The 143,021-nt window shown below is 42.1% G+C and overlaps 7 protein-coding genes across 11 annotated transcripts in view; 2 read left to right on the forward strand and 5 right to left on the reverse strand.

Annotated features, from left to right (window-relative positions):
- Window positions 1–5,121, reverse strand: part of TFAP2C (transcription factor AP-2 gamma) — an 11,909-nt gene extending 6,788 nt beyond the window's left edge. Inside the window, exons 1-2 of one of the 2 annotated variants that reach the window (XM_068416245.1) lie at window positions 5,092–5,121; window positions 1–228 (exon numbers count right to left, since the gene is read on the reverse strand). The exon at window positions 1–228 is cut by the window's left edge and continues 249 nt beyond it. In XM_068416245.1, the coding sequence (XP_068272346.1) occupies window positions 1–228; window positions 5,092–5,121 (258 nt within the window). Of the gene's footprint in view, window positions 229–1,684; window positions 1,733–5,091 lie in introns of those variants that run through there. The other variant, XM_068416244.1, reaches the window with a different exon arrangement.
- Window positions 5,122–27,350: 22,229 nt separating this feature from the next.
- Window positions 27,351–56,518, reverse strand: RTF2 (replication termination factor 2). 2 transcript variants are annotated; one of them, XM_068416395.1, is made up of 9 exons: window positions 56,399–56,518; window positions 55,123–55,217; window positions 54,923–55,016; window positions 54,588–54,727; window positions 53,214–53,292; window positions 35,899–36,012; window positions 32,729–32,783; window positions 32,557–32,649; window positions 27,351–29,642 (listed from the first exon to the last, which is right to left on the reverse strand). In XM_068416395.1, exons 1-9 carry the CDS (start codon window positions 56,465–56,467, stop codon window positions 29,458–29,460), a joined length of 924 nt encoding a protein of 307 aa, XP_068272496.1. In that variant the 5' UTR covers window positions 56,468–56,518; the 3' UTR covers window positions 27,351–29,457. The 2 variants fall into 2 exon arrangements, with proteins under 2 accessions (XP_068272496.1, XP_068272495.1); XM_068416394.1 differs by having other exon boundaries at window positions 27,351–29,645.
- On the forward strand, window positions 43,986–46,504 carry LOC137672262 (beta-1,3-galactosyl-O-glycosyl-glycoprotein beta-1,6-N-acetylglucosaminyltransferase 7-like). The gene is made up of 3 exons (XM_068416369.1): window positions 43,986–44,961; window positions 45,406–45,501; window positions 46,278–46,504. Exons 1-3 carry the CDS (start codon window positions 43,986–43,988, stop codon window positions 46,502–46,504), a joined length of 1,299 nt encoding a protein of 432 aa, XP_068272470.1.
- Window positions 56,519–58,319: 1,801 nt separating the features above from the next.
- On the reverse strand, window positions 58,320–80,777 carry CASS4 (Cas scaffold protein family member 4). The gene is made up of 7 exons (XM_068416332.1): window positions 80,648–80,777; window positions 67,494–67,922; window positions 64,207–64,311; window positions 63,032–63,181; window positions 60,371–61,705; window positions 59,477–59,536; window positions 58,320–58,733 (listed from the first exon to the last, which is right to left on the reverse strand). The coding sequence occupies exons 1-7, from the start codon at window positions 80,690–80,692 to the stop codon at window positions 58,320–58,322; spliced, it is 2,538 nt and encodes an 845-aa protein (XP_068272433.1). The 5' UTR covers window positions 80,693–80,777.
- A 2,841-nt stretch (window positions 80,778–83,618) lies between these two features.
- CSTF1 (cleavage stimulation factor subunit 1) lies at window positions 83,619–92,701 on the reverse strand. Of its 2 annotated transcripts, none has more exons than XM_068416391.1 (8): window positions 92,441–92,701; window positions 91,588–92,195; window positions 90,800–90,976; window positions 89,921–90,116; window positions 88,196–88,473; window positions 87,175–87,372; window positions 86,303–86,693; window positions 83,619–84,789 (listed from the first exon to the last, which is right to left on the reverse strand). In XM_068416391.1, the coding sequence occupies exons 2-8, from the start codon at window positions 91,705–91,707 to the stop codon at window positions 84,530–84,532; spliced, it is 1,620 nt and encodes a 539-aa protein (XP_068272492.1). In that variant the 5' UTR covers window positions 91,708–92,195; window positions 92,441–92,701; the 3' UTR covers window positions 83,619–84,529. The 2 variants fall into 2 exon arrangements, with proteins under 2 accessions (XP_068272492.1, XP_068272493.1); XM_068416392.1 differs by having other exon boundaries at window positions 91,588–92,203.
- A 132-nt stretch (window positions 92,702–92,833) lies between these two features.
- Window positions 92,834–99,184, forward strand: AURKA (aurora kinase A). The gene is made up of 9 exons (XM_068416483.1): window positions 92,834–92,887; window positions 93,205–93,292; window positions 94,407–94,689; window positions 95,268–95,370; window positions 96,056–96,247; window positions 96,921–97,059; window positions 97,446–97,594; window positions 98,212–98,386; window positions 98,993–99,184. Exons 2-9 carry the CDS (start codon window positions 93,239–93,241, stop codon window positions 99,182–99,184), a joined length of 1,287 nt encoding a protein of 428 aa, XP_068272584.1. The 5' UTR covers window positions 92,834–92,887; window positions 93,205–93,238.
- Window positions 99,185–100,274: 1,090 nt separating this feature from the next.
- FAM210B (family with sequence similarity 210 member B) lies at window positions 100,275–108,317 on the reverse strand. 2 transcript variants are annotated; one of them, XM_068416209.1, is made up of 3 exons: window positions 108,118–108,317; window positions 104,739–104,911; window positions 100,275–102,544 (listed from the first exon to the last, which is right to left on the reverse strand). In XM_068416209.1, the coding sequence occupies exons 1-3, from the start codon at window positions 108,286–108,288 to the stop codon at window positions 102,427–102,429; spliced, it is 462 nt and encodes a 153-aa protein (XP_068272310.1). In that variant the 5' UTR covers window positions 108,289–108,317; the 3' UTR covers window positions 100,275–102,426. The 2 variants fall into 2 exon arrangements, with proteins under 2 accessions (XP_068272310.1, XP_068272309.1); XM_068416208.1 differs by having other exon boundaries at window positions 100,275–103,460.
- Window positions 108,318–143,021: the final 34,704 nt, after the last annotated feature.

A 143,021-nucleotide genomic window follows, 5' to 3' on the forward strand; every position in this document is an offset into this window, starting at 1 on the left:
CGGCGGCGGCTGGTGCAGCGGGTTGATAGAGAAGGGGTCCCCGAGGTGGGAGTAGGGGTCGCTGGACTGGGAGTAAGGCAGCGGCTGGTACGGGGGGGGGAAGTAGGGGGGCTGGAAGTCGGAGGCGCCCGAATGGGAGAGCGGCGGAGCCGGGCTGTACAGGTGCTGGCTGACGGCCGAGAGGTGGGGGAGCCGCGGGTTCCCGTTGCTGCTCCCATCGTGCCGGTCCTGGAAAGCACAGAAGGGTGGGGGAGAAGGGAGGCGGCCGTCAGCGGGGGCTGGCGAGCAGCGGGAGCACTCCAGACCCGGGGGGACGCGCCAGGCGGCGGCTGCTCGGGGCTGCGGGCGGTGGCACTGGCTGGCACCGGGGGAGAGGAGAGGGAGAGGAGAGAGCCGCCCTGCTCCTGCCCAGGGAGTCTTTTCTTTTTAAGGCACTTCGCGTGGGAAATCAGCCGCACTCCCAGGGAAGGGATTACAAACCGGTTCTCACTGCTCTCCTCGTCACAAGCACAACGGACTAGCCCCCGCGCTTGTCGTTGGGAGAATCGTTAAAATAAGAAAAATTTAAATCAGCGACGCAGCCCGATTTCCGCCGCGCTGCCCCGGCTGGGGATGAGACTCCGAGGCCGGGGACCCGCTGCCCTGGGAGAGAAGGGCCGCGGGCAGAGCAGGCTGGAGGCCCCCGGCACCCCGTCCCTCGGGCACCCCGTCCCTCCCCGAGGCCCCGGGAGCCGTCCAGAGCGCACAGCTGCGGCCCGACGGCTGCTGGCGCGGCAGGGGAGGGCGGTGTTTCTCCCTCCAGCCGTCCCATCTCTGCTTCTCCCCCGATTTCAAATCTCAGTAGTCAAAGCTTAAATGTCTACATTGAGCTGATCCGGGGATTTAGCCGCTTCTGGCTTCACGGTCATTAAAATAACAGGGCTAGTTAATAAGAGGTGAATGGGGTCCCAATGGAGCGTGAAGCGGGGACTGCCGCTAATCTGTAGGAGCCAAGCAGGCGGACCGCGGCCAATGGAGCCGGGGCGGGGGGACACGGGGGGGACAGCCGCTTTCGGAGAGATCAAAACCCGGGAGCAGCTCACGGGGGGTGGGAGACGCTTCCGCGGAGAAGGGGAACGTGGGAAGGAAGGTCTGCTCGGGGCGGGCCGCTGCTCCGCGGCTGCTACCTGCCGGCCGGCTCCTCCGCAGCTCCCGGCCCTGTCCACCCGGAGCGGGGCCGGCGCCTCGCAGCCCGGCCCGGCCCGGCAGTCTGGGGCACTCGGCTCCGCGCTCCGCCGTCGGGCTGGGGGCTGCCCGCTTCTGCATTCGGCCCCGGCTGTTAGCTCTCCTACCCACGCCGCGGGGGGACACCCCGATCCCGTAAGACGCTGCTCCACCGGGCGGGTGGGGGACGCGACGTGTGGGCTCGTTTCTCCCAGACAGGGCTTTCACCCCACTTTGTTTAAAAGTTCAGAAGAGTCAGAAAAAAAAAAATAAAATTCGCACCTCCAAAGGAAAAAAAAAAAGCAAACCGGGGGTCTTCGGGAAGGGACAAATCCTGCCCGGCGGGGAGGCAGGAGAGCCGGGTGCCGGCTGAAAGCGAGCGGGGAGGGAGGTCAGCGCGGCTCGGGGGGGCGGCGGAGCTCCGCGCTGCCCCACGCCGGACCCCCCTTCCCCACTCCCCACCCCTCCCCGCGCGTCTCACCTCGCAGTCCTCTTCATACTTGACATTATCTGCTAGTTTCCACAACATGGCGTCCAGCGTCCAAACCAGGTGTGCGGTGCCGAAAACAGACGAGAGCTCAGCCCCCCCCCACGGGCGGTAAATCCACGTCGGCGCTGGGGAAGAGGAGCTGCCCCCCGGACGGAGCTCAGTTGGCGGGCATGAAGGCAGATGAAGGACTAAACCTCCGCGCTAATGGTCACTCGGGTTTTTTTCCCTGCCCAGACGCCCTTAATGGCAATAGGATTATCATAACTCCTCCCCAGGGATGGCTTGGGAGCTGCGGCCGCCAGCCACTCAGGAGGGAGCGCGCAGCCTCAAGCCACTCCTTCCGCGCTGCGCTCCGCGCCCGCGGAGGGGTGGGGAGGCAGCGCAGAGCCGGTGCCCCCGCCTCAGCGGCCCCGGAGCACTCAGGGCGCGGGGAAGGGGTCACGCGTGGACATACCCCCGGACCCACGCTGCAACCATGCTGCCCCAAAAAGCCCCCCCCCACGTCGGTTTTGGGGTATTTTTCGGGGTAGAGGGAGAGCAGTGTCGGGCGTGCCCCCCCCCCCCGCGGAAGGACTTTGCCGAAATCCGCGCGGGGGGCGCAGCGGCGGTGCCCCGCGCTCGACGGGGACGGCGGCTTCTGGGCGAAATAAACTCGGGAAAAGTCCTCATTGCAAAAACGAGAAAATCCGAGCGCCAGCCTGAGCTCAATTTGCATAATTGTCACGAGTTTGAATTACTGATTACAGCTGGTAAGCTACCAACGTTTAAGGTATAATTTACTTAATTATCCGACAAGATTATTGCAGTTGTGTTGAACCCCTGGTAGGTAAAGCAGCACTGATTCAGCGCCCTCGATTCGGGGCTGTGTGAATTGTGCCACTGGTTCTTCGCATCATTATTTTTTTTTTTTTTAACGAAAATCCCGCCTGTCTCATCTTTTCGCGCAAATTTGGGGCTGGGGAAGCAGGTGGGAGGTGAGATAGGCATTTTCGGACGCCGTGAGCACACTTTCATCTAAGCTTAGAAAATACTTCCCTGCCAAATTGCTACCTTTCTGCAGCCATTTGATCTATGCAGTTATGTGTGTCAGACAAAATGAACATCGTTTGCAAAAGCAACGACTTCTCCCAGTGTTTTAAGGTGCATCCGGATCACTGCTCATTTACATGAGAGAAGCAAGTGTTTGTTTATTGTGACAGGGACAAAAGATGACCCTGGACAGTGCTGGCTGCCGAAATCTCGGCTACCTCCGTGCCCGGGGACGAGCCGCCCGAGATAGACCCACGACTCGAGATTTAAACCACTTCACACTTCCCTCACTTTTTTTTCCTAAGGATCGGGGAAGAAAAATAACAATAATAATAATAATTAAAAAAAAAAACACAAAAAACCTCCATCCGACTAAATGAATGACCTTTAAAAAAAAAAGAGGAGGACGGGGGCGCTGGAAGTAACTGTTGGAGGTGTTATCTGCCTTATCTAGCACGCAGGTGCTGATTTGCAGCAGTTTGCATTAAGCCCATCATCAGCAGGGACTCCGCATTATCATTTTTGGTGGAGTCTCTATTTATTTTTTTTAAACGACGGTGTTTTTCTTCTAGGGATGTTTCTTTGAAATGCAGTTCGCGACGATTATTAGCGAGTGTGCTTGCGCTGCTCCTGGCGTCATTAAGACTAGGAATCTAAATAATAAAAGACAGGGGGAGCTTAAGGTTCATTTGTATTAAAGGGACAAGATGGATTTAGAAAGAAACGAGGAAGGGAACCGTCGAGCTTCCCAGGTTTGGGATCAGCTCTTCTTCCTTCCGAAGAGACTCTGTATTGTAGCAAGATCGGTAATTTTTACCATACCATCAGAAGCCAGATTTTCTTTCTGCTCAGAAATGTCACACTGAGAAGGGACCATGATTTTCTCACTCTTTGAAATTGTCAAGGTCTGAACACCTTCGTTTTGTTTCTTTTGGTGGCCAAAATCACGAAGATGAATTAAGTTTCTTTTCTCTTGTTGTTGTGTGTGTATATTTATATTTATAAATAGAGTGGAAGAGGATGAGGGATTTCGAAGAAATTACCTAAACAAGGCGACCAAAAGAAGCACTTGGCTTCCTAGAAAACGAACCGAGAAAGCAGAGAAGAGGCTAAATACGGGGAAGTTTGAGAAAAACTTTCCCACATATCCACTTGCTCCTCGGTCTCTGCTCGTAGCAGCGGCAGCTGCCAGGGACCGGCGCAGGGGCCTGGGCTCCGCGGGGAGCGAGCGGCCGGGCAAGGGGAGGGCAGGCGGTGCCCGCCGCCCCCCGCGGGGTGTCCGGCCCCCTCCGCGCCGGCGGTGCCGCCGCCGGGACCGAGCGAGGCTCCCGCCCCGGGTGCTTCTCTCGAGGGATGCCTTGCGTAAATGCCAGGGCTAACGGCCCGGCATCTGGGCTCGGGCCTTTCCTGGGGGGTATGAGGGGGATAACCCATTTGGAGACGCTCCTCCTCCGGACCGTGGCTTTCCGCAGCCCTCTCCGTTTATGCGCAAACCGACAGAGACGCGGCTGCAGGCGGGCGGGCCCGGGGGCACCTGCAGAGCCCACCGGCGGCAGCGCACGGCTGTGCCCACCCCCCCCCTGTGAAACCCTCTCTTTCCAGGGAACTCCCGGGCACAGGGAAGGCGCAGGCAGCCAGGGCTGCTGCAAGGACACGGTACCTCCCTGGACACTCCCTTTGAGACACGGGTCAGAGCTGTGCAGGAACCGAGGAGCAGCCAGGGAGGTGGCTCCTGACAGGTGACAGCTTTATTTACTTATTCAAAAATAAAAATTGGTGTCCTTACTTTGGGGACATCCCCCGTTTCCAAGGAGAAGTGGTTTCTTGCTCCCTGGGAGCTTAGTTCCGCCGCACACCTCTCTTTTTACGAGGATGCTGTTTCCCATGGGGGACCATAAAGCACCCCCAGGTGTGAACACGCTCTCGGGAGGGGAGCCAGAGCCCGCTGCTGAGCCTCTGTCACATTCAGTAGTTTTCCTATTTGGCAGCAATTAAAAGAGAGCGTGGGGATGCTAATTAGTTACCTCCCTCTTCCTCTAAAAATTATTTTAACACACACGTATCTGTATCATTAATGAGACTGAGGCAACCTGTCCGGATTGTCGCCTCGGCTCCTGCAGAGCTTTACAAAGGCAGCTGCTGCCCCGCGGGCCCGGGAGACTTTCCGTGTGACTTCCACACCGAGTCCGCGGGGAGGGGCGGAAAGCGGGGTGCCCCCCCCGCCTCGCCCTGCAGCCCGGAGCGGCAGGACACCCCCCAGCCCAAAGCCGGGGGGGCAGAGGCGCCCCCCGCCCCGGCTGGTCTGCGGGGGGGCTCCTGGGGGCTGGGGGGGGTCTCGGGGAGGCCGGGACAAGTGCGGGGGTACGTACTTGCCAGTCGATCCTCCCCAGCAGAGCCATGGGGCGTGCGGCGCCGGTAGCTGCCTCCGTGGCGGAGCCGCGGACACCTGGGCGCGGAGCAGCGCGCAGCAGCGCGCCTGCGCACCGCATCCGCGTGTCCCCCTTCCCTCCCCAGTCTGTCCTCCCCCTTCCCAAACCCTGGCCCCGGCAGCCCCCCAGCCCCGGAAGGGAACGAAGGGACCTTCCCTCCCCCGCCGGGCTCTGCTCTCGGTGGCTGCCTCGCACGGTCGTTCCCCGCCGCTGGACGGGTCCCACCGGGCCGCGGTGGAGCCGGGGCATTTTAAGGAGGTTTTGGCCGCTGATCCGCCGTTTCTCCTCCCTTTACGGTGCCCGGGGGATGGAGGGGTGTGTGTGCATGTGTTTCCCCGTGGCTGCTGGCACCCGGGAGCATCCCTGACCGACGGGAGCCTCTTCCTCGCCCCCCCGGGGAGGGCAGCGGCCGCCCGGGAGGCGCTGGCCCCATTGCACCGCCCCGGCGGCGGGCCGGGCTGCCGCCACCTTCCCGGGGCTGCCGCGGCTCCAGCAGCGCTCTGGGCACCCACACCACTATTACACCGGTATTTGAGGTGCGGCAGGAGAGCCGGAGCCCCGTCGGGGGCTGTGAATGTGCCGGCCCCAGCCCTGGGCCCCCCGCAGCTTGCCCCCCAGCAGAGAAGGCGATGGGGAGCCGGGGGAGGACACCCCGTCCAGCACTCATCACCTGTCCAGCTCCCTGCCTCCGCTTCCAGCCCCCGCTTCTGCAGGAGGCGAGAAGAAAGTGTGCCCACACCGCGGCTATTTTTTTGCCAACCTATTAATTTGCTTAATAAACACGATTCCAGCTATGTTTTCTTCCTGCTCCTCCCCGATGGAGCTGGAGGAGCAGAGTCCCCTGGCCTTAGCGTGCTGTGAGCCTGCAGCGGAGAGGTTGTGTTTAGCAATTCACGGGCAGAGTGACAGACTGACACCAGGCGCTTTCGGGCCCCAGGTTAGGTGCTGTATGGCATGTGGCAGAGGCTCAGCAGCGATGCACAGCTGCCTCGGGCTCCTGCAAGGAGCTTCTCTGGCTTTCGTACACAAGAAGTTTTGTCGAGCTGGATGGTTTGTGGCAGGAGACGGATACCTGAGGGAGAGGGAGCTCACACGAGCCTGCCTGCAGCCACAGCACGGGACAGGGGTGAGGAAGACCCAAATTCCCAACCTGTCCCTCTCCTTGAGGCAGGGGATGACCACAACTGCGAAGGCAGCTGCATTTACCTGGGTCTCCTCATTCATAAAACAAGGATAACGATCTCAGTGCTGACAAGAGCTGGATTCTTAACAGGTGGGACCAAGGGGAGCCATGGTCCCCAAGACCCTTGCATCTCTGCCTAATGATCCTGAGGTACCTCTCCAGGGCTCTGACATTTTGCCTGCAGTGGTGTGATCACTCTGTGGTGAAGAGGTCCTCCGCTTTTTTTTATTCCCTCCATTTGCGTCCATTAGGAGCAGCAGTGACATGAACTTCATTGCTGTTAGCCAGAGCATTGCTCCAAAGGATGTTGTTGCTGAACTGTGTAATTGAACTAAGTTCGTTAGTGGAGGAAGCAGACTCCACATCAAAAAAAAAAAAAAAAGATCAAAAACCAAAAACAGTCAAAACACCACAATGCTAAATGTGAAATCAGGATTCATATGTTTAGGCTGTTTTCTGAAAGCAAAAGGATAAACAGGCTCTTGGCACAATACACATAATTCATACTTTAAAAAATAAAGCCTTGATGGATCACACATTCCTACAGCTAACTGCTTATACTACAATAAGAAAAAAAAAAAAGCCCTGGTACCACAAGAAGAAAGAATCCCATAGGCTAAAATGGCAGGAAAGCAAATATTTCAAACACAGACACAGAAATGAGCTCAGCCCAATTCAGGCTGGATCTAATTCAGATCCTCCCATATGAGCCTCCCATTCCTTTTGCCCTTTTAGCGGGGATTGTCACTGAGCTATACTTGCACTGTAAAAACATCTGCCATGAGATGCTCTCTTTATCCTTTCCTCTGCTTTCAGGGTGTATACACCCTACATGATACCTTAAATGATGCACCATGCTTTAAGAAAAACAACTGCTGGGGCACAACAGTGGTGGTTTGGGGAAGGTTCCTCCACTGACAGAGATGGGCACCAGGTACAAAAGGTCTTTTCCATCCCCAGCTTCTAGGAGTCCTGCAGCCTGTGCACCTTCAGAAAATCAATCAAGTGTGTTAAGTGTGGTTTTTAAAATATCCACTTCTCCATGTACATCCATACACACAGAGAGACATGCACAACTTTCAAATCCTAATAGATAAATAATCTAAACACTTTCAAAGATGATTTTTGAGCCCAGTATAGAGGAGTTCAGCAGAGATGCAGACAGTACCTGTACAGTAGGAAAGGAATTTACAGAACAGTCAGATGCCTTATTTCTAGTTACCTTTCACTCTTCAGTCATCTTAAAGGGGTGATGAAATCAGTAAACTGACCTCAGTGTCAGGGAAATGGGTCATGTGAGTTGAAGCTGAGTGTTTTCCCTGTAGGCAATTTAAATATGTAAAGAAAACAAATTCAGTTACTCTTTTACTCCCATAGTCCACTTTCTTGAAAACTCCTAATCCCTCTAAATAGCCAGTCTTCCCCGGAGTGTCCATCAAGGCTTGGCTGGACAAATTCTGAAATGCATCACGTATGGGCGAAAAGCTCAGAGGGACAAAAAATTAGAGAGAAACACAAAACTCTCAAAATCTTTGGCCTTTTTATCACTTAGCAGCAAAGCAGAGCACAAGAACACTCTCTTCCCTTCCGTGTCCCCGTTAATAGATTACCACAGATGTTTGCTTAATTGCGATGCATTGGAAAATACAGAGGGTTTGGTGGCACTGCGTTCCCTCCTTTGTGGTGTTTCTCCATCGCTGATACCGTGGTGAGCTGCAAGTCTATTACATGGCAAGAGGAAGCAGAGCTGTGTGGGGAAAAGAACTGAACTGCTGGCAAAAATTACATCAGTCAAATCTCCACCTAATGCACTGTGTCATTTATAATCACGCTAATAAGGCACCAGTGAAGGGCTGTCAGCATTATAAAATATCAGGTGCTAGCAAATACCTCCAAATTCTTCCAAACCTGCTCCAAGCTGCATTCTCAAGGGCTTGATTTTGCAGGTGTATCTGCAGGGACAGGAGTCCAGGATGATGTTGCATGGTTACTGTAGCAAATATATGCTGGGTCTGGTGGTTTTTTTTTTTTAATAGTTCTTTTTTTTCTGTGCAAAATTATTTGCAAAGCTTCATGCAGCACTACTGCTGCAAAGGCACAAAGGAGATACTCTGAGGGGAAAAAATTTACACTACTTAGAAACTTCTTATCTAGGTTTGGCTAATTGCATGCAGGTATGATTGCAGAAGAACACAGACTTGGGATGTTCAAATGATTTTTCTTGTATTAAAATCCTGCACTCTTTGCTATTCAGTAATAAAATGGAGGCAATATGATTCAGGGTGCTTTGGTTCAAATCTGAGTTCAGGCAGCCTTTCAGGCATCTTCATTTTTGGGCTTCCAACTTTCCCTCTGTCATCCCTTTTCACCTCTACCTGCACATGCACCCATGCTCCAAGATCTCCCATCATTGCTGTTGGTAACAGAGTTTTGCAGAGGAACACTGCTGTGACCAGGCAGCTGTGGCTCTCCATGCCTGATCCCCAGCTCGCTCTTTGCCTGTGCTACATTTCTACCTGCTGGAGTAGTGAAAAAAGCCCAGTACGTATCAGTCCAGAGAAGTGGTGTAACAAAGGTATTTGCTGGATTTCCAACCTGACATAGCTGTTTCAGGAAAGAGCCAAGAGTTCCCATCCCATGGGATTCAGGAGCCACAGTCCGGACCCTACCAGGCAACACAGTGCAAGCAGCTTTAAATCTCTTACTACTAGTACAAAAATCCATCGCTGGAAAGCACTAAGTCAGTATAAATTCACTCTACCAATGCAAATGTATTAAAAAAGAGGCTGGCATTAACTTGGTAGCAGCAGTTTTACGCTGCTAAGATGTCTTTTGCCCACACCGTCGCAGCCAGACCTGGTCCCTCATTCTGTCATCGAAACAAATTCACAAAAACTTTGAAGCTGACCCTAACCACGTGCTTTGACTGACGCAGCGAAAGGCAGCCCTGGGTCCACACCTGCTCCAGATCAAATTTGTACTGTTAGATGACTTGGTGGTCCAGAGAGCTGAGATTAATAACTCTGGGAGTGTGGCCTTGGGCAGCAGCTGAGGGAAGCCTTGGAGGGGATGTGAGAAGAGCTGCTCCCTCCCTCTGGGGCACAGGGAAGTTTTGCTTTGGGGAGCCGTGGGGCAAGGGTCTGTCGAGGAATGAGAGGGAACTTGGAGGGCAGGGAAGGCAGTTTTTACAATGGAGAGTTGTATTGGTGCAGGACGGATGGTCGCCTTTGAAAGCCAGCCCTGATGCTGAGAGGAGAGGAACGAGGCCACCACTTCCTTGTGCTGGGCTGCATTAGAATTGAAAACAATCACAGCAGCGAAGCAAAACCAGCTCAGCTGAACGGATGCAAATCCAGCAGCAGACACGGGCTCAAACCAGGTCAAGCTGCACCCATGCAAATTATGGGTTACCCCAGAGCGCGCCGTGTCCGCGCCGAGGGTGTGTGCTGGGGCGCTGCCAGAATGACCCACACTCCAGCCTGGGTCCAGGCTGACGGGCAATGCTTGCCCCGGGGGGGAGCCTGGCAAACTGCCCCGCGCAGGCACGGCGAGGCTCTCTCGCAAGTCCCCTCGCCGAGTGCCAAATGCATCTCCCCTCGGAGACTCTGCCCATACAGCTACACAGCAAAGCTGCGGAGAGAAGACTAACTAGCCCGAGGGAAGATTTGCCAGTAGAGCTAGACCGATAAAGCACTCCTCTTGTGTAAACACAGAATACACCAGCTAAAGTGCTCTTCTGTCAGCATAGCTTATCCCAGCATAGTTCTGCCAAAGGAATCCTCGCTCGCGTTTCAGCGAGACTGTAAATCTGTTGTAGCCTGGTTAGGAGCCGCTCAGAGCAACATCACCGCAAACAGCACAAATCTCTTCACCAGTTCAAGTTTGTTCCCAGGTTTCGAAGGCACAGTGGTGTTCTCTGCTGGGGCAGGTACCCTCTGCTCTTTCCCAGCCAGCATATAAAGCCACCCCAGCCACCATAGTGGCCAGCAAAACATGGCCATGAGGCTACGGTCCGCCAGAGCCCCCGGTGTCCTGGGAGCACCCAGGCTCCTGTCCATGCCCAGGGCACCAGTTGCCACTTACGCCTGTGGCTTCCTCCAGCAAAGCATGCCAAACCTCATCAAGCCTGCAGTGCCTTCTGGAGCCCAGACCTGCCCCTGCTTAAAAATGGTGGCGTCTAAATAGTCACAGGGAGGCTTTGCAGTGAACGGGAGGGATGAGTTCACGCTTCTGCAGCCACAGCTGTTGGCCAGAGGTGGCTTCCTGGGAGACTGGGCGAAAGAGCCCCAGCCTATTGCCTCATCTGTATAAAACTCTGCACTAACTGGGAAGGGAAGGGTCTAAGCACTTGATTTTTTAAATCCTGAGCCCTGCCTTCCTAAAAGCCATGCCTCAGCTTCTCTGGAGAGCATGTTGTGCCCATGAGCCTGGTCAGTAGCGAGGACCATGTCTGCACACAAGCAGGAGGGGAATTTACATCTTCAGCAGTCTCAGATGGGCTGAACACCCGCCATGCTCTGCTGGTCGTCGCCAGCGCCGCACTACCTACACACGCAGGCAGCGTGCCGCCTTCCTGTCCCAAAAGTTTGGGGATGTGGTATTTCTTTGTTTATGGTGGGGAAGCAGGAAACACGGAAATGTAAAGCATATCTACAAGTTACAAACACCTCCAGCTGCCCTGCCCCTGCCCCAAGCTGGCCAGATGTGATCTGGGAGCTCCAGAAGCCCTCGCAGCACCCTAGACACCAGTTCCATACTGGAGCAGGCACACTGGCTCCGGCAGAGCAGCTGACACATCAAGCCGGCTCAGAGCAGGCACAGAGAAAGCCCCAGTCTCTGCAGACATGCCCCAAGGGTCTTGCTCGACACAGGGAGGCTGTGATGGCAAAGAGGTGATGCCGAGACCCGGGCTGCGACCACAACCTCATCTCATCCCTCGGACATGGAAAGTCCCTGGGTGGGGGCTACAGGCCGACCACCCTGTTTAAGCTCTGCAAGTGGGTTGTGGCCCGTGGCTCCCCACACACACACCTTGCCAGTGGGACTGGACCTTGCCAGAGACCTTTAGGCTCCAGTCTCAGGATAGTCTACCTGAAGCATGCAATTGATGCTCCTTGTAATTTTACCAGAGCTGGTGCCATTGCAAATGCCATTCTTATCTACCTAAGTACAGATCCCCTCCTGAATTGTTAACAATGTCATGTAGCAATTAGTTACATAAGCTTATTAAGTTTTTTAATGTATCTATGTTAACTGGAACATAAATATGGAAATCTTAATTTCAAACCTGTTTCTGAAAGCATTAGCTGGGAAACTCGTCTGAGAAAAAGCAAACATGACCCAGGAATACCCAGGGATTTATTCAGGGTTTATGTATCACTGTGACAGAGCAGGAATGGGGCTGTCAGCATGCCCAAGTTACGCTCATTGCTGATCGACCCTTTAAAAGCACACTCTCAACAGAAAAACTTCAGTTACTTTGCACTGTTCTTCCTATCCTTAGCTATGCTACAGTGACAGCCTGCTTTAATTTCTCTTTTTTTTTTTTTCCTCTTACTGCAAGTGGATGATTTAACACAAATAAAAGGACTGATTCTCCAAAGGAAACAGTGACATTGACTTCAGCTCAAGTACTCCCAATGAACAAACGTAAATGGAAAAATGCATTAAAAAAGGGCTCAGCTGTATTGCATCCATATTCATTTTCAGCATCATTTATAGTAGTAAATGCTTTTTCAGGTGTATTCATGTTTCGCTGGACCTCTTGAATTGGTGGTGTAACATGGGAGAACATTCACACACCTCATGATCGTGCCAGTTACCGAGCTCTCCAACCAGGCTCATCTGCTCTGGTTCCTCCACGGTAAGTTCCCCAGGAGCAGCTGTGTAAGCTGTATTCATTGTACAGGCACATGAGATACGTTTATACTGCTATCAATACATCACCACAACACTCTCGGTGCCTGCAGATGGAAGTTAACGTTAAATTACAATGCTATGAAGTCAGCTGCTCCATATTAATTATTGGTGTAAGGCTGTGCTGCCAGAAGATGCCAAATCCAGTTGGAAGGCATCTGGGTGCCAGATAAGCAATTCTATGTCCACATTGAAGCAAATTCCCTCTGTTGGTTCAATTTTCTTATATTTTTTAAGGGGTGAATTGGCTGGGGCACTGGCAAAGCACATACTAGAGTAGGACAAAGCATTGTGCTGGTGTACATGCTACACCATGTGCTTCATCTCAGCAGAGATAAACGTGTCCTTGCACTCCTGATGCTCATTGGATGCGTGATGCAGGACACTGTGGCAGTGCCCAGATTCACTTACAGTGAATGTGGCCTCAGGCTGCTCTTCTGCAGGCAGCTGCACCAACGCGGCTCACCAGTGCCAAAGATGGGGAGACTTTCCTCTTTCATCTCTTTCTTCTCCTTTTTTGGTGTCCCAGCAGAAGGATCCAGCTCCTGGCACTTGTTGGACCCTTCCATGCATTGCTTTTGTTGCATGAATTTTCTGCCAGATTAGTGACTTAAAATGGCCCACGGAGACCAGACACCCAGCAGCCAGCTCCAGCCTTCAAACCTTCTTGCTCCACAGCAGTTTCTGCATTGCTTTTCCACATCAGCCACCCAGGATATCAAAATGCACTTCCTTTTCCCATTGCTTTCCTCGTCAGGTGGAGAGGGAGGCTGTTTCTAAACCCCAGCTTTTTTAACAAACCTTTCAACGTGCCACGAACACTGTAAAGCCCCTTGGATACGGAGTGTCCCTCAAGGAAGAGATGTATATATTTTTATATACATATAGGGCACATCATTGGTGGCAGACTGTCATGACCAGCAAATGAGGGTGGGTGAGGGATGAGGAATTGCTCCTGCTCTCTTGCAGCCCCTGCCAGGCCAAGAAGACACCTCGGCTCAGCCCAGGCTGGTGTTGATTCAAGCTGAGGATTCATTGTCTGGGGCCAGAACCAGCAACAGGGACGGAATGTGCTGTTCCGAGCCCTTTCCATCATTCCCACCTTTTATAAACTCTTTCTGACACCGTGGCATTGTTGGAAATACCTGTCCTTTAAACCCAGCCATTTCTAGCCATTGGAGTTGTGAAAAACTTCCTTCTCGGTGGAGGGGAGGCTGGAAGCAGCAGCAGAGGCACGTCCTCAGCCTCTGCACCTCACTGCAGGGCTTTCACATGCAAACGCTCCGCAGCCCCCACCCCTGCCATGGCCATCCTGGGTCATTGACAGCCATCGGGAAATGCTGCGAGTTGTTAATTAGGCAATAACGACCAATGGGACGGGCATTTCCTGGCTGTTAACTGGAGACTCCTGACCTCCAGGTCAGTATCAGTCACCCAGGAATTATTAAAACATGGAGGAGGAGGAGAAAAGCAGACCAAGAAGAGCAAACCTCCTCACCTTTAAGGTGGCGAGTGCCTCTCCATTGCACAACCCAGCAGGAGAGGGCACGTACCTGAGCATCACCCGCACCCGGGCACAGGCTGCAGCTCCCGGGGGTGTCCTGGGCTCTGCCCCTCTCTTCCAGTGACTTTCATTTCCCAATTAATCTCTGTGGCCATGAAAAAATGGGACATTAAATATTCAAGGACTATTTTTTTTTTCATACCGCTAAAATGTAAAGACACATTTAGCAATAAGCTGGGCTCCTGCTGGGCCTGTATGTACTAATCCCTCCCCACTTCTAAAGGGAAGATTTACACCTACTCTTCTGGTTTAAAATTGGGACCTTTCTCCCATTTAACCCTGGTACTTGCCCTGTTCTCCCTTACAGGTGGCTGCATTTCAGTACAATGGCTTCTCCAGGTTAATTAAACTAATGTGAATTACTGTATTTCCTAAGGGGTGACCATATGAAATACTGTGTTTGTATTTCTACAGAGAAACTACCTCTGGTTAGAGGGTTGCCAGCAACACATTAACCTCTTCAGCCTGGCCCTGGGCCAGAACTCGCGGGCCATGTCTGAAGGACAAGTAGCAACAAAAATTAAAATCCCCATGCCCTACTTATCCACACAGAATCTGGCAAATAAACACAACTCCAAATATACTTAAAGGCGAAGAAAGAGCCAGAAGGGAGCAAAGAACCAGTCTAACTGACATGGGGTGGGAACCCCATCTCTTTTGCTTCCAGGGAGGATGCTATTGCTGCCTGGGTGGTGGCCCTGTCACTTGTGTGGATACCTGGGTCACCAGCTCACACAACAGCAAAGGGCCAAAAGCCTGACAATACGGCTGGGGGACTCTCCCTCCCTCCTCCGAATCCTGGATGTATTTCTCCAAACTTTTCTGGGCAAACCCCCTTGTGATTGTACCTTGGAAAACACAGGAAACAAAAATAAAATAAACAAGAAAAGCTTATGAGCATGTGTGTAATTCTTAAAGGCAGAGCTGCTGCAGTTCTTTGCTCACGTATGGAGTTGACTAGAATGATTTGCCCGTTCCTGAGGACCTCCATGGGTGACTGCTCTGAGGCCTCTTCAGACTAGTAGTAGTAAGTGGTCATACACAGATGGTTGACTAGATAGGATGTTCTAAACTCACATCCTTAACCCAAAGTATCTTTCACGGTCACAATTAGTTTTTGGCTAAGGAAACAGTGGCAAGATAATGATACAGAGGAAATTGTCAGGTTCAGAGCTTTGAACGTTCAGGGTTTTGGGGAAAAAAATAAAATACCTAAAAGCTCAGCCCAAAGTTTGCAGTCTTTTTTTGTTGACCTATCATTGGCAGATCTGCAAGTAGGCAAGGATTACTGCGCCCTGCTAGAAGCAGGTAGAGTGGGGCAGCACAGAAACTCCATCCTCGGTAGCCTTGGTGAGAAGATGAGAACCCATGGATCCTGCAGCACTGTCAGCTTTGGCCTGCAGTCTTAGCTACAATGTTCCTGCACTTCACCCATGCTCCCAAACCAAGCTGCAGTGTTGGACAAAGAAAGGGATATGAACGCAGAGAACACCTCACCTCCATTACAAAACAAGCGGGTTTGCACTGGGTACTGCAGCTGCTCTCTACCTGTGGACAATTGGACAAGACTTCCTAGAACGTTTCCCATCAACCAGTAGCCAAATATAATATTGAAAAATTAACCCATTCAAGCAAACAGATTTTTTTTTACATAGCATTTCCTATTCCTTTTTGCCCGAGGGATGCTCTGAACAGCCCTGTTTAATACACACCGTACCCAAATGATCCATCAGATCATCTCACCTGGATGCGGGCGCGAGTCAGGGTGTTCCTCTCTTTTCCTGTCCAGCTTCATCTTCCATTCTCAGAAAAAGCAGGTAAGTCCTGTTATCCTGTCTGGTGAACCCTGATTATTTACTGTAATTTTTCAAGCCATTCATGATATGTTGGCCCCAGAAGTACTAGAATATGAGTGGCTTTTCTGGAACACTTCTTGGAGATCAAAATTCACTCATTTTTTTTTCCCCAGGTGATATTACACCCTTGGGTGGGTGTATTAAACCAGCAACACTAGCAGGAGAATGAAAGGACCTGTTATACTCTGGTGCAAGGAGGTTTTCCCATTCTTCATGAGGAGCATAAAGCCCTCGAAACTTATTAGGAACCAAACAAAGCAGGATTTATACGCAGCCTAGATTGATGAGCTATGTTATTCTACCCTTTAAAAAAATCGCAAAGCGATCCACACCCAGCACAAATCAGGGGAATAAAGGCTTTTAACAGACAGTTGCTGCTTGTGAATTCTTTAAAAAAATATTCCGTCCTGTCTTTACAAAAGGTTGGTGAGGAATGTACAAACGTCCTAATCCCCCTCTAATCCTTTAAAATGCCGAGCTGTGATCGCACATGCTGTTTTGTGATTATGTGTCTTCAAGGGCTTGTTTAGATACTTATTAAGAGATACCAACTCACTTTTGCCATAGAAAGCCAAAATGGTTTGATATGTTTTGGTTGCAATTTACATCCTTCTGAAAAGAAACATCAGGTCTGCTGGGAAAGGCCAGCCATCCCCACCCTGTCTCACACCACTGCCACAGCTTCTGGGGACAACCAGGAGCTCGTCTCCATGGAGGAGGCCATGTACTTCAAGTTCGTTGAAGATGCAAGCAGAGAACTGCTCCTCTCCTTGCTCTCTGCCTCATCTTCTCCTTTGCAAGCAGGGAAAGCAATGTCTCACCTAATTTTAACAAACATTTTAGGACCTACACAGAAAAAGCTCTAGCATATTATTACAGTGTTTGGTGGTGCCTTTAGCAAGCACTTAATGGAGACTATGGCTGTTTTAAGTTGTGTGTGATATTTCTACGTGCACAGATAACCAGGGCAGAGCCAACACTTAGCTGCTCATATGTGTTTAATTAGAGCTGCATTTTTAATCCTTTTAATTTGTATCTCTTTCTTAATAACCTCAGCTTGGCAAAGGTTGAAAAGGAATAAGTTTCATTTGAATATTGGGTAAAACTTGGTAACAGCAGAACAGATTGTTTAGCAAAAAGGTTACAGCATGTTCTTTAAAGACTATGGGTAACAGTTTGGCTCCATTAAAGTCTAGCTAGCTAAGCCTAGGTTTTTACCCTTTGAAAATAATTTCAGAGAAGCTTAATAAAAATACACTGGAGCTCAGTAGATCACCCAAGCTTGCTATGGGAAGTTTAACTATATCAATGGGGTGTTATTTGCCTGCAATGTCAAGGCAAATAAGATCACAGCAACATCGATTAGTTTTTACAGCACCGTTCCGAAATCTTAACGCAATCGTGTTATAAATTCATATTTAATTTTTGCCCAAAAGGAGAAAAAGTCATTGCAGACTATTGCAATACCTGCTGACGAAACATTCTCAGAGGTTAAAAAAACCTACAGGAATGCTCCAAGCTGAATTAGTGAAAATAGTCTCAATAATCTCCAAATCCTGAATCCAGAGCTAATAGAGAGGAATGAACCTATTTCTCAAGCAGCTGCTGCTTTGTTTCAGATGAATTTGAAACTATCATTAAATACAGTGCAAGTTTAAAAGAAGAGCAGATAAAATCAGCAAGTTTTGGTTGTAAATACTATCATGAATTTTACCCAACATACTGGTGGACCTCAGCCCCAGTCAGCATCAGAGGAAGGCAGACCGGATTCCTCAACCAGTTGGCTTCTAGTTGAGAAGAAACAAGACAAAGAGATCACTTAAAAACACCGTCACTTTCCAAGTGACATTTGGATGTACTCTGTGGCATAATCTGTTTCTTGATAGTTTTGCTGTGCCATCAAAATCCAACATTTTGGTGTTAAAAATGACCACCCTGCAGAATTGTCTGTGCCGTTCAGATGACAAACATTTAAACTCCACCTGGAATAAACCAAAACCAGCAAATATCTCTGTGTGTATCTAACTAACTACTAATGGAGGCCAGTTCTCAGCATGTTTAATGTTGGTGATCTCCAGACACTTTCCTGCAGATGCTAGGGATCACCGTATAGTGAATAAAAGTTTATTTTTGTTATCATGCACAGGTCACTTGGAAATAGCCCAGGAATCCCCAGAGGCTGCTGTAGCTGGCTGGAAAGCAACAGCGTAGATTGAAAAAAGGCCAAGTGTAAAAGCAATGGCTTAATTTGTGCTCTGGCAAATCCCAGCATCCTTGTCCTCAGGATAACTATCATGACAACAGCAGCAACATAAGCTCACAAATAACCTCATTTTTCATTTCTGAAGATGTAAGGAGATAGCCCAGTTCGTAGACAATCCTCAATCCAAGCTGCTGTGCTGAAGCTGCTCACCACTCCTTCGCTTTTGATATGATTCGATACAAATTCTTGTTCCACACGCAGAAGGCTCACTATTACTTTCAGACAGCATTCCTTCCCCTGCGAGTGCTGATGCCTATACTTAAATTAAATATGAAGGCATGTCTCTGCATGAAACTTGTTGCAGCTGTTGCATATCTGCATTAAGTGATCTACAACAGTCATTGTGCGAGCAGCGTGTCTGCACCACTTTGATTCTCTCTGACTACTCCAATTTGGCCTCGGATTGTTGTGGCCACATAGCACTGGGATGTTTTGAAATCAGTAATCGGTGCTCTGGTCAAACTTCTTGCTCAACGTCACTCCATGTCTGTGCTGTCCGTGTTTGATGGGATATTTCATGCTGGGTATTATATGATACTTCCCAGAAGGCATCAGAGTTCTCAGACAAAATTATATAGTTTTCATAATTCCTTTTGTTCATCCCATCACTCAGTTGTTTTCATATGGACCATTTTCTGACATTGTTGAAGAACAAGGATAATCCTTGTGATCATGAAATGCCCCTGTCCTAGAAAAGCACGCAAAGCTTACCACAGCAGCGGAGGCTTGCGATGCCTTTGTGCAGAGGGATATAGGGCTATTGATACTTGCAAATACCCTGCTTCCACTTCTACCAGGAAACTAGTAGAAGCTAAAAAGTTAGCTAGTAGTAGCTAAAAAGCTAACTAATGTGATACTGAGAGTTCAGCTGTGGATGAGAACCTTTTGTCAAAGAGATAAATCTCAGAGGGGGATTTTTACAATAAGACATACTGCTACAACGTGGATAGCACTGGGCCAATGAATATACTATCTTAGGAGGTAGCAGGTGGTATGATCCCATCTGATGTCGTTGTGTTGGTGTGCAAAATAGTGTGTGACACACCACCTTCAAAATTACACATTTGCATGTGCAGGGGGCTCAGAGTTGTGATCTGCCCTTCTAAGTACAGGTGGTCGTGGTTTGTCTGATCCTTCTGGAGTGAAACAGCAAAGGACTTCATTATTCTGATTGGTTGGCAGTGGAGAAGTAGTCCATCCCTGGCACAGCTGCACTGACAAATGTATCCCCAAGAGAAGTACCCAGTGTAGAGGTAAACTGACAGCAACGTGGGCTGTCCCTCTATCACACTGGCACTTGCTCCTAAGGACCTGCCTATGTTCTTTCTGCTGTTCACCTTTTCCACTCTACTTCCAAAATCTGCACTGCAACTATCTTGGTGATACAAATTCTTTGAATACCTACCTGCATTGAATTCCTTTTCTAGCAATCTTATTTAGACTAGCATTCAAACCAACATTACCAGCTACACCTGAGTCAGAGCACAATGGCAGATGTTAGGGAAGAAATGAGAGGATGACATCTACTCACTCACACAGCCAATGGTGCTAAACCACTGTCTTGTCTTAGTTTTTTAAAAGTAACTCAGTGCTGAGTGCTGGAATCTCTCACAGAGACAGCCTGTCTTGTCCTGATAACAGCAACTTCTGCAAACTTCCCAAAGTTTGACCTGGAACTGCCCTGGCTGTGCAGCACTTCTACCAGAGCTGCAAGTGCTCCTCATCTCCAAGAGACACACACTCTCCTACTTTACTGCTAAATCAACACAACTGAAGCCCATTTCCAAAGCAGACTGGTAACAGGTACTCAAATACAAGAGGGTTCACACCAAGCATTGCTTCCAGATGCAAATGTCTTTAGTTTGAGTGAACACAAAACAACCTACAACGATGGGAATGGAAGCTAATCACCACCGCCTGTGTGAGGTATGGGCAGTCCCAGCAACAATGCAATCTGCTTTCAGTGGCAACATGACTTCCACCAGGGCAGCACCCTGCTAGTGCCATCGCGTAGCAGAAGGCTCTTTGCTCAGACCTCTAAGGCCAAGGGAAGAGAGAAGCAAAATTTACGAGACTGTACCATGACTGGTTGTATCGCATGCGGTCGACACGAAGGAACATGATAAAAGCAGAGCGAGTGCCTCCCTGATGCCCTACTGCCTGAAATGGTCTGAAACCACACGCTGATGCCAACCGCTTCAGTAGGATGTCAACCTCACAAGCAAGCCAGATCATTGTGCCATCTTCTCAAAAAAATCCTTCTCTGCCTTTGATATGTTAATCTTGCATAAGGCAAATTCTTCCATTAGAATATAGTCCATTCTGGTCTCCATGCAATCTGCATCATCCAGTTCAAAGTTAAATTAAAAATCCCAACCTGTGTGAATGTTGCAATCACATTATGAAATCTGTAAATCTATTTTTAATGTCTTAATGCTGCTCTAGTTGAACAAAGCAAACAGACTGCTGCATTGCATTTGCTTTACACTTTTTTAGATTCTCATGCACTAGTTAAATATTCACTCTGCAGTATTTGCATTTCCAGTACTGCAAGACCCTAAAATAGAAGACAAGTTTTTCTTTCCCTCTCTTGTTTTTAAAATTCCAACTACAGGCAACTTGACTTGGAGATCTCTCCAGCTCCAATGTGGAATACTAAACATTGCAAGGAGAGCTGCTGAAAACGTTTCAATGTCACACAGATGCCAGGAGATAGAATTTAAATCCCAAACATGCAGCTATTTGCAGTGTTTCTAGGGGGTGACGGAACCAAATAAATTATTTAATTTTAACTTTATGATACACTCAATGTTAATTCTGCTAGTAGCTTGTTTTTAAGAGAGAAAATATGTGAACATAGCTGGAACAACGCAAGCAATGGGCGCAGCTCAACTATGCCAAATCAATATTTTACAGAACATTACTTCGGGGAGTAGTTTGTGCTTTTAATTCTGATCTGGAATGGAAACAAGCTCTGAAGGACTGGAATTTTCTGTGGAACAAACCCTGTATTTTCTGACCACTTCTCTTTGAAAAATCAGTCTATTAAACAGTCAAATAAATCCTGCTGTTTTCACTTGAGAGTCACCCTATTAAAAGACGGGCACTCTTTCTCCACTGCCTTCTCCCTCTAGAGATGCTTTCCGTCTTCCCAGTCCATCTCTTTATTATTAGTATTTATCCGCTCATAATTACGATCCATTCGCTGATATTAAGAGCTTACAAACTATGTATGTATGAAAACAACTGAGAAAGAAGGAAAGGACAGAGACAATAGATTTATCCTGTGATCACGGATTCTTCGGGGCAGACACTACAGCAAACTTCTGTCCTACCCAGCTCATATGCAGCAGCTCTTTCTGCGCTCTGGACCCCTCTGCAATGCTCTAACGTCACGTTTTTATTGTTACACGGGGTTACAGGACACGAGCGTACGTTTCTGTCGGTGACAAGGGAAAGCTTTAGCAATGCTGTTATTATCTAGAGCCGTTTATTAAGCTTGAAAAACGGAGATGACTTACAGCACAGCTAGGGAGTTTCAGAAACTTTGGGCAGCGGAGAAAGCGAGCAAGCGCGTTTAGAAGGGAAGAAGTTCCGCTGTGGATTTGCGAAGGTGTCCCTCGGGGCTCCACTCCGCGCTGCCCGGCCGGGCTGGGCCGTGCTGGGCTGTACCGGGCCGTGCTGGGCCGCCGTTGCCCTCCCCGGCCCCGGCTCCCCCCAGCCGCTCTCCGGGCTGTACTTCGGGTGCCACCGCATGGATGATGTGCCCAAGTGCAGCCCGTGTTCAGGCGCTGCAGTGCTTTGGCGCAAAGCCAGAGAGGAGGAATTAAAAAAAACCAAACCCAAACACGTCTTAAGGAATAGGAGCAGCTCAGTAACCCAGCCTCGTGCGGTTTCAGCTCGGCAGCCCGCTTTCCAGCCCGAGGAAGATGCTTTGGACAGCCCCAGCTCTCCCACCCGGGGATGCTGCAGCTGCACCTCTGCCCGCTCCCTGCTCTGGAGGCTGCCTGCACCGGGAGCACACCCTCATGTACACTCACAGGTACTTGGTCTCAGGTAGCTGGGGTGCGTGTGACTAAATCTTCACCCATTCAGTCAAAATTCCGGCTCTTTCCTGCGGCTTTGGCCACAGAAATGCAGGGACGGCTCTGCCTATCGACCCTGCCCCGCGCAGCTGGCGGCAGCCGCTGCAGCCACTCCGACGGGTACGTTTGCGAGTGTTTAATGATTCCATAAAGAAGGGAAACATGCAACCCAAATGAGCTATGAGTAGCTTAAATCTCAATGGGGAAGTAAATGGCTGCAGTTTAAGAGATCCAACCAGCTCAGCATGCCCGCTGCTGACCACGATTCAAATGCAAGCAGATTCTGTTTCACTGAATTAAACAAGAGTGCTTGTTCAAATATTAGGAAAGCCAAGAAAAAAACGTTCTTGGAGAAACAAATCCTGCTGTGCTGGATCAGCTCCATGGACTAACTAATCCGGGATTCTGTCCTAGGAGTCACCAGCACCAAACACCTGAGAAAGGTGCAAGATATGAACACCTCACCTCTAAATTGTAGGGATGCTAATTGTTAAGGGAACCATTTACAATAAATATATAAGAACGAGGTAGTCTTCAGTAGACACCAGGAAATATTAGAGTTCAACTTCATAAGTTTGAACAGACAATGGCGTTTTAATGACTGGGTTTTCATCTTTGTTAGTGTAATTTATTCGTCTCAATCAGATCCCAGCAGGGAAGAGGAGAGCCAGCTTCCAAGGACAGTCACGGGCTTCCTAAGAATACCTGTATCACGTTAGGAATACCATGCTCTCACAAGTAAGATATAATGCCAAGCTTGACGGGCAGCTGCTGCTCGAACAGACGGGACGGGAGCTGGGACACGGCACTCAGCCCTGGCCGGGGAAGGGGGACCGGTGGGGGGTGAGCAGGGCACCCGCAGGTACTGCGGTTGGCCTCAGCCAGCGCTAAGAATCATTTCCATTCATAAGCACAAACGAGTCGAGTATTCCCACCCCCCATTGCCATTTAAAAAGTATCTGACCTAATTATTACTATCCCTGTTGTGTAAATTCAGCACTTTGTCAGTCTGAATAAATGTACATTAGCCTTAACATGAGTTAAACAAGTTTAAACAATGAAGGAAGCTTTGTAAAGCTCCCTGGCTTTTTAACTTACTTGACACCACACTAAAGAGCCCATTTAGACTAAAGAGTTCAGCACATTTTGGGACCCATTAAATACCCAGGTTGAGACTAGATATTCCCTTTTTCTTTTTTTAATTTGTCCTACCTACTTGCTAAAGTCAGCATAATTGAGCAATAAGCTGCTTTGCATTTCTTTAGCTTTGTAGGCAAGTTGAACGCTGCACCCATCCCCTTCAATGCCGCCCTTTCAATGCTAACAGGGCAAACCCCATTTATCACTGCGGATACCAAGTGATCCCTCAGAATTACTTTTAATTAAAAAAGAGGAAAATCATGGCATAAAAGTGTGACATTCACGACTGTTAGGCAAACTCACACTGTCAAATTGTTTCTATTTTAGGCTAACAACATCTTTCTTTCCAGAGTCAAGTCAGCCTTTGATAGCCCAAGGAGAAGCATTACTTGTCTTCTGTTTACAAATCACGCTGTACCCCGATATAGATCATCTTCCATCCTCCAAATGTAATAATTAGGTCTTAAGACATCCTCATACAGTGGGGAAATAACTTACGTGGGAGAGAAGAGAGTGAAAGATTGGACATCCATCCAAGATGGAAGAGAAAAACACCTCCTTGCCAGTAACATGGGAAGGAAAGAGGTTGAGTATCCTGATCTTTTCCACTGTGGATACAACTCTGCTCTTTAAAAACTACCACACAGGGAGCAAAATAAGTAACCCGTACAGTGACAACCCATGAGCCTATCCTGACTCAACTGTCTTCAAATTCAGGATGTGGTCTGGAAATGGAGAAAGTTCAGCTGGGTGAGGCAGCCTGTCCGGCTGCAGAACAAATCCCAGACAGCCCCAATGAGCGAACAAGGCTGCAAAACCAGAGCATCGATCACCCTATCGATCATTCCCTATTCCCTGATCATCACCAAGCAAAGCACTGTCTGATTTCTGTGGGCAGCAAAAACGAAGGAGGTAAATGAGCGGGAACATGGGAAAAACTGGATGAAAAAAACTAGTGGTGTGGTCTGACAGGTGATGCTTCTGTAAGGGGAAGAGCTTGGATGTTTTTCACCAACTCACGCCTTTAACTTTTGAGAAAACCTCTTAGAGATGTAATGAGTACCACACAAAGTTTGAGTTTTGCTGGATGTCTTACAAAGAGCTGGTAGGGCAACACTGTAAAAAGAGAATTTAATTTTATTCAATGTTATAGTGAAATTGGTTCTTCCCCAAAAAAGATCTGTGGTCAATTTGCAAACTGAATTCTGACACTGACCTGTAAGAGAGACTTTAATCCACATGAAGTTAAATGCTTGACACAACCACAGCTATGAAATTGTTAGCAGTACCTCCACAGTAACTGGGCAGCTGGATGGACATTTAGATTAAAATCCTGGTTTACAGGCAGAATTCCCATCAATTGCAGATGGATTAGGATTCCATCCCTCTTGCTCATTTTGAAGGTTGGTGAAGTTTAAAACACAGAAAAAAACCAACTCAATTATAATTTCTAGCTGTCAGGAAGGAATTATATCAGTTCCATCTTACAGAAAGAACTCTGCGCTGTCTAGCAGTAATCAGTTCCATATTTGTGAAGCCTTCCTACAAAACACTTTTTGTCTATGATTTGTATTCATCTTAGGACATACTGATTTCAGACCCTCTGTGGATTGTAATGTATAAACAGCCCTTTTATTTTTAAATGCAACTAAGAAACTATTTGGCAGGGTCACCGCAGTTCTGAATCCAGAGCAAAATACACCAACTGCAACTGGCATCTAGGCTGGAGAGCAAGACAGGACACTTAAAGACAATTGTGTTCGTTCAGTTTAGTTAAGAATAGGACATTAACAAGAAATATTTTAATCTAACAAGCATCATGTTTTAAAGGGAACTTTAAGATTTTTTTGGTTAATTTGACAGGCATGTGATGATCTCATGGCATGGAAGCTGGAGACTGAAAGCAGAGAGGTTCTGAGATTCCAGTAAAATCTCCCAACCATCTTAGCAAACCACATGCATTTTCCCACTGTTCGCCTCCCAAACTTTATTCCCATTAGAGAGGATAGTTCTACGATATACTTCTAAAAAAAAATAGTCTCAGGAAATAAAACTTGAAATACCCCTCCAGAATGAACTCTGTCCCTTGAAGCTAACTACTAACTACAGAGATTTATCAGCAGGATGTCACCAAATTCCAGTCTTTCCAGAACAGATACTATGTGTTCCCTCTCTTCAACTCTGCCTTCTTGATGGCTCTTGGGGGGTACTACTTCCTCCCTGAAGGATTTTAGTCTAATTTTCTAGAGATTCAGGGCTGCTACACCCTCACTTTTATCAGCAACATTATAAACCAATGTCTAATTTTAACTAAGATTCACAGAGATACAAAACCCTTGGAGACATGCTGTTCTTAGAGGTCTTGCGGAAAAAGATGCTGGAGAGACAAAACCTCCAACAGCAATGCCCTTACAGCAGGGTAGGCTGCAGAGCTGGGCTGCTCCCTGCCAGCAGGCTGATCAGCACATACTAACTGTGAGTAAAAACACATGGGAGGGAGCCACTGGTACCAGCAACATGGTGAGGTCAGGAGATGTGCGAAGAATGGAGGTACCAGAGGTTAGGGAGTAAAGGAGGGAAGTCACCTTTTACTGTGGTGTGCAGCAGCCAGGAAAGAGCAATCCACCCCACACCCACCTTTGTCAGCTCCAGGACGTTAGGCGTGCAAGGTTCCCAGTGTGCAAGGTTCACTGTCCTCCGCGAAGACAAAAAGCCACAGTGTCAGCACCTCCAGTCCTCTTCGCAGACCAGCACAAGGCACAGGCGAGCACAAGCTGGTTATCAGCTGCATCAGGGTATCATAGCTGCTCCATGGCGTCTGAGGCTACAGATGCTCTTACAGATCATCGGGGACACGGGGAAAAGGTAGTTTTTGGATATCCTGTGAAACAGCATGAAATATCACATCCAATTTGGTGTGACTAGGGAGTTACGCTGCAGTATTGAACACTGATACCAGGCTGATCTCTGCTGAGTCTGGATGTGTGAACACCCTCAGGTTTTCAGTTTGAGAGGTACCAATATCGAAAGGACTGAATGCTCTGCAAGCGTGCAGAAGGACAGACTTTTCACCAGTGTGTATCTGGGCCACGTTTCACGACCAACATTTCATTATTGAGCTATGTGAAGGAAGTTGTTGAGTTTCAGTCCAGTTCCCAGTGGCCAGGTTCCACACCACAAAAAAATCCCCCTATTATACAACTGACACTAAGTGGATCTTTTTTAAGCTCTTCAGAAGAGAGGCCATGGCTTGAACATCATGGAAACAGAACTAACTTCTGTGAACTCCCCAGAACAGAGACACATAGGTGCAATGCTGTGGGAGACTTATGTGGCATCTCAAAAAACATAGGTTTCACATTCTAAGGCTTCTGCAGTCTTCAACTTTCACCAACATTCACATTCACCTACATTAAAAGAAAATTAAATTGCCCTCCCCCACAAAAAGCAAACCACAACAAAGCAAACATCCTCCAGCAAACTATTCGCTTGAATCTATTAAAACTTGCCAAGTCAACGTTCCAGTCCCAACTGCCTAATGCAGCCTGCCAACAACAGAACTGTCAGGTTTTTTTCTCCTCTATTTTACATTAACAAAAGTCAATTGTGGCAATGAATTGCATCACATGCCAACAATATATCACATTCCTTCACAGCTGTTTTTTGTGAAGGGAAGGAAAAGACCTCATCAGTCACTGACAATGCTTCTATAAACCATAAACATTTTAAGAACTCCATCCATAAAATCAGGATGGTAGACTACCAAACAAAATCCTAACAAAGTGGCATAGCACGAACTATTAATTCCAGATAATAAACCCAAGTGTATGTAACGAATCTGTACATTAACCAAATCATGGTAGTCATGAACTTACTTTAATAGATGAGCAGATCAGGTAGGGCAAAAGAAGTCACTATTATGCCCCAATGAGCAGGAAAGCCTGTCACCAAGTCAGCAGGCTGGACTTTGCCTAACATACTATCAAGAAAATGGAAGCAAAACTGCATATTATGTTTTCTAGTAGTCTTTAGCAAAGTAATGCTAAATCAAAAGCATTAAGTTAATTCCCCTTAGGATTTATAACTGATTTAAATAAAAGAAAAATGCACTGCTATAAAATACTAATAGGACTTTAACATGTATTGTCAAAACAGAATTAGAGTGCACAAAAACGGCCTACTATAGTATATCTTTTAGTGCAGTAATTTCATTCTCTGTAACTCACAAATAATAAAGGATAATAATGAAGAGGAAAAGAATACAGAACAGGGAGAACAAAGCTGATTACTAGACATGCATACAAAATGGGGCTGAGTGCTTCCTGGAAGCTCCAGTAAACCTCAAACTGTTTGATGTGATGTACATATGCATTTGCATCTTTGGAAAACAAAAATGCTTACCACCATACAAATTCTACAACAAGCCAATTTTTAATTATACCTATCAAAATAATAATAAAATCCTAGCAGTTTCAGTTGACACGCTTGAATCATGGAGACCACCTACGCAAATATAAACACAACATTTGAATGTCCAATTAACTATCACCAATTATAAATGGGGACACTTTTAAAAATAAATTATGAGGATAATTAATCATTTTCACACTCAAAGGTAACAATGTAACATCATGCAGTGGTTTTAAAAGCCTCCTACTGTCTGCATTTCTATTCTGGTTAGTTTGTGCCAAGATTATAAGAACATATTTTAATTTTAAAAGAGGAAGGTGAAAAGCTTCCATCCCTCCCTCTAGTCATTTAACGTAGATATTATTGGATCCAAATATTCAGCCACTAAATCATTGCTATGGAACATCAACATTTTAAAAGGATTTCTGTGCTTGGAAAAAAGCTCAGAATAAAAGGGCTAAAGGAAAGCCCATAAAAAGTTATTCTGTTCTAACACTGAGAAAATAAGCACTTATATATCTTTTCAGCTGAACATGAAGTGTTATGGTCATACGACAAGAGCAAGTTTTATTTAAATCAATGTCACAGGAATAAAAAGCATAAATATAAAAGCAAAACTGAGTGTCATACTATGCTTAGCATCTTTCTGTAACAAGCAATTAACAGTCAAATAGTTGTTTGCTGTCAAGAATTTTGTGTTAGAATATAAAACAATGTGTACTACAGATGTTGTGAAAGCCGTGCATTGCAGTTGCCTGCAAACTGAAAAAGAATCGTTCTCAGAACTTAACTCCAGCCTTGCAGGGCTCCCTCCATCAGCCCCCAATGGGTTTGACTTGCATGACACTGCTGCCCAATCGTTTCTCCCTAAAAAGCCAGTTAAGAACTGCCTGCTCCTATTCCGTTACGGTTGGACTCGATGATCCCAGAGGTCTCTTCCAACCTGATTGATTCTGTGTCACCATGCATGTTTTTCTCTGACCCTGTGCAAATGCTCATATTTTCATGTAAGCTGATGAATTCAAAATGGGAAATTGCTCCTCAGAGATGTACACAGAACCTTACTGTTTCAGCAGAAAAGTCAAGAAACTCTTACTTTTGTTCCATTGTATTCTGATCCTCTGACAAAAGCTCAGACCTAATACTTTTAACTTTAAAACACACACCCACAAAGAAAACCCTCAAAATCTTTTTTGGGAAAAAAACAGCCTTACTATTACAGGCTCATCTTTATAGATAATGATTTACAAGTGCATATCCTCTTATTAAAAGCAGGCTACAACAATATGTAGAATAAGAATGTTGTACAAACATTTTCAAGATTATGCTTTCATATACTCCAAACAAAACGTAAATTACTTGAAAACACCTACAGAACCTTTAAAAAACATACACTAGCTCTACGGAGGGCCCAAGTTAACTAGTACAAAAGAAAATCATTATTGCTCTTTTTACCATCAGAAAGTTTCAAAAAGCTCAAATTTCTGTATGAATACATTGAAAACCATAATTACAGTTGCAGCAAATAATCAATAGAAGAGGACAGTAGGCAGATCCTTCTACCCTCACTCCTACCACTGAGGACACTAGCTAGTGTGACTGAGAATGACAGCATCCAACTGGGAGAAAAGAAAAGTTTTTGTGCAAGTAATCCATCGTTTTAGAACGAGGTCTACTGATCCGATGGGATTCTGGTGATCTAGTTCTTATTTAACAGAAGATGCAACTAACACAAGTTCATTAGTTATGCACATGTTTATAAACAACTTACAAACTGAATAATTTTAGATACCATCAGATTACAACAAAAGTTCTGTATCAGAGTTGTACAGAAAAAGCCTTAGGGAAGGAAAGTAGTAATGAATGTTACCATCAGGCCCACGATTGTTTCAGAAATAGTATGCTGTGTGAGTAACCCAATTGGAACACTTTTCCTTTGAACGTTTAGCTGAGCTGTGTGATGTAAAAATAGATTTGTATGCCTCAGATTTCTCCTCGCTGTCTGCAATGGATCTCTTCGTAGCAGTAGAAGAAGCCTTAGTGACTTGTCTTGGTACAGATGAGTTTCCATTATCTGCTAGAGAAAAAGGAATAGAATGAAGCATGCGTAACAGCTTACAATTGATAAAAGTATTTAAATAAAGACAGAAAAAAGTATTTAAAAAGTAATATGTAGAGAGATGAAGTATATACATTTTTTTCAGGGCTATTGCAAATATACCCTGTAATTGTACTCAACAGCAAACACGTTCCTAGCTTTTAGAATTTATGCTCAGAACGTATTTAGAAATCTTGGAGAGAGAGGAATTCTTTCCTACTTGTGTGAATCCCTTGCACTGTAATTCAGTATTGACAACATTTATTCCTCTAAGTGAAAAATGGCTCTGAACTCTAGTCTTAAGAAAGAAACATGAAAATATTCCACCACCCTGAAGTACTGTTTGGAAATTAGCTATCAAATGACAAAAGCTAAACTTGTGACATACTGTCCCCAGGGAATCTGTCTCCTCCCTTTGTTCTTTGCAAAGTCATTTATGACCAATAACAATGGTCTGCATCATTTTATATTTGGGATAGGAAAATGCCCATCCCTCTGTTTCTGATACCATCTCTCTCAGTGTATTATATCTACTGCTACAAGAAACCCCTCTGTCTTTCTTAACAACTATTTAATCTTCTCCAAAGCTGAAGGACAATATTTTAAAAAGCATGTGCCAAGTCTCTTGTGCAAAGAAGTCTGCAGAAACACTATGTATTTAGTTTAACTTAGGCACAACAGCATGTCAATAGCTAGCAGGGAGCCTGTCTGAAAACACACTTAACTGATTTCTGCATGTAGTCATAGGAATTATATGTGCAATCTAAGTCATCACAGATCAGTTCCTTTTTATATTTGGAGAATGCTGCTTTTAATGCCACTACCAGTTGCCTGGAAAGAATTACCAAACACTGGATTTGAAAGAATGGATATGTATGCTGCAAGTCCAGAAACCTTAGGGTGCCGTGTTCACAAATTAATTCCTATGCCACTGGCATTCCTCAGTTCACGAATTTTTTTATTTTCCTCTCTCTTCTCTTATTCTCTTGCTGGTCAATATAACTGCTGCCAGAAACATAAACCAATGACCTGACATTTCAAAAGGCATACTTTGGAAAAGAAAACTACATCAAACGTTGTTAGAATTACTAGGTTCCTAAACATCCAAGAGCAATTATAGTCATCAGGAATGAAGTATTTTTAAAAGTCTGTCCTTCATAAAGCCAGACAGTAGGGGGCAGGTAGGGCATTTCTGATGGAAATTCTCCCAGCTTCTCACATAGTTTATGTACAGTTCATCATTTAACTGTTCTCAGATTCTTCAAACAAATTATACTGACTTTTCTGCGTCTGCAATGTACACGATTGAATACTTCACCTCGAAACCTCAGACTGTCTTTAAAAATGTGCCCATTTTTAATAGTTGTTTATGAAAACATCAGCATGAATTGGAGACATTAAATAACAGAATACATATTACCTAAAGAGAGAGCACCATCCTTCGGATTAAAGGACTGCCAAGTTTACTCATAGCTGCGTGACTACTGGAGGTACAGCAGTACATCCTGAAGTTATATTCCACTGCTCTCAGTGACACACAGGAAATGAGCAGCTAAAGTGGAGGACTAAAAGTCAAGTCATCAACTCGGGACACTTTAAAACACTTCATTGAAATAAACTGCCACAACGTATTTTTTGACCATTTCTACTTCAGGAAAACAATGAGTAGTTCTCCTCACACTACCTCCTAGCCAATAAAACAGATGTACCAAACCCTCGACTGCATCACTGTGTGAATAAGAATCTCTAATCTCATTCACTCAAGCTGGTTCCCACCAAACTAAAGCAATATTGGAATGACATAAACAAGCAAATCTGGCTTGTTTCACAGTGGAAAAAAACGTAGTGTGGTGAAAAGTATTTATTATTTTTATTAGTTAACTCCATCACTACAGCACTTGCCAGTCACAAGCATGAGCAAAAGATACTGTTGTTTTAAGTATCTTGCAAAAGTACACCAAAAAGTCAACCCCTACTCTATGGATTATTTACTCAATGGATGTAAATGGATGTTTGCCTTTGTCCCATCTGGACAACCAATAGCAGATGGGACAAAGGCAAACTGAGCAGAATAAGGAAAAATGGACAAAGAGAAGCCCTTGCACACTTTCTGCAGTCAGTTTTTAGATTTTGCAGATTGTCAAGCAAAGCTCTGTGTTAAGAAAAAGTTTAATTGACTACAGTTTCTATTGAACAAGGAGCTTTGTGCATGTTCATGAGGCAGCTTCCTACTCCAGCTTGGAAAGGCAGCCTTTAGGACAGACTTTTGAAAGAGGGGGTTCTTTGAAAAAGTGAGCTACGACATTATGGCTCCCTCGAAGACAGAAGTTGACCTTTTATTACTAAGAAAGATAATAAATTAAGATATGCTGTGAAGAAGTCTGAAAGAGAACCCAGGGGGAATTGAGAATACAAAGAAGTATGGAGCAGCAAAAGAATATTTTTTGGATGGGTGATGTGGTTGAAACAACAAACAGATTTTAACTTTTCTGAAATGGGAAAGACTAAAGCAAATATCTTTAAAAGTTAAGTGTTAATCTTCTCCAGCTTTTAACTGATAGTGCTTAATCAGTTTGACAATGAAGTTGTGTAAATCAGTAAAAAAAAACACTCCAAAGAAAATTCCTTCCATTTTCTCACCCCTGTGCTCATATGTATGAGAGATTACACTTGAAACACACAGTTTTGAGAGGTTCTACCTTAAGAATTCTTCATGCAAACTGGGTGCAATAATACACTTGTCACAAAAAAATAAAAAAAAGGAAGCGAGAGGGTAGCTTCTGAAAACTATGGTACAAAATAGCCAGAGAAGGACCCCTCCTACAATATTTTTCAAAGCAGAACTATTTGTTCACATTTTTCATATTTAGATTGAAGAATAAACACTAACCTGAGCTTTTGGTGAAGATAATCTGCCTCTTTTCCCCAGAACTGGAAGTGGTACAATCCTTTCCATTCTTAGCCTTTGATGGACCTGGAGAATCTATGGAAGAAAAAAAATGAAATCATGAATCTGCTTCATGACTCAGAAGGCTACACATAATTTGTAGTTGTGACATTACCTTCAGCGGTATCTTGCTGAGAAGCTGATTCTGCTGATTTACATTTCTTTGATTTCTGAAACAACACAAGCAGAAGCCTGGTAATGTACTGAAAGGATATACAATCCCAACTGGTATTTGATAGACACACAATTCCATTTAGTACATTTTTATGTCTTACACAGTGGAACTCTTCCTTTCACAGTATTGCTCCACGCTTCTGGTATTATTTTTCCATATAGAAATAATAACCTTGGCAACCTTGAAGGCACCTTAAAGAAAATCATGCAGGCCAAAACTAAACTGTCTAGATACGCTATTTTGGTTTGTATACTTTGCAGGGGGCGTGTGTGTGTTACCATCATTAAGGTAATCTGATACTCTGAACCCACACAGCAGGACAGTAAATTGCATGACATTAAACAGGACATAGTTTAACTGTAATCAATAAAGACATTTTTCAATAAAATTTTCAGAATAATCCTGCATCTCATATCCACCTAATTTTCTTTAGTTAATAAAAAAATCCCTTCTGGGTAACTTTCAGTAACTGGGCCCTTTGTTGCAGGATTGCTTGGGAAGAATAGATGAAAATAGTTAATCTAAATTTTTTAAAAGCATCTGTGGACCAGATTTTCCAAGTTAATTTACATTTGTCCAGATTAAAAAGCACAAAAAACCCAAACAACAGCAACAAGAATCCCATTACTGGCTTTGATTATATAAATGCCAAGCTGAAAAAAAAGATGTATTTAAAACAGTCATTGGCATTATTATCATGAAAGATGACTCTATACACATTCAGGATGGTGTATGTATTTAAAGAAAGCTACACAAACTCAAAGAAAATAAATATATTTAAATGTGTTATAAAAATTAAGAGAACACATGGTGTCAAGCATATGATTAATGCTCGAGGAAAAAAATGCCATACCACATGTTGCTGCAAAGCTTAGCCAGAAGGTGGTGGCAGAGGATTACTATTCTAAATGCAGACTTGGCTCTCCTGGTGTCTGTCCTTCCCTGTCCATGCAAAACCTCTTTCAGGGTGCTTCCACCTTTGTTGTTATGTGTGGGCTTACAAAGAAAAGTTACCTCCCTCCTTGCCAGTATCTGGCATCAGAATTATGAGATGTTGGTAAATATATGTATGCATATATCTTATACATAATGAATATATACTATACATATTTCATCATGGGCACATATGGCATAACTGAGCTTGAACAATTTTTTATACTAGTGCTAGCTGTGTCTTCCTTATGTTTTGTCTCATGGGTATAAAGAAAAGGAGTTTGTGCTTCCTGCTCCAAATACAGTAGGTCAGCAGAGACTGCTCCCCTAGCTGAAAGGAGGAACTGAGGAAGAGGTCTGAACAGCAGTGCCCACAGATGCCAAACTAGAAACTGTCTTTTGATCCTGGGACTGGAGCTCACAGATCTCAGATAGAGAGAAAGGTGCCAGTGACAGCAAGGCAAGGAAGTACAGCAAAAACCATCAGAACTTGAGGATGAAATGCAAGAGGCCTGCTGAGAGATTTGCAAATACTGTACCTGCCTGTAATGTAAGCCTCCACTAAACAAACAAAAAATGTTTGCATATTCACCTAAGGCACAGAGAGTCCAAACACCAAAGCATGATCTCCTTTAGCCTGCCACCGTGAGTGACTGTGCGCACACCATAAGAAAGAGACAGAAGTGCTCAGCACACTCAGGTACTTCTTTATTGCTCAGATGTTGGGGACAGCAGCAGCTTTCAGACTATTCCAAATTATTTGAACCAAAGTTATACATGTTTTGTTAGGGCCACCTTCCTAATGAAAATTGAGTGTGAACGACCACTATTTTTGGGTCTGATTACTCATCTACTGAGATCTGCAATATTCTATCATCAAATTACTTCAAAATTCCTTCAAACATTTAATTACGAAGTACTGAAAAAAACAAAACACCAAAAAACCCAAGCATCTGAAGAGACAGCATAAGATTCACAGTATTGCTCTTACGCCAGAAGCTACAGGACACTAAGTACAGAGGCTATGAACAGAGAGGAAACAGAACAGCAGGATTTCTATGGGTAACCATCCTTTTATTGCCCAGGCCCAACGATGTTGTATTGGTGCAGATGAATAGAGACCCCAGCAAGAAGGAAGGAGAAGGAATCATATGCTCACTGGTAAGTAAACAAGTATTTGGCTCAAACCAATCTAGGAAAACATTTGTATGCCATCTAATCCAATGCTACGGGCAGACAAAATCAAGAGTAGTAACAGGGGTGAGATGATCATCCTCCATCTAAAGTCTCAGTTGGTGAAAGCATCAGACAATGGTGATTCATGCTCTTGAGATTCAGCTAGATCTGTCTGCACTCTGGACTGAGTCAATAGTAAAGTTTTTGCTTGCTTTGTCATCCTCCAGAACAGCAATGCCAATTCAGAAAGAAATGGCAATGCTGAAAAAAGTCCCACGTGCAGAACTGTCATTTGACAGTACAGTACTACAGAACAACTACTGCTTCATGGAGTAGTAGTATACAGTAGAGTATATAGTAGAGCTGCAATGACTTTATTTCCATGGCATTTTGCTTGGTCAGATTAAAGAAAAAATGAAATGCGAAGACCTCAACAGTATGGTGGGAATTAGCACCGCCAGTAATCACTCAGGACTGTAAGAACGACGGAACATGACAAAATTTTCAAACAGTACTCTTACAGAATCAGACCAGGAATCTATGTATTCCTGTATTGTGTTTCTGACTGTGGCCAGTGGAGGATACTTGGAGATCAAAAAACTAATAACCTACCATCACAATAATACAGGAACTACCATATGAGATACAGAGAAGATTTTGCTTATTACTAGAATTAACTAATACAAGGTCTTTGTTTCAAGAAAAACCTGAAGCATAGCTGGCACCCTGACCACAGCATTAAATTCTGTGATTTTCAGAGCACTATGCACTGCCTGTTAGTCAAAAGTCAGTTTCAGTACATACAACTTCAATATGCTTTTAGCAAAATATGCATGCAATCTCATCACTTTTAAAAGTAGCACTGAAGTACAACACAGCTTACAGAGTAAATCCTCCAGCCCGCATGAAGATTACAGAAAAAGCTATGCGATCTTAGAGCAGATTGCTCTACAGACAAGAACTCTTTCCATTTTCTTTTAAACAATGTATAAAAAGATTACCTTTTCTAATTTACTTTTAAGTCTTCTATCCTCCATTCTTTGCTTCAATACTTCCACATCTTCTTTATTACCATTAAGGATAATCACATCTTCCTCTTGAAAGGGAACACCACACTTCAAGGAAAAAAAAAAAGACAAAACTAGTATTTTTTTCAAGATCTTTATGCTGTTGAACCTTTGTTAGAATTAATACTGTGTTTAAGCTCTCCAGGGAGCTCTCCAATCATTCCCCTTGCCGTTGTGTCTTTTCCAATAGTTCTTTCTCTTTTAATACAGTCTAATACGTCTTCTCACTTAACATGTCAAAGGGAAAATCTCAGTTGTTTTTACCACTGACCAAAATAATACTGATTGACAGCATCCCTCTTCACAAAAAGTAGAATAAATACTCATCTTACTAGTGAATGGTGAACTTCTGATAACCACATTTAAAAGCAGCTTGCATATCAATCGGCACAGCAAATTATAAGAGAATTTCAGATATACAAAAATATTTTGTTTTTCTTCAAAGCCCTATTCCGTGTAATAGGGCCATGGAAATTGCGTATTTATTTCACTATCAGTCCCTTATAAACAACACTCTTAACTAATTCTGTTTTTTCTTTGAAGAAAAGGTCCCATTGTGTATTTTCTGTTCATGGGTTCCTTGTTTCACTAGCATAAAACATACAGTGACCATACTAAACAAAGTAGTCCTAACCAGAATCTACTCAATTTTCTGAACCCCGCAGCTAAAAACTGAAACACTAAAGTACTTTCTGATTTTTTTTTTTTTTTAGTTATGAATGCATTTGATTAAGATCTAACCATTATGCCATTCTGCTCTATAATTTGTCTTTCAACTTAATAATAGAAGAAACAACAACTGATAGGAGCAGCTCCTTTACACTGACTAGAAACAACACCAAAGGTGTTATTCCTCTACATGTACAGCATGTAGGGAATTTTTCTCCCCAACAGCTAGACAGGAAAACCTGTTTTGTTTTAAATAATTTTTTTTTTTTTTATTTTTTAAATGACTATAGGGATAAAAAGGGGTCATAAAAGCAGCATTATTCATTAATCCAGCCTTGCCATCTCATTGTCCTTCATCTGATTTATTAAACACTACCAAGTTTTAAAGTACATTTATAAATTAATCTGGATAATGCATGTAAAGTGCTTCATGTAATTCCACATTTATTCTCTGGTTGAAGACACAGATGTCTCGCTGTGCACATTTTCAATCATTTGGTGAAGCCAGCACATTGACTATGATATTTTCTTTTCTAAGATCTCAATTTCCTTTTTTTTTTTAAATTTTTGTTATTTTGTTAAACCCAGAAGCTTTCTGTTAATCTGCAAGATTAATTTATAATCCTGCCTCTGTCGTTACTCTTCTGTTTTCTAAACAAAGGTTTAGAAAGGTTACTCATGTATTTGCACTAGGAATTAAACAAATGAAAGGACATATGGACAGTACTTTGACTACAGTCTGCTCAAGTGACAAACAGTTTAAAAAAATGAATCTGAACACAAGTGGTCAGAGAAGGAGAAGCAAGGGTTATAGAGATGCATATTAAGTAATTCAGGCAGAATAATAAGTCACACACAAGAAACGGATAAATAGCCCAAATTTTTCCATTGCTCCTCAATGAGCTAGTGTTAGAAATAGCAGCTTGGTATGATCTCAGACACTTGTGGGTGAGGAAATCAAGAAAGAGTCTAGAGTCTAGAAAATCAAGACAGACAACCAGTCTTCATACTGAGGCAGGAGCGACTGGCAGCTGTCTTGATTCTGAAGCAGCCCCACACATTCATTTCAGCATGAAAGACCGGCACCCTCCTACAGCTAGTGGTTTAAAAAGTAAATTCCGCAATAATTTTAAAAAATATATTCTGTTAAGCATACAAAAATAAGCAGAAATTTCCTCCAAGTAAAAGTTTACATCAAAGGACTCTAATTTCAATAAATGTTGAATTTTGAAAGAGTAAGCAAATCCAGGTTCCCATCTGGAAAACACAGGTGGAACTGTTCTAAAATGAAAAGTATTTACAAGAAACAGGGAAATAAAGAGTGTCCTCTTTCCATTCACTGAAACAGATAATTTTTTGCCATGACAACAGTCAGATTATATTACAGAGACCAAACCCTTCTAAAAACATACTTTAAGTACAGCAAGTTATAGGCATAGAACCAACTCCACCTTCCCAGGTTTCACTGACTCCAGTAGGTACGATTTGCCATCGCATCATACATGTACATCAAACATTTTTTAATCGTCGGTACTGTTGGATGCAAAACTTCGATTCTGATTTTTTAAAAAGCTCACTATCCCTTCACAAAAAGAAGGGAAGATTTTTACCTCAACATTTTGAAATGCTAAGATAAAAAGCAGACCGAGATTTCAGTTTTGCAAATTCAGATAGTTCATTCAGATCAATGGTGGTACCGTATTTCTTGCTGTAAACTACTATTGTCAGAGTGTTTTTTGTACAGCATCTAAGATGTAGTTCCATCCATGACTACTCCAGTCTTAATAGAATACAAATAAACAATGGGCAAATATGTTTTCATATCTAAATGTTTACATCAATGTTACAGTTTCATGCCTTACCAAAAACCTGAAACCTCTTCCCCAAATTTTAAACAGTAAGTTAACTCCTGCAGTCCTCCTAAACATGACCATTACTAGGAAATGCATAAAGACATGGATACTTTTCCAAAACAATTCCCACCAGAATTATGGAACATGTATGACCACAACCTGACTGTCCCTCTATAAACAGGGTAGTATTTAGACAGAGGATTGAGCAGACATCCTATTCAACCAAGGGCCATAACACCAGTCATTTACCAGCCACACAAGCTCATGTATCAAAGATTATTGTCTCTTGTAACAATTAACTAAAAACATGTTTTAAGAGAGAGACTCTTTCAGAGGTTTATTCATTAGAAGTTCAGTAGTGGAAGATTTGATTAACACAATTTTTGACGTTGCCACCCTACTCGGACATACAATGGGGCAAAGAGTAAACGATAACTTGGGAGGAGTGGGAAGTCTCCTACATACTAATTCACAGAATGTGAACTTTCACGCAGAAGTTGTAGCACCTACTACAAAACCACTGTCCAAAGCAGAAGCCTCCACTTACAGAGCTTCCCTTAAAGTCAATGATAATTTTGTATCTGCCATACCTACAGTTGTGCCTTAATTTACCTTGAGGTTTTCTCTCTGTTTATTTCTGACCAACATGCTATTTTTATCTGAACATGTCCAAAATACACCAGCCTTCTTACCTATTTCTAGAACCCCTAAACTTCCTAATTCCAGTAGATTTAAGATGTTAACTTTTCACTTATTAAAAACCCCAAGAACCTTTATAAAAGCAGTAATACAGTAAACATTCTGTTTTGAAAGGAGGTATTTCATTTATTGTCTTTTAAGCTTCCAGCCACTAGAAATGACCAGAGGCAATTCTTTGCTGTACTTATTTGCTGCAACTGGAAAGTTTCAGCAGGTAAACAGTTAAGAACCAGGGGAGGAGGAGGAGGAGAGGGTTTGTTTCCTTTCCAGTTCTCATCATCCAGTAGCTCCGTTAGCAGTGCCGAGGTTAAAGCCTCTGAGGTAGAGAAATACTATTTATAATCATCAGCAACGTACTCTACATATTTGAAAGTCTGTTTTCAGTCCTTTAAAGGCTGTCTCAGAAAAAGTAGGACCAGAAATTTGGAGAAGCTCAAGTTTTCTCTCATTACTGTGAGGCAGAGAACGTTTCTGAAGCTGAACAGCATTACTGCAGAATAAATATGCTAAGCATTGCGGGAAACCAGATGAAGTCTTAAATGAAAACATTCATGTTAATGTTTAACCCCTTTCACTTACGCGAGATCTCCACACAAGCGACAGAATGAAGAATGCTGTCTGAATCCTGCTGAAGGACAATGGGACTCTCTGTTTTTATTATGCTGCCGTCTCCTGGCTGATTTTGTACAAGGTAAGACTGAATAAATTAGATTGTAGGACTTCAGGTTTCTGCTTTTCCTTTATTAAAACACAACGTGTTTTAATTTTTGTAAAGTGACAAATATTTTCACTTCAGAAAGACCATTTCACTTTAAAAAATAGTCAAATCTGCAATAAGGGTAATATATATATATTTTTTTTTACTTGGTCATAGATGTACAGTAGGGTGGAGGTCATTCCTACCAGTGTTGTTTGTATCATAAAAATCACAATACTTATGAATATTCGTTATGCTCTGTTTCAAGCAACCTAATTTTTTTACAGCCCTATAACTTAATGGTTTAAATAGCTTTCACAGTATTTGTTTTAAGTTGTTGTAAGGTCAAATACACTACGCAAGAAAAAAAACAACCAGGAAAAGAGAAAAAAACAGCAACGATGAGCAGGTAAACCTCCATAAATCTGTTTAATATTTATCAGTAAATACCAATGCAACATTTTAAAATAAGGTTGATTTAAAACTTCTAAGGCAGTATTAATTGGGTTTGATGAACAAATTTTTCCTTTTACGTGATGCATATCACAACACAGAAGCAGACTCGGCGTACTTACCCAGGCTTAAGGAAAAAGCAAAGCAAAGTAAAAAGCAGTTAAAAGCACTGATTTTAACATTAAGGTTTTAGAGGACTGAGTATTCACTTCCTTATATAATGTCTACAGTAATGCCTGCACAAACACCTTTCAGATAAAAACAGACATAAGAAGATTTGGAAATAAGGAGTTAATGTCTTTTAACCATTTTATTAGAAGATGAAATATTCCTAAGTCATTTGCTTCACTGAATTACAAAGTCATACGAACTAGATTTTATCTAAACATTAACACTGAGCAAATAGAAAGAGTACAGGCAAAACAGAAAATTTAGATGCGCAGTGATGCAGTCCAAAATCCTATGGTAGGAAGGAACAGTGAATTGTACAATGACTTGTTACTACGAAACGCACAAAGTATATAGCTAATGGGGTCTTGATGAACTGAGATGATATTTCACAGGCTTATTTTCAGGCATAAACTTAATTCCACTTTTCTCTAGAGTTCACCTTTTTAATTGAGATGGAGGAGCTTAGGCTTACAACAACAATTTTCTGTTAAGTAATATCCATAAAAGCAGCCACAAAGGTTCTTGAAAATCCCTACAAACAGGTTGTTTTTTGAAGAATGTCGAACTCTACTCTCGGCACTTTTAAAAATTAAGACAACTTCATCCTCCAGATTTAGAAAACCTAACCACAACATAGAAAAGGTTGAGTTTCAGACAGATGTTCTGATAACAATAAATACTTACAAGGGCACTCTTGCATAATAAAATTAAAAGGCAACCCATAGACTGGGTTATGCCTGGACAGCAGATCTTCTCAACAGTATGATATCTTGCTGTTCAAGGGCAGAAGAAAATATGGTAGCGTAGTCCTGAACAGCAGACAATAGCACAGGGGCTAGAGGATTCTTTTAAGTGGCAAATTTCATACACAATGGGACTAACAGCTGCAATTCTAGCTCTAAATCTGGTAGAACCCTAGCAGAAAGACAACGCTTTCATTCTATAATATACCCTGAGGCTGAAAGAAGTCAAATTCTGTTCTCGCAGGCAAGGCTTCATCATTTAGTCATTCCCCAGAAACATGTTAACACTGGAGAAGGAATTGTTTCTTCTTACCTAATAATGGGGCGTTCGTGTACTTTTATGCTGCCATATAACATATAGCTTTTGGTTGCTACGTAGTTCGGTAGGAAAAATCCATAGTAAACACTTAACCTGAAACATCCCTGGAAGCTATTATTTGAAGGGTAATAAAAATTTAAGTGTATGAAACAAACAGGTTTGTTCCCTAGGGAACTATCCTTTGCAACCTGCCCACGAAGATGTATTTAATGAAAAAAAAAAAAAGACCTGACAAGTGTGCTCATTCTGTACAGATGTTCTATACTGTACGCAGGTATAAATTCCCAAACATTTCTATAACTGCCCAGTCTCTTCAGTGTAATTCTCACATCCAAAATGAACCTTCCCTGTGACGTACCATAGAGACCACATCATATTCACTAATTCAGAGCAACCTCAATACTCCTCCTGTAATTATTCACTCAGAATAAAACATTTTTTCTGACTCCAGGTCCACAAAAATCAGTGCTTCCCTAACAGACACTCCCTCTCCCTAACTCCTGCTATTGGATTCATGACAGTCCCTATGCAAATCTGTTCTTGGCTCTGGGACTCAGCTGGTAGCTGGCTACAGCACTAGTGTACTTCTTTTTTACCGTGAAAACCCTGGCTTTCACCTTTCAGTGGTGCTCCTTTTCTCCTCCTTTCTGCACAATATTGAAAGGTTGATGTGAGTTTGATTTGCTGAAGTTTTTCACTCAAACGGATAAGATACTCACATCATGCTTGTTTACCCAGTAAATGTATCCCTTAGGAGCTGAGAATAAAAAAAATATTCTTCTGGGACCTGATTTCCTACTGTTTTTCTTTGGCCTATGCATTCAATGCAGACCGAAGAGCACTGCTGACAGAACATAGAAGCAAAATGGATGAAGCCTCCACCTAACATACAACTCCACTTTCTGGAATGCTAAGTGGAAAAGAGGCATTCTTCCAGCATGAAATCCAGTGCATACCAGTAAAGACAGTAAGATAAATACATTCTTTCCCAACAGCCTAATAAGATTTTTAAGTTGTGGTATTATAGGGTATCCATTCTCTTGATTCAAATTCCATATTTTTAATGCTTTTTAAATTCTATGCTTCATTTCTACTTTAACTACAATGCTCTCTATTTTCAAGCTTCTAAGACAGATGTATACTGAGTTTTCACTAAATAAAAGTATTTGCCATGTCTTTCTAATGAAAACGTAGAGCCTTCTAACCACAATTGCATTCCTATAAAAAAAACTACCTTTATGAAAATATGCTTGTTCTCTGTTCTTATGTAATGACAAATACATTGTGATCCTGACAGCTGCAAAGCATGAAACGTTTACAGGTGAAACACAAACTTTGTTAAAAAACAAATTCACTGAAGAAGAGAAAATTAATTATCTTTAAAATAAAAATAAAATCTTTCTTAAATTAACTATTAAGCTTAATGACAGTAGATGGACATTTCCCCCAATCCTGGAATTTCTTCTAGGATGTTCTATACCAAATGCTTCAAGGATAAAGACTTCATGTAATTGCTGTGGGATTCAGGACTGCTGCACTCTCATTCTTCTGACTTTTCAAAAAGGTGCACATAAGAAAAAAAATCACAATGGGAAAACTCCTATGCCAATACTGATGTAAATCACACAGTTATCTCTGATGCTAATACTGCTAGTAGCGTACTTATCTCAGGATACGCACACATGCTGAAAATAAGAAGTGAGTGTTATCTGCATGTTCTGTTTTCCAAAGCACTAATACAAAGATGTCAGAGGGGAAAAAAAAACAACAAACCTCTCGAAGAGTTAGAAACATTTGCTGACTTTATAAGGATAAAAAACTGTATTTTGTGGATTACATTTTTGCCTCTTCCTTTTGTTTATTTAATAAATTTTCTGCTGATTTAATTTACTGAATTCTGGTCCTCCAGCAGAACTTACAAGTTTCCCAGGCCTTAAAGAAATCTCAGCAGCAGCTCTCCCTTGGCACACAGTGCTCACACATCTTCCCTATTCCAACACTAGACCTTGACCAACCTACAGCACTGGACTCACCTACTGGCACGCACATTGCCTTAAAGTAGAAGAAACTTTTTATCTGATGGGGTGCCTCGCCCCTTGCCCAAGTACTGAAGTGTAAAAAGCCATTTTGGGTTCTTTGGATAATTGTTTGTCCTAGAAAGACTGCTTCATGGCTCTGCAAGTACCATTTCCACTGGCTGAGTGCAGTGCAGCATGAGCATGCACATGGGCACGCAGACAGTCCCTCCTAGTAACTGGAAAGAGTAATCTCAACATTTATAAATGCATCACTAACATGTCACCTATCAAAAAAAAGAAGTCAAAGTTCACTCCTTCTCTTTATCTCACTTTTTCCTTTCAGATAATCTGAATGCTTAATTAAACTATGATGAGAAGACAGTATCTGGAAAATAAAAGATGAACCCACTTGATGCAACAAAATCGGGATTTTTAGTGTGCATTGCCGTCTGTATGTTCATCTACACTGTGACCTACCTAAAGGATATGCTTTCTGAAGAGCCAAGTGAACAAAAATTCAATGCAAATATAGCAGAGTGTGGTTTTTACCCAGATGAACTTTGTTCAGCTCTTTTTGTCGGGAAAACAGCTGCCTTTAAAATTGGAAACTTTTGTCAGAATACCTACCAACCTAAAACACTCAGCTGCATTCAGACTTCGTGCAACTGCTCCATGGTTTTGAAGACTCTGCATTTTATCACCAGACCACTGTCAGATGAAGAAGGAAATTTCTCATTGGCATACATCATCACAATTCACAAGGAGCTGGAAATGTTTGTAAAGCTGCTAAGAGCTATTTATATGCCTCAGAATATTTACTGCATACATGTTGATGAAAAGTCACCAAAAGATTATAAAGCTGCTGTACAGAACATCGTTAATTGCTTTGAAAATATTTTTATTTCCTCAAAAAGAGAAAGTGTTGTTTATGCTGGATTTTCAAGATTACAAGCTGATATTAATTGCATGAGAGATCTAGTTCATTCCAAAATTCAGTGGAATTATGTTATTAATTTATGTGGTCAAGATTATCCCATTAAAACAAACAAAGACATTATACAATACATCAAAAGTAAATGGAATGGTAAAAATATGACGCCCGGGGTAGTCCAACCACTTCATATGAAACACAGAACACAGGTTAGTTACAGAGAATATGTACATTCTGGAATGTCATACGTGTATCCAACAAAGAATATAAAAGCTAAACCGCCATATAACTTGACGATATATTTTGGTAGTGCCTATTACATACTCACTAAAGAATTTGTAGAGTTTACATTGACTGATGCACGTGCAAAAGATTTGCTTGAATGGTCAAGAGACACGTACAGTCCGGATGAACACTACTGGGTCACACTGAATCGTTTAAATGGTAAGACGTACGTTATTTCTACTATGAATAACCCCTGGACCAACGGCATTGTAAGGTCTCTGACACGGAGAGCTAGTGAGCTCCAGTTCAGAGCTTAACACCACCACTTAATTGAGTTACATTGCATAAATATAGTCATTTCTTCAGCCTTGATGCTGCCCTTTCAGTCACATCTCCTGACGGCTCAGAAACAAAGCTTGATTCCAGAAAAGTACTACTTATGGTGCAGGCCATTAGCTACAAGGCTAGAAAAATGTTGATTAAAAAAGCAAATTTTTTTTCTACCTAAAAGCTCATCCTCTCAAGGAATAAAAAAGCAATAAAACTGAGAATGATGTCTGTAAATAAATACTTAACATGGCTACATTTAAAAAGCCTCCAGCAGTGAAAATCTTCCCTGTAATAAGTAGCAAGTAATCTTATCAGAACCTTATGATTTTAAAGATGCGCCAGGGGCTACACCCAACGCAGACTGGGAAGGAAACATACGAGCCATTAAATGGAAAGATCAAGAAGGAATCATACACAAAGGCTGCAAAGGTAATGTGAATTTTGATCATGAACTCAGATTTCATTCACTGACGAGCATTATTGCAAATTATGTATTATGCTATAAACTAGCTATTAAACGTGTCACAGTGGTCATACCTATTTTATTTTGGAAGTATCAAATGAAACAGCAAGCCACCCTGCTAAATTACTCCACTGTATCCAATCTAAATAGCTTCTGATACTGTCTTGCAAAGATTGCCACAGTATCCCTACGCTGACAATCGTCCTTTCAACCTCCAATTACCAATGCATTAACTTGACTGATCAGTTTTCAGTGAAGAGTAGGGGGTTTACTTGACAAACGTGTTTGTCAGATACTTTCATCAACATTGGGTTAAATCTCTTCAATTTGAACAATAATAAAAAAGGAGAATAGTGCTGAGCTATGGAAAGAATGCAAAAAAAATTGAAAATATGTAACTGTATAAACTCAGCACAGTCAAGTACTGCATGATTAAACAGGTATCCAAACAGAAGTAGGAGATCAGAACTTCAGCATGCCCAACTACAAGACACAATATTAAGCTGAGCAACGTGTCAATGAAGCAGCTGGAGGTAACATGTATCCATTTGTGTAAAATACAAAACCAAACCCTCACTGTTATGTTTAAAATCTAGCATTATCCTCCAGATATATTTCAGTGATGCTCTATGTGAAATCAAAAGGTAATTTTTGTTACTAACACTACAGAGTGAAACTATTTTTTTACATGATTCCGTTTAGCTTTCTGCTGCTTTCAGATACCTTCAATTTGTCTTTGCAGGTCATTACATCAGAGACATTTGTGTCTACGGACTGGGGGATTTGCAGTGGATTATTGAGTCACCTCATTTGTTTGCCAACAAATTTGAGCCTGCAACATATCCGCTTGTCATGGACTGCCTAGAGAGACGCTACAGGCTTAAAGTCCTGCACCAGGCAGAAGTCCCCATCGAAGATCACTGGCGTTTTCAGGAAAAGAATTATTTCAACATGAAGCTGAATGTTTGAGCTTAACTAACATCTAAACAAGTGTTCAAAATACTGACAGAAACCATTAACATTTTTAGCCATAGACTTCACTCTGTGCATTACAGCATGAGGGTAAGCACAATACTGTACTACCAGTCTGCCAGTGAAATAAAGTTTTTATTTATTACAGTAAGATAAAGAGCAACAACTGCTAATGGGTTAATTCTCAAAGAAAATTATATGTCTAAATCTGTAACTTAGTGAAGACAAGGGGAAAGTTCATAATCCTTTAAGTGACTTACTTAACTGGAAAAATATATATTCCTCATGTCTGCAGCCAAAAAAAGGACTAATGGTATGAAAATAATAAAATGGAAGCAATGACTGAACAAAGATGAAATATGAAGAGCACAAGTTAAAGTCATAGCTACTGTACATCTTATGAAATAGATTATTTTGAATAATGAAGCTCATGCTAAAATTTCAGAGCTTGTAGATAAGCAAGTGACAACCAGTTTCAGACACAGTCCATTTCACTGTTTTGTTTTTCATGGCCAGCTGCATCTCTAATTTCATTGTGTAGCATGGCAACACCACTCCTGCACTACTCTGGCTTTGCTCCTAATGAAAAAGGTGTGTGGGCCAGTAACAGTAGTAGGGATCCTGCAATGCGTGTTTACCTTTAAGTCCCTGTTTCTGAGCCTCTGCAGCAGTTTAGGGCAAGGAGACATGGGAAATTTGAGGCCAGGGAACAAAGGAAAACTGAGTTAAAAGCCATCTTTCAATCCCAGTGTACCTGACTGAGGGAAACAAAACTTCCCTGAATCTTGCAACAGTCTGCAGCGATTGGAGGTAACTCCTAGCAGCAACCAGGATAAGCATCTCATTTCCCAGACCCTCTGCACACCAAACACAGCACTCGCCGGACTACAGTAAGGAAGTGGCTTTCAACACAAAACACAGGCAAAACCAGGGACCAGTAATAAAAAAAGAACAAGGATCCAGCCCTTTTCCAGGCAGCAGTTGCTCTTTCCTCTTCAGGACTCACAAATTAATCCTTTCACTTGTGCAGCCAAAAAGATTGTGGGAATGAGGAAATAGAGAGGATATAGGTGGTGGTCTTCCATACAATATGACAACTCTTCCACAGGATTAAACCTCTACATCCTGTCTCCAAAGGTCTTTAGTTAGGTGCTACTGATGGAAAGAGACTAGGAGAAACCTGAATTGTGAGAAGTCATTTCAAATTGCTCATCCTCCTTTAGAAGTGTTTTGGCAAGAACGAAGATTAAAGGTTCATTCCAGTAAATCCAAATAAACTCCTAATTATTTTGCATGAACTCTGATGGGAACTGATAAAATACATCCTGTTACTTACAAGCTCACTTGATTAGAAACTACCAATTATAAATAAATGTCTAGGAGCAATTTAGATGTAAACTTCAATACACACCCAAAATATCACTCAGTTTTTAGAAGAAAACTGACTTATAGATAAAGTGTTTTTTCCAAAAAATCAAATGAATGAACAAGTGACACAAGCTTACTCCCGGGTTCCTGGAACTGTACTGTTCATTTTCCCACACAAGTTTCTTGGAAACATAATTTCTTTCAAATGAACTTTAACCTAAAGTAAAACCATCTGCTCCCTATTTATTTACAGAAGCTTACAAACTCAACCCAAGGGCCTGTACTGAGTTTCATGTATAATCCAGGACTTGTGGCTAGATGTTGCTGGAGATGTTTTTTTATGGAGGGAAATAAAGAAGAGAAAAAAAAAAAAGCCATGCAGCATGTTCACACTGAGCTTGTTCAGAGTCCCTCTGAAAATGGGTCTCTGGTTTGTGTTAATCATAGTAATATTCATAATTAATTTCTCTCCAAACCATATCCAATCCACTGCAGGGCACGACCAGTATTTCTTCACTTCATGTTGTCTTTTAAAACGCGAATGGAACGTTCCTTGTTACCATCATCGCAGCAAACCCAGTATCTAGCTTTCAGCTTTAGTCACCATCACACAGAACAATTGTTGTGCCTCACTTCTGAATTGAATTAAAAGGACAAATTCAATAGCAAGGCACTATATAACATGCGCTCGTTTTGCAGAAACTGAACTAAACTGGGAAAAAAAAAATCTGCACAAAACCGCCTCTTAAAATATAATTTAAGTATGACTTTACCCATGTCAGTCCAGGAAAAGCATTGGAGTATGATCCTCCTTCCTTAAAGGATATTTTAAACTAAGTTTTATAGATATAAAAACCCCAGGAAAATCATAATTATACCACCCCATTCTCAATCATTAAGAAAAAGTATTCTACTCGTTATTCTGAGTGACCATAACCACACTATATTCTAGAAAGATTTTTTACTTCTAACAACAGTAAAAAAATAAATAATAAAACTGTGAAAGCTGAGAGCATTTAAACATACATAAAAAGTGTTCATTAAGTTCTGCATGCATTATCATGTTGTAATTGATCACAACTTTTAGATCTCAGCAACCAATGTTTCCTAACTTGGTGACTGCTGATGTAAGAGCATATAGTGTCAATGTGACCTTGTTCAAGGAAAGCTGTACTCCATAACATACTGCACACACATTAACGCCCTATCTGAAAGATGTATGCATAATTTCTGTTTCAAAAAGCCCGAGGCACATGTTCAATAGTTCTGTATCCAAGTTAAACATTTGATTAAGTGTTTTATATGGCACAGACTTTAATAGTTAAGGTACTATTTCTAGTGTGTATTAGAGTCCATCGACTCTGAAAACGATTGCAAAACAAATTTTGAAGTGATACAAGAAATTACATTTTAAAAATGTAACCTTGTCCTTAACTTCCAGAGTGACTACCTAAACTCCTAGAAGGACTTCCACCACAGATTCAGTAACCACTATCCTGTCTCCAAACTACCTCTAGCATACTATTACACCAACAGTAACTTCTTAGACAGGAAAGTCAACATCAAAAATTGTAATGGTACCTTTTTCAACATCTCCCAAAAGTGAGGTGAAATAGATGCTATACACTGCTAGGTAATTCTTTTATTCCATCATTTCTAAAAGCATAATTTTTGTCAAAGAGCAGACTTCCAAACAAGCAGGCAAAGATTGCCCATGAAAGAATCAGCAAGCCAGTCAGAAGTTCCAAAAGATTTAATCACTTTGGGCCCCACCAAAACCTACAGACCACCACAGATTAACACTAATTTACAATCTTCAAGATCCCATTAAATTCAAAAAGAGTGAGTAGAAACAATCTTGCTCGCTCTTTTAATTTTAGTAGTCTGTTGGAGAATTAAACACAACAATAAGTAAGAACATCCTATTCAAAAGTGCAAATTTTAAACTGACAATTTGCAGGAGGCAGCAGAAAACTCATGATTGTCAGGGCTTCTGCTATGCAATACACATCACCAAACTCCATTATCTGAAAGCAAAGTTGTTTCTCTTCCTGCTGATTGAAAGTCCTATCCTGCACGTTTCAGCATGCGACTTAGCACTCATAGTTTAAATTTTCTCTTCTTACTGTACAAAACCTCAAAAATATGGCTCAATCAAAATACACTTCTGTGTAAAAAGGTACTATAAGTTTTATTTGTATTTCTAAGTTGCTGTGTTTTAGACAAAGCTCTTTTTCAACCCTTTTCAGTCTAAATAGTTAGAAGCTTCAAAATTTGTCCCAAGCACTTCATCTAACAAGCTCGCTCTCCAACATAAACCATCACTAAAAAATTCTCATTGCTCTTTCAAAAATCTTTGGCCAGGGATTTTTATATATTAGCAAGACAGTTCAAAGCATTTACCATTCAGGCAGTAAGAGACACTCTCTCTCAACACTGCTACAGTGTCTGTTTGTTTGCCTTAGAGTTTTCACATTTTAATGTTATTTTTTAACTTGAGTCCTTCAGTATACTGCTACCTAAGATGTGAAGCAAGAAAGAACAGTTTACTTCCAAGGGGGGTAAGTCACTTACAGAAAGTCCTTACACATTAATTACAGTTGCCTTACTAGAAGCCCTCCATCCATGACAGTTTCCTCTCACATTCTTGCACCTTTCCCTAGTACCAATACAGTCTTTTTAACAATTCCAGTAAAAGCAGATAAATACACGTATTTAATACTGTCAGCTCTTCACGTAAAGTTTCTATTGAGGCAAAACATGTTTTTTTGAAAGAGAACTCTGTCAGAAAGACTGCTTCATCCTCACAGAAAAAACTGAGAAGAAAACTGAGCAGTGAGACAACTGACTGTGGGACTTCCCACTAAGTGGTAAGCATTCCCATGAGCCAAGGCAGAAGGCCTGGAAAGGAAGCAACCCTCTGCTCTGAGCACAGGAAAGTAATTTCCTACAGTTTCATGAAGCACAACATTTTGTGATGTGCATCTTGTAGCATGTAAATACACATTCATTATCTAGTTCAGATGATCCAGTTTAAAGTATATGAGCATGAAGGTGAGGACTGCAGAACTGTTGTTTGGGCTGCTGGATAACTGTATTCTCTGGTGAATGTTTTCACCGCATCATTACAGCATGTGTTCGACAAAGTCCTTTGGGGAACTGTTGCTGTTTACAATTTAGCAGACTATCAAGACTGCTCTGTAGGCTCATAGGCGAAATTAACACACAAGAAGAGCTTGTTTTGAAAGAGCTTTCTTGAATTTCACAGTAGTAGGGAAAAGAACTGCCACACAGCTCCTAGACTGACACTTCTCCAGTCTACATCCATGCTATAAATCTCATCCCGAGATGAAGTGAAAACACAGATTCTGCTGGCTGAAAAGAGAGACTGAATACACAGCGTAAACAAAAAAATACAGGATTATTCTTTTTGAACTACTCTCATCATGTCACCCTCCAAAATCATTTAACAATGCCTCCGCACACACAGAAGTGGCAGGTGCACAGAGGGACCGGCATCTGGGCACATATTGGCACACAGAAGGTGGCAAGGCCGTTAAAAAAAAAAAAATGCTATGGTTCACATGGATCCCACAGGTTGGATTTCAGTTCAAAAAACATATTGTAATTCTTAAAATACAGCAGTTAGCACCATTAAAAACATATGTACGGCCGTCCACAACAGTCAAACATTCTGTACTTCAAAAATTTTTTGCATTTTGAAAGAGCACATATCAGAAGAGGATTCTACTTATTAATAAAAAATTTATAATCCTAGCTTACGTACAATACACAACACACAATTTTTTTTCTTCTTCATTAGTTCTAGTTCATTTTACTATATGCCCTATTGCTGCATAAAGATAGAAAGTGCTGGGGGAATGCTGCTAATTAGTGCTTTGGATATAAACAAACTGTTCGCTACCAGGACGCATGGCAACCAGTTCCCCATGATCCTATTTAGAAAAGCTCTGGTCCCCTTCTTGATTCTGAATACAGAATATTATCAGTATATAACCAAAAAGCTATCAAATCACCCTTCAACCTTAATCAAAGGAAATGTGGACTAAAACACGTTCTCCCAGCTGGTTACCATTGTCTTTGTGCCCCGAAATCCAATAATGAAAAGATGACAGACTAGATTATATTATATCCACTTCATTATTTCTAGAAGCATCCTTCTGAATATTGTGAAGAATTCACATGTATGCGAAAACAGTTGCATGCAAATATGAGGCTATGATAAATACTGATTATTTAAAAATTCAGAAAACATGTGGGATTCATTTAGTTTTTATACGATTATCAGACTGGCCAAACCATGGACAAGATATCTCATTCCTGCATTCACTAATCAAGTTACATCCATCTATCAACAAAAATTTAGATGCAAACAAAGAACTTCATTAAAAATAAATTTGTATCTGCCAACAGGAAAGCAGAGTCATTAGGACTAAACCAGCGTTCTAGAACAAAATTAGCACCAAATGCAGCAATATGAGGCTAAACCTAACTAAAAATATTCCACATCACCTGCAATGATGATACTGAAAGTTTTTCCTCTACAGGTCTTGTTTAGTACAAATATACTGTATGTTTTATCAAATATCAGGGTGTTTGTTGAAAAAGAACTCTGTCTAAATGTGGCAACTATCACCACAAACCTCACTGATAATAAAAGTAGTGATATGAAAAAAGAGAGTATTTGCAATTTTTATCATTGCCCCTAGCTACAAAGAAACAGATACGAGATCAAACTAGCACTGTGAAATGAAACAGTCAGTATTTTCTATGCTAATTCATGTAATTGCCGAAAATTCTATGAAGAGTTGCACACCCCCCCCCCCTCCAAAAAAAGACAACAGCAAATGTCCTTTAAAATTAGAGGGATCAAAACATAACCTGAAAATGTAATCATTTTAAACATGTAGAGTGGACGCTGATAACCCAGAAACCACATGCATTCAGGAAAAAAAACCAACACCACCACCCCAAAACAAAAACAATCACCCTTTTTAAAACTGAAATTATAACCAAATATTTGAAAAAAATGAAATTTCTTAAGTAGTTACAGCAAAATCAAACTGTCTCCGAGAACAAAAACATTCATTTTTACAACTACTTAGAAACACATTTTTATTAAAAAAGGCCATATAGAACTAATTCAGGCCATCATAAAACAGAACTTTTATGTAAAAGTTCCATTTCAATTTGCATATTCAGATATAAACACTTCACAATAGTAGATGTGAATGCAATTGTATGTAGCTGTATCTATATATCTGTCTGTGAAGATTATATGTGACACCACTGCTACTAAAGCTGAAGAAAAACTCACCTTGTGACAAACTTCTGCTTTAACTTCTTTGAGAGCACGTTCAGAGAACACACAGCCACAGTTTCTCAAGAAGCAAAACCTTCAAAGAAAAGATGACAAGACATACAATAGTTTTTAAGAAATCCGTGCCTAAAAGTTATGTCTGCAGTGTTGATTTAACACAGAAACAATACTGAAATGGGCTAGCAGGACACAGCTAACTTCCTCTTTACAAATTCTTGCAGCTCATCAAGGTATCAGCACCTTTAAGTAGGCACTTTCATTTGCACAGTATAAGATCAGAATGAAAAATATTGGGTACATTAGACCACAACACATTTTGTTATTTCATTCTCGATATAACTCAGCATAGGTTTATGACAATCTCTCAAAGGGATCTTAGCAAGACAGACGCTCTTGAGATGTTTTCATACATTTGGTATAGGTCTGCAAAGACTTCTCTGGAGTCATCACCACAATCTGTTTTACTACAAAGTCACACTATTGGAATGGTTCCACCTTCCACCAAACTTACTGGTTTCACTTACTCTGATGCCAGCTCTCCAGCAAAGCTGTCACAAGCGACCGGAGCCAGGGTCTGTTCTCCCATATCTTTCCTGTCCACATGGAAGACTCTTGCAGGACTACGTGAAGCAATTACTCACGTGGTTCATGTGATCTCCCTTTCCTGAGAGCTACCGTTAATCCTTTCCTCTCTACCACCCTCAATTGAACTAAAAAATACTAAGGTGGCTCTGGTAAAAATGGGTCTACTTTCCAGGTTCTCTCTTTAATTCCACATGAATATCTCCCGGCTAATCATTCTCTGAAGGAAGAAATAACTTGCAACTATCAAGCTGTGAACCTGGCCTCTTCTCACTCATCAGGAAAAGAAATTGCTAATTTGCCCAAGCCAGGATGCAAGGAAATGTCCTTCCTCAGCCCAATCTAAAATAGGTAGCATTGCAGGATTAGAACAGACATACAGTCCATCTCCATTCTGATCCTAACAGAGGGAGAGGTAGAATTGCTTGGTGTGACACAAAGGGAGGTCTCATCTGATTTCCCTCTGCTTGCCCATACCAATCCTGTGGTTTAGCCCTCAAACAACTTTTAATCACTTTTTCTCTCCAAATATTGCCCTCTACTCCTTTACTATACATATAAATTCATTTAGGAAAGGGTTAACTTTTTATCTTCCCTCTGGAACATGAAATGAAAGAACACTTAGTAGTCTCCTGAACTCCCTCCTTCCAACAGGAGGGCAAATCTTCCCCACAAAGGCTTGAGTAAGTACAGGAGTTGCAACATTATTGATTCAAACGTTTTTACCTGCTCTATATTCAGTTTAGCAGAGTACCCACTTCTAAAAACAAAATCCAGGAACTTACTGACCTATGTCTTCCATTCATTTCCAATCCCACCACAGGGCAGATAAAGCGTGCAGACTGGATGTCATCATATTTGCCACCTTTTATAGTCTCTTTATCACCACTCCAAGCTGGATTATCTGTAAGGTTTAGTTCTGTTACATTCTGCAAAATAAAAATGCAAGCCTTAAGCTGTTTATTAATGATTTTGGAGCCATAATAACATTCCCTAAGACTTTTTTCACTGTGGTTTTCTATTTTTAACACTTTTAGTATATAGTGAGAACACAAGCAAATTGAGGTTTTGTAGCATGTTTTAACTTTCATGGCATCCTTTAATATTAGACACAACCTGCTTACCTTAATGCTCTTGATATGTGATGCAGCTTCCATAGGAGTTTTATCAGCTGACTTGTCCAACAAAAATTCAATGACGGCATCTTTATTATACAACCTGTAACAACATAAAATTTGTAGTAGTCATAATTGATTCTTATAACATTATTATATTTATAATTTAGTACCTTTTAATATAGGGATCTATACGGAAACATTCATACCTGCCCAGCTCACAGGCTACAATTGGCCGACATAACTTCTCTTGACTCAGAGCACAGTAGTACCATCTTGCCACCAATTCAGCATTTTTGTCAACCTGAAGAAAAAAAAATACTCATGATTTTAAAATTGCTTTTATATTTGCAAAATATTTAAACATAAAATCAAGTAATACTTGAAGCATTAATCAAATCCACGGGTATCTTACCAAACCTACTTTCTGCACTCAAAGCTGTTGTGGTAAAATAACTTTAGCAAAACCTTTTAGCAAAATTCACAACCAGTTTTGAGGGTCTACCTGTATCTATTGAATATGCTTCTACACCTTGGGACTTGGGACCTATCTTCCTAACTCTAACTTAGTTTTCTTATTTTTTGCCTCTTCCAGCTGTCCCCTTCCCTCTTTATTATTTTTTGCTCTTCACATGTTCTCCCCTACCCTCTTCTCTCTAGTTCTACATCTGCCCCCTGCTTGGGTCAACTACCAGTTCCACTCCCTGTAAGGAACAAGGTAACAAGAAAAGCAAATCTGGGGATGTCAGGATGATACCTGAACCTCCAGTCTAAAACCATTAATTTTATGACACGTTAGGCCGTAACAGAAAGGCTGAGTTTCACAGCTACTCCGATAGTCAGGTGTGGGCAGGAAATGGATTTTTATTTACTTATTTCACATCAGCAAATGTAATTTGCCTAAGTGTTCTGCCACTTACTGTGAGATTTTTCCAGATCTTTATCCACCTGCCCACACAGGTGATGCCACTGGATATCCATTACCCTAAAACATCCTAAAAAGAAAGCCCAAGCAACATTCAGAATGCAAGCAAATGGAATGCACAAATGGCCACGCTCAACTCCACCAATGCTCTGGTCACGCTATTAAACAATTTACCAAAAGCGTCACCATCAGACACCATATCCCGAGGTGAAGGAGGCCCCTAAACCCCACGCCTTTAGCAGAATGACTTATGTTCAAAAAGCCCTGCAGAAGACAAAGGGATCTCCTCTGCAGCTGCCACTAGCACCACAGATAGAGTCACCGTGCGGCGGTACCCGCAAACCGGCCCAGTGCCGCACAGAAGGGCGCTCTCCTCCCCGCTGCCAGCACCAGGAGTGCCGGGGGCGGCTCGCAGGCACTCCGGGACGGGCAGGACTGACCAGGCCTCCGCAGGGCCTCTCCCCGCCTGGGCCGCGGGCCCCGATCAGGGCCCAGGCTCACAAAGCCGGCCCGACAGCCCCCGGCCGCGCTCCCCGCCGCCCTCACCAGCCCCCTCCAACCTTCTCGACTTTGCGGGGCCCCTTGACCAGCTCGTGTCGCTTAGGGATGGTGCCGCCATCGCAGCCCATCTCTCCCCCGCCGCGCTACGCTTCCGCGTCCGCCTCCCCTACAGCCACACACTTCCGGCGGAGTGCATCACTTCCGGCGTGCCCTGAGAGCGTCATCGCTGCGCCATAGCAACCAGACGGCTGGGGGCGGGGCTACCGAGCAACTGCGGGAGGGGCGGGGCAGGGCGAGTCCATCGCGCCGGTGCCGGAGGGGCGCGGGATGTGCCGGAGGGGCGCGGGTTGAGCCACCGCGCGCAGGAGGGGTGGCAGCGCCCCCACCCGGCGGCGGGGGGGGCAGCCGCCCCCTCTGCCCTGCCCGCTCGGCCCCGCCCCGGCTCTTTTTCTGTGAGGACCCCCCGTCCCCCCCCGATACCCCCTTTGGGGGATTTATGGCCCCATGAGGCGTTCCGGGACCGGGCCGGGCCGGGCCGGGCCGCGCCGCGGGGTGCCCCCCGCTGAGGAGCCACCGCCCGCCGTTCCCGCCCTGCGCTGCCCCGGGCCGCCGCGGCGGGAGGGGGCGACGGCCGATCACAGGCGCTCGGTGATGCCAGGAGTGAGTTTAATACAAAACGTACAAAGCCAACGTGAAATGCAGTTACTGCATTCGACTGTGCAAACAGGAATATTTACAAATGTCGACGTTTAAATAACGGTATAAAACACGGTGAGCGCCAAGTGAAAACAAAACGGAGGAAGAGGATGGAGCTGGTTTTTTCCACAGACACACCACGAGCGTCAGCACTGTCCCAGTGCAAATGAGCTGTAACTACTCACAGATCTAATTGTGCATTTTCAGGGCAAAGACACACGTATAATGTTGCCAGGAAAGGCCAGACTTTGAAATTTCAGATAAAAACTTTGAAATAAATTAATTAGGGAAAACACGAATAACGCAGGCGTACAAACAGGCTGCCTGGGTGGTGTCAGGGCCTTCATCGTTGTATCTGAGATCCAGCAAACCTGGGGATAAAGTTAGTGAGCTACACAGACCATCGCAGTAAGGGCCAGTCTGAACCCCTGGGCAGCCTCACCCGCGCGGGTGCTCTGGGTGCCCAGCAAGAAATAACGTCACCTCTCCAGTTTGTAGGAAGAGCTTCTCCAAAGCCTCTGCATACTTAGTGGCTAAAATAAATTCTGCTTCAGTTGGAGCAATGCCCTAAACAGCTTCAGGCTGTGGCAGAGGACGACTGAGGCGTGCTCCCTGTGGATTTATCAGGAGCCAGGACTCCTCCAAGTCAGTTCTCCTCTGTGCTCCAACACCAGCTGGAGCATCTCTCATTAATATCTAGGCTACGTGTAGTACCTGCCAGATTTTGTCCTGTAATACATTCATCACACTTGTGTACCAAAAAACCAAAAATTAGCTTTGCAGCTGTTTAAAAAAAAAATTGTAATTACAAATTTTGAGTAAAGTCCTCAAGAAACAATTGATGATGGGATATCATGAGTTACAGAACATTGTGCTGCAAAATTTAAAGAGATTTAGATACCTGAATAGAAAAAAAAAAAAAAGAAAATACCTTTATCTGACCTATATAGAAATTTAAATATAAGAAATCAGCCAGATGATAAAATAATTTTGTTCTAATTCACAGCAAACTTTCTTGCCCAGCCACTAAGATGATGACATTTCCAGGCAGGATCTGAACAATGGAGAAGAAAGTACAGATGTAATTCTACAAATCCTCTTCTGCATCTGCTGTTTTGTGGATCTGCACCTGCTAAAAGTACACCAGCACCCAGGGAACTGCCCGGCAGGAATTCTTAGAGGTGGCTGAAAGTTGGTGTCACTGAGCTGCATTTGCCCCCCTTGGCTGCCACATACCAAAGGAGCAACAACAATGGAGAATTTGTAATAACAGTGAAGTGTCTTTCATTCCATCATTGCTCTAAACTGCTGCGTGTACTTAGACAGCTCCTCAGTTTGATCCTGAAGTTCCCTCATGGCATCTGTGTTTGGATATTGTATTGCAGCATTTTTGGTGGCGAGAGCCAGATTCTTCAAGAGGCTGCAAAACCTGCTGCTGCTGTGAAGAACGTCATTCCGAGCATCTCTCTCTTGAGTTTCCTGGCAGAGAGAATCCACTAACTTTTGTCCCACCATAATGATCAATTTGCTGTGGGATATGAAGACTTCAGGTGGCTGGTTGTTGCTCAGACTATTAGTAAATACACCAATGGCCTTGTGAAGCGCACTGAAACACAGCTTACAGTGTTCTGGGAGAGTGATTTTCTTTGCAGAGTCTTGCTTGCTTTGCATTACAGTCTTTTTTGCAGATGGCAAAGCCTGGAAAAGGGTTTAAAAAAAATAGACTCAGCTTGGCAGCACACTGATTGTTTCTTTATTTTCTCTACCCTCTATTCTTCACGTTTCTTCACTTACAGGGAGTTTTGTTAGTTAATAGTCTCCAAATTGCACCAGCCCAGGAGTCTTTTACAATCATTTATCTTTCCATAAAGTACTGGGCTTCAAAGTGGTATTTTCTCCTCATTGCCTTTCTTCCCTAAACAAATTTCACAGAACACTATTTTAATAATGGATGGCACACTGTAGTGTGTGCCATCCATTAGTGCTGTAGCTAAACATCAATCCTTTATACAGCCTGGACTTCAAGCTTTCAGATAGTACAAAACATTCAGACTTGATCTTTAATGGTGCTGACTTCATGAGGGTTATGAATATTTAAAACTCTACAATAACAAGAGAGTCAATCCTTATACCAGTGCATGACAAGATATTTTGAAATACTAACTCTCACAGCCCTATCCCAAATGATACACAAAGGCAAGCAAATAAACAGTATGCCTTTGAACTAGAGTGGTTTGTTACCTTTGAGGAAAATAAATGTTTTGCAGGGGTCTTCAGCTGTGATTCTAAGAACTAGTTCTGGGAAAATGAACTATGAGAAAACAAATAGATCTCTATGTATAGGTATATGTGTCCAAATGCAAATTATTTTGAATTTTAGCAAGCACAGAAATCAGGGACTGGAAGCCCTCATAAATAATAGTTTTCAAAATCAGAAATACCTTTGGTTTTGAATCTGTACTCTTCTTTGCTACTTCTTTACCTGAAATGCTTTTCTGTGCCTGTTACAAATCAAAATGAAAGCAAAGTTGAAATGGTTTACATAAAATATTTAAATATAAATGTGTTTTTATCTTATTTCAGGGGAAACAACTCCTTGTTGTGCAGCCTTTGTGTTACGGACAAGAATGGTACATTTTTTAGAAGCAATTGTAGGTTTTTTCCTACTAAAAATTTAGTGTCTGATCCTGCAAGATCTAAGACTGAAACCAACATCAAGAAAGCAAACAACAAAGCATAACATTTCCTAAATTCTAAGGACAAGCCAGCATTTCTTTGTGAAACCAAGAGAGTTATATCCTTAGTAGACATTTCAGTAATTCTAAGGAAAATGATTCTAACAAACATCCAAAATTATTCTAACAAATAAATTTGATAATTCACAGTAAGAGTTTCATTTGTTAAATCAAAATTTTCTATGACAGCACGCTTTCACTTCAGGTTAGAAAGTTAACATTTCTTGTACAGTCGTGTCAGAGTCGAACAAACAAAATGTAGAGGCAAGCAGAGAACTGCTAGTTAAAAGAGAAGAAACAAATTGCTAACCCCCAGCTAAAAGCTGCCTCTCAAAAGAATTTAAACGGGCAAGCTAAAATTTTTTTCTCAGTGCTGGCTGGCTGGGTAAATTCTCAAATGCCAGTTCTCTATTACTTAAAATTACTGATCATTCTACATGTGCCATCCAGCACTCTAACAAAATCCTGAATTCACATGAAGTCTGGAAAATAGGAAGAAGGGCAAACTGAATTTGGCACTACTGCAAAGATAAATAGTGCTAATAGCTTAATATCTGCAAACGATCAAGAATATAGATAGTAAAATCCAGTTATACTGACCTGTAACTGAACATAATCACAGTCCTCAGTGGTGTTTTCTTTTGGTTTCTCAGAAGAGACCTGACTTTGGTTGGGTTTATCAGGAGTATTTCTTTGAAGTGAATCTATTTCTATTCTTCTTGGCACTGTGATTTGTTTTGCCATTTTGTATTCTGGGTTCACTTTTGATTGCTTCATTTCCTGTTCTTTCTCATTCTTTCTAAAGAGAAGCTTTCCATTGGCAATGATGATGGATACAAACCTCTTGATATCATCTGGAATCGTGCGGGCAACCATGACAAAGCGATCGAGATCATCTGGGTTGTTCTGAGGTTTCCTGAGGACCAAAGCCTCTAGTGACCAGTTGCAGTTGTTCAGAGCTTCTCTTGTTTCTGTTAAGATTTTGAATGAGTTCATAAGAATTTCTAGTTGTTTTTTAATTCTGGTCTGAAGGTTGTTATCAGTGAGGTAAGAGGCATTTACCTTTATGACTTGAGCAAAGGCCAAGAATTCTCCCAGTGATACTTTTATGTGATCTACTGCTCTATGGATTTCTTCAATGCTTTTCTCTAGGTGCTCTTGTAATCTCCATTTACTGCTCACAAAGATCATTAAACTTGCAACCGAGCTGGATACACTGTGCTGCAATCCAGTCAGAGTCTCTATGGCTACGTCAAGGTCCAGCTTAATTTCTTTGGCAGGCTCTTCTGATGATGCCATAGAAAAAGACTCAGCAGAAGAGTTTGAGGATGTAGAGAGTGTGCTGCTTCTGCTATCCACACTAGAAACAGACAATCTGTCATGTTCTAATTTGGCATCTCTTGAGAGCTGTGGAGGAGCACTGTATGCTTGGTCTCCAGAACTATCGCTGTTTTTTTCCATCTCTTTCTTGGACTCCAAAGCGGTGGGCAAACCTTTTGGAATATCATAAACATTCTCTTCAGAGATCTGATTCTCAGCCTTTGGAGCCAGGAGACTTGGGGGTACATCACAGCTACCATTTTGTGGCAAAAGGAGCACGTCCCGCGAGGACGGAACATCATAAAGATGGATATCTGGAAACGTTAATTTCCGTCGTGTTGGTGGAATATCATATAATTGCGGATTTACAACTTTGGCTTCAGTATTTGTTGTTAGCGCCTTGTACCTGGCTGGTGGTATATCATACAGCACCTGGTTCTCCAAGGAAAGGCCAGATGGGATTTGTTTTAATCCTGTTTTTTCAGGTGACACTGGAATATCATAAATCCATTCTGACTTCCGAGGATTTGGCAAGGTGTTGTAATGGCCCCAGAACTTTTTCTGAGATTCATTTTCTGAAGCATCAGTTTCTCTTTTGGGAGGGACATCATATAACTGCAACAGAGCACACAGGATTTAAGCAGTGTTTTATACAAGAAAAAAACCCTGAATGCCTTAAAAATACATGTGTGCACAGCTGATGTCTGTAAGCTGGAAAATGCGAATGCAAGACCACTTCTTGTGTAAGAAAATCCAGACTAATACTAATAGGCACGTCAGGACAGATTGTACCTGGATGCCTTACAAGCACGAAGCACGAGCATGAGGGAGTGCAAGGAGCTATAGGGGTGTGCAGCAACAAGAAACAACTGAAGGTACCACTATGTAATAAAAATTTTAGAAAGAACTGGCCAGGTCAGGCTTCCCCATCTGCAGAAAACGTGCCTGAGAAGGGGAGCCCAGACAAGCATGTTTCAGACCAAAGCCAGAATATTAGAAATTTCCCATGAACAGAGAATTCTGAGAAAATTTTATTTTGGAAGCAATGATAAACCGTGTCTCCGAAATGAAATCTGCTCCCAGGCTGTTGCAGCTGGTCGGTACGATTGCTAACAGCCATGAAGATGCCAGGAATGCCAGCTTCAGTGAGCAACTGCTCATATGCCAGTGCCCCAGTTCTGGGTAGCACCAGTCCTACTGTCCCTGCTGAACAGACTCTGTGCAAGACTGGCTTCTCCAGTCGCAAGGCAGCTGTGAATCTACAGCACTTTTCTTTAAATCCACAAAACCACGAAGCCTCAGATTTCCTGTGCTGGGATGGTCTGCCCTGAGATCCCGCACCTCAGCCCTGGGCACGTGTGCTAAGGAGCCTGTCAAATTTCTCTTGGATCCTAAAACCATTCAGGAAACCTGAAATATTTAGCACTCAATTAATAAAGAGTTTCCACTGAGGCATTTTCTTTGTTGTGAAATTTCAGATCAGCCCTTTCTTCAAGGATGGTACTTGTCAAACAGTGGGGAAGAGATGGGAAGCCTGACCCACCCCAAAGCCAGGTGTCCTTCGCTCCCAAAAAAGGTGGCAGGAGAGTGCTGCATGGAACAGGACAGTTAGTTTCTATCTGCTTAAATATTACAAACAGACATTCAAGAATGTAGAGTGTTGAATTTGCTTTTCACACAGTCATAAAAAGAAGTTAAGGCAAGAGATTTTGTTGTCTGCAGTCTAAAAAGCAAATGCAAATGCAGTGGTACTCTTAGCATACTGTATGTACCTGACTGTCCAGGAGCCAGGTAGTATTTGTCTCTAATATGAAGGATGAAGTACTGCACTGAAGATGTGCTGGTTTTATCCCTGTGATTGCCTTGAGGAAGGTTCAGCACACACACCCAGAGTCAGGGTAATGAGAGATTATTCTCTTGTGTCCAACGAATCTTACTTACATTGCCCACTGGTGAGTCTTTCTGGATAACACCTCCTGCCTTTTCTGGGCTGGACGGGATGTTGTAAAGCTGCTTCTGCTCTTCCCAGAAACAGTCAGTGGATCTGACTGGCACAGAGCCCTTTCGCGCGGTGGGTGGAGTGGCACCACTCTGGTCAAAGGGAGAAAAACCAGGTTGACTTCAGTCCTTTTTAGAGCCCACTGAAGACTTGAGTGGAATCAAAGGCTTTCGGGTCATATACTGCGTAGCTCCTAGTTTGGGCAGTGTGGGTCAGACTCGAGCTGCTGGAGTTGCCTTCCTGCAGTGCTGCAGGGGAGGGTGGCGGGCACTGGGTGGTGCAAGGCAGCTGCCACCCACACGCCTGGCTTCGGGTCTGAGCAGGGATCACCCCACTTACACGAAGTGGGTAACAGAAGTTTGTGGATAACTTGATAATAAATGAATTAGAGTGGGCTCAACCCTGCACTGCCAGGGAGAGTAAGGTGTGCAGGGGGGCTCCATGGGCATGCTCCAGTCCCACACACACCTTTGCGTGGCAGGTGATGGGCTGGGGCCTCGCGTCTGTCCCAGCCTGGTGACCTGCACAGGCTGCAGGGAGATGTAGAGGAAAGGTGGTGACATTCACTCCCTCCAGGGAAGCAGGGTAGCAAGGGCAAGATCATGTAACAGGGTGCTTCAGCGGTAGATGTAATCGACATGTTGCCCTTACCACGAGTGCGTCCTGGTTACATGATCTACTCCCTTGCATTTTCTTGCCCAGGAGGTGGGCGGTGTGGGTGACATTGAGTCTCTTTTTGTACAGGCACTAGTGACTCTTCTCTAAACATCCTGAAATCTTCCTGACCAAATGACACAGAGACAAAGCACGTTTCCTGATGGATAAACCAAGGCAGAGAGGCTGACACTGATACTGAGAATTCATCTGTGCCCTGGAACTCCGAAATACTAAAACTGAAAGTGTTTCTTAGAAACATACCAAATTTAAGACACATTTCTCTGAAAGTCTAACAAATTCAAAAGAAAACTGCTTTAAGGTTTTGAACTTCCCTAAAAATACATAGTTTTCTGCCAAATTTTGCAAAAAGCAAACAGGGAAACACTAGAATTGACCTTAAAATCTATTCTGAGGTCCTATAGGATCCCAGCTGCACGGGGGGGACCGTGGCAGGGCTCACCTGTGTGAGTAAGGACTCCCGGCGCTGCATGGACGGAACATCATACACTTCGCTCCTGATATTTGGCACTGAAGCCCGGCATGCTCTCGGGAGAGTAAGCAGGTGCTTTAAGGGGGGAAAAAAAACAACAATGAGAAAGTTTCAGTAAGCTCAGGACATCTTTGAAAGCTCAGTTAGTTGAATAGGCCACCCTTAGAGTAATCACTCTTAAGTGATTAAAAACCTTTCAGCTTCTCACTGATGGCAATAGACAGGAACTGACCTTACAAGCAGGCATGGTATTTTTTCCCCATAATTCTCCTTTGTCAGCATTTCTGCTTTATTTCTGATAAGAATTGCCACGTACAAATCAAAGACGATCTGCCGTACTAACCAAGGGAGGGAAAAGACTTGGAGAAAATCCAGCTTCAGTTATCACTTAAATCTTTAGACTACGTGAAAGCAGAACGACTAAAAAAAAGAAAGTGGGGGAATTTCTACTTCTCCAGTCTCACAGAGCCATTAGGTCAAGCCATATTTAGTAAGAGCAGCAAAGAGGTACAGGCTGAGATGCATTATTCCGTAGTTATGAAAAACTGACTCATTTGGAAGGAGTAACCATAGTTACCTTGATGTCCTGTCCAGCTCCACATACAGAGAAGTATGATATGGGAATTACATTATTTGGGTCAATTACAGACGAATTCTCCTGTTTGATTAAACCATCATTTTAAAAGCTATGACCAGATGTGTGGGACAATTAGTTAAGATGCCAAAATATGGATGGTGGGAAAGGACTTTTTTAAAATCAACCCCAAAAACATGGAGTTTTGTTCATCTAGCATGGGTTTAGCCTGGGTCTCTTCAACTAGTTTATAAATGGAGTATTGTAAACTACTGACCCACAGAAACACCGCTGTGTTACAATAATTTATTTAAAATTGGAGGTAGTGTTCTCCATCATGTGAGTGTTGTAGTGACTAAATTTAGAGGAAATATGGTAGAGGAACAAGACTCCAGCTTTACAACTGCTTCCTTCATCTTTGTGAAAGCTCTCAGCCCTCATCTGAAGAAAGGGAACATGAGTGAACACAAACCCCCTTAGCGCTCTGTGATATGAGCACCTTGCTTGCAAAGGCAGAAATGAAGAGACTTTCCTGAGTAGAAAGGGTGAAAGATAACTGGTATCAAGAAAGCCATCCTTAGCCCAGGTCTGTTTTCAGATGGACAAATCTTACTCAGCATATAGCAAAAAGGAAACTCACTGAATATCATATCTTACTACCACTTGGAGAACACATTATTTTAAAGTACTTTTAGGCACCGTAAAGCAAGAAGGTGCCCTGTGTGTTAGGCAGCAAATAAAGAAGTGACAAGGCTTTTCTATAGGGTGAAAGCACACAGGCTTTGAGGGATTTTGTTTTGTTTTATTGCTTTCAATCAGCTCCCTCAAAGACTTACAGCGGCTTTACCCAGCTGCTCAGAGGACAGCTGAGTGTGCCAGGAGCTTTGCCAGTTGTCCCACAGGATCTACACGGGGCGGTGCGGCTCGTCCTGCACTCGCGCAGGCTCTCACCCCCAAGCCTCTGCGGGCATCTGTGTATGGCCTGTGACCCCCGCGGTACAGCTGGTGTGCCGACAGCTGTGACGCTGTGCAAGAGGCAGCTTAGGCAAAGCCGAACTTCTAAATAAGAAAAGCAGGCTAGGATTTTTTCTCTTTCCTCATTAGAGTAAACAAGGCTTAGGTATATAAACTTATGAAATGACAGAGAGCCAGGAGTAGCCAAGGAGCTCTTCTGTTGGGCCATTCATTCAGATAAAGAATAACTGATGACATTTTCAGCCTGATTTGCTTGGACAACTTGGAAAATTTGTATCAATCTCGCATTCAATTTGAAAATGCCTTCTTTAGGGTGAGGGTTGTGGAGAAATCAGATCACAGCAAGTGCAAAAGCGTCTTTTGTAGCTATTACTCAGTTTGAGCTTGCAGTTATGGTAACTGTACACAAAGGCTGAATGTGCGTGCAGCTGCAGTGCTGAAAATGAGGTTTCAGTCACCAGAGATGTACTGAGTCTGTCTGTTTTCCAAGCACCCATTTGCCACACAGAAGGAATCAGCACCTTGGTTTCCATAACTTGCCTTTTGGCACAGTGGGAGGAAAGCTGGCCAACTGAGACCCATAAATCAAAAGATCATTAAATCAGCCTGAAATGCTATATAGTTCAGGGCTGAATTTCTTTCCTTTTCCTTTTTCAATTAACATTGCTAACATGATTTTCGTACACAGAATAAACAGCCACCCAGGGCTGAAGAGCTCAGGGGACTGAACAAAAACTTGCACTTGAACTCCCTCTCTACCTGATCTATTTACCTTTTATTATAAAAGATTCCCCGTTCATTTTACGCTGAAGAAAGCTCAACTTTCTGATCTTAAGATACCTGGTGCAACATTTAGTCAAATTACATGTTCCACGTACATGTTCCATTTGAACGCCCAACACAAGGAGCGGGGAGAAAGAGGAGGCCAGGCCAGGCAGCTGTAATGAAACCCTGGAAAACCAGGTTTGCAATTCCCCTACGTAACCGGGGGGACTGGTGGCTGCTGTCATCCCATACACCCTGGTCACTGTCTCAGCAGCAGCAATAATACAGGCTGGGAGAGGATTCAGGCCACACAACCAAACCCTGTGCCCTCCAGCATGTCAAAAGGAGGTGCTGCTACTTTGTGCAAGCATAGTGACAACCTTGAGCAGCAGAATAGAGAGGCAGCAGCACTCCGAGCTTGCTGGGGCACTGGGAACAGCAGAAACTAGACCAAAGGCAGCGATCACACAGCAAAGGGTGATTTTTTTTTAATTACTAATCGTCTTCCTGTGCAGATGGATGCAAAGACCCCACACGTGCCCAGAGGACTCTGGATGAACGCATGCTGTAGACCATCAGAGGAGAAAGTTCTGTGTCTTGTTATTTTAACTTTGGGGTAGGTTTGTAAATAACTTCTAGATTCTTCCAAACAAATGGTATATTCTTTACTTCCTGCCCTATTTTACAGCTGCTTTAAATTGTCAAAAAAAGTGAGGAACTGCAGAATATAGACACTCCCATCTGTTGCCCAGAGGAGCATTTCTCACATAATGCTATAAACTGTAGCAGAATTGATGGGAGTTTCCTAAACACCATTTATTTGAATCGCTTTCCTGCAAATTCCATTGCAATGCTCAGGCCAACAGCCTTTACTATTTTCCCTACTCCCAATGACTGTTTTAATAACAACATTTGTTCCTTTTATAGCTGCTTATATTCTTACCTGGCTTGTTGAGCTTTGGGTCCTTTCACTGAGCAGCTGTGCAGCCAAGGCTGGTACCTGATATATTCCTTGGGCGGGTAGGGTAGAGACCCTCACTGGAGATTGAACCCATCCCTCCATCTTCTCATAGGTGGACGACAACACAGTAGGCTTGGGGACGGAGGGAACCTGGTAGATGTTTTGTTGGCCCGCTGGTGACTGTGCGGAGTCGCTGCGGGTGGAAGGAGGCAGCGGGACAGCCTGAGAGGTGGTGAGGAGCTGGAGGCGGTTAGCGGGGGCCAGGCCCTGCCTGCCGTGGAGGGAGCATTTCCACCAGCCCTCACTGCCAATGACATTTTGGTCCAGAACCGTGAGGATGTCTCCTTTGCGGAAGGCCAGCTCATCTGAGCACTCCGCCTTGTTGTCGTATAGCGCCTTCGCCAAGGTGTTCTGGAGAGGGAAAAAACACCGGCATTGCACTGTTGCACCAACAAAAATGTTAATTAGTTTCTGGTTTGGTGTTTATCTCCACCTCAATTTCAATTTAATTGAAGTCCACCTCAATTTCAATTTAATTGAAGTCCACCAGTTTTCACATTAAACAACATTTCTCAGATCATTGGTTTCAGACAGTTAAACATTTGCAGCCTGTGTCTGCTATGTTCAGTGCAGTAAAAAATATATAATAATAATACTGTGATATGTTTCTTCACCACCTTCCCTCCCACAAGGCTCTTGCAGAGCATTGTTAATGTCCATCACTTGGACTTCATGAACATCTCCATATGAAATATAGGTGATTTTTCCCCCAGCGTTCTGGGAATTCTTCGTCAGAAGCTGCAGAGAAAATGCATCTACCATCCAAAAATAAAACCTATGCCTCCCTGCCTGCTACCCAGTTTATCCGAGGATTTCAACTGCACATGAGAAAGACTAATTATTTCTTACCCAGGAAAAAAAAAATGTTGCTTATTTTCCTTTAATTTCTTTTTCCCTTCCGAGAGCCTCATGAAGACAGACCTCTCGGTAACGTCAGCGCTAAGGGGGTTAATAAGTGCCCAGAGGTAACACCAGTGGCAGAAATACTGCTGAAGGGCAGCGGTGGACTGCAGTACTTCTGAAGACCCAGACTCCAACTAGCTGTGTCCATGTCCACCCCAGAATGGAGAGTTGGATCCCACTGATTCAGAGCATCCCAGGCTGATGATTTATATGACACACTGGCTCAGGGAAAAATCTAGTTATACACACAGTGACACCAAACAAATAGCTCTGCGGGCTGGTAAGTCTTCATGGCAGGTCAGCACGTTCATAAGCTTATCTTCAGGCAAGCACACCTGAAACAGTGTCTGTGTTTCTATCCATCACACAGACATCACCTATATCTGAGTACATCTGTCTCCAGTATATCTTTCAGCACCTTCACAGAGTGCTCGTACTGTAATTTTTTTTAAACAGGAAACCAAGGAAGAATAGAGTAAGTGACTTTCCTAAGATCACAGAAAAACTGTGAGATAGCAAATATTCGTATTTCCCAGCTTCTTCACCACTGGGCAGCCCTACCTGTCTCAGCTGAAGCCCACAAATTTCTGGTAATCATGAGTATGTAGATCAACACGTTTTATTTTTAGCATATTTATTTTGGGTATTTGCTTACTCATTACAAGATGACAGTTAAAAGAATGAAAAGTAGTAGCAGCATGTAGCTTTATTCACCCAAGGCATTTGTGCCAAGGGTAGAGTGCGCTGTGGACAGTGTTTTTCAGCACAAGATACCATTTGCTTTCAGCTTTAAAAATGAGACTAACTGCTTCCCAGTCAGTGGGACTCTGGCTGTGTTTCAGCATTAGTTTCTTATCAGAAAGTGCAAGTAATGTCCAAAGAGATAGTACCCAAATAGGAAACGTGATGCCTTGTATTTTTGTCCAGAGCATTTGCTGTAAAGCAACAGCTGGCTTGAAGTTGCAGCAGAAGAAAACCAATTTGTCAGCTCAGCTGATGGAAGCGGCCTGTTGTTAGCAGCACGCGTTTCTTCGTCAGGGTGACCATGAACAATAGCCTTTTTATGATACATGGGCTTGTCCATCAGCAGCTGCCAGAGATGGACAACAGCCCCATTTACCTTATGTCCTAGCCTGGTTAAAACAGTCTTCTTGCCTTGAACATGGGAGGCCACTTTCTATTTGGACAATGCCAAATGCTCTGAACCACCTGCGTTGAAGTCAGACCCCCAGGAACCCCACCACAGAGTGCAGCTCGGGGGGATTTGGGCTTCACACAACGTTGTTGCAATTGTAAAAAAAAAAGAAAAAAAGGAAAATGGCCAACTTTTCCTATTACTCATCAACAACGCTTCTAGATCTGGCTTAACATTTGATCCCTTCTTGCTGGGCACCGTACAGACATGCTGAAAGACAGACCCTCTTCTTCAGACCCAAAGAGGACAGGCAGAGGTACACTCTGCCCCTCTTGCAAACAGGCAACTGAAATGTGAAGAGCCTTATCCAGGCACATGCAGGAAATCGGTGGCAGAGCCAGGAAGCCTGAACTCAGGAACTAGCCCGTCTAGTGCGTTAGACAGCAGAACCATCCTTCCTAGTGGCACCAACACAAATAAGACGAAAATTTAGTTCACAGCGTGTTTTTAAAAGGCATCTAAATGTTGACAGTTCCCCAGCTAATTCTTTCTTGTGGAAACAGCATACTAAACACATTATTGGGTTTAATCCTTTAATTAATCAGTGTATGAAAATACACAAGTCGAATATAAAATCTCATTTGTTTTAGAGTAAATATGCTGATTTTCACTAGGTCAGAATTTGGCCTGGACATATCAGTGAGAATTTCTGCAAATAATTAGTGTAGACTACAACCTACATTATGCGGAGCGAGGAGATACTCTTCCCATCAGCAATGCTCCAGCAACAATAAAACCTGACTGCAGCAGGTATTAGCACGAGAAATAATTCCAGCTATTCTCTCACCTCTTTTCCTAGACGTTGCTAGGTCTGCTTTGCTGCAAAACAAGTGAAGTGAGAGAACAGCCGGGTCAGTGGAAGCAACAGGGAGGTCAAAGCTCCATTCAACAGCAAAGGCATTCCACAGAAAGGTTATCAAAGCTCCACTGACCAACATTTCATTTGGCAAAGCCAGATGAGTATATTCAGAGGCACCCACACTGAATGAAAAGTTGAATTTTAAACTTACACCATGAAAGTCACAAACCTTTTCAACAGAGGGGTCTCTTCGCTTGAAGCGCAGCACAGTTTTGCCAATAAAGCTGTGCAAACATCCAAGGGCGAGCAGCCCACAGTGAGATACCGATTCAAAGCAGAACACAGTGGTTCCAATTTTGAAAGGTGGCCTCTGATTTGAGGAGCTCAAATTAGGGCATCTGGGCTCACATCTGCAGGCAACACAAATGCCCAGAAACCTTTGAAATAATTGCAGTTGTGAGCCAAGCAGGGGATTAAAAAAAAAAAATATAGAACACTGGAAAACCTGACCTAGCTAGAACAACAAATATGTTTATAGATCGTCTCATGCCCCATCTGTAGGGCTGGTACCAAAAAAGCCCTTAAATAGAGAAGTGGTGAGATGGGCCCCAACCTCTGGACTACTGAACATGAATGAATTGGAAGATTGTCAGACGTCTGCAGGTCAGCAGAGCTCTCAAACAGCAGAGAGAAAAAAAGGAAAAGAAAAAAAAGAAAAGCAAAGGTTCTTCCATCTAAGGCAGTGCTAAATTAAATTTCAAGTTCCAGGACACATGGTCAGTACTATAGAGCTGGAGAGAAAATCTTTTTCATCCACTCTCAGTTTCAGTATTGCGTAAGTGCACAGCAACATAATTGAATTTTTAATTATTTCCTTTCAGGAGTACCAGCCCATCACTGGCATAACAGGCCAGGCACTGGTACTGACACAATTCCAGGTGACAGTGAAAGGCGTCAGTGATCTAACTGGCTTGCAGCCCTTGGTGACATTTTTCAGTGCATTTGAAAAAGGGTAGAGAAACTTTGGAAGGTATTTTAATCATGAAGTTTTCTTATCCTGTTGACTTGGAAGTAGTCTCTGAAGGAATTTATAAAAGGTAGAAACATGTGTAACACAGACTATATTAGTAATTTGTCACTAGCAAACTACAGGAAGGTCCCACACAAAACTCTTTCAAAAGCCAGCCTCTTGTTGCAGTGCAATATGAGGATGCAAAAAAAAAAAAAAAAATCCAAACCACTAAGACAAAACAAAAACCCCCACCAACATCTTCCCTGAACAGACTCTTCTGTGTATTTTTAGTGCCCACAGCCTGGCAGAAAGTTGCAGCAATACATTGAAAAACTAATACAAGCAGCACCACACCTCTGAAGCAAAAATTTCTGCTGAATTCTGACCTCCACAAAAGCACAGAAGGAACAAAGGTGTAAAAACAACAGGTCAAACCAAACAGGTCTGCCTTTATATTTTGCTCTGTGTTCTCCTTTGCTCCTCTATTTACAGGACTATTAAGTCTGGTTTACTTCTTGTTTCCTTTCCAAGCATTCTGGTCACTCTCCCAGCCTCTCAGGTCCTCACTACACTGGGGCTGGTGTGGAAGAGACTGTGAAGCATTTCTTTTATGCAGCGTTATCACCAAAGGAATGTGGGCAATACTGTTTGTATAAGCTCCATTAGTTTTTGGGAGCCTCAGCTGTGGATTCGACAAGTATTAGCCCAGGATGCTGAAGCAGATGTTGAAAATCAGTCTAATAGTAGTAAAACAAACTGTAACAAACTGACAGCGATGCCTAGCATCACCGGTGCGGATGTGTTTCGCTATTTTATAGGATATCCATACAAGCAAGCATTGAACTAGCTAGTTTTGGTATTGGAAAGTGCTGTAGTTCTGGCAGTAAAGGGCTTGCGATAGGTTAGATTATTTTCTAGTGCAGTTTGATGTGGTACTGAATCCCACGGCACTAGAAAAAACCTGCTGGAGCCACTGAGCTGGGTCAGTTATGGAAGCTAGATTGGTTATATCTGTGTTCCACTGAAGTTAAACCCCTGGCAATACTCCCATGAGGAGGGTATGGCCATGCTGAGGAAACCAAAGCACTGCGAGGTTGATTAAGGAACCACCACCCTCCCGTATGTGCCCTGTCCCTTACCGGCATCCAGCCCACAGCCAGCTCCACAGCTCAGCATCCTACGGGCTCCATCTGCTTGTGCTAAGAAATAGAGTTATGGAGAAGCCACTGAATGCCAAATCTGTTCCAATTTGCTTTCCAAATAAATCTCATTTTTTGAGACACTTTTAAGAGCACTCATCTCACACAAATGATTTTGTGGTCCCTATAACAGTAGGAACAATTTTATAGACAAAAGTTACAGGAGGTTTATGGCAGGAGAGCGCTTGATCTGACAGCCGAGATCACTAAGGTCTCCCAGGTCTACCTCCAGTTATGCAGAGTGAGGTTATTTGTAGTACAGGCTCTGGCTCATCTAACGTGGGGCTATTTGTCAGAAATCAGGCCCTATCTACACTTTCAGCTCTCCAGGACATGTGTAAAGAATCACTGTGGCAGCCCCTTTCTGTCGTGTAAGCAGAAGCATCTCTGACCTGCCGTTAACTGTAAACAAGTGCTGCATTCCCAGGATCGCAGAGACCTTACGGGATGCTTAGCTGGGAGGGAGCTGTGCTTTGGGGCCAAGGGGATCTGCATTTTTCCTTTAATACCAGAGGAGCGGAAACTGGCTGTCTAAGGCTATCATCCACAAAATGCCATCTAGGGCCAGCTGTGGATAGTTCTTTGTTATTTTATGTGATCTCGTTAATGTGTCCTTACAATAACCAACGTGTAATAAGTCCTAAAGCAACACAGATGAGATCAAAGTGTTTTTCCTTCTTTGACATTTGTTCCTCCTTCCCTGTCAGCCCGTCAGCAGCCCCGAAAAGAATCTCCTAAGACAAAGAACATCTTACAAGCCAGTTCATCACCCCACAAGAAGGCACCTCAGCAGACAGCACTGTTACTCTTCTCTCACCGAGCAGATTTTAACAAGCCGATGACAGAGCACAGACCTAGCAAACAGAGGCTGCATCCTCTGCAACTGCTTCCCGAGACACTGTTCTCCCCCATACAGAGTCCGTGACCTTGTTAGAGCAATGCAAATCACTCACATATCTTGAGCCAACCAGACTGGATGGATTTACAGTATAAGACCTCTGGTAACACAGGTTCAGTTAACTTAGGTGTGAAGAAAAGTTCTCGTGCAGCTGGAAGTGTGTCTCCTTTTATGGGGTTGTAGATCAGATGTGGAGATAGTAACTCTTCCTACAAATCAGATTTTTTACATCTTGATAGTTTGTGCATCTTTATCCAGCAACGCTCCCACTACAAAACCTAACAGCCCTTGTGAGTCTTCAGCATGAAAGCTGTTAACTCATGTTCGTTAACAGAGGGAGGGAAAATTTTAATTACAAGTCAGTAAATCTGATAATTGTACAAAATTGTACAATTCTGTAATATAAAATTCTATAACCTCAAAATGTGAGTGCTCACACAGACCTGTGATCTATATACACAATAAATATCTGTGCTAAGGCAAAAAACCCCCCACTACTACTAAGATCTCTTGATCCCTCTCCTCTCCCTATCCTCAGCCTATAGTACTATGCAACAGAAAAACCCCACCCTCACAAAATACATGCAAATGTTGCTAGAAAAATCCTTCACAATTACCAAATGATAGTTTGAGCATCTTGCCTGCAAGTCTGCCAAAATAACTTCTGTACTGACCTCTTCCCACTCCGTTTGTATTTGGAAACTCCAATTCCCTACTACATACTATTTCACATGATACGTAGGTACTGTAGTACTTCACAGCATTTCAAATAATAATAATAAAAAATATTTTTCATCTATTGTCTCAAATTTGCTTCTTAAAAACCTATTGAAATAATCTAAAAAAAGATATCTTTTTAATCATGGGAGGTTTTGTGGATGAAAATAAATATTTCTCAGCTGCTTTTTGCACATAAAAATAAATCTGTAAGCACTTTTACTGCAGGAAAATGGGACTTAAAATATTTGAGGAGAAGGAAAAGCCAGAACTAAAGGCAGCGGGTTGTGTTTACTAAACAGTTATGTTCATGCATCAGTGACACCCTCTGACATGTTTACAGAACTGTTTCCAGCTAATCTCTTCACCTCTGAACAAAGCTGAAGAAATAAACATTCTCCATTGCTCCATTAGCTGGGAAGACGCTTCCCAGAGAAGTCCCTTTTAAATGGTAGACTAAGTTGAGTCAATTTAAGTTTTGCCCAATTCGGTTAATTGTAGAGAGAGTTCACATGGTCAACACACAGAGAAGAAAGAAGAATTTATCTTAAGTGCTCAAAGCTTTCATCTACACCCATGCCCCTTCCTTCTAGCTGTGGGGTTTGCACATCCTACTTGACATACAATATTTTCTGTGACTTGCAGAGGGTCTTTCCACTGTATTTTTTGTTTTGTTTGAGTATTTTGGAAAATAAGTGTTCTGGTCATACAGAAGTTTCAGATCTTTTTGTACAAGCTTCAACAAGGAGTGGATGTCAGGACTGGCGTTTATTTCCTGTTCAAAGGGTTAATTGATTTTTGGAGGGTGGAACCAGGCGCTAATCATCAGCTTTTAAATTCTGAATGGTCAAGTGAGTTTTTGATAAAATGAAGAGCAACCAGTTTTTAAACTTCAGGCAGAACCACTTAGATGGAAATTGTGCAGCTTCACATTAGTCAGTGCTGCAGGGGTGGGATTTAAAAGCCAATTCTGTTAGTTTTCCCCAAACTCTCTTTTCTCCACAAATGTAGTTAATCAAATTCTATCTATGTTAAAACCAACAGAAAACCTCCACTGTTTTCAGTGCGATCAGGATTTCATTCCCATTCATAGCATTTTTGCAGATGTGGTGTTATGCGCAAGTTCAAGGAAAAATAAACTGCCATTTCCTGATATTAAAAAACTGAATATGTATGTATTTCTGGGTTTTGGTTCCTCCTATTATCCAAAGGTTTTTGCTCATTTCTACCAAATTCCTTTACTTTTTTGACTTCTCTAAACCTCTTAGTATCTTAATTACATTTTACTACAACATTTATTTCCAAACATGGATTTAAAGATACAGAAATTTCTGATGAGTATGAGTTTTCTCCCTCTGCCTTTAAGCAATAGATGCTTCACAGAGCCTCATCAGAGCAGGTTCCTTGCCCTCCTTCCTCTACCTGCCCAGGGAACAGGCAAGAAATTCCTAGGACAGGTCGTCAGGAGCAAATTGCAAGTTTTTCATTTGCAGTGACTGCGGGATACTCTTCCTCCTGGGTGCACAAGCATGAGGGGATGCTGTCCTTGCATCCACCCCATCTGACCTGCGGCGAAGTTTGTGCCGATTCCCTGGACATGGCAGAAGGGACAGCAACCGAAGCGGCAGAGGCTCAGGGGTGGGTGTGCTCTGATTCATAATGAATCAGCAGCAACACCCAACTCCCAAAGGCTGCCCCTTCCCTCCAGCTCCCTCGTTGCAGTTATCTACCCAAAAACATTAAACCTTTTTTAAGACCACCCTTTTGGACAAAATTTATCTGAAATTTTAACATTTCTCTGGGGAAAGACAGGGATGGTTTTCCATCTGCCCTAATCCCTGGCGCACGTCACCGCTCCTGTGCGGCAGCTGTACGTTGCCCCTTCCCCTGTCATCAACACAGGGCACACGGTGACCCTGCAGACCCTGCCCCACGTCACAGCTGCTGGAGATCAGCTGTAACGTCAGGCTGTAAGACTCAGTTTCACAGCCAAAGAAATTCTGTTCAGCACAAAGCAAGCCAATACTAGGTGTCTGTGTCTGCGCTGTGCTGGAAGTCTGAGAAAAAACATTGACCTATGCTATAAAATGGATTTGATCCATCCACTTATTCCCCCCTCTTCCCAGAGCAGAGCAGTATTTCTTAAAAATAAACACTGCCACCACTGCTTTCCTCTTTTGAGCTTCAGTTCTCTCTGCAAAGAGCGCTGCAGGACGTGGTCAGTCTTTATCCTAGAGTGCACAGACTTTCCCAGGCTCACGTAACTCATGTTGAAATTACTTAATATTGTCTTCGTCAGAGTGACTCAAGTTGTTAAAACATTTCCATTACCCATTTTCTAGTAATCAGTGATAAAAAAACCAACCTTTTTGGAGATAACGTATAACTCAAATGTTAGTCATTTAAGCTCATTATTTCCAAGAAAATATGGAAAGCAAGGGATATCCTCATGGCCAGCCAGGGTCATTCACGGTAACCTTTTTAATAAGGCATATTATTGCCTAATATGCATGGTACACAACTTTACCCTTCTTAACCATACTGTTGTTCCTGAGAAAGCATTTTTTCAGCTTAACTTGGACTGTATTTTAAAAATTGACACCGTGTGCTGCGTTAGTAATATGCAAACAAGATCAACAGCACACTTTGAAAAGCGATCCTGACAGATGCAGATGTTACACTAACTATATACACTTCCACTACAAATGAAATAAGCAAAGCCATTAAATTAATTGCAACACAAATAAAGTAATCTAGTACTTACATTGAGCTTCATGTTGTCTCCTATTTCCCTGTTACTCCATCACCCGAGGAAGAGGATGTGGTCTCCCCTGGCCCTTTCTCTCCAAGTTCAGTTGGGTGGATCGGGCAGGAGCAGTGGAGGGTCTGGCTGGAAGCCTGAAGAGCAAATGCCCGGCCTCCTCCCACCTCCTGCTGCATCTGCTGGGAGCCCCAGAGCAGGGCAGCTCTTGGGAACGAAGGCAGCTAATTACGCAGCAGAATTATCTTCGGGGTGCGATTGGCGTGCAGCTGCTGGGGGCCTGGTGCAGGACACGCAGATGTCCCTCCTGCAGAGACCCCTGGGAAACGCCTTTTCTGCTTTGCAACTGCTGCTGAACAGGGGAACACGGGACAGGGGGGATGAACCCCAAAGGGAGGGCTGGATTTGGAAGCGTTTTTGCACATTTTGCAGCATCATTTTTTTACTCCTGATTTATTTTGTACTTAAAAGTGGTTTGATATTCTTTGAAATTTTCATGTTCAAGTTTCTAGAAACCTGAGCACATCTCCTTTGTAGTTATAGAAATCCCTGCAAAATAATCTCACTTTTCAGAGGGAGAAAACCTGAGAAGGAAAACTAAACATTAACTGCATATGAAGGGTTTTGTTTCTTTGATTATATTTAAAAATTCTTTAATATTAATAAATATGTTATTTAAAATTATTCATAGTTGCTATTTGCTCAGCAACAGCTCTGCCCAGGTTATGCTTATGCAAAGGCCCAGGTTTTACAGCTCTGTACTTGTGAATATCTTGGGGTTTGCAAACTTTTGCTGGTTTTGCCTTTGTACATGCTGCCTTTTCTCTGGCAAAAGTCTTTTCCTTCCTCTTTCCACGGTAGCTTCAAGATGAAATTAGACACTCGCTCCCAAACCCACAATCACGTAACCAGAAAAGCAATGCATCTTGAATAGAAAATGCTGAATTGAAAATGCTTTCTCAACAAAATCTACACCTCTGGGCTGGGACTAGGAGCAGACAAGCAGCTAATGCAGTTGCCAAACGAGACAGAATTCCTGGCACAAAGCAGCTCATTTAAATGCCTTTGGGGTTTTCCTTTTCTTCTCTCTCTCTTTTTTTTTTTTTTTTTTTTTTAATATTACAACAGCAGTTTTACTAGGTTGAACACTCCACGCAGAAGATAGAGAACAGCCATTCACTTACTACCCTGGGATTTTTCAGGTGCTCCCAGCATTTCAAATGCCCCAAAAATACAAGTAACAAAGCCACAACTTGTGGCCACAAAACTACTTTCAAATACAATTAAATATTCTCTTGAATTAATCCCAGACAGGATTGGGCAGGGACACCCTCCGCAGGCCGTGGGTGACCCACACCAGGGCAGGGACAGAGGCACGGGGGAGTGGAAGAACATGGGCAATAACCCCAGAGCAGCAGCAGCTGGAGAGCTTTTCCCCAGCCCCAACCTCCTGTGCCACCATCACCTCCTTGAGGGAACTGGGGTGGCCTAAGTGTACCCCCCACAAAAATAAGGCAAGTTGAGACTGGGAAGGGGGAGAAAAGGTACTTACTCAACTGTTCATGGTTTATTCTTTCTCAATCACTCCGATCAGCAATAATAAGTTTGTGCCAACTGGCAATAAATTAAATGAGGTGAAAATTTCCCAGGTGGAGACTGTTTTGCCCATGACAGAACTAAAGTCTTACCTCTAAGATTTCCCCAGGAAAGCTGGGCATCAAGTCCACTTCTACCCGACTGCATCCCTGAGAACAGCCCCAAATTTATTGTCTGAAGCTCAAGAAAATGGAGACTTCACCATTCTCTCCAGTATTTCCTCTTGGCTATTTAAGTAACTCCTTGCCCAATGTATTAGCTCTGGCAAATCCTATTTGAAACACGTTTGCTGCCAGGTGTTTGTGATGGAGGCTGGAGGTGCCAGCAGGCACCTGGGGCCATGGGGCTGTACGCACACACATCCCCAGGCACGGAGGAGCTCACAGGAACAAATCTCACGTTGTTCTTCATGCACTTGTTTGGGGACAAGATGGGCATAGGTGAACTGGGCATTTTGGAAGGGGAAACAAATTTCAGAGCAACGTAATGTGTGTTTAAAAAATGCTTCTATGTTTCCCTTGGCAACAGCAAATGTTGTCAAACAATACGAGAACTATTTCCCAAGCGCAGCCCGTGGTGCTAACTGTGCTTTAAATTGCACCAAGAGGTGCAACATTTCCTGTGCAGACTACGTCGGAGGTGTATGTGCAACGAGAAAGAAGTAACATCATTTCTCTGGCTGCGCTCATACACTGAATTCATTTTCAGAAATGGTTTTCCTCATGAAGGTGGGATAGCTGGGGCACAGCGACAATTGCAAAGCGTTACCTGTCACAGTAAAGCTACTGATGGTTGGCACGTGGGGCTTCAAGAAGTCCAGATAGTAGAAAAAACACATCCTTCGTATTTTTGTATGAAGTATAACATTCAAATATTATAATAAACGGTACTGCTGGGGTAGTAGGAAACTTATAAACCGTTCATAAATTGTATAGCAGAAATAAATTTGACTTTCAGTTGTTACTCAGCTGGATTTGACTGGGTGGGCTATGGCTGTGTCTAAAGATCTCACAGCAGAACAGGAAATCAGCTTGCTACCATTACCTTTATTTAGCCATTGGCAATCCACTGAAAACAGAAAATATACCTAGAAATAGAAACTCTCTTCTCTGTATAGAAATCAAAAATGTCCTGCATCAATTTCTGATGACTTAACATGAAGAATAGTCCTCTTATCTTTACATGCCTCAATGGAGAATCTTGAGTGCAAAAGAGTGACTCACGGAGCTACTACTAAGCTTTTTCCCCCCACTATAGCTTGTATCAAATTTCCAGGAGGCAGTTTATTTACAGTGAACACTGAGGTCGTAATCTAGGATGAAAATAATAATTCCATTACACTGCTTATTAGACTTGCAGACAGTAGGACAATCGAGGCACTGACTTTGAATCAAGACTTCAGCATTCTCTAACCTTTATAGCTGCAGCACGTTATTTTATCTATGTATATATATAAAATTATAATAGATGCAATATGAATACACAAATAAATATAAAAAATATAAACTAGTTCCAGTCTTTCAAAAGAAATAAATATAGTACTTCAAAATTTCTTCTGTTTTGTGTGATACATAGGGAAATTATCTATCATGCAACAGGTCATCTGGACTGTCACTGAAAGAAAGTCTCTGATGATAAAAACGTGTCTCTAATGTTACTACAGCATAGCAGTAAGACAGGTGGAACCTTGATGTTATATATTTATTATTTCACAAATGCATTTATTCGCAGGTATTTGCTATTTGGGAATTCTACTTTATTCACAGTCCTCCCCAAGAAGACATTTCTTCCAGTTAATAGTTCTGTCACAACAAAAAGTGCGGGGAGACAGCAGGTACATCAGCATCGTAAAGAGCCCTCCATCCACCTCGAGATGAGAATACCAAACATTTCCAACGTCACCAAGCATCATGCTGAATTCAAACTCCAAACCCTACTCTAGGACTCTTTTTTTTTCTTAATTGTTTATATGCTGTACTCAAAAAAACAGACGTACCTTTGCAGTTTTGTTGATTCCTGTGTTTTTATCCATTGTTGCCATTCACCAGCAGCGTCACTTCGAGCAATACAGACAATTACAGCAGGATGAAGAGACTTCAGCTTTGCGCAGTCACCGTGTGTTAGGAACTACATCTCAAGAACATCTGACAGCTCTACCCCTAAAAGCATTTAGGAATTTGTAGAAAAGATTCTCATGAAAGATAATTTCTGTGACAACAGACAAGATTAAAAAGAACAGAATGCAAAAGAGAAAAACGCTATTAAGCGTCTAGAAGTGAGAAAAAGAGTCTGCAAGTGGAATTTTCCTTGATCTCTGTCACCAACTTGTCGCAATTAACCGCAGTTGAAGTCTCACCCTTCTGTTTTGTTACATGTTCCTGTATTTCCTCTTTTAGAAATGTCCTGAATACAAGAATACTACGTACCACAAGAGGCTGCACAACGCTTGATAGAAATGATTGCCACAATCATATCAATTCAGGATTTCGAAGCAATTATTTTTCACACCTTCCGAAGTTGTCTCAACATTTAAGGCACCGATACGATTTTTTGTTATAAAGGGGCTTTGTGAAAACCTTATGTATTAACCATCCATACCTGGGGGTGAGTGCTGTGTGAAAGACCCCTCCTGGCTGCACCAAGGCTGGAACACGGACACAAGCCAACACGCAGGCTTTGGCTCCTGTCCTGCAATACCCTGCTCAGCGAGTAGAGCAGTTGTGCTGCAGCGTGTTTGAAGGGTCCCTTACAGCCCCACGGAGAACTTCCTTACCTGGACCACAATTATCTTAACTACTTTTCCTTTATTGCAATTCAGTTTTTCCTGGGATTCAGTCTCACAGGGCAGCGCTGGTGGAAAGACAGCCTCTGTGTCCAGGATATGAGAAATATCGATCCCAGACCAGCACCACCTCTCTTAAGCAGAAAGTTTGAAATCTGTTTCAGTGGGTGGCAAACAAGCCTAATTCCAGAAGTGGCCTCTGAGGAAAGACTTTTCCTAGAGCCGTGTGCCAGTTACTGCCTGCCAAGTCAGCGTGCCAAGGAATGCTGAAGGCTGAAAGATACAAAACCGTAATTGTGATGTCTCCAAAGTTGCTCTGCTTTCACGTTAGCACGGCTCGTTGCCTTAATGCATTAGCTGTGGCATCACCTCTCCACATTTCCATGACAGCTTCTTCCGAGGAGCGGCGAGAGTCAGTTACATGTCAGATGGATACAACGGACTTTTAGACAGGTGAGGGAGACTTTCTTGAGCAGGTGATAAATCCTGAGTATGACAGTGCTTCTCTGAGCAGAGCAGCTTGCTGGGATGTAGCTACCACAAGGTACAAACTGCAAAACTTACGAAGGGCAAGCGGCTGCATGGGAATTTTAATTGATCAAATACAGCTTCTACGTGTAAAGCTTCTCTGACTGTAGCAGTAAGCGTGACCACACGAAGAATGGTTACTTAGCTACTTCCAGACTCTCATAGTGAAAAGATGTATCCCCCTTCAATCAAACACAGGTCCGACAGGATGACTACGTGTGCGCACAACCTTGTTCTTCAAGATGCAGCTACGGCTCCTCTTTACTGTACTTCCAGGCGTGCTTGCCCTGGTTGCTGTACAGCAGCCTTGCCTCCTCTCATTCTTGTCCCCAATCAATGACCTTCAAGGACCAGGGTACCACGAGGATGGTGTAGTACTAAGCTATTTCACTCCAGGGTTGTGTTATCTACCTAAATAGGATGAGTTAAGTTTCTTCTAGCCCTTATTTCTTAAATAGAAACCCCCCCCACTTCTGGCCTCGAGCAAGATGATAAATAGTATAAAAAGAAACGTGCCAATGTCAGGATGTTTTAGTGTTAACAGAATAAAACTCTATTTCTACACTGCAAGTTAAAAGACCACAGAATTAAGGAAGCTGGAGGTAAAAGCTAGCATGCTGCTAACTTATCAACCACAACAGTGGCTTAATGCATAGAACACCAAAACAGTGCTTTAAAAATAGAAGAGTCCAAACACCAGTGGTAAATGTGTTACTTACGGACAGCTTCTTTAACAGAATTGAAACAAATTTAGTACTCCAAAAAGACCTGCACTGCTACCAAAGCAGCAGGCTGGCTGTAATAGCGGAGGGCTGCTGCTGCACTACCACAGGATGCATAATAACTGTGTCAGGACTTCCCTTTTCCCTCCCACCAAGCTCTAGTTCTCCTTGTTTCTCCACCAAAAAAGCCACCAGAACTGCTATCTCATGCCTCCCATGTTTCTAAAGTTTTAGAAACTTTAAGGGAGGCAGAGGAGGAGCGAAAAGAATTGCGAAGCCTAAGGAATGTTTTGCATAGCAGTAGCTTTTAAGAGAAAATTAAATTTCATTCTCTACCTCTTTTAAAAAACCATCCCACATTCTATACTGTAAATCTATACTTGTATCTGATTCAGATGCAACACAACAAACGAATTCTTCAAGCTTTAACATGTCCCCAAAGACACAGCCTTCCAATATTCATTTCTCCTTTGTTACATAGAAAACTAATACATTTCCTTCTTTATATATTAAATAACTATTAAGAGGCAATCCTTACTTAAATACAGACAAAACCTGTACGTTCATCAGCCCTTGACAAGATGCTTCATTGCTGGTAATGGAAAGTTAATCCAGCAGCAAGAACAATCTTACTTTTAAAAATCCTCATGAAAGCAAGTGCTGAGCTTTTGACTGAAGGAAGCCTCTCAAATGTGAAGCCCCAGAGCACTCTACAAGAATGCGTGAATGAACACATTTAAAACTTTGCACAGGCAACTATCTGTAAAAACACGTAGTTAATTTTCAATAAGCACAGATTCTTAATGGTCTGTACCTTCTGTTGAATAGGATGAGGTCTGGGAAACTTGGACTATTAGAGATAACAGGGAGAAGAAACAGCGAGTCTGGGTTTTTGAATAATTAAAAAAAAAGAATGTAATTCAAGTGATGTGTTAACAGAGATAGAATGAAAATTTCTCAATAAAATGAAGCAAAGTGACATTTCTGAGGTACATATACAAACATTAATATGCACGACAGTTTCTTCTTTGCGAGGACACTAAAGGTCTCTATGGCAAAATTATTCTCATTTGCACATGCTGCAGCACCGTCACATTTTACAGTTGCAATGTGGATACTCCTTGAAAATACTATGAATTTACTTTCAGATCCCACTTGTTAAGATAAATTCAAAACAAGACAAGATTTCAAATCTGAGCTTTAATACCGGGACTATAACACCATTTCTTGAATTCATCTGATCAATTTAAAATCATGTTTCAAATTCTTATGGCACAAGACTCACTGATAATTGAAGGTCCACTTGGTCAATTAAAGAAAAAAAATTCCACCAAAAAAGCCCCAGACTAGAAGATACAAAATGGACCTTTACAAAGAATGAATCAGAACTGAAGGCAGCTTAAGGCTTCATTAAAATATTTGCCAAGTTCTGCAGTTACTTGTGTAATCCGTTCTTCAAACAGACTTAAGTGGGATTGCAGATACAATGCAGAGCAAAACTGGCTCACACTGCCCAGTTTGAGCAAGACACAGTCACATTATCTTTCACAGGTTTTAGAAAAACAGGAGAGCAAGTTTTATCCTTCCTGCAAGGATCATTTTATTCTCCCCCCACACACTCCTTGAGTACAATTAGAGATGACTTACAAAAATTAATGCCACACACACTAATAAAAAAATTAGCGCGGGGCAAAGCTTAGTCTCAGTACTTTCTGATTTTTTCTGCCACGTTTGACAGAATTAAAAACCAGACACATCACGGCTTTCATCTAGGCATCCGCTGGCAGTACAATCAATACAAGATGATATAATGAATCTGGATAATTGCTGTTTTGTAAAGCTGTCCTTAGTCTGTCGTTGACCTTCTGTACCAAAATCTAGCCCTGTAGTCGTCACTGCAGGTCATGAAGCCAGGATTGGTAGGAGAATGGACAATACAACGGACAATGCTGTTGTGCCCAAGAGAAAGAAGATTTCTCCGTTCAGCAGTTCTTGAATCCCAGCAGCAGAGACTTATGGTCCTTTCATCTGGAAGCAGCACATAATCTTCTGTGTGGTTGAAGACAGCTTGTGTCCTGTGCACTTGTCGTCCACTCAAACCAGCTCCTAAATATATGCAGCAAAATATCAATCCAAAGAGAATCAGTTTTAGGAAGTTTCCAAAGACCTAAGAATAAACCTCCCCCAAGTATCAATTTCTGCAGTCTACAAAGGAGCCTTATTTTCTCAGTCTACCACTTCCACATACAAGAGGTGAATCAATAACGAATATTCTTTTGTAGTTATATACATGGTATAAGCTAATATTTCCTAGAGGACAGAAAGATTCACTACTCTAACTGTGTCAGTCAAGTCCAACCACTCAGTATGAGTGCAGTCACTTAACTTTAAGGGTACTTTTGCCTTATATTTTTTTGTATGAGGCTTACATCTGTAACTAAGGGGAAAGACCACAGATAGTACAATATAGAGACTCTCATTATCAATGACAACTTTCGCTTTTAATATGTATATCATATGACACATTGTATGACCTACCTTGGCCATACCTTCCCTCCATACCCTTCAAATAAAAGGCACGTTTCATATATAGGCATTTACTGTGCAATGCACACACCTGGTATTTTGCAGAAGTTTATCAAGGAGATGCTGCACCCTGCTGGTTGAGAGCAAAATAGAGCCAGCACGCAAAAAAGGACCCTACACTTCGCAAAAGCTGATACACTAATATTTTCAACATCCTCTCCTCTTTTATGGTATGACTCCTAACGCTTAAGCACGTCACTGCTTGACCCAAAAGCTTCCCCCTGTCACATAGCTGCTATCGTATGCAAAGCTTCTACATCCTTCACCATTTTCCAAGTCCTGCTGAGATCAAAGCATGGTATTGTCAGCATGCTCCAAGTACCTTGCACACAACTACATCCTTGAAAAAAAGAAACAAACCAGCTGTAGCTATTTTTCAGAATATTGCCATGGCTTACTAGAGCCATCTTTTGCACAAGAGTCTAATGGTTAAAACAACTGCCCCAAAGTACGTTCAGTGCCCTGTCTGTGTGGGTACTTGCAGGAAAGTGGCGTGCTCTAGCCAGAAATGGATTACGTGTTAGTTTTGACCCTTCCACTTTAAACTGTGCCCCTAGTCTAGCAAGAAATAGAAAAGTCACAAAATCAAAACGATCACCAGCAAGAAAAGTGATTACTCTGTTTTGTTTTAATAATCACTGTTTCTAAAACACTGTTTCTAGTTTTCTTTCTTTAGAAAAACTAGAGAACAAAACCCTCTGCAGAAATGTCCTAGTCCTTAGGGCAGTGTTCCTTTTTACTTTTCCCTGCTTTAGTGATAACTTCCCTCCAAAGCAACAGAGTAATGTCAGAAAAGTCTCCAAAATCTACTCAGAGTAAGTACGTTTACACTGACTGACAGACAAGCAGCACAGCTTCTCTTCTGGAATTAGTCTACATTAAGTAAGTGTTCTCAAAAATTTGGGCCAATTTATGCTCAAAGCAGCAGCCTCCCATTGCCTTTGAGAATTACTATTCTTCTGACAATATTACCACCCCTGCTGTGTGTCAGGATGTGAAAAGGAAGGTATTTGGAAGGTCACCTGCCACATACCTGTGTATTTGACCAGTGTTCGACCAGTGGATATCTCCCATAGTTTAGCTACAGAGTCTTTTCCACTTGACAAGATATACTTTGAATTTTTGGAAAAAATAGCAGAACAGACTTCAGCTCCATCATGTGCCTTCTCAAAAGTAGTGATACAGCGATTTGAGACACCATCCCACAGTTTGATGCATCCATCCTTACTTCCTGTCACATACATGTTTGCACTTGCGTTGTAATTCACTGAACATATAGCATCAGTGTGCTGATCTTGAGGATTGCAAGACACAAAACACTGGAAAGTATTGATATCATACAGTCGTAAAGTAGGGTGCTGGGTACCAACAAGTATGAAATCTCCAGAAGGGTGAAAAGAAATTGAGCGCAACATCTCTGCTTCCTGTTTGATAAAAAAATACAGAATTGGTGTAAGAAAGAAAAAAAGTCTGAAATGGAAGCATCAATTCTGGTGGCATTAAAGTCCTAAAAAACTAGTTAAATTATCAGTTAGCACAACATGTTCTGTTTTTACAAAATAGAAAAGGCTTCCTATAGGATTAAAATGACAGGCTACCTTTAAACTTATGGTAGTTTTTGTCCCAGAGCAGCTTGCAGTGCCCACTCATTTTTGGGATATCGCACGAAAGCGACAGGAGGCTTTGCAGCCAGTCACACACCCCAAGGCCCACCACCACATAATCCCAAACTCTCCTCCAAAACAAAGATAATATATCTTAACACGTAATTACCATAATGTCTGCAAATTTTGCAGCTGCATGCTCCTACATACCTAACCACCCATAGGCTCAGACACAATTCAGCTCACTGATAGCTCAGTACTCATACATTCAAGCTTTGGTCGCTCTGAACTGGTATCTAACCTGTATATATTTGAAGGCTCTTTTGGCAGAAGGTTTTGAATAATCAAACAATTTAAGTGTGTAGTCCCTTGAACCAGATGCTAGGATCTGTTCTGTTGGATGAAAAGCTAAACACGTAACTTCATCCACATGATCATACAGAGTCCGAATAACAGGGTGATTTTCCATGTTTTGCTGTGCTGTCTCATTCATCATCACCTACAAAGAACATTCAACAAGTTAGAGTGCTAGAAAGCAGAACATGCTTTTGACAGGAAAAGTAGGTTTTACCCTTGCCACAGTGGCCAAACAACAGCTACCTTCCTGACACACGACTAGGCACATAATCACTATTATCTTAATTATTTGAAGGCCCATTATATATTGTTCTCAGATAAGATCCCTGTATCTTTACAAAGGTCAACTGACTCGCTCAAGGACAAACTAGTTTCAGTAGCAGAGAACTGGTGCAAGAAAACTTATCACCTTCATAAACAGTCCAATTCAAAATACTGTGTTGCCATAAGGGACGCTGTACCAACTGAGAAAACTGCAACTTTCACTCACGCAGGATAGTGCTGAGAGCTTGGTGTCCACTTTGTGAAAAAAAAAAAAACAAACCAAAAAACAGCCACTTTTAAATTGCTACCTGATAACTGTATTGGAGAAAAACATGAAGCAAATAAATATGTATTCTGTGAAACAGTTCTGAAATACACAGCCACTGGAGGCTGTAGAGGCCAAAAGTGTAAGTGGGTTCAAAAATGAACCATGTTCATACAATATAGCAATTACCAGCAACTATTAGAAACAATTTCTGGCTCAGTTCTCTAGACTGCTGCCAGAAGTTACACAGGTATACTTGCCCTATTTCTTCTTCCTTTTCTTCAAGGGTACTTTGTGAGCCGCTGTTGGAGTAGGGAATATGGCGAAACAGATACTTAGTCCAACCCACTGAGCCAGCCACAAGGCACAGACATGGCATGAAACAGACAGCACCTCAAGAATTCACAAAGTAGTTATGATTCAAGTCATAGTTTACCTCAATAGGCATAGCACTTTTGGCCAACATTCTCTCTGTATCAAGAATTTTTATTGAGGCATCAGCAGATCCTGTAGCTATTAACTGTCCGTCTCTGCTATACGTAGCTACACGACACGGTCCTTTATGAGATGTGACATAACAAGTCTCATATTCAGAAGCCTCAGGAGACATGGTCTGTACATCTGCATCAAATTCCAAGTCAATTCCTGTGCCTGGAGCTACTGTATCTGACCGTCCAATTGCATATTGAACAGCACTGTCATCGTTCTCCATTCCTGAAAAGAGAGAAGTTGATGCACTTAAACCAGGTTCACCTTCTCCTTAGACAGATAGGCTGTGGCCAGATCTATGCTACAGTCTTCTGTAACAGCTACAAGTCAGGTTTTAAGACAGGCAGCTCCTGTTGAACAAAGCTAAGCTAGAAGAGCAGATTTAGTTATACAGCAGTACTTCTCGTGAGAAAGGAGAGGTATTTTGGCTACACTAGAGCAGAACACAGCTCTTAAAATTAACTGTGGAAATACAACGAGCAAGTATTGTAGAACTGTAAGTACTGATAAATGCACGGACAATCAGCTACCGAAGCCACTGACAGGCCTCTAGTCAGCTTTTCACAGAGGGAGAAACAAGGCCCAACACTATCACATGAGATTTAAAGTAAAAAACGGAAGCATTTACTGATTCTTTTCCTTGTTGTTTTATTGCATTGAAGGAAAACAACCTACTCCACAAACAACTATCCCAGCATTGCAAATGAAATTTTTACTCCTCTTCACACCCACAGATTTTTTTTTTTTTTGCTTTTTATTTCCAGGATGCATGTACAGAACAGGCAGTTCAGCACTGGAAGTGGTAACAGGGCAGACACAAGAATTTTGAGCTATGTGAGCAACTGTGATCATCAACCGATCAAACGTAACAGACAAGTTTTTGTTGCTTTCATCTACAAATTGCAAGTCTAGTGTTCTTATTTCAAACAGACACAAGGCTTCACATATTTATACCCTTGGAACTCAACTAGTTCAGGCAGCAGAACCAGTTCAGTTACAATATAGAGAAGACATGATGTTATGGTGAGACCTCTTCCAGTAACTTAATCAGCTTGTTTCAACAGCAGCTCAGGTATTTTGACTACATACTGCGGCACAGATGTACTTTCAGAAAGATACACAGAGGGAGAACAGGCAATACCTTTGCCGAGACCCTAGACTGTGAATCTTATTTTCTTGAGACTGATATATAAATGTTAGCAAAGATTGCCAATGGAAGGGCTTGCTCCCTTTCCAACACTGTCAGGAAGAATCATATAGAATACATTTCTAAAGTTGGCAGAGAACTGTGTGGGTCAATTTTATATATTAGGTCTGTGGACTCAGTGATCCCGTTTACTGGAGAATATTTTTAGAAGGTTGCCAGTCACCCAGGACCCTGAGCAGGTATTCTTACGTATTACCGAAGTTCAAACACACACATTTTGACAACACTCAGTGATCTGTTTTGCTTTTAATGCATACTAAAGGACGAAACACAGAGCTAGAAAGTCCTTCAAAAAAAGCCACGGAGACAAAGGCTGTATCTAAGTATACAAAGTGTTATGCTGTTACTAGGCATAGCCTTCGCATAAAAGATGTCTTTTCAGTAACACTAACCTCTTATTTCACAAGGATTTAAGCTAAGAATTTAGAAACTGGATTTTTATGTCAGCTTTTTATTCCAGCTTACCTAACTTAATTAGGTGCAGCAGTTGTTCGGATGGTGCACAGACTGATTGTGGTTTTATCTCATTTATCAAGCCATTGGCAATATTTATGTATCCATCATATAGCAGCTGACTAATTATCAATTTATAAAGTTGCTGACGGTCTTTCAAACTGACTTTTGTTCTATACATTGTGAGCAAGGAATGCCTTGGAGGGGCCTGAAACAAACAGAGAAGAAAAGTCACATACAAGAGAGTTGCATGGAACAACCACAACCTTTAAATAAAGCGCAGACACCAAATACTACCATAATTTAGGTAAGAATCAGACAGAAAGAAATTAAAGACAAAAAAAAAAAACAAACGGGGGGCAGGGGAAACCTGTTGCATTTGTTTGCTGTAGAAATTAAAATCTCACCAATAAACAGAAAACGAACTGTATTAAGGAGCATCGGAGAAGACAGAAATAACGCGGCATCAGCTAGCAAAATGATTCTGTCAGTATCTGCTGGCACCGGCGGCCCCGGGCACCGGGGAGGCGATCACCACACACCGTGCCGGGAAGCCAAGCGCCTCGCCAGCCCCAGCCCGCTCCCTCCCGTTCACCCCGGCAGACCCATCCTCCCGCCCGGCAGACGCCGGTCACCCGCCCGCACACCCTCTCCCAGCCCCGGGCTGCAACATCAACCACGGGGTGCGGGGAACCAATAACCGGGCAGGGAGGGGGCGTGGGGGAAAGCGACTGAATGAGGGCGGGGAGTGCTGAGCCGGTCACAGAAAACGGGCTTCGAACGCCGCGGGGGGCGGACAGGCGGCTTCGGGCGGGAGCTGCGGAGGGCGAGAGCCGGCCCCGGCAGCGGGGCGGCGAGCGAGGGCGGGCGCGGAGCGGCGCCGGTACCTACCGTGCCTTCCTTCTGCCTCCCTCGCTCTGCCCCTAAAATGGCGACCGGAGCCCTGAGCGCATCGATCGGCGGCGGCGGAGGCAGGGGAGGGGGCGGCGGCGGCGGCGGCCGGGCCCGCAGGATGCTCCTCCGCGAAGGCTGCTGCATCGAGCGCCCGCAAATCGATTGGAGGCGACTCTTGAAGGGAGAGAACCGCAGCGTCACATGACCGTGACACCCCGCGCGCGCGCCCGGGCGCTGCCGGGTACCGCGCTGTCACGTGACGGGTGACGCGCCGAGGGAGCCCCCGAGCGGCGGGGAGGGGCGGGGGCTGGGGGGGGGGGGCGCGGCGGGCCGGGCCCGGCCGGGGCGGGCAGGCACAGCGGCCCGCCGCGGCGTCCGGGGGTCCCGCTCCCCCTTCCCGGGAGGTCGGGGCCTTGGCCGAGGCCGGCAGAGCCCCGCTCAGGGCCGGATGGGGGCGGCAGGCCTCGCTGGCTGAGCAGCCCGGGGCCGGCTCCTAACGGCAGGGGTGGCCGATGGCAGGGGGCCGGGGTTCTTTTGTGTCCCAGCTGCAAAGCTCCGAAACGCTGCTTCCGCTGAGACATCGGGATCCCAGACACGGGGACGGGAACGGGCTGTGAAATCCCAAGTCTCTGGCACTGCTGCTCAGCGCTGCAGGCCTCCCCAGCGGTGTCAGCCACTCGGGCAGCACAGTGGCAAGCATCTCACGCTGCCAGGCTGCACGGTCTCTAAGCAGGCTGACAGCCTGTCCCAGAGCACACCACCACCCTCCCAAAAGTCCTACTCACGTCAGCCTCAAGAAACGGTAGTCGAAGTGGACGCGGGTCAAGGAGGGGGGATGCCATGCTACCCATGCCCCGTGGCAGCTGACGTCTATCACATGCAGCAGCGACACGACGACCCGACATCTTCTTTTTACCTATCCTGTATCACTTGTAAACACCAACACACACACTTAGGGTCGCCTTCGCACTTGTTTTCAGCACCGCAGAGACAGTTAAAAGTTGCCTTCAATCACGGTTCTTCAGAGGCCCGAAGTACTGAACCTAGTTTCGGCTGCCGCTTGTCACTCAGCGGCCAAGGTCCCCCTCACGGGCGTGAGCAGGACCACTCGGGCAGCCGGCAACCGAGACGGCACAGCAGCCTCACGCTCCTTTTACGCTGCTACTCGCAAACTGCACTCACGGATTGTCCGCTGGCAGCGTCTCCTCAAGAACCTGTGCGGTTTTGGAAGCTGCCACGGGCTGTGGGTTACCGCTGGCGTGACACGAGGGGTCCACGGGCTGGCGAAGGTACCTCAGGCCAAGCGTCCCCCGGCGCGCTGTGCTGTGCCGAGGCGGGGGTCCCCTTCGCACTTGTCCTCAAGAGCTGACGGCACGTGGAGCGCTGCCCTGGGCTGCACGTCTGGGTGAGCGCGAGGCAGACGCCTACTTCACCCCTCCACCCAGCCTCCTGCTCCTCGGGCTGCCAGCTGCCACCCGGGGCACCTACCTCGCCGGCTGGACACAATGGCCCCCGGCCCCACTCGTGCTCGGCTCCACGCGAGGTGGCAGCACCGCCTCTCCCTCAGCCCGGGGCGGCGGGTGCGTGTGTGGAGGAGGAGAGGGAAGAGGCTGGTGCCTCGCAGGATGCGGGACTAACCTGACGGCCTTCGCTCTCACGCTCCGAGGCCTCGGTGGCCGTGGGGCAGGGATGGTACTTGTCGCGTTGCCACAGGTGGGTGGTCTGGGCGTACGCGATTTGCGTAACGGAAGACCCGGCCAGGCAGAGACTTTGAGGAGAAAAGTGTGTAAGCGGGGCGCCGATCCACGCACTTGGAGTACGGAAGGAGCCAGCGGCGGAGCGACGGTACGTAAAATACGCATGTAGCGCAAACACCGCCCTCGGGGCGGGCGGGTTGGCCCTACCGGGATACGCAGCAGGCTGCCGTTGCGCATGCGCCCCAGAGGCTCGCGGCGACGAGGCTCGGCCTCGCAATGAGCGGAGCGTGCGGAGAGCCAATCGGCGGGCGGGCCGGTTGAAAAGGAGCCAATCAGCGGGCGCGAGCGGCGGGAGAGGGGCCAATGGCGAGCGGCGGTAGTTTAAAGGGTATTTAAGGGAGGGCGGTTTGAATTCAAACAGCTGCGGCGGCTGGAGCGAGCGGAGGTTGGGGGTAAGCGGGCGGCCGAGCTCCGCGGCTGGGGTGCGGCCCGCGGGACCCTGGCTGCGAGCGCGGCTGCGAGCGCGGCCTGGTGGTTGTGGGGCAGGGGCGTGAGGCGGTGTGCCGCGGCGGGACGCCAGGCCGGGCCAGGCCCTGCCGCGGGGCCTCCAGGCCCCCGAAGGGGGGGGCGGGCGTTTTGAAGACGAGCTCTAAGATGTAGTGTTTTCTGTGGAACTGACCCCTATTCGCTACGTCTCATCCGCAGGCTAAGTTATATGTAGCTCTTCTTCTCGGGCACTATGGATAAGAATACGAAAGAGAACCACTCTGGAAACCCCAGTCGTGTTACCAAGGTAAATGACTTTTAGGTTGGTGGGTGCGTTTCTCCTGATCACACAAGAGCTACAAGTTTCAGACTGCATGTGGTAGTTATTAACTGTACTAAATTGCAAAAAGGGGAAAAACTGTCTTGAAACAATGTTTTCTGTGTGCAGAAAACTATTGCTACTTTTGTCTTTCAGTAGCTTTCTCCTGGAGAGAACAGTACCCAGGGCTTACTTGTTTTTTTTATTGTTAATATTAGCATGCCATACTTGAATTGGGAAATCCTTGTATTTTAGGTATAAGATCCTTTAAAGAGAGAGCAAATGTGTGTAGTCAACTTATTCCAGATATGACTTCCAAAAGCAAGCATGCTTTGACATACCCATGCAGCAGTACTCAAGATCACCCTAATTACATATTTTTTTTTCATATAGAAACACAAGCACTTTCTCAGTATTTTAACTTAAAACAAAATAGGTCCTAGTAAGGTTTCAGAATAGCATAAGCAAAGCTTCTTTTTAATCAAGCTGTCATTACATTATTTTTAGCGAACTGAACCAGAAGACTAAGTATCTAGGGGAAGAAAAAAGTACACATTGTTGCATAGGTATCATTAGAGGGTCAAAAATGTGAGAAGGTAATCATTAGCATTTGAATGTAACTGTAGGCAAAGTATCCTAGAACAACTAAGAATTTCTTAAATATAAGCCTAAACTACCTTCCCTTCCTGGAAGTAAAAGATTAAAAGCAGATAGCTGAACCTTACTAAATAAATTTGCTTTGTTCTGCTGAACTCCCATTGCAGTGCAGGGTGTATTAAGATGAACAGCATTAAAGGAAGGAATGACTCAAAGCAGTGTATGTTCTTATAGTAAGGATCTGCTGTCTTAATACCTTTGGCTGATGTTCTTCAGATGTGTGTGGAAAAGTTCTTCTGCTAGTTATAAATAAGTATGCTGTTGTAGAAAACTGCTAACTTTTTCTTGTCAATGTAGAAATGTTTTCACTCATAAAACATAAGATCAGACTGCCCTAACACCTCCTCCTAATGTGCTTTGTGTTTTTTTCTTGCTCTGCTGAATGGGGCCATAAAGGTTATAGTATGCTATTCTACAATTTATATATAATCTTTTCTCTTTGAAGATTGCAAATCCCATTGGGGATGGCCCAAAACGTGTCCCTGTGTCTCAGCATTCTGCCCAGAGCCGGTTACTGAACAGTGGAGTTCAAGCACAACGTGTTCTGTGTCCTTCAAACTTTGCCCAGCGAGTTCCTGTGCAATCACAAAAATCTGTACTGTCAAACCAAAAACTGTCTAATAACCAGACAACGCAGCAGCCCCGACCAAAATTTCTGGTCCAAGCTGCTGCTAGGCCTCAAGTTCCAAGCAAGAACAATGAAAAACCTCAACAGGCTCCAGCACCTGGTAATTCTGAAGATGATGTACATGTATTTATACAGTTGTGATACTTGGGATACTTCTGTCTTATGAAGCAGAATGCAGTGCAGGAAAACTAAAGCTGATTATGTGGGACAGTCCTGTAGGGAAGCACTTGGTTGTGCTGTGAAACAGAACAGCAGCACATACTGCAGCTTAAATGTTACTGCACTGTCCGTTTAGAGCCAATATGGATGTTTCTCTCCTTGAAAAATTTTCAGATGCTCACTAGTCAGCTGTGAATTAATGTAGCTGGCACCCATGTATCCCAGTTTTTCTAGCATTAATGTTAATCTGTGATACACAAGAATGCTGTAATTTTTCAGGGGGAAGCTTCTTAATGTTATTTTAATTTCAAGACAGCTTTTAAAATTACATTTTGATAGCACTGGTAACTGCCATGCTGCTTTGCTAATAGTAAGCTATACTACGTTGTTTGAAATGTCGTTGAACGTATTCTAAGAACTGTTGCAGATACTGCACAGAGGTTAGATTTGCTTCCCCTCTGAATTTGTGTTCTGTTCATGGGTCTGGTTCATAAAGTTGATCTACTTCTCTATACATAGCAAAAAATTCTGAAGCAGAAAGCACCTCTAAAAAGAAAAATGAAGAGACTGCTAAAAAGAAAAATGAAGAGACTGCTAAAAAGAAAAATGAAGAGACAAAAAAGTAAGTTTTATGCCTAAATTGTTGTAGCTAACTGAGTCCTGTAGGACTTCATGCTGCAACTAAGTTGCAGCTAAGCTGAAGGCTACTTGAGCCCCTTGGTTGTGGAGACCAGTGGCCTTATACTTCACAAAGACAACATCTGAAACTCTGTGAAATCTTACTTTGACCTGATAATTCTCAGGAACAAGGACTTGCTGTAATCTAAACAAAACTTTTGGCTAAATGAGTAATAGCTCTTCCCATGAGAGAACACTGATAGCCACTGCTCCAATCACAAGATGTACACTTGAAAACAAAGCCTCCTTCATATGTGCAAGAGACTAGAGTCTAAGGATGAAGTTAGATTTGTATTGTGGTTATCTTCAACAGTTCTGACACGCACTAGTTGTACATCTGTATAAAGTGTATTGAAATGAGCCTGGCTCGGTATATGCAGTCTTGATTTTGTAGTAGTATGGCTGATGTTAGTATCTGTGCATAAACTTTAGGAAGGAAGAGACTAGCTTTCAGAACTTTCTTTTGAAAAGTCTCAATGCATATTTTATCCTCTTGGTGTTCTCTTAAAGACTAAAATCTATTTCAGATCACTAAGTATCTGTTGAACAGGAACATTATAGATTGTAAAGCTAGGAGTCAAAGCCCACACAAATATCTAGCTTTTGTAACTTTCTCTTTCCTCTTGCAGAAGGCAATGGTCTCTTGATGATTTTGAAATTGGTCGTCCTCTGGGGAAAGGAAAATTTGGAAATGTGTACCTGGCACGTGAAAAGCAGAGTAAATTTATCCTTGCACTGAAAGTGCTCTTTAAAACACAACTTGAGGAAGCCGGTGTAGAACATCAGCTACGAAGAGAAGTTGAAATACAGTCTCATCTTAGGTAAAGTTTAGTGATCAATTACACTCCTTGCTTTGTTTGTGTTCACATAAGCAAAGTAACCTTATTTATGATAACAAACCTTGTTGAAGAGAAGTTTTTTAAACACGATACCTTGAAATTGCTAGTTAGGATTTTTGCCTTTCTGCACCAAGATTTACCTTTGTCTACGTTGAAGTAACCTCTGGTAACAAATCTTCCTATTACAAAAAACAACCCCTTGTATGCTGCTTGGATTTACGTGGGTAACTGCAATATCTCAAGAGTCTGAGCTTGTTTCTGGTGTTCTGCTTCCTGGAAAATAAGCCCAACTTGCTGAGGAAATTAGTTTTCACAGAAAGTGTTTGAAGTGTTTAAGCTTAAATTCCAAAACCCATAGGAATTGGCACCTTCAATGGTAATCTACTCTTCCAGCTGCTGTAGAAAACTATGTTCAAGAAGATATGAATAAGCCAAACTCTTGGTTAGCTGCTTGCTAGTAGGGAGTCTAAGCTGCTGCTTTGATAAACACCATCTATCTTCTATGAAGCTCTCTTAATGGATATGTTGTGAGCTGAAGGAACACTTATACGATGCTGAAGTTCCTATGCTTGCCTTGAAAGGGGAAGGCAGGAAAGGGAAATTAAAGTTATATGGACAAATACCTTGTTCAGAAGAATATTTAAATGTTTTGCAGGCATCCCAACATTCTCAGATTATATGGCTACTTCCATGATGTTACAAGAGTCTACCTTATTCTAGAGTATGCACCTCGTGGAGAAGTCTACAAAGAACTTAAGAAGCTTACCAAGTTTGATGAGCAAAGAACTGCTACTGTAGGTTGTTCCAGCTTCTTATACATTACTTGCTCTTCATATCTGGAATATCTGCAGCATAAAGCTAGCTCTTTAGCTAAAGTTCTGTATTCTGTTGTGTGCAACTAAGATTTCTTAGATGTTAGTTTTCTTGTGCACTTGTAACAAGGAATACATTGGGAAGACAAATTATTGCACAGCACTAATATAACTATGTTCAGCATTGCTTAATATTGCAAGTGCTTGCTCACTTCAGGCAGAGCCTGTATTGCCAGATTCAAGGATTTAAGGAATAATTGCTCCAACTTAAACTACTAATTATGCTTAGAAAAGGCTACACTGTAGCCAGATAAGCTAGAGCAACAACATCTTTACACTTTAAAGATTTGTTCTCTTTCTAAATACAGTACATCACAGAACTAGCAGATGCCCTATCATACTGTCATTCAAAGAGTGTGATTCACCGAGACATCAAGCCAGAGAACTTGCTGCTTGGCTCAAATGGAGAATTAAAAATTGCTGACTTTGGATGGTCTGTGCATGCTCCATCTTCCAGGTGAGAATGCAATATATATTTATGCACTGAAATACTTCTGTAGTGAAAATGTTAGCTTTCTTGTCACACTTATAGTTGTGGAATGGAGGTAAACGTGAACTTCCTAAAATACTGGGGAAAAAAATCTTTTAAGAACTGGGCCACTGCAGCAAAGGTCTTAATAGTCAACTGGTGGTAGCAGAGAGGGAGTGTTATTATCCTTGTTTTTCAACTTGTATAATTCAAAACTTGCTGAACCAGAAACGAGTGAAGAAGGATGGTGTACTGTTGGAGGGTTATAGTGGTCCCTGAGATGACAGGCCAGCACTTGTGTTCAAACATCACACCAGCAATATACTTAAGATGTTTCCTCAATTAGTCTGAATTGCACCTGACAAAGAAAGACTATATTTGATCTAGCAAGTGGGATGAAAAAAGGAAGGATAAGACTGAATGCAGTGACTGAGATGCTTTATACTGCTGGAACTTCTTTACCAGGTATTCTGGTGGTGCTGAGTCTACCCAGGGTAGACTGTATTGAGGTACAGATGATTGCCAGCATTAGCTTCCATCTGGCTCTTGAAATGGATCTTGTAATTACCATGATCAGTAAATGATTAACTCAGACTTTTCTTCAGGAGAACAACTCTCTGTGGGACACTTGACTACCTGCCTCCTGAAATGATTGAGGGAAGAACTCATGATGAAAAGGTGGATATTTGGAGCCTGGGAGTTCTGTGCTATGAATTCCTTGTAGGTAAACCACCTTTTGAAGCAGAAACATACCAGGAAACCTACATAGCTATTTCCAGGGTATGTGCCAACACTTATTTGCATTAGCTGAATTGTGCTGCCTTTGAGTTCTATTGTCTTACTGAAGCTTAACAAACGGTCATTTTGAAGAAGGGCATGTATTATAACTAGAACTGTAGGAAGACATAATGATATGCATAAAACTAGATCCCTAAAATTGCCTTCAGTCATTAAGCAAAATGGCTATAAAAGACCTTAAGATACCTTACCTTACTTCCTTTGTGCTACCCTCTTTCTGCCTGCATCTGAACTTCTACCTCTTTCATAAAGCAACTAATCTTCTCCACATCTTTCTTTTTCCAATTTATAAAATGAATATTTAACATTCAAGGTGTTACTAAAAATACATAAGCTTAACATTTTCTGTTCCAGCAAACTAATCTTGTTTGAAGTACACTAGCTTAACTTCTACAAGCAGTGAGAACCGTGTTTTCTTCAAGATTATGATGAAATTACTTATCTCAATAGGCATAAGGTACATAGCTTGCAAGGCTGACACAGCTTTCCTTTCTAGATGTACCTTGGAGGGTAGAGCCCTTTGTCTCTCTAGTTTGGTTATTGCCAAAGAACTTTTGCATCATCTTTAGTGTCCTTCCTTTTCCTTAGGTGGAATTCAAGTTTCCTCCATTTGTAACAGAAGGTGCGAGGGACTTAATTTCGAAGCTTCTGAAACATAACCCGTTCCATCGGCTGCCCCTAAAGGATGTACTTCTTCATCCCTGGATTACAGCAAACTCTACAAAGACGCCCAACAGCAGAAAGAGTGATGTTGCTGCCCCATCAAGAACACAGTCTTAGCAGGGGTAACCTCATGGGATCAACAAGAGGAGTCTTGTACTGTGACTACTGTAATGCTTACAATAGGAAAAGCAGTTCTTGGAATCTAACGGCAATTGGAATGCAAATCTTTGGATTGGCTGTTGTCTTAAACTCTAATTGCGATGCAAAATTATTTGACGTACAGTTGGAGGTTGTGGAATAGTTAATATACTTGAAATCCAGTTACATGTGGGCCAGGTTTGTTGACATAAGTATTAACCTGTTCAGGGCTCTTATGGTGTGGTCTGTCCTGGTAATGGCTCATTGTTCCAACAACAAGAGGAAGTTATGGTTCTAGCTTATTGAACAGTGCAATATCCCGGAGACACCTGCCTCTTAAGTTATTGGGCTGCTAAGGGTATCATAACTGTGGTGTACTCTGAAACTGAGTGAGCTGAATGCATTTCTCTAAGTGTCCTAAAAATGATATGTACATTATTTTTGTCTCTATTTTGTCTTAAATGTGAGCACTCAACTTTTAAAATAAAGACTTGTTGTATACTGCCACCAGTATGGTAAGCTTCCTTATGGCATTATCACTTCTACTGGTTGTTTCTAACCACTTGTCTTTACCATCACTACAGCTTGACTCCTTGTCTATGATCCCAAAATAAGGTTACTTCCCACCTCTGTCAAAAAAGGAATCTGGTACCACAAAGTAGGTGTGGTCACTTACTATTCTACAATCACAACACAGGATTACAAGGTAAGTACCAAATGTGTTGCTAACTTACCTTGTGGGTTTTCTACAACCATGGAAACCTAGGCCTACTTCTTTCTTTTTTCTTATGCAGTTATTGAAAGACAACATGGTCTGAAAGCACTTCTAAGAAAAAGGTCTGGAGAGTATTGTTATCAAACAGGTTATATAACAGGAACTAATGTTTACATCTGGCCTTGTAAGGTGTTATTCCCTAAAATGCAGCAAGGGTCAGGCCACTTACCACCAAAACATACAAACCAGTTGCCAGGAAAACACTTCAAGCAAACTAAGAGAAAGCAATTTATTGTATTTTCATTATAAGACTTTATGGTCATTTTCACTATTTTACAAACCATTTTAAAAAATGATCCTTTTACAAGCAAGGATTCTAGAATTCAAAATATATTCTCAAATTAATTTAAAATATACTTTTCAAAAAACTTCATTTAAATAAATTGCCAGTAGTCTATACAACCATATTTATCTTAATAGGTAATCTAAATTCTGGTCATAATTTAAATGAAGCTCTGTTTCTTTACTGCAAGAAAATCTCTAGTTAGTGCTGGTGACTTTTAATAACTTTTAGGTGCATTTGCTTTAAATGATTCCTGCTTTACAGAAAGATTTCTTTTGAAAAAGAAAAAGCTTGAATATTCCTTTTTTTATCAACTTTAGGACAAAACACACTTATCAGAAATGACTGATTAAATGAAGGAAACAAGGATGCCTTGTGATTATTCTGGAATTCTTTTGTTATCCTTGGTAACAGAACATTGCCTTCAACTGATACAAAGAGAGAGGGCATGTAGGAAAAAAACACAGAAAGGCTTCTGTGAACAGGAAAAAAGTCCAAGTAAATAGTGACTGCCCACTTGAAATTTAAGACTAGCTGTTCTAGAATGTAGTAGGTCATAAAAGCTACAGTAGTGTTGGTTGCATGTTGTCATACCGTGATAACCCTTCAACGGCTGTGTAGATTAGGTAAAAACTGCACTATCAAACATTCCATCCACATACCAGGTATAATAACCACATGGATTAGTCAAGGGTAAAGGCGGAGCTTCCTTGAGGGACAAGCTGATTTGAAACTTAAGCTCTGATTAGAGCTGGTTCAAACAGCACCAAGCTGAAGCTAGTAACCTGGACAAGCTGCCACCTTCAGCAGCTGTACTGCAAAGGAGGCACGAAACAAAAAACACCAACTGAACTTGATTTTTTTTTTTTTGAATAAGCAGCTAGTCAAAATGAACTTGACAGCCATTCTTCCTGTGCACAAGGGTACATGAAGCTGCAGAGCATTGGCTCCATATTCCAAGCAGCAAGCCAAGCAGCTGTGCATGACATAAGCTCTGTTAGTGACCCAGCTTACAGCTCCCATGGAAGCAGGCCCTGCTGATTCTCACTATGTCCTGCCCCAAAGGCTGATATTTTGAGCAGTGTTTAACTATGTAATGCATCTTTACATATATGCCATGTATGGCTATGTTTGTACCTCTAGCATGTGTACCTGCTCACTGCTGCAACTGTTTCCATCTTAAGACACTAAAACCTCATCTGGGCTAATTGCACAGCCCCACTGAGACCAAGCCCTTGTCAAGGGGTTCTTTGTTTCCAGGGGCCAGTTTTTAGGATCAGCTTGCTTCCACAGGGCAGAGGAAGTACACTACATCTCTTCCAGTTTTCCCATCTCAGAGAAAACCTCTGATTAACCCAAGCAATAATACAGAGGTACAAGGATGTATGTGACTGTGAATCATCTTCCTAGAGCACAAACTCTACTTGCTCACTTGTGAACCTGAGAATCCTCAGAGCATCCAACCAGCCTATGGGTTGGACTTTCCAAATGGCAAAGGAGTCAGGGTGCAACTTAATGTTATGGCTGAGTGGAGTTAATAGGTTGCTCATAACAAAAAGAATTTACTTGCTTCTCCTTCCCTCCCTCTGCCAGCTCTTATCCTAATAACATGATTCTTTCCTCTCAATTCACTAAATTTCAGCAAAAAAAAAAAATATTACTCTGATCACCAGGGTAATTTCTTGCTATTTTACTTTAATCGGATTCCTGTATGAACAGATCTGTGTCAGAGCCACCTTGGGGTAAGCGTAAGCACAAAGACAGAGAAAGACAGTGTAAAAAGAGCAGACCTGGAAGGAGGAACAAGTCCAAAAGCCTGACAGATCTGGCTCAAGCTATCTCAGAAGCAGAGTCCTACGTTTGAAACCCAGGTTTATCACAGAATGTTATGCTGACTACCTAGTTTTGGGATTCTGTCTTTAGGCTAACTGAAAGGTGGTATGTGAATATGTGCATGTGCAACTACATTCTGATAGGAATAAGTGTCCAAAGAAGGAAATGAAAAGGACATCTAATTGGTATATTTGACAGTCTGTCAGACAAAAGCACAGGAATTGCTCTTGAGAGTTCTGAATTGTAACATCTGGAGTTTCATCCACAGGAGCAGAAAGCTGCTAGGGTTAGTTTTCAATTAAAAACGTGTCTCTAGCACAAAGCCACATCTCAATACATTAAAAAACCACAGATACCTTGCCTCTGACTTGGTGATCTTTGGAATATGTTCACATAGGAGGTAATTCTGGTTACACTGATTTCAGTAGACTCAGGGTTCCTTCTGAGTCTATAAGCATAAAAAAAAAGAAAAGGTCTGTAGTAAGGCCAGTTCCTAGCCTATAAGTAAAGCACTTTTTTAAACAATAAAATCTTGAAACATGTAAGCACCACAACGGAGCTGTAGTTTCAGAACAGTGCCTCACCTATTCTGGCTAAAATAATTAAGTTAGTTCAGCATGTGTGTTGTATCACAAGACTGGGGACATAATATATGCCTTCTATAACAAAAGAAACACCTATCTATTCCAATATATACACTTACCAAAAGAACTATTCATACAGTAGGATATTGTTTATTCCACAGACTATTAGGAAGAGAATCTTACTCTGTTTCTCAGCTACACAGTAATAAACTAATGCTGCCACTCTATTTTGACAAGAAAAAAATTAAGGCCCAAAAAGCTAGATCACAAAGACCCAGAACTATGTGTTCTAAAGAGACTGATCATTGTCAAGCATTTATATTACCACTTGCAGTGGAAATGAGATATCATTTTAACAGGTTTTTCTAAAGAGGAGGTGGCAAAAAGGAAAGAAGGTAAGGACAGCACTTTTCACAGTGTAACATTTACCTGAAAGAACAAGAAATGCAAGAGGAGGTCAGCATTAACATGAATCCAAATAAGTCTTTTAAAGTAATTTAGCAATCTGAAAAGCTACATGGATATAGAGCATTTAAAAAAACAGAGTAAAAACCAGTAAATCATTATGGATTTGGGGCAGGAGGTTTGAAGAAACCAATCTTCCGGCAGTATCGGACAATAAATGGGACCGACACTATAGTAATGCTGATTCGTACTGGAGCAAACAATTTGTGAATAGCATATGCCAGCACAAACGTGCTTGTACCAGCAGCCATTTTAGATTGCAACGATGATTCACTGAAACCAAGTTTGAAGAGAACTGCAGTCATATCCACACCACTGGGGAAAAAGAAAACAAGATTTCTTTAGTTTATTTTAAGGTTGCATGCTAAAAAATGTAAAGTGCTATGTTTTTCATGGAATTTAACATGGCACATTTCCAGCTCTGGAATTTATGTTCAAATTAGATGTTGTTAAATCATAAAAACAATGAATTATTTCAGCAGTAACAGCTCAAGTTAATTCTGTAGCAACAACACATGCAATATTTTCAGATGCACATTTTTTTCTTAAATTGATAAGTTCCCTGTGAAGATAAATACGTTCTTAGTTTTACAACTGTATAGCTGCAGCACGTGCATGGAGAATACTCAGCCCCGTGTTCAGCCTTCAGAAAGAAAATAATCTACTTCTCTACTTTTGAATTCTAAAAAAATTAGAAATTTGTGAATTTGTGTTGGAAATTCAGGAAATACCACCTGTTCTGTGACTTGATGACATTTATCACAGAAATATAGATCAACTCAAACCAAATAAGGCACCTGTTGTTAGGCTTGGAGTGTGCTAACAGAGGAGTACAAAGCTGTTAAGATGACAAGTATCTTATCTAAAATCTAGCAAGTGGAGGAAGTATTATGGATCTCTTAAACCATACCTGAAGAAAACCAATTTTCCTTGTCACCCTGTGCCACGATGTAGCGAACGAGAGAAATCAGGCATTCGCATGTTCCCACTGAAGTTAAGAGTAAGCGGCAAGGAATGTTTTGAGAAACAATGTGTTTCCCTGTCTCCTCAGTTGAAATACCTCATGCTCAAAAGCCACACACACAATTTCCCACCTGACTCCTAGACAGTTATCTAGTATTTTCTTTTTTAATCTAATCCTGTTGTAGTGCCTGTTGCCTTCTGCACTTTCAACTGCAGAAACTGAATTCAACACCCAGAAAAATAAATTTATCTCTAAGCTCCAGCACTTTTGTATGGCTCTATCTTTACAGACCATACTACAGTTTGAGAACAAAAGATATCTCTGCAGAACAAAAATAAATTTTCTCGTCTGGCTAGTTATTCTGGTGCAGTCTCTACTCTGCTGTTCTCACCTGCCCAGCATGGACCGCAAACCTATGCAAAAAGATCATGTACATCTATCTTCTCTCATGCCTGATGGGAGATTAGATCCATTTATGGATCCATCTATACTGAAAACTCAGAAGATTGCTGTTTATAGATGAAACAGGCATAGAGCACATGTCTCTTTCCAGAAATAAGCACAATGGTAAGACATTTTTCCTGGCTAAACCATTACCTAGAGGCTACAGACAACTGTACAAACCTCACCTTGACACAGCCAGGTAGAAGATTCCTAGAGATACTAATGAAATTCCAATATGGAATGAAACCCCTACAGCACCGTATTCTTTGAAAACTTGTTTCAGTTGCTGGGATTTGTTAAGTTTCTTGTCTTCACCACTGGGATCCGTGGTTGCCTTTTCGGGGGATCCACCTGCATCCTAAAAAGAAAACAGTTAAAAGTATTTATTAGCATTAAGCACAATATCATATTCTAGTCAGCTGAACCAATCTGAAATAATTAAAAAAGTGGCTTGCACACAGTGCTGTTCAGAATGCTTTGTGAAAGATAGTAACACACTTCTGCTCTTTCACATCAGGATAGCGATGCCTGTGGCAGAGCCCATGCAAGCTCCCTTTTCCCAACTATTCATATCAAAGGGGTGCACTGAGCTTGGTTCAAGTTCTTACACAATGCAAGTTTCATAATTAAAAAGAGTTACTATAGTCCCAGTCTTCCACTTGATCCAAATGTGTGCCAAGGCACACCCACACACAGTTGCTTGAGAGATGAGACTGAGGTGCCAAAGAGATCTTCGCTTACACCCGCTGCTCAGCTTCACACAGTGAATTCTGTCACATAGCTTTTTGTTCAAGGGCTAAGCAGCTGATGGCACTGGAAGTCTACGTGATACCACACTGATGCTGGCTTACTAACAATTTACTGATAGAAAAGGTCCAACACTTATGTTCCTATAAATCACCCTCTGTAGATCAGCTGAAAAAAGGAAGAACTGGGGAACTGATACTGTTGACAGCAACGAGCAATACTGTTGCCACTGGGTAGACAATAACTACACAGACATGCCAGTGCTGGTGTAAATTGCCTAACTTCACTGAAAATGTTTGTCATCATAGTAAAATTTATTGACAGCTTTTTATCTGGGTAAATTTAAAGTGCAGAACTTCAAAATAAAATATACCCCAAAGCAATCTGATAGTGCATGCAGGATATATGGTGCTAGTACTAAGACAGCCCTTGGATACCTCCTCATACTTGCCTTCTACTATTCATAGAACAAATACTAACTGGAGAAAGAAAACATTTCCACAAAGACTCAGGATTTTTCTCTAATTAGCGAGCAGTTGTCAGGAAAGATTAGAAGAGTCCGTTCTTTTCAGTGGAATTCAGCAGCAGTCGTGACAACGAGACAGCCCGATTAAGGCCACCGCTGCCCACAGGACAGGTACAGCTACGGATGCCTGGCACCACTTTGTCCTACTGTAGATGGGTTTCAAGGCACACAAATTAGAAGAAAAATACTTCTGATTAATCCTTGGACTTTGCGAGATTGTAAATTAGGATACAAGACAGGCTCCTCTTACAACACCCAAGGTAGGATGAACTCGTTTTAATCAGTGATTTTAACCATGCCAACCACATCACCCCCCAAAAAACCTGTTTGCTGCTCTTTTTCAATCATAATTTGTGTTACTTTGTATTTCATTTTGACAGGAAATCATGCTGATCCATAAATATGTATTTAGGGAACTGTGTAGCTCAACTTATTCTGATTCTTGTATTTTTTAAATTTTCAAACATAATGCATAATGTTAGATCTTTTTCTTTTTTGGCTCATGAGCCAAAGCAATATTTGAATAGACACTGCAACTTGACTAAGAACGAAAAATGTCCAGTAGAAAAAGAAATCCTTTATTGCTTAAACCAAGCAGTTTTAATACTAGAAGGCAAATGAGGAAAAAATGTTAAGATATATATTTTTTTTGAAGCAAGCTCATTAAGCAAAAGAATGGATTCATAGTTAGATAATCTAATTACTTTCAGCCACTAGAAGTAATTAGATTCCACACATGGCTGTACTACATGGCTGCTACTTCACCATGTTTCAGAACTCTTTCTCTTATTCTTCAGTTTTATTATAGAAAGTGGGGGGTGGGGGGAAAGAATGCTCTTTTAACTCTCAGTCTGTAAAATTTAAATACTGAGTTACTGAATCGAACTAGTTGAATAAACTGAAGAAAATAGTCTCATAATAGCGTCTGCCAAAAGCTGTCCTAACAATTCAGTCAACATCACATGCTTAGTCAAGAATACTCATTTATTCAACAGTGTGATTTTCTTAAAAGCCAAGCGTGGTTTGAATGGTATTTTAAGATTTAAGAGCTTATAGTGAATTTTTCATCCAAACAAAGATGATCATTATCTATTTAAGGAGCCAAATATGAAGATTTTCTGCAGATAGCTGCCATGAAAACAGGAGCTGACAATCCACAGAGACACATAAGCCTCAGAGGAGCTCTGGGTCTTACAGACACGCTTGCAAGATGGATCATAAGGACTGAAAAATACCTTGTTCTCATCATCCAACCACACTTCAATCCACTCATGCTCTCAGGCTCACATGCCAGGCAATTTCTGAATGGTATCAAAGTAAGATGTTAAAAAAGTACCACCTCAACAGATATTGTTTGGACTACCCAGTGCAGTCATGTCCTGAATAATGTACAACTTAGCAAAGAAAGCCACCTATTTTCCATATAATTCTGCTACAGTATTTCTGCTAGAAAGCCAATTTTATTCCCATTGTTTAGACAAAGATTGAGCTTCTGGACAAACTAAGGCATGAAAAGAAACCTGAAACATCATGTTATGCTTTGTAATAAAGCTACAGAAATTAACCTGAAAATTAAGTTGTAGAAACTAAACTGTAAATGAGGCTTTTTATGGAAAGCTCACATTCACAATCTTGGCACAAGCAGGTGTAAAGCAGGTCCCTGCCTCCTACAGAAATCCAACATAAACATGATTTAATAATCTACTGCAGTGTAAAAAAGAGTTACGTGCAAGGCCTTCATTTGCTTTTCTCCCTGAGTCAATTCAAATTTAAAACCAAAGCAACGAATGGTACACGTTCATATTTTATCTCTCAGCTAAGGAAAAGGCAGAGTCAGGCCCGGGCCCCCTCCCTGCAGGGTCCCGCCAGCATGCCACCCGCTGCCGTTCCCAGGGGCTGAAATCCACGGCACTTCTGGAAAACCCCGTCAGCCACCAGGAACACGCGGGCTTCTCAGTGTCTGCGGGAATTTCTGAAAACCCCTTTTTCTTATTCTTCATGACTCAAGTGCTCAAACACTGCAGCCCCCAGGGAAAACATACACACACGCCCCCCCCCCCCCCCCCCCCCCCCCCCCCTCCCCGAGGAGGTGCAGGCCAGCTGAACCCCTAATCACGTAGACACCCTCAAAAGCTAGAAAACACTTCCAGGCCAGGCCAGCTCGTGCTTTAATCAAACCTACGATCCGCTCCCCACCACGGCATCTCCCTCCCTCCAGAGGCGAACCCTGAGGCCGCGCTGCCCCCTCACACAGTGCAGCACCTCATGGGGTCCGCCCCCCCTCCACCTACCTTGGCGGAGGTACCGGCGGCAGATCTCAGCGTTACCAGCGGCAGCGGTGGGGTGAGGCCAGCCCGGGCGAGGCGCAGACCGCAGCCCAAGACGTGAGGGATGGTGGCGACCGAGGGGCTGCGCGGGCTCGCCGGTAGCCGCTGCGGGCCCAGGCGCACCAAGCGGTACATAACAACGGCGCAACACCAACGCAGTCCCGACTCTGCGCGCCGAGCGAGGCGGGCAGGCGACCAGACCTGACAAGCCGAGTACCGGCCCCGCCCAGCGCCCGCCGCTGGGCGGGCTGGCGGGTATTTGAGGGAGGGCGGTCAGAGGCGTCGCTGCCCGCTGTGGGGGAGCGATCGCTGCGCCTTGTTGGTCTGAGGTAAAAAAGTCTCTGAAGGCGGTGTGTTGCCCCTTTGGACTACGTAAGGCAGTCCCCTGTCTTGCCTTGGCTGGCTAAACCGCCTCCAGCGCCCTTCGGGAGGGAGCTGTGGGAGCGTAACCACAGCAGCTTTTCGGTGTGGCCTTCCAGGTCGCTCGCTGAGGGGGGAGAACTGCCATTTCAGTCCCCTCGGCGGTGTTAAGGCTGTAAGCGTGGAGGGGAGGTGATTCTTGTTGCTTTTCAGAGTGCTCCCTAAGTCTGCCCGTACATTAAAGTGAAGAGGTGGTTAAAGTGTCATCACTGCTGCAGTTCTGGTGCGTGCGCTCACAGTACAGGCATTTTATTTAATTACTGACTGTCTTGAAGAGCTCTAATAATTTGCCAAGACTTCCTGGTGTAGGGCAGAGTGCAAACACAAAGCTTTTCCAGGCCCAAGGGGTTCATAGCATCTCCGGGACCAGAAGAAGCCTTCCAACAAACACTGAGAAGGTCTTGCATTTATAGCCTTGTTTCTGTATTAAAACCACAACAGGAAAAGTAGGAAATACTTTTTCAAATACCTTTGAAGTATAATGTCACTGTGGGAGAATTGCAGATGTTGGGGAGAGTGGGGGGATGTTCCTGGCAGGTGAATCCCAGTGCCCTGGGGAGCTCGATTTCAGCCTGTATGGCTTTGGTTGATGGGAAAGGTCTGTCCACATGCGGTACTTTCCAGGATCAATGCATAACTGTGGTGATTTCCAGACCTTTTGTGGTGTTTCCACTATTGTGTTAATGGTACTGAACATGGTTTAATATCTGCAAGGCGACCGCTACCCTGCCCAGTGCTAAGGCTTTTCCTAACTGCAGTCACTGCAGTTTTCTGAAACGGTGGCTCCTTGCCATCACAGACAAGGCTGCTCACTGTGAGGGGAGGGTAAATACTGCCTAACTATATTAATGTACTGAAACAACGAATCTGAATGCTAAGCTCTGGCAATAAAATACTTCTCTCTTCCTAATTACTAAGCCTGTCCTCTTCAGGCACATTGTTGTTTTCACAGTGATGTAAGCATACAGTCCTGAGTACAATAGGAGAACTGTGTCAGATAAATAGGAGGTTTTCCCTCCGGAAGAACTTGCAGTTTAGGAGCACAAGTTTGTACTTCACAGGACAACACTGAATGGCACAATGCTGAAACGACATGGTGGGTGGCTCTTAAGTGCCGTGCACCACAGAACAGATGGGTTTCAAGGAGTGTCTTGGAGGGAGAGAGCTTTGCATGCATTAAAATAAAGTCTGTTCTGGGCATAACAAACAGCACTGCCTGTTCTAGGGTTTTAAACTTCCTTTTTAGTTCTTGCTTTTTAAATCTAGCCTCTCTCTGAATGCTTTGTAGGAGAACAGTTTCTTGGAACACAATTTCCTGTATTTATTATGTTCACGTATTTATTGTGTTTATTACTGTTCTGAAGCAATTTGCTAATGTGTTTTCTGTGACTATTTGTACACTAGCACCACCTGAGCAGACAGATGATGTTAACATGTCAGTGCTCTAATCATAGCACACTACAATTTTTGTCTTTTTTTTTCCTGAATTATAAAAAAATCCCAGGAGTTAATTCTGGTCTCACTCTGTAAAGGAGATGTCAGTCAAATTCTGCTGGCATGGACCACCGCTGGGCTCTGCACATACACACTGGACGCTTCCCTGTGTTTGTCTGGCAGACTCATTAGAGCCATTGCATGATGGAGAACACGGAGCTGCTCTCCTGTGGGCGTTCGTGTTATGCTGCTGCTGGATGCCTAGAAATCGTGGGCGAGTGCAGAAAAGAGCAGGAGGTCAGTTAATGAGGCATAAAAGCATTAGGGCTGGCAGTTTTATATGTACAGTCTGGCTGTCTGCTGTCTCCAAAATCTCAGTGGAAGGAAGGAACGATAATGTAAACATCAAATGAGACATGCTCATTGAAAAACAAGCAAACATCCAGGCTTAAGGTACCTTAATGTGAAGAGAGTTTACAAGTGCAAAGAAAAAGACATTAGCTCCATCCTCCTCACTGTAACTAAGACAAATGGGAGAAGGTACAACTTTCAAAGACAGCTCAAGAAAATGCTTCTGCACAGACACACATTAGTGTTATCCTGGATGCGCAGGTCCCTCTGTGATATGTACAACAACATTTACTCTTTGCATGTCACTGTATTTACCTCTCATTGCCTGCAGTAGTAGGACTTGGGGCCATCTTCCATTTGCATGTTCCACCAAGTTATTATTTACTGCCTGAAATCTTCAGAGATTGCCAGGACACCTGGAATCTTACCTATAAACCTGGAAGTACAAGTAATCCTGGTGGTGCAGCTGAAAGGCAACTTGACAAGTAAGGAGTTAAAGAAATGACTGATAAGCTCGAGAACTCACTTGCAATTTGTGTGGTTGCTGGGAGAACAAGACTTTAGGCCTAACAAAGAACTGCCTTGAACTTGTATTTACTAGCTGCTAAAACTTTAGATCCCGTGGGAGGACGTGATGATGTGTCCACCAGCGTGGGCGCAATAGTGGTTGAATGTGGATGAGAGATTCACTTTTTGGATACTGAATTTCTCTATTACATTCATATAGTGCATTTATCTTTCATGTAAATAGGGGTGATTGCTATTGATAGTGAGCAGGACTGACGAGTGATTTCCATTTTTCTAAAATTAACTCAAATTGTCCTATTGCTCGTCAATAATTAGAATATAATTCTTCATAATATGTCCATTTTTCAAGCAATACCTTCATAATTTATCTTATATCAGTATACTTCTTTCTCTGTCATTCATTTTCCCACAAGCACTCATGTATCAAAATGTTTTGGTATTTATACTAAATATAAGATAAACTGAAAAAAATGGATGCTACAAAATGCTAAAATATCTACAGATCTCTAAAGTGTGTTCAGCAGTCCTGAAATAAGGCCATGATATGTCGAGATGTGAATCCCAAATCAAGATGACTTAGGGATCTATTATTTAAAAATAGACTTAGATTGACAATGCACTTGACCTGCTGCATTTGTGTCCTGTTTGAACCACTGCTTCATCTCTCAGCCTTTTGCTATGCAGATTGACTACTATTTCCTTTGGTAATTTTCCAACCGTCAGATAGCGCTGCTCTGGTTTTGTGTTATTCATGTTATTATTGCATTATTTCTGTTTATTGTCAGTAAGAGTAAATCTGGGAATTACGATGAGAGATTGTCAAAGAGGCAGTAAGTGAAATGTCACCAGAAAATGCATTTGGATTCCTGTGAGGCAAAGACTTTTCCATAATGACTGTTCTCATTTAATTTGTCAGAAATGTTTGCCATGCTACTTCATTTACAATGAAGTAGCATAGGGGATACCCTTTATCAAGATATCTGCTATAAACCCCTTACATAACACTTTCCCTTCTGTAATTTGACTTTTTGAAGTCAAAAACCTCTTGGTTTTACTATAGGAACAGTGACAGAACTGAAGTGTGCCCTAACATGCAATTTCTGTAACTAGAAATCCATGTTGCAGAATTGTTCGATCTGTGATTTGTCGAGAGTGCAAGCTAAGTAGTGCCGTTGATGCTTGTGGGACCCTGCGGTGACCTAGGTGAGGAGTTAAGTTCATTTGTAAGGATAAATGTGATTCATTAGTAATTCAGTAACAGCTTACTTTTAATAACGTCTTAGTCAAACTACAATGATGCTTTGATGATGAAGAAGTCTTAGAAGTCTTCTAAGCTTTATAAATTGCATGACACCAAATTCGTTACACATTTTTCAAATAATTTTATCTACAAATAATTCGGGGATTGTGAATGTGATGATAGTTCCAAAATGTAATGCCTTCTAATGGGCAAGTAGAAATTGGTTCCTGTATGAGAGTGGGAGGCAATCGCTTATGCGTGATGGAAGCTGTATCATTTAGTATTATTACAAATGTAGTAATGCCATGTACATAGATATAATGAGAGAAGTTGGGAACTGATCATGAACCTCATTCAGAAAAGAAGCTAAGGCAAATTTTTTTATATTATAGTAAATTAAGGGCATGGCATATGAACTAGTTTTAAGTGGCCTAGTTCTTTAGTACATTGGCTTTTTCACATCATGTTCCAAGGGTGCTTAAATTATGAAGAAGAGATAATCTGGGTAGTTGATAAGATGAACATGAAATAAAATGATATCAGGAAAAGAATATCAGGAAATTTTATTTCCTTGAAATTAAAATTTGTATCTGTGCAGAGTACAACACAGTGTCTTTTTATTATTTGAAGAATCCATATGCAGTTTATAAACATATTTCGTAGGAAACCTCTGTGTCATGAATGTTTAGTACATACAGTTAGCTTTCAGGGACGTCTTCCTTCTCTAGCAAAAACAATGGAAAATCATTAAAACCTGGTATCTTCTATTTGATGGGAGAACACTGCACTGCTAGGATAGCTAAATCCAAAGGAAGCCGGCCCAAGTACTTTTGTCTGTGAGAAGAATTTAGGGTAAGAAAAATTTCCAAACAGGACAGCAAAGAAGGAATGATTTGCTTTATTCACCTGCAAATCCTTGAAGAATGGGGCTGTGGGAACTTCCATTGCAGATCTCTGGCTGTACAAGCAAGGGGAACTATGGCTTCAACCCAAATCCCTCTAAAAGCGAATCTGGCAATTTATGTGATGACTTTTGTGGGAGCTTTGCACAAAAATGAATTTTACCTGCTAAGCAGATCTTCATCTTTGCTCATTGACCCCCTAGTCTTGTTGAGCAAAAAGGGTTGTAAAGTGAAAACAGAAGAAAATAGAAGTGAAAACATCCACATTGCTTGTATTTATGTGACTGGCTGATGATTTCATGTGCCCATCCTTGGCACGCATGTGGGTGAGCAGACTGTCGCTGTTGAGCAGTGAAGGTCCCTCTCTTTCTCAGGGAGGAAGCATAGTTCTGCCGGGATATTTGTGCCTTAGTTGATACAACCAGTCAGCAGCATTAATTCTACTCTCCACAAGAGTCCTCTCCAGTAATCTTCTGATGAGATGTTTTTTCATTTAGGTGGCGTGAGGTATAGCCATTTGGATGTGCAAGTGAAAATCCCATCCAATGTCTCCTGCTAGGTGTGGGATTGATAGCCCCAGCAAAGCAAGAAGGTTATTTGTTCACAGAACAGATAAACTGCAGGGAGTGGCAGCAGAAGCAACTGCCTTGGCACCCGCTAATGTGCTTCACGCTAACGTGGAGTGTAACTCAGCCTTCATCTCCAAACAGCTCTTGGCCTTTTTGCCCTATTTCTGTGTAATAATGCTGCCACTGAAGACACACACAACTAACTTCATAGAAGTCACCGGCTGTTCTCACCTTTCCGTAACTATTAACCTGGGTTCCATTTGAAGCAGCAATAATTGCTGTACCTGCTGCTAGTTCCTTGAGACATGTTACCACGTACCCACTCACAGGTTGGAAGACAGGCTTTAACATTTAACTCAAGTCACCTTTTTTGGTATCCAGCAAAGTTTCCATTCCTCATGTCTGTGAAGAAGTTACCATCTTCTACCCTCAGACTGATATTTATTTTGCAGTGAAGTGCAAACAATTCATTCAGGTACCTGGGGTTTGGCATTTGGATAAGATTTCAGCAGGCTATTTAATTTATCATTCAGTGCAACCCACTCTGAGGAGACATGTCTGCTTTAGACCTATACCTCTGGAAAAGAGCTACTAAACTTTAAAACAGATGAAGTCAGCTAGCCCAGCGAAAGTGCAGTCTCTTGTGCTGATGAATGTAACACAGAGAGCGATGCAAAATGATGCAGTTTAGTGAATTTTTTTTTAATGTCTGCCACTATTAAAATGGGCAGAGTGGTATTTTGTGAAGTGAAAAATGATGAGGCCAAATTTGGAAGCTGAATGTTTAAACTACTTTGCCTCCTCAAGCTGTTCTACACTTCTTCTGATTTCCATGTACATTCAAATCTGCATAGACTCCTTTACATTTATTGTTTGATTAATTTCACTGCTGTACCGGTCATAATTAGCTTCATGAGAACTTAGGAAATGTTAGGCAAGAGACGTATTTTGTGTTTGTTTTTCTAAATGTTCATCAGTTTCAAATTGTTTTCACAAATATAAAAGCCAGTTGTCCTCTTGCCCTTCAGGCTTAAAAGCTAGGTGAATAGTTGATCACATTCTGTTCTAGCGGCCCATGACTCAGATTCTCAAGTGCAGATTTGCCTGCCCTTTGCTCCTTACCAATATTGCTATAAAGCAAATTGCCAGCCTATTTAGACAAAATAAGTGACAGTCAAGGCCAGATTCCCTCTTTTCTACCTCTCACTGCATAATGCCATAATGAGATTCTGGCCAAACAACTCAGTGCGATGCAGTGTTCAATCTGCAGCGTACTCAGAAAAGGCTGATGTGAGTTACTAAACACAGTCATTAGACCCTATTTGTATGAGGTTACTGGAAATTGTTCCCACATCTTTCTGCTGGTTATGCTGCTGCACTGGGACGCATCCTTCCAGAGTGAGTGACGCACCCAGTCTGTACTCTAATACATGCAAGTGAATTTACCTTGCAGCTTTTGAATATACACTTTTAGTTTGCCGAAGAGGTTCTGATGTGACTGGCCAGAAGGAAAAAACCTGTGAACTCCCTTAAAAGCCTGGTTAAAGGGGCCAAGGTGGTCCTGAACTCCTGCCTGCTCTACAGAGCCAGTGCTCAGGAGCAGTGCGACACGTGAGCCTTTTGCAGATCCCCAGGCTTGTGCCTGAGCTCTGCTCTTGCATCAGAAGAATTGCATCAATAAGTTGCCTGAGACCAGAAGAGGAGCAGGTGCAGGAGGAGAGCGTGCCTTCATTTGGTGTCGTCTTCTGCTCTTTTTTATCAGCCAGAATTGGCGATACACCCAACATTGTAACTATTTTGAATGAGTGAACCTTAAATAACAAGGTTACTTGCATTAATACAACCATTAAATAGACGTGAGTAGCTTATAATATGAGCCCATAGCTAGAAAAAGTTGTAGATTACAAGCCACAGTTATAAGCAGCCTTTTGGTCTACTGACCTTTCTAACAATCCCTAACGATGCGGAATATTATTTTAAAGCATCTAACCTATCACTTATAAAAGATTTATGTCATATTTTCAAGAGTGATTTGGTAAAGCAGGACCACTATAAATAGAGTCATTCTGTATAGGGCTGTCAGCTTTGAGATCTTACAAAATAAGGAGCCTTTCCTTGGGCTCTGGGCACGTGATCACCCTGTCACTAGCTGCATTACTAGTGTTGTGTTACTGTACCTGGTTCTGATCTTGCATTATGGTGGTTCTTGTTATACGATCTCAGTAGGAGGAAAGAAAAGAGCCTGTTCTTTGGCTCTGGACATGTGATCACCCTGCGACTTGTCATGTTCTTGTGACACTAGTTAGCTGGCACAAGCACCCATCCATCATGGGTCAATGAGTGTGAACGCAGATATTCTGTCAGTATGAGTGAAGTCTTTTAACACGCCTGGCAGCTGTTGCTTGAGAGCAGGCATTGTAGGAACTCGTTTGGGCCCAGAGTCCAAAGTATAAATACTTTCTTTGGCAAATTATCTGCAATAGCAAGAAGGCAGAATGGAGGGATGTTGCTTGTTCACTGATCAATTTTCTCCCCTGCCAAGCACATGCCTTACAAAGTTTAGTCAATGGATGGCACTGCTGACTTTTCACAGCTGGGCTAGTTTTGGGAGCTGGCTTGTGCGACGCAATTATGACTCATTGTTCAGTTTAAACCATGTCTGAAAACTTACTATTGCAAAGTGGTTACTTCAATGGTAATTGTGCAGCCAGCTCCCCTGGAACAAAGAGGCAGCAGATGTTGTGGGCCATTGAGGAGCTCTATTAGGGAAACGTAACTGAGTCCCCAGCCAGTCCTCATTCATCACTCCCCAGTTCTCACTAGGAAGAAGTCTTGCTGCACCTCATCCTCTGTGGGGACAGAAAACAGAGTGGGATTTTTTTTTTTATTGAGAAGGCTTACAGCGCATTTTACTAATAGGAGCTCAACGTGCTTGGGCCCCGAGATAACCAGAAGTCATGTATCTGTTCTGTTCTCTGCTGAGCTAATAAGCTCTGCTGAGAAAAAGCTGTATTATTTCAGGCCTGAGGCTGTGCTAATGTGGTTACCTGACTTCTAATAAAACTTGGAGTCTGCCAAGCATGAGCTTATCTGCTGGGAATATGGACATATATCGAATAAATTGCTGAATGTTTTTTTACTGCTGCAGAATGTTCTTTACTTGTTCTTCAGATGTGCATCCAGTTGCCAAAATATGCTTTCAAGAACTACTTGCAGTAGCAAGTCTGGAGGAAGGAGGGCTCAGAAGGCATCCTCAGCACTAGGGAAAGAGGGAGGAAAGCCATTCTGCTGTATTACTTCCCATTATTCATTATTTCTTATTAATGATGAATAATGAATAAGACATTCTTCATTATTTGTTATCCTATGGGACAGTACATGAGAATTCACTTATTATTAATGGATTTAGCAAGTTTATCTGTTTATTATAGACTACTTCTCACTTGAGCTCACTGAGGCAAATTCTTAATTACACTTGTAAACCCAGTTTGTAAAATGTGAGAGAAGAACAAGGAGGTATAGCAATGTGAATTTAAATGGGGAATCAGAAAGGAGAGCTGAAAAAATGAAAACAATAAGGATCTTGGATGTTGTGCAAAGGTTATTAAGCATTCAAAGAAAAGAAGAAACAGAAAAAAATGAAAGGGAAAGGTTAGAACAAAAGCTGTGTATTAACAGATCCTCTTAGTCCAGAAGCCTGGAATAGTTTCAAAACAATAACCCGATTCCAAAAGCTCCTAAAGAAACTCAACCTGATAACACTCCTTGTTTAGCTGGGTGCAGTTAAGTGAAGTGAATAGTGTTGCAATAGTATAAAACTGACATAAATCAAAGTGTGATCTGTGCCTTAATTACCAGTCTGCCATAACACCAGATTCAGTCCTATGGACCCAAGTGGTTTCCATGGTACATCATCCCCTGCATACTAATAGGTCACTTGCCTTCTAGAAATACTTTCAAGATAATTAAGAAAAATAATAAATTGGTAGACCATTTTGCTTCTAATCGGGGGTCAGAAGTATTGAACCCTTGAAAATCTGAAGGTTTTGCTAATCATCAGAAATGATCAGCATCCTACGGTGCTACCTGCTTTGTTCGTTGTTTATGCATTGTCAGATTTTCAACGGATGCAACATGCACCACAGAAAACCAAGAGATGATGGTTTTGGGGAAGCTGCTCTGCTGCCAAAGTGGAACTGAATTTTGCTGACCTGAAAATAAGGTATTTCTCATCTTTGGGGTTACAAAACCTAATTTTGCCTATGATTAGAAAAGCCTTCAGCTACTTCTTACAGGGCTGCAGGCAAAGGAATTGTACTGGAGAAAAAGATCTAACAGTATACATTGTCTGCTAAAAACTTCACTCGGTTAAGCAGTTCTGTTTTGTACTGACTCATGAAGCAAATAGACATCAGTGTTTATCAATTGCTGGTAATGGTCCGCGTGAATTCACCTTTTTAATGCAGCCTTTGGGGTTTGGAGTTGTTCCTGGATAATCCTTGAACACACAAACATTAGGCATATGGTTGTAAACAGTTTCCACGGGAATAGCATTAAAAGCTATTTAAGAATGAAAGAAAAATGAACATATCTTTTGTAGATTTTTATGCCAAAATAATTGATGCTAAAAGCTAGCGTGAAGCAGTTCACACACTGACATGATGGTGCATAGAGATGTTTAGTTCTGCTTTTGTTAGGGGTGAAATATTTATAAGTACTTGTGAGAGGCAAACACTGTGCAGACAGAAGTTATATGAACATTTTGTTTCTGGTCTATCTTCACCTTAGTGCAGAGGAACTGTACTGATGAACACTGCAGTGTTTCCTAAGCCAGTGTTTAATATTAGTATTTAATTCTCAGTGAAGAGAAAGAGCTCAGGCTTAGTTCACATTATTTCCTTCATTTTTGTTATCAGAATAAAGTCAGGAATTTAGGAGGAAAAGCAAAGATAAACTCTTTGGTCTTTTTTGAAGTTGAGAAGATGGCACAGGAGTAACAAACCAGGGCATTCAGCACTCACAAATACCCTAGAATAATAAACCAGCATGTAAACCGACAGTGAACAAACAGGGGGAAAACGAGCCTGTGCAGTTCTGAGTGACTCTGCCTTTACAGTGGGTAACCGCGGGGTGCAGGGAAGGGAAAGAAGAGGGTGGGCACAGGGGGCGGAATCGATTAGAGAAGCAGAATCTCGTTACAAGCTGCCAGGGAGTAGTGGTTAACAGTAAATGATTATTTCAACAAGATCTGAAAAATGCCTTGTCAGTGTCATTTTGAATTGGGTCACTGTTGTTCCAGTGCAACATCATCATCAGTGCTGGATATGATGAACCTAATAGAAACTAGGAATGTTAATTATGAACCAGCTCAGCTGTCCTTTACTATTAGTGACAGTGTCATCCAGCTGCGATACCTGAATAGACTTTCTCACGCGCCATTGGCAGACACTAATTTTTAGGAGCTGATAGATCCCAGATCAATAACTTACCTAATACATTTTCTGAGCCACCTACAAGCAACTTTACACATGTGAGATTAGAAAGAAATAGTCTTGAGTTTATGATATCCCATTCTCTTACAGCTATTTCCCTTGGAATAGGATGTTGTCCCCAGGCATCAGAGGGTGCGGGTCCAGGACTGCCTCTGCAGAGGTGCAGCTCTGGCTGTGCCCAGCTTCCACGCGCCCAGCCACGCAGGCAGCATCTCCTGCCTGCTCCTTTGAACTGTTCTTCATTGAGCACCACCATCAGGCTGGAACTGGGCCAGCGAAAATTCACTCATTTCAGAAACTTTCCCTTTTACAATGGAACAGATATAAAAATGTGACCCTCGAAGCACACGTGGACATTTGCCTTGATATGGGATACCAAACAGGGAAAGTAGGGCCTGACATTGTGGCAAACTCAGCATGTGCTTCAAGAGATGCTTAAAAAACCTTGGGACTTTTCAGATCTTTATTTAGAGGAATGAGGAGATAATCAGTTCATAGGATGTACTTCAGTGGACAATAGTAATCAAATTGAAATTCTAAGCTGTATATTCATGCTTGGCAGTAGATTTTTTCTTTAAATGAGGTAAAATGCTAGCCAGAAAAATGGTTTCCATCTAGGTTAACAATAGGGGCTCTTGCATAAGCCATTGAAGCTTAAAAAATGCTTAAAAATAATTTCCTGAAATCTTCTAAATGGAACTGACTGAAGAGAAAAATTGGATTAATTTCCTCTGGAACCTACATTCCGTTTAACTTGTTGTTATCAACATCTTAATTGCATTTCTGAGGCAGCAACCATATGTGCTCACAAATCAGGACCTGTATCTCATGCTTTTATTTTTGTAGTTAGAAATGCTCCAAATGAAGGAAAGAACCTTGTTATTAGGAAAAATACTCAATGATAATTTAAAAAACCCACCTTGCCCAGCTTGTTATTTCCTGCTGTAGACTACCAGGTGGCAACTTCAGATTTTTCTTCTGCAGTTGGAGCATTTGTATATTAGTAGGGTACAAGAACGTCCAGTGGGGAAGACATTCAACTTTCTGGAAATTTGTTGAAGATCATGAAACACTGACAAATATTTTTCTCTTCTAAACATGTAGTTGTACATTTAATAAATAATAATAAATTAATAAATATTACAGAATTTGTAATATTTGCAACCTGAAGGTTGCACATTTCCGTGCTCAAATGTTAAGATCCGTAGCAATTAGAAAACAAAACTAAATGAATAGCCTGTAATGAATGCTGTGGTTTTTTGTGTGACTATGGGCAAAAGTCTGATTAACAGATTTGTCTTCTTCTGATTTCAAAAGGATTCAGATTTCTTCTTCACTTTCTTTCTTAAACCATAGTGTAAGACTACTGTGTGCTCTCAGGCAGATGTTTCATTGTACCTCAGAAGAATTTGGTGACATTTTGCACATTTCTTAAAGCACGTAAGATAAAAAGAATTGTATTGGTGAGCAAGTACTTTATAGCAGTATTGAGGGGTCTGTAAAAAAAGAAACAATACTTGTCCGCTGTTGTAAAATATTTTGAACTTAGTTGCTTCCTCATTCATATGAAATTTTATTCTTATTTAAAAAAACAAGTTGGCTTTATAATATGCTCTCTGGGCTGTTTATAGTGCTAAGTTGCTTTCAACCTGATGCTTTAACATGGGGATGTGGGACATTTTCTTGCTGGCCAGCTGCTTCAGAGAATTAGTTCAATATGCAGATCCTGAACTTTAATGAACGACTAATTATCTGATAGTGGCTGAGCCTCAGAAGCTTGACTGTACCTTCAGGCTTTTGACTAAAGCCTCTATGGAAGGCAGCTGCCACTTTCATGCTGTGTTTTATCTGTTGAGGTCCTGGCTTAGTACACACACACACACTCTTGTTACCACCAGGCCCAGAAGGTGAAGGAGAAAAACATCAATTTCCTTTAAAATTCACTTGGAGTTCAAGGCGAACTTTAGGAGTTAACAGTGGTTCATCCATTATCAGATAATCTGCCTTTAGCTGAAATCATTTAAATACAGTGAGCTGGAGACAAAAAACCGATCTAGAACAGAGAGAACTTCACATAGAAACAAGCCAAGTATTTTAAGTTAATTCAACACTTTCAACCTTTAAAAAAATCTGGCAGCTTTGGACTGCTCAGTGGAAGCAAAGCAGAAGGAAATCTGAATTACCATGCATTTACATGGGCCTTCCAGCTTCTTTGTGCAAAGTAGCAGGCTGAGGCTGGTATATCTGGCTGTTTGTTAGTTTTAACCTAACTTTTCCTCTTTTTTCCCTTCAAAAATAATAATTATGGAATGAACATTTCTTGGACTTGTTTTAATGTTTAAAATGAGCAGATGCTCACCCGACATGGCTTGGCAAATTTTGTTTCTGTTTCATCACTTGTATCCTGATCAAAATGGCATGGACCATCTTCTGATGTTTGATGCTAGAACGTAGGTTTCATAAGATCTCTTGGGTTTCAACATTCAATAAACCAAGAAGCAGAGAGAGCTAGTAGCCTGAGTGCTGAGGACAGTTAGCAAAACCTGTGGATTGGAGCAACAGCTTTAATTGGAAATAACTAAACTTTATGTGGCTTTGGACCCTGACATTTCTTTTCAAGGATTCCTCACTAATAAGGTTTTTCTTTCTTTCCCTTTTGGCTTTAGATAGAAATGTTTTATTTAATGGATTTGTCAGCTTTCCCATCCTGTCAGAAATCAGACAAACAATCAGTCATTTATAATGGAATAAGCAAGGCAAAGAAGTGGTTTACGTGTTGATATTCTGTGCCCCTAAAATATCCTGAACGAGGAAACGAGTGTCTGATCCTGCAGCTCTCTTCACAGCAAAACTCATATTAAGTCCTAGGTTTTCTATGAAGAAGTCATAGTCTTACAGAGTATTAATAAATAAATCATGTCTTCGTCTTACAGAGCTGACATTAATGGATGAGAAGTTTCATGTCTCACTTGATGTATCTGGATGAGAACATAGCCTGGAAAGTGCTCTTAAAACTACTTCTACTTCCTAGCTTTACATACTGCTGAAGGTAATTCTTATCATCTTAGTTATTTTTGTATTTATAAAGGAAGACATTGATGAGAAACTTTTTAAGCTTTTGGAAGAACCAGTGATTATTTTAATGTAATGCTTTTTTTCCATGAACTTGACATGTGTCCTTTACATATTCTGGATCTGAACCACCCTCAATCTGAAGTTAAATATTACTGATGAATTCACCCTTGTATCACTTGTAGATCCTTTGTTTCTTTGTCTATTTGATTTTCATCTTGCATTGATGAAAAGTTGCACTAGCTCTCTAAGAGTGGCTACCCTGGTACCAAACTAATATAAACAGAGGGTTCTTCTCACTTCACATATTTGCCATTTTTTAATTTAAGCAGCCATAAAAGAACACACAAGTGGGATATAACTGTTGAATGATGACTCCTTGCCTCCTCCACATCCATTTTTGTACCCTTCTTCCATTTTCTGTGCTGCCTGTAGTTTTGTACCCTGTGATGACAAAACTGACCTCAGCAGGTTACCAGTTCTGGAAAAGTGCTTAAAAATACTTGTGTGACTGACTAGAGAGAAATTTATGCCAGCGACTCCTTCATTACCAGGCTGTCTGCACAGAACAGGGGCCTCTTAATGCTGGGGGACACTGAGGTTCAGTGCCCTGGACACGGCAGTGAAGAATCAGAAGATATTTTGAAGAGGGATCCTTCCCATGAAGAGAGACCTGTCCATGGCCATAAAGAGAGAAGGCAGGAAGGAATTTCACTAAACCTGAAGCAATGACTGTTTCTTTCAATCAAGGGTGAACTTACCCTAAGAGATGAGGAGGAAAGAAGAAAGAAATAATCTCTGGACTTCTTCTACCCACCCTGACCCCATGAACAGGGAGCTTTTTTTTTTTTTTTTTTTTTTTTTTTAATTTACTTTTTTTAAATTATCTGTGATTTAAAAAAAAAAACAGCCCACAACAAAACAACATACAAAACTTCTCAACTAACCCGCCCCACAAAAACACCTGCTTTCTTCCTGTTATGCCTTTCTAGGGCTGAGATTAACCGTGCAGCTGAAAACCTGGGGGAGATCTATGTGGGTTGGGGAATTTGGAGGTCTGAATTGCAGAAGCATTCAGACTGGAATCTGCTCAGGAGAGTGCACTCGAGGAACCAGAAGCCACATCCAGGCTCTGCCTAGGCCACACCAGGGCTCTTTACAACAACCAGGGGCTATCCAGAGAGGACTGAGTCAAGAGGTGACAAGAGTGGGTGAAGAGAATGAAAACATAGCTGCTAATTGACTCAGTGCTGCAGTCAGTATACACACAGAACATCAGGCATAATGTCATTTCAGTCGTACAGATAACTCGGCAGTCCTCTAATGATATGATGTATTACCATATAATTGCATGGCTAATTTGGCAGCTAGACTAAATTAATTAATTAATGTAGAGGTCTGCAAGATACACTAGTCGTTTATGTTGTGTTTCCCTCCATTAATCTGGAAGGTAGCCAGGTAAACAACTTGTTATAATAAAGGTGTAGTTGTTCTCTGTCAAATCTGGAATGTCAGAAAGAAAAAGCCCAGCTTTTCTGTACTGCAGCCAGATGTAGTCGTCACTCTCTTCTATTCCACCAGGTGGAGAAGCTCACCAGTGTGACTGAGTGGAAAGGCAGCTAAATGCTAAGCAAACTGTTCAAAACAAGACTATTCCTGATCAAGAAACCCTTTGTTTTATTGTGAGCCCAAACGTGCCTATTTTTTTTAAGAAAAAGGAACTGACCAACAAAAGTGTGAAATATAACATGTTATTTTCTAAGGGAGGAAGATGACTTTCACATCCAAAGCAAGCACCATGTCACAGCCGTCTCCCAAAGTAACATTGCTTATTACCAACACTTCATAGCCTTTCCCATCATAATTCTCAAAGTACTTTTTAAAGATGAGTAAAATCTTTAGCCCTTTTTTATAGCTGGAGAAACAAATAAAGGCTAAGCAGCTTTCTTGAGGTACGCTATATATTAATAGCAAAGGCAGTGAATCATCCAATTTTGAGTTACAGCTAATGAGAGTAGAAACACCAGCACAGGAAAACTGACAAAATAAATCATAATGCTGCATAGATTTATAGGGAGTGAAAACACGTATCATGAGCACTGCTCAAACTGAGATGCCTGATTTGATCCCCAATTAGGTGACAGTACACTATTTGCTTTTGCTGTTTGAATTGTGGTCAGAGATTGCACCCACTGAAAGAATGTCCTTTGAAAACTTTACCATCTTGTCTGATAAACCAGGTGGGGGCTGGAGGCTTATTGGAATTAAGGGGTAAAGGCTTGGCTTTGTTGTTGAGACTGGATGTTGAGCAGGGCAGCCCTACAAAAGATCCAATCCCAAAGCTATTCTGCATGTACAAGTGTGGGATTCTGGATGCTGGACTGAAGACACATCAACATTGGCAGGAGCAGACAGACGTGAGGTATCTCTGGTTATGTTAACTCTCCAACTGCAAGTGCAGGATTATTTGCACCAGGCTCTTCTGAGCTGGCAGGACATGAAGCTACCTGAATGCCGGGTGATCTAGCTGTCCTAGCCCAGGGTCAGGATGTACTAGCTAAAACCAGGATGATGATAGTGGGAGTGCTGTGGCAGCTCTGTACATAGAGCATCTCTGTAAGCTATCACTGGTAGTATGGCAGGTCCTCAGGGCAGTACTCTCCACAGGGAACTTACAGGTTTATGAGTCAAAGTTCTCTTCCAGGTCTCACTGTCTTGAGAGAAATGCTTGACCTCAGTTACCTCAGTTTACTTAGCTGTAGGACAGATTTTGCTACAACCACTTAGAATAGTCCAGCTGGATAGTTTAAGGATTAAGTGAAGGATTAAGTGATACATGAAGCAACAGACAATCCATAAGAATTTCTTCCTTTGAAGTATAATCCTGCCTTTGATATAGGTTGGCTCAAACTTCGAAAGCCCAGCTCTGGGAAACTGGACCTTCAACCTACTCCCAGACTTTCTGAATGTGTCCTGTTTACTGAAGGTCTGAATGCCTTTAGCATCTATCAGTGTTGTTCTTGTCTGAATCTCACCTTCTGTGCAAATCGCAAGAACTGAGAACATGATAGTTAGATTGTGATAGTTTTAGGTTGTATCAAGATGAACTCTGTACTTTCAATCTGTTATAATGTTTGATCTTTCTGACCCTAAATCAAAGCTATTTTCTGAAGCATTACCATGGTGATGCACAACACAGCATATTGCCATTGCCAGTGCTTTTAGAGCTTTATTGAAATGCTTTTGAGCTGAAGAAAAAGATGTATATGAAATACTAGTTCATTATGTTGGAGATAGACTTACAATGGGATGCTACATAAAATATTTAATAGCATCTCTGAAATTATATCAAATTACCAGAAAATTAAAAATACCAAAGTATACAGAGCTGCAAACATAGACATTAGTGTGTGAGTACAACCAAGCCTCTCCTTCCAAAGCACTGAGGGAAGAAATATTTGCTAGCAAATTGACTAATTGTTTCTGAAAATTGGCAGCTATCTAGTTTCTGGGTAAGCCTTCAGTATTACCTATTCCTAAGAAACTTCTTTGGATTCACGGAGTGCTTACTATTGTGAAGCTAATAGATATGTTTTTGATGAATACATTTTTTCATTTGAATTGTGAGAGCAGTAACCTTTAGTCATACACAGACTAGATCATTTCAATTCTAGGCTTAGTCCAGCAAAATTGCTTGATTCAGAATCTGATATGCACACTGGCTTAATTATTTTTGAGGGTTTTTTTCCATTGTGATGATTCTTATGTGATGATCAGATTGTGAAGTTTATTTTACGTGTATGGTAAATTCATCTTAGGTCTGGTGAATTTATTTCTCCTCTGTTCTACCCTGCTCTTTAAAACTATGCAGGATTTCTTTTACTGCTTTTTATAACACCCTTTGTAAGCATCATACTCTGTTGATACAATCCCATCTTCCCTTAAAACCAGCAATGGCTGTTTGATGTGAAATCCTGACCGTATTCAGGATTCAGCAGAAATCTTAAACCATTGACAGGTAGTTCAGACTCGACTCAGTGCAAATGAGGACCAAACCCCATTCATTTTCTAGGTTAGGCAAGAATACTAAAGCTCTGTTGCTGAGATGTGCAAGAGTTGACTGGTCTCGCTTGAATCTGTGCATCTGCTCTGACTTAGGCTGGTAAAAGTGCAGTGCTATATATTTTACCTTGTATATCATTAATTTTAACATATTTTGTCATTTCCTCTCAAAATTCGTTAATGAGAATAGAACCATTAAATTTACATACATCAATGACTAAGCAGTTATATTAACTGGATTGTTAGAAACACCAATATTACTTGAAAGTAGGTCTAATTATATCCTGCTTCACATACTGGGTGTTATTTCTGTCTGAATTGTAATGTGGCTAAAGTATTATTTTGATTAAGCTGATAAGTTCATTCTCATTTATCTCCATTTATCTCCTTCATTCTGATTGATTTCATTCAGAAACCTTTTAAATCTGCATAGCTGTCCCACTCTGAGAAGCCTCCCACTGAAGTCCAAGCAATACAGTGCTATTCTTCATGAGGGCAGAGTTATTGGAAACTGGAAGGAGGAAGAGAATGGGACAGGATATTTTAAGTCACAGGACTGAACTTCCTGAGTGAATTTGGGAATTACTCAAGAAGTTTAAGTTAATGCAAATCAATGCAAATCAGTTGAGCTTTGCATCCAGAAGCCCAATAAATGTTTTGAACTATCAGACTTTAACTTGCTTGTGCTAACAGTCACCCTGACTAGCTGCCTTTTTCCAGCAGTTTCTTACCAAGTCTGGAAAAATTATTTTCCAAGGATTTTTATGTTCCATTATGTGTGACATTTCCTGAGACTGATGTTCTGCTAGTTGGTAACTGCTGCCTCTCCTGAAGGAGGCACCTGGCGTATTCGCGAGGCTGTTTCCTAAATAATGAGAAAGATTGTAAAAGTTCTTTCAGAATTAACTAGAGCTCTCAGTGGTGTGCTCTTGCCACAGAAGCAGCGAGGCTGACAAGGCACTTCTGCTAGTTCTTATCCTCTCCTTGTCATATGAATAAGGGCTCCATATGGTTGGTAGGGAACAAAGAATGAAGCTGAGTGCCGGAAGACTCTCCAATCCAATACATGGTGTGTTTGTCTTATCTAAAGAGGTGACTCAGCTCTTCTTTTCCAGATCCATTTATAAAACTTATTAACACTTTGTTTAATAAGTAATAATAAAAAAATGGAAGTATAGCAATCAAAAAAACAAATTGGGAATTATGGAATTGTGGCTGAGCATTAAAGCTTACTTCGTCACTTGCTTGGACTGTACCAAATCGTCTCCCCATGTTGCACATCTTCTAGTTAGGCTGTAAGTACTGTGGTTGTACCTGTTAAACTAAAGCTTTGCAGACATGGTTACGAGTAAAGGACAGCTCTTGTACATAACTGCTGTTTGGGCCGTATAGAGCTTCATGTGCTATTAACCGGAGGCAGGTGATGATGCTGCGTAGTCTACCTGTGATAGTACCGCAGATTTAAAGGACGGTGGCTTTATGTGATACTGTTGCTGTACTGGGCTGGTGCTACTCAGCTTTGTAACATCAGTGAAACTCTTCACACATTGCTGAATGCTTCTGAGCTTTGCCAGAGCTCCGGCTGTGATGTCTGGAGCACCCACTAGCAACATGCTACAGAAAAGTGACACAGCTACACTGTCTTTCCCTTCCATGCTCCATGTCTGACCTTTGCACATGCAGTAGGAAAAAAGGAAGAGAAATGTGTTTATCAATTAACTTCTCTGTTCTCAGTGAACTGCTAGCTTGAGTTAACTGCCAACAATAACATGTTAAACAAACCAATAAATGGATTACATACTGCATTGCTTGTATATGAAAAAAATGCTTCAGATAAGCAAAGAGATTTTTGGTTTTGGCTGGATATCCTGAGCCTAGTCCTGCTCCCAGGTTAGTTATAGCCAGGTACTCTGTGGTTGTAGGCTGTCTTCTCCCACAGGAAGACCCATGCCTACTGCACTGGCGTTGCACCATTCTCCAGACAAGCCAGTCTTTGTTTCTGGCTTCCTCCTTGCTTGAATGCAAGCTGCGCACTAGCTTTAGCTCCCCATCCTTTTGCAGTCTGGATACAACGCAGAGTAATTTAATTAAGGATGCTCTGCGGGGAAAAGAGAAGGCTGCGGCAGCCAGGGGACAGCACATAAAAGCAGAGCATCAGCTGCAGCTAAATGATCAATTGTATTGCAAAAAGAATAACGGATACTGTGACAAGTTGGCAAAATGGTGGTTTGTACAAACTCACACGGATCCCATGTTATGCTCAGAATCAGGACACAGCACATTCTTTTATGAGCTATTGCAACAGGCAGTGTGGGTGTTGTAACTTTGTGTTTTGCTTTCTTTTTCTTACTGGGCCATGACATTTAATAAAACTGTGGGGTTTTTTCCTCATTAATAATGCAAAATATTTAAACAGTATCTAGCATTGCTTTTAGTGGCTTTGCTGATAACTTTTGCTGTCCTGAGCAGGACTGGTTAGCCTCAGTAAGAGAAAAAGGATGGTCTGATCATTTCTATGCGAGTTTAGAAACTTCAGGGCTCCTGTAGAAGAATCTACAGTGCTGTTTAGGGACCTAATTTTCCCACATGTTGTACAAGGATCTTTGCTATCTTGCCAGCAGTGGCCAGCATCCTGGATGCACAGCCATCTTGAAGGAAACCTCAGGTAGCACTGCCCAGAAGATGTGTACATATGTTCCACCTTGGCATGTATTAACCTCTTTTCTTCTTAAGACATTTATCTCTGTGTGTGGCACAGGGTAGTGGGTCAGAGGATTAACAAGTCTCCATTTTATTACTTCACTTCTCTCATAAAGCTTCCTAATTCCCTGAGGCTTTTAGAGGGAGAAAGGGCCTCATAACTTGACCTTGGTTTCAAATCAACAGAAAATCAAAGGTCCACATTCTTCTCCCCACACTTGCTGTGGCAGTATCAGGGCAACTATAATTGCACTGATGCTAGTGGAAAGAAACCTACTTCAGAGTTTCCCCATTGAAGTGGGAATTTTGAGACTGTTTTAATACTTAAATTATTTTAAAAGTGAAGTACTGCATACTGTTTCAGGAGCTGGCTTAAAAAACTATAAATCCAAACTCATTCTAATGTTAATTGCACTGAACTACATACTGGGCTATTTGGAAAGCTTTTAGCTGTGTTGGTTGTCCATGCAGTCCCTACTTCCCTGCCCAGGAGTCCCAAATTACATATAATTGGAAAAAATTAAAGCATTAAATGGTTACTGCAAATGGCTTAGATTGCAGTCTGCCATAACATCCACGTCATCTGCACAGGAAACAAAAAGTGTTGTTGTCTGGAATGTTTCCATTCATGTAAAAGACATTGGGAAGGCCTAGCACTTGACTTTTGTATGAATTCTTTACCTTTAGATGCTGCAAGACAGAAAAAGGGGGTTTTCTTAGAATGTATTTGTGATTCTGAAAGACATCAGAAAGCTGTGCTCAAGGATTGTAGATTAGTGAGTAAAAAGCCTGAGCAAAAGAACAGAAATTCCTCAGTTTTGGTGGCTAACATTTTAAGTATCATGTCTTGATACAGTAAAGTGATGATACACTATAGCGTCACTTTATGGTGAGGGAGCTTGTCTCTGGAAGAGAACAAGGACAAGGACTCCTCCATGTTCCCTCTCTAGGTCCTCAGAAGAGGGGGACTCACATAATGGCAAGGCCACAAAGCTATTTTTTTGTTGAGGACTCTGCTGATGCAAGAGAAGCTGGAAGGTTTTCAGAGCAATAGGAAACACGTAACCACCTCTCCTTTTCTTTGGTAAAGAGTGATGCACATACTGCCTAGATGCAGTCTGCAAAATATGTCTGGAGACATTCCAAAGCTCCCCCAAAACGAGCTCTGGCGCAGTGTGAACAAGGTCATCCAGAGCTGGTCAGGCTGAAATGCCTTCAATACATTTTACTTTCACCTGACACTGTGAGTACCCACTTGATTTTCTTGTTGTGGACATCAATTACTTGGGCTGTGCAGCAGAACTAAATGGCTGCAAATATTTACCCATCTTTATTTTTTCTGTTACTATTGAAGTAGTGCTTGACTTGAAGCTGCCATGAAGAATCATGTTTTCACTATAATGAAAAACAATCTACAGAAATGATTTTTCTTTGCTTGTTTCTGTTTCCTGCATGCTGGTAATGAACTGTGCAATCTGGTACCGAATGGACACTCCAAAACAAGTTTTTTCTGGGACTGCAGCAAACCAGAAATGTTCACTAGTGAGTTATATTCAAAGATGATAAAAGCATCCTCAGCACCTGTCAGTGAGCAGAACAGTCCCTGTTGGGGGTCTGTTCTTGACTGTGTCAGCACAACCAGAATGAATGTATTTATGGTGCTCAGCAAGTATCTGAAAACAAGTTTTCCTTGAAAACACTGTGCTGTATTATGTCCTCCAATTGCCTCCTACTGCTGAAACTGCTGGGAGAGAGATCTTTGCCACTGATAGTAGTGGTCTTAAAATCAAACATACACTCCAGGATTTTGCCTCAGTAGGTCCTAGAAAAGAAGGGAACCGAGTCTTCATGGTTCTTTGAATTTTTGGCCTGTCCTGACTATTCTACTCTGTAGTTATGTCCTTATCCCTGTAGCATGGAAACATCTTCATAAAACATGAATTTACCTCCTGCGTGAGAAGGAAATAGAGTGAGACAAAAGGGAGCATTAAAAAGTCTGCTACAAGAGAGCGTATGTGCTTTTCATGCTCACTCATGATCTGTGGCCTGCAACTGTCTCTATCTATGTTATAACTGTTTCCAGTCCTGATATGAAACTGCTGGTCTTTGACACGGCATGACAGGAGCTTTGACATGAGCTGTGTCTTTGCTGTGAGCTGCACCATCAACGATAGACAGAACAGTCGTGTTTCCAAATAGGACATAACCCACTGGAACCACAGCTGTCAGGGAGGAGTTCATGATGTCAATCAAAAGCCTTGGGAAGGGGCAGTAAAATGATTAATTTTCCAGTTTCTGAAGGGGCTGGAGAGGCCTGTTGCTTTGTGCTTCTCCACTTGCTCTAGTTACTGCAACAGGAACTTTCCTGTAGCTCCTCTTGAAGTGAGCTATCTTGAACTGTTATGGAAAACTGATAATCAGATTGGGCTGATCTTTAACTCATCAGTCTACCAAACAACGTCATTAAGAGTGTTGCAAAATACCCAACCAAGCAACCAAACAACCAAAACCACAAAACCCACAAAAAACCACCTCCCCCCTCCAAACCCCTGAATGCATTGTAGCTCTTGCCTTTGTTCTGCAATGGCAGTTCAAACAAGATATTAAGGGAAACAGGTCTCAGAACAAATTCAGCATGAAATATTCACCATCTGTGACACAGACCTTCCTCTTTTAAATTACTAGTGTCTGGAAGGTCAGATCCTGCATGTCCACTGGTTCTACTGATCTCGCCATTCTGCACTATTCTCAGACGTTACTGATTGGTAGTAGTAATCACAAAGTCCTCCTGCATTGTTTATTTTAAAAAGTGTCATACTGTTGGGAAACAGTGTACGAAGTCTGCTTTTGTCTACAGAAATGGCAGTATCTTTCCAGTCTTTCTTCCTTTAATTATCTGGAGAAAAAATTTCCTTTCAAGTGCATTATGGCAAACCTTTAAGTGACAGCATCTCTGAGATGAGAGTGTTATCAAGTTGGCACAGTTTGAGTAAATTGGAATAAGCTTGGATGACCTCTTCCCGTTGTTCAGAAACAACACTGTGAGCTTCACAGCATCTGTTTTTTTGTTTTGCAGGAGCACCCCAGAGAGATGATCATCCGTTGTCAAAAAGTAACACCTTTTCTAACAAGAACAGTAGAATTAGAAGCACGAATCTGGAATTATGGCAGCATGTTATAAACGAGAGCAGCCAGGAGTGAACCAATGCACAAATCTTCACTTCCTGAAGAAAGTACAGGAAAGGTACAATTGGTATCAACTAAAAGAGTAAAAGCTGCACGAAAAGAAATTAGTGATGAGTATAAGAAATGCTGATACATTGAAAACGTCTTTGCTCTCATTTTTTCTCCATAGGTGTTTCCTTCAACATACTTGGCAATCAACTGCAGGCAATTTAGGTGTCTAACTCTGTTTAAAACCAAGTTTTTTGCAAAGCTAGATTCATGATGGCCCCATAACCTTCCTCCCTTCAAAGAAAGTAATTATTCAACCAAAATATATACACTTTGGTTATTATGTCAACATACCCACTTCCTGCTGGGTATTAAACTATATTATTCCTGGAGTCTGGACTGGGAATATGATTAATAACAGGTTCTGATACAGAAGTTAGCAAATGAAGGCAGAGTAATAGTAATTTTTCATTTGAATCACAGACAAATTGGCTGTTTTGCAGTACTTGTCTATGGCAATTATATGTTGTTTTGCTTCCTAATGCTGATTTCCTGCCACAGTTTATTAGCATGACTGTCAGGGAAACACTAGCATATTGTTTTTGTCTATAAACACTTCTGGCCAGGTGGAGAAGGCAGCCCTGTCTGAACTGCTGATTAGATCTGTTCAAATTCAGGCCCTCCTGCAAGATAGTGCTTTTGCTGAGTGTCTCTGATCCTGCCCGTGGTGTGGCACAGCAAGCTGCTCGCAGCATCAACCTGCTCGTGGTGGCCAGCTGTGAATGGCCTGATTTTGTGACAATCTGGGGAAAAGATGGGCAAACCTTCTGCAGATGTAGTGCATAGCAAAAGCCAGATCATCCTTCTCTGGCTTGCACAAGTCACCCCGCTGAGCTTAAACTGCAGGTTTGCGCTCTGCTGTGGAGCAGTGCCAAGCTGCTTGAAAGGCTTGTCATTTATTTTTGTTAATCCAAAACAGGATGTTGAGCTCTTCAGAAATGCTGACCTGCTGAGTTAGATTTGCAATCAAACTTTGGCTGGATTTGCACAGGGGGCACTCAACATTTCACTTTTTGTGGTGCTTATGGTCAAGATCCTATACTCTTCCAGAACTCAATGTTCCCAGCTCTCTGAAGAAATTTGGCCCCAGCATGCCTTTAAATACACAGAGGAACTAAAAGGGAGAAAAATAAAAAAAGGAATTGCTTTTCTTTTCTAATTTCTCCATTAGAACAGTTGTACTTTGTAGTTCCACAGAACAAGATGATAAAAATTGAAACAGCAGTTGGATTAAGTGGACAGAGGTCTAGAAGAGAACCGTTGACATTTAAGCTTCTCACAAGAAGTAGGTAGTGTGAGTCTTTCTAAGTAAATTGCAGATTGCTTTGTGCCAGTTTGTCTTAAAATAACCATTGCAAATCTGTGGATCTCATTTGTTTTTCACATTTTAATTCATCCTAGTTAGATGTAACACAGGCAGCAGAACAGAGAATGCTTGAATTCTTACTGAAAGAACACAAACAAATAACACTTTCATACATGCAAAGACCAAATGTGACTGCAAAAACCAGTTAATTTCATATATTCTATGAATTGTCAGTGACTGATTCAAAGTGTGCCTTCATAAGGAAAATTAATATATGGCTTGTACATATATATGTATAAATGCACAGACATTTATGTAAATATACATATAAAACTCATGATGATAGGACAGTTCTTAACAAACTGCTATTTTTTACTGTGAGCTACTAATTGTAGGATGTGAAAATACACATTTTAGCTACTTAGACACCATGAATGTACAGCCAGTGTGGGTCTGATTACATAGGTGCTGACACAGAGGGCAAGGTGCTGTTGGATTCACAATGTAAACAAAAAGATTTTTGAAAATTAATTTATTACAACATGAACATGATCATGCTAAGCAATATTTTTCAAACAAATGCGTGTTTTGTAATGACAATTTCTCATTAAGATATGGCTTGTTTCTAGACTTTTCCTCCCCTACAGAAATTACTTTTTGCTTTTAACACATGCTCACTCATTATGCAGATGGCTTAATGATCTTGTATTCATTGCTATATCAATGTAGGAACTGTATTCTTAGTTAATTCCATCTTTTCCTTTATTCAGAAAATATGATTGCTCAAAGCTCTTTGATGTGGTGGTTTTGATCATGAGGAGCTTTCACTCACCATTTAGAGAGCTGTCTTAATGTACTTATCTCTTCAGGAAAAGTAATGTTAAAACCTTGTGTTACATGTTCTGCTCTTACCAGCTTCCAATAAAACAAGAAAATGGGTAGTATATCAGTGAATTAATTTTCTAAATAGCAATATTTGTGCATATGCCTGGGAAGCTATTGCCTTTCCTGCTTCGTAATTATACAACAAATTGGGAGTAACTGTCACATTAGAAGTAAAGTATTACTTCAGTATATCAGAATAATTTTTGATTAAGGAGAACTACCAAAGGGACAGCATTTAAGAAAACAAAACACAAAACTGTCACATAGCTCCAGCTATCCCAGAAAATGCTGTTCCCTGAGCTGTCTCTTGGCTGTTACCATCTGGAAAATACTGTTCCCTGAATGAAATATCCTCCCTGCCAACTTTGCTAGCTTCAGTATTTGACATTAATGAAGAAATAATCCCCTACATCTTTTCCTATCTCTTCCCTAAGCTTTACAGAACCTTCAAAAGTGAACACTTAGAGGCAGCATGTTTTGGTGGCTAAATAAGAAATCCTGTTCGTTTAGAAGGGGGCAACAGCAGGGAAGTACCCGCAAGATGCTTCTGCCCACGGTACCAATTAAGCCAGACAAACAAAGCCTTGTACTCTAGTTTTCCCTAAGCAAAGCAAACCAAAAGTTTCCAGCACAATATTCAATACTTCTTTACATATTGCTTTTCAGATAATAATTGAGCTGGTTTTGAATATTTCTTGTACATTCGAACTGTCAGTATTTTCACTACTCTTTAATTCTGGCAAGGAGCTGCACTTAGGTCAAAAAATGATATTTAAAATCCAGCGTATCTGAGAAATAATTAGTTCCATTTTGATTACCCTGTCTCATTAACAGAGAGACCATTGATTTTCACCGTACTTGTGTTGTCATATGGAATTTAGATTGTGGATATTTCACTCTAAGTAACATTGTTATTTGGTCTTTGTTGCCTTAAATGTCTGTATTTTGTAGGCTTTAAGTTTTAAAGGATATTATTGGCTTAATTGTCATTTAACCCTTACAAGTACAATATGTTTTTAGCTAGCACAAAGTGAGAACACCTAAATATAGAGGCCAAAGATACAGGGCAAAATTTTCACATATCCCTTGGAGGTTTTCTCTTTCTGTCCCTTTGGGAGTCAGCAGAGGTTAGGACTAATTCCCATCAAGCCAGTTGGAAGCTGTTGCTCCTGGATAAAATGATATAAAGTCTTCTTGCTAGCAGAACTGGGCAGAGGCAAGTGTTCCCTTGTCTCGTTTATATGACTGCCTTTGGAAATAGATGAGCCTGATAAGTGTATCTGGCATAGTTTTTTGTCAGCCAGCAAAGAAGGTATTTTAATAGAAGAGAAAAAAATCTTTACAACGTGAAGTCATAGTGACATGTCAGCCTCTAGTGACACTATCCAATAAATGATCAGAGGTGGTAGAAAAATAACCTAAACCAGTTTAAGTTAATATGATATGAGATGAGAGAAGAAAACAATGAACTGAAACTCTGAGAACATAATGTTTTTCCACTTGATGAATTCATCTTTAAAAAGAATATTAGTAACTTATGTGTGCACGGTCTGATTCCATGTATGCATGATTTCATTTCAATAGATTTTGTAACTAATTACTACCTACTTGTAGAAATTCTGAAAAAAAAGAGAGAGAAATACAATCTTTTTTTCTCTTGGTAGAAAGTCACTGCCCTACGAAAATTTGCTTCTGTTTCCAATGTCATTCCCGTTTCTTCTAACTTTTGATTTAAAATTTAGGTTTTCATAGTTATTAACCTTGTAACAGAATTTATGACATATCTGGTTTAGAATTTTAAGATACGTTTTTTAACAACAAAAGAACATATGCATTTTAGGCAATAACAATATGATAGAATTATCAAATTGTGTGCCAGATCATCCGTAATAAGGCTAAATTATATGAATCAGTGGAGGAAACAATGTTTGCATTGTTATTACACCCACAAGTCAACTTGTGTATGCTCTCAGTTGTATATGCTTGTATACAAATTCAGTTTTAACTTAGCTTGCTTAGTCGAAAGAAAAAAGCTCATGCTTTCTGATCTAAATGCAGTTAGCAGAAGAGAAAGTTGCTCATCAGTAAAAGCTTTTTACCATTGAAATATGCAACTGTCACTTTGTATACAAATACACACATGCTTCCAAATCTAACATTCTCAGTGCACTTTTTTCTGCTTCAAATAGTCTGATTTAATCAATGGGAACATCTTTGATTTCATAAATAATCCAATATGGTGTCTTATTGACTAATTGCATTTACCTAAGTTGATTTTAAATGTTTACTTCTGTGCACTCCAAAGTATATTAGCCTACATGAGGTTTCTCAGAGTTACTCCTGTGCACTCACCTGCTTTTTTTGCATGAATAGAAATGACACACCAGCATATGAACTGTAGCCACACGGTTGTAGGTTTATTTATAGAAATGGCAGGTTTGCACGAGTTGTATGCATGGATTATTGTTTTTTTTTTGTTTAGACCTCATCCTGTGAAGTTCCCATTCGCTACACATGGCATTAAACAGGGAAGTAGTGTCAAATAGTACTTAGGAAATGGGATGAATTATTTGTCTGTTCAGCTGTCATTTGAGTAAAAATAGCCATCAGTACAGAGGAGAAGGGTAATAGCTGAGAGACTGCATTTGATGCATAGGGTTGAAAACACGGTGGCTTGTCTGGCAAGGAGGCACAGAATAGCAATCAAATGACCAAAAAAACATTTTCTAGTCAGATTTTTTTTGTGACTGCCTGCTGCGAAAGGTGTTACAGGGAGCAGCGTGTTGTCCTGATAAGCTTAAACAAACTTCAGAGGGGAAAGTTGATTTTCGAGAATTTTAGTTGATTCTACTTAAAAAAATCTGTTTTAAGACTGCTTTGGTGTCTGCTGATGGACACTCTGCCCCTCTTTGCTATCCCCCTCCCCTGGAACTGAATGTTCAGGTCATACCATAATGCAGGAGTTGGTATTCCCCCTTGTTTTGTGCTTTTAAGTAGCACCTGCTTTCACAGTTTTGGTACTGAGAAAGACACTTGTGTCTTTCAGAAGAAACAGGCTGGGCTCAGGGATATCTATTGAAAATGGGAAGACCTCTGGCCTCTGTCCCAAGACCATCTATGTGGTATGCTCCGATTCTGAATGATAAATGCCAGGACCATACTGGTCAGGGAATACATTTTTCTTAAAATCCCAGTCTTTTCCTAGGCTGAACAATTTTTGCTCATGAATCAAAATGAAACCAAACAAAAAATCCCCAAATGCCCCCTCTCCCCGCCCTCAGATGCATTTATTAACGTATACCCAATCTATTTGGTTATTCAAAAGCTTGTGTCAGGCCTACCCAAATTTTCTTCTTTGCACCCCCTTATAAAAATACAATGTGGTACACTTTATTATGACAGTACTACAGTGTTTGGATTAATTTTTGTACATCAAGTTGTATATGCAAACCCATTAATTGCTTTCTTGTGTATGAAGATAAGTTTACTGCATGCCTCATGTTTGGTCCTGCCTCCTGATTTCTTTTACCAGAAGTTTTGAATTCCCAACTCTAACTTAATTGCTTTCATACAGAGAAATCTGAAAATAATACTGTCCATATACCACTTAAGAACTTTAAATTACGAGTCCTTGATTTAGAGCACATTTCCAAGTACATACTGTACAATTTCAAGAGTACTAAAGGCAAATCTTTTTACAGGTATCACGTAATTGACTGCAATGAAGAGGCAGGCAATAAAAGACTACAAGGGCTGGTCTGGTGTTTTGCCAAAATGAAAAATAAGTTTAGCCTCATTTTGAGAGACAAGTGTTCTGTGAGGAGGTGCTTTGTTCTTAAAGGCTGAAGACAGGAGTAGCGTGTAGGCTTTGTGAAATAAGACAATAACGATGATACAAATGAAGTCTGTACTAATTAGCAGCAGACTCTTGATTTCACAGTTAATGGTTCTTGTCTGCTGATAGGCACCAAAGATATCCATCCTCAGATCTTGCCCTCTCCCATGTCTTGAATGTCACTACGTGCCTCCAGTAGCTGTTTTGCACAGCTGGTCACACTTTAATTTCCCATCCAGCTTTCTCTTGTCTCTCTTTTTTGCCTAATATTTTCTTAGAGGTGTTTATGCTCGTGGTGATGAATATCTGAATTGCAATGACTCATGGAATTAGCTCATTGCATGTTGGGACACCTGCCTGCTGGCAGTGCTATAGCTCCCGGTCTCCCAGCATTTGGGCAATCCCAGAACCAGATTTTCTCCGTGATCTCAGAGGTGATGGCATACTTGGAAGGGATAGAGATGCCTCTGCCTGGCCCTTTCCATCATATACACATTTTGTAAAAATGCAACTTTGTAAATTTTTTACTGTTTCATTTCAGATTTGGGAAGGTCAAGGTCTACAAGGCTGGATAGAAATTCACTGTCTTTTACTGAGGTAGAGATAAAATGACTCCTTGGTATCTCAAGCAAGTTATTTCAAAAAATCATGCTCCTTCTCTTTTTTTTCCTGAATGTAGAATTTTGCGTGACTGTTTACCTTGACAAAACTAGCAATTAGGTAAAAACATTTGTGTGCTAAGTTTTAGCAGTCCCTGTCAGCTCTCTCTGTAGCTGAAGAAGAAGGTCATTCCTCGCATAGGTATGGTGAAGCAGTGGGCTAATTTGACTTTTCTAGACAGAGAGTAACAGAGTCTCATCCTCCTCAGTGACTGCTGAAGAGGAACTTCCTTGCCTGCAACATTAAGGTGTACTTGGGAATACTCACCACGATGCAATAAGTTATTATAAAATGAGAAAAAGAGTTAAATACACTTAGAGCTGAAGAAGTCCTGAGATGACCCTCACAGCTATATGCTAATGGCAGAGGAAGTACTCGTGTTTCTTAATGCACTTATTCTGAATCACACTTGGATGCTTTTCTCAGCGTGCACTTGAGCAGCTTTAAGTCATACACACCAACACTCATGCAAAACTCTGTTAAGGTGTAATATAAACCCCTAATGAAATGAGTGCTAATAGGCCCTCATTGCCTTTTCTCATCACAGGAAATAACTGTTTAGACTGATTTTCCCAGCTGCACCTTTTCACTGCTTTGATTATCCACTCACTCAGTGTAATGGCCCCTTTGGGGTAGGTTGTTTCAGTAGTGCAGCTTTTGAAGGCGGAGAGGCAGTGCAATTGCTACCCAACTGCCCCTATAAAATGGCACTGTGTTGAGTGAGCAAGCTTGGATGGGAACATGTGTAATGGCAGGTGCATATAGGCAGGAGGCCTGTAGTTGTTCTGCCTCACCTACAGTTCCTTGTATCTCTGTGAATATGTAAGTCTAAAGAAATGTTTATTTCTCAGGACATCTATAGGTTTACATGTGGTTAAATGTTAATTCAAGTAAGTTAATGAATTTGAATAGCTGGAAGTGTTTCTGAGTCAGTGTATGGCTGTTTATTTTTAAAAAAAAAAAAAGTCTTAATCCTGTTAATTTAAACTATATTCATTGTTACATCAATTAATACCTGGTTATAATATTTATATGTTAATACAGAGTAATCTCAAGTCCATCATGGTTGACCTCTGGCTTTGTAGTTCAGTTGCAGCTTACCCCCAATGTGCATCCTTACAACCGTAGTGATTACACCAGTAATGTGCTGAAAGTGTCATGCTGCTTATTACACCCATTACAGTGAATGAGGACTGCTCAATATATTTTATTTTTTTTCTAGAATGTTCACTTTTGACCTTGAATCAGTAATAGATATAGAGCAAACCAAAATTGCATCAGTTGGGCTCAAAGGTGAATACTGACTGTGTTTATTACAGTCAGTTTGAGCAGTAGAATCATGGATTTATGGATTTTCTAAGTAAACCTCACTTCAGCAGTGCCCTCTTTGTAATCACAAGAGAGGAACAGCCTCAAATAAAATCTGTGTGTTTTTTCATAAACAAATGAAAAGTGTAAAACAAGACAAAAACCCTTGGAAATTCATAACTGCTCAAGGCAGATACTTAGCTGCAGCACTATGAACATTCATACCAGCAAAACAGCAGATAATAAATAGATTCCCATCATCATCCCAGAACAAGGAGGTACGTCCTCTTCTGGTGCAGAGTCATGCAAATGGGTAAGAAGAGCGAGTAGATCTACTTTTGTCATTAGTGTTTTCAGAATGATGTGAATATTGTATAAATTTATCTTAACTCTTAAAAGTCCTGGTTCAAGTCTTCCTGATAAAGTATATACTTCTGGACTTCTGCCCTATTGACCAATACAGCACTGCACAAACACTAAATTTACTGTGTTCCAGATTTTATGGTTTCTGTTTCAGAGATATTTCTAACTCACCTATGATATAGAAGCCTCCCCATATCAGGCAGGTTTAGGGCTACTTTGCATAGCACTGAATCAGTGAGTGTGATGGAAATAATACCTTTTGTTCAAATCAGCACTGGTGCCAGTAGCAAGGTCCTGTGTTCGTACCTTACCCAGGGATTTTAGCTTGACTCTAACAGGTGTGTATTATGAGAGTAAGCATAGTCCTGTGCCACAATTTAAATTGTTTATGAAATATATCATGACGGTGATGATGTTAAGGTGGTCGATCGTTATGAAAAGTGGATTTGGAGCAAGCTTCCCTATGCTTGTTATTTCTGGAAAAAATAATTTTAAACAAGAAGAATAAAAAAATGCTTGTTTGTGAAATAAAACAGTAACAATGATACAAATGAAGTCTGTACTAATTAGCGTCAGACTCTTGATTTCACAGTTAATGGTTCTTATCTGCTGATAGGCACCAAAGATATCCATCCTCAGATCTTGCCCTCTCTCATGTCTTGAATGTCACTACGTGCCTCCAGTAGCTGTTTTGCACAGCTGGTCAGACTTTAATTGTTACATCAATTAATGCTGATGAAAAAATGTTGATGCTTTTTCCAAGCAGATTTAAAGCATCAAAAGCTATGTTTTTCTCTTTGGAACGCATCTGATATAGAGCTTGTTTTCATTCATCAGTGTAAAGTCTGACCTGAGCTTTGACTCCATTACGTGGCAGCCTAGGAAAGAGCCCAATGAAATGTGCAGCTGTGGTGCTGCGCTGCTCTCAGTGCGGTGACCTTCCCCTGTGCAAATGGGCTTCACCTGTAGCTCTAGCCTTAAGAATCTGCTTTATCTTCCTTCCTCAATGCCTCTGTCCACTTAATGTGCAGTATTAACTGAACTACTTAAAACCAGGGCTGTATTTTAACCATTTAAGTTTTAACCTTCAAAAATGAGCAGAACAGCACCATCTGAATGTTCTTTACAGAGACATACATGGGCAGGATTTTTTATTAGTGTTTGTAATGTTCTTTGAAAGCTGTTTCTTTCCTCTGCCTTCCACCTGAAAGCCTGTTGAACATGGTCATTGTGTTATAGTTGTGATAAAGAGTTAGATCCATGCCTGCACCAGGGAACACAGAGAGCCCTGTTGTGAGTTGACATCAACATTTACGGTGATATCTGGAGCTGACTTTCAGATTGCTAATACAAGCTACGTGAGCCCTCCTGCCCCTGCCCTGCACCCTGTAGCCCACTGAATGCTGTCCAAATTTCTATGCCTTATTCAGAAGGGATCATCTGAGTGTAGCTTGCCTCTACTCTTGGATGGTGGAGACAGGAAGGAACAAGCTGTTCTGGAACTGTTGCATCTGCTGTGCCCATGCTGGGTGTCTCAGTGCCCAGGTTACCTGGTTTCTCTAATACTATCTCAGAGGTGTGGAACTGAGATTGGGCTGGGTTGCCCAACAGAGGGGTTTCCAGTGTATGCTGTGAAGCAGTATTCCTTTGTGGGTGAACTTCAAAATCACCTTAATGGCTTAGGTATAGCTGCCAAAACAAACAGCTAGCCCGAGTCCCAAAGTAGGCTTCAACAAATAGAAGCATCTTATTTCAGTGAAGAGGTAATCAAGGTGTTTGTACTAATGGCCCTGCTGATGGCCTTGGTTGACTGCAGAATTCTGTGCCTGGACTTTGTTATTTATTCATTAGGACAAATGCTTTCAATTATTAAATATTTAGACACTCACTGATGGGAAAATTGCATGCATAGTGCTGAAATTTATATGAAAGAGGCAAATCTGGCTGTAATTTGCAGAATTTACTGTGTTCATTTGACTTAGTGGGATAAGTCATGCTCCTGCAAATTCAAATATTTGTCTGCATATATGAGGGTTTTCTAAAAAGTCTTTGAGCAAACAGTAATCCTACAGTGCTTGTGAACTGCCTGATTTTCTTGCAGAAAAACTGAATCAATAAAGCCATATAAATGGCACCTTTAGATGAAAAGGATATTATCTCAGTCTGCCATTTCTCATACTGTCTAGGGGGAAACTGCACTCTTACCAAGGAAGAGACATTTCTTCTTATGAACAGATCATACATTGAGTTTAATACTAACAACTCTGAAAGTGTTCACATTTTGCTGCAATTATAAGCAGGGGCAGATTCTCAGCAGATAGAAACGTTGGTCTGGTTACTGTGTATGTTAAGGACTGCTGCTCTGTACTAGCATGTTTTGCTGTGATGTCTTTGTTCTGCTGTATGTACACATCTATAGGGTGCACTGCTGGGAAACGGTACTGTTTTGGGGGGCTTCTGCTGATGTTCCAGTCCTTGTGTGTCTCTTAGATGAGTCCTGACTTGAG

Source organism: Nyctibius grandis, chromosome 19, assembly GCF_013368605.1.
Source record: "Nyctibius grandis isolate bNycGra1 chromosome 19, bNycGra1.pri, whole genome shotgun sequence".
NCBI classification, from domain to species: domain Eukaryota; kingdom Metazoa; phylum Chordata; class Aves; order Nyctibiiformes; family Nyctibiidae; genus Nyctibius; species Nyctibius grandis.

Excerpts from the sequence above, each read along its gene's own strand:
- LOC137672262 (XM_068416369.1), top strand. The coding sequence starts at position 43,986 with ATGAACCCACTTGATGCAACAAAATCGGGATTTTTAGTGTGCATTGCC. Across the intron at positions 44,962-45,405 it reads CACACTGAATCGTTTAAATG|ATGCGCCAGGGGCTACACCC; the intron begins GTAAGACGTACG and ends ATGATTTTAAAG. Across the intron at positions 45,502-46,277 it reads CATACACAAAGGCTGCAAAG|GTCATTACATCAGAGACATT; the intron begins GTAATGTGAATT and ends TTGTCTTTGCAG.
- RTF2 (XM_068416394.1), bottom strand. The coding sequence starts at position 56,467 with ATGGGCTGCGATGGCGGCACCATCCCTAAGCGACACGAGCTGGTCAAG. Across the intron at positions 55,218-56,398 it reads GGCCCCGCAAAGTCGAGAAG|GTTGACAAAAATGCTGAATT; the intron begins GTTGGAGGGGGC and ends TTTTTTCTTCAG. Across the intron at positions 32,650-32,728 it reads TCAGCAAGATACCGCTGAAG|ATTCTCCAGGTCCATCAAAG; the intron begins GTAATGTCACAA and ends TTTCTTCCATAG.
- CASS4 (XM_068416332.1), bottom strand. The coding sequence starts at position 80,692 with ATGGCAACAATGGATAAAAACACAGGAATCAACAAAACTGCAAAG. Across the intron at positions 67,923-80,647 it reads GAATCAACAAAACTGCAAAG|AACACCTTGGCGAAGGCGCT; the intron begins GTACGTCTGTTT and ends TTCCCTCTCCAG. Across the intron at positions 64,312-67,493 it reads CCCAAAGCTCAACAAGCCAG|CACCTGCTTACTCTCCCGAG; the intron begins GTAAGAATATAA and ends CCCCCCTTAAAG.
- CSTF1 (XM_068416391.1), bottom strand. The coding sequence starts at position 91,707 with ATGTCGGGTCGTCGTGTCGCTGCTGCATGTGATAGACGTCAGCTGCCA. Across the intron at positions 90,117-90,799 it reads GGAGGCAGAAGGAAGGCACG|GCCCCTCCAAGGCATTCCTT; the intron begins GTAGGTACCGGC and ends TGTTTGTTTCAG. Across the intron at positions 84,790-86,302 it reads AACACTGGTCAAATACACAG|GAGCTGGTTTGAGTGGACGA; the intron begins GTATGTGGCAGG and ends GCATATATTTAG.
- AURKA (XM_068416483.1), top strand. The coding sequence starts at position 93,239 with ATGGATAAGAATACGAAAGAGAACCACTCTGGAAACCCCAGTCGTGTT. Across the intron at positions 93,293-94,406 it reads ACCCCAGTCGTGTTACCAAG|ATTGCAAATCCCATTGGGGA; the intron begins GTAAATGACTTT and ends TTCTCTTTGAAG. Across the intron at positions 94,690-95,267 it reads TCAACAGGCTCCAGCACCTG|CAAAAAATTCTGAAGCAGAA; the intron begins GTAATTCTGAAG and ends CTCTATACATAG.
- FAM210B (XM_068416208.1), bottom strand. The coding sequence starts at position 108,288 with ATGTACCGCTTGGTGCGCCTGGGCCCGCAGCGGCTACCGGCGAGCCCG. Across the intron at positions 104,912-108,117 it reads CCGCCGGTACCTCCGCCAAG|GATGCAGGTGGATCCCCCGA; the intron begins GTAGGTGGAGGG and ends TTTTCTTTTTAG. Across the intron at positions 103,461-104,738 it reads TTCTACCTGGCTGTGTCAAG|TGGTGTGGATATGACTGCAG; the intron begins GTGAGGTTTGTA and ends CTTTTTCCCCAG.